Raw genomic sequence first — 144,179 nt, 5'->3', positions numbered from 1 at the left:
TTTGTCTCTAACTCACAGTTGCTATTACATTGCTTGAGTGTGTGGAACTGTCCCTTTAATTGTAGTGGGTTGCAGGCCTCCTTTAAGAGAGCCTTGCTTGCTTTACCCCAATCCTCTTCTCCGTTTGGTGCCACGTGTTGCTCCATCAGCGCTGCAACTCGTGGTCTAGCCGCGGCCATCATTTTCTTCAGCGCCTCACCTCGTGGTTTGGGCGCCATCTTTCCTCCATCCACAATGTCGACTGTGGTGTTTCTTTTCTCCTCGGGTTCTGCCCCCGAAGCTGGGAAATCGCCTCTGGATCTGATTTTCTTCCTCCGGAGTCCTGCCACTGGAGCCTGGAAGGTGCGTTCGGGTCGTCTCAGCTGGATCATCACCACGCAGTCATACTGAGCGGTCTGTGCCTCGGGTGCTGTGCTGGTCTGCTCTCTGGTGCCGGGTCCACCCTCAGGTGAGGCCTTGCTGTGCCTCCGAACACGGAGGACGTCGATCGCTGGAGGGTTGAAGTCATCCCACTTCCAATGGATCTTCTCCATCCACCTTCTGCCGAGCAGCGTTGATCCATCAACTGCAACAATCCACAGAGGTAACTTGTGCACCGCGCCATCATGGAGTACCTTTACATTCACACTACCAACGACTGGGATAAGTTCATCGGTGTAAGTGCGTAGCTTTGCCTGAACCGGGACCAACTTGGGTCGTTCAGCTTCAGTGTCCCATAGCCTCTCAAAGTCTTCTTGATTCATTACTGACTTGCTTCCACTCTAAAAGTGAGTTCTCAGGTGTCTGAACAGTCCAATACAGGAATTACAGTCTCTGTCACAGGTGGGACAGACAGTCGTTGGAGGAAAGGGAGGGTGGAGAATCTAGTTTGCCGCACGCTCTTTCCGCTGCCTGCGCTTGATTTCTGCATGCTCTTGGCGATGAGACTCGAGGTGCTCAGTGCCCTCCCGGATGCTCTTCCTCCACTGAGGGCGGTCTTTGGCCAGGGACTCCCAGGTGTCAGTGGAGATGTTGCACTTTATCAAGGAGGCTTTGAAGGTGTCCTTGAACAATTTCCACTGCCCACCTGGGGCTTGCTTGCCATGTAGGAGTTCCGAGTAGAACGCTTGCTTTGGGAGTCTTGTGTCGGGCATGCGAACAATGTGGCCCCCCCAACGGAGCTGGTTGAGTGTGGTCTGTGCTTCGATGCTGGGGATGTTGGCCTGATCGAGAACACTGACGTTGGTGTATCTATCCCCCCAGGGGATTTGCAGAATCTTGCGGAGACATCCTTGGTGGTATTTCTCCAGCGATTTGAGGTGTCTACTGTATATGGTCCAAATCTCTGAACCATACATGAGGGTGGGTATCACTACAGCCCTGTAGACCATAAGCTTGGTGCCAGATTTGATGTCCTGGTCTTCGAACACTCTCTTCCTCAGGCGACCGAAGGCTGTGCTGGTGCACTAGAGGCGGTGTTGAACCTCGTCTTCGATGTCTGCCCTTGCTGATAATAGGCTCCCGAGGTATGGAAAGTGGTCCACGTTGTCCAAGGCCGCGCCGTGGATCTTGATGACTGGTTGCTGTGTGGCAGGGTCAGGTTGGTGGAGGACCTTTGTCTTATGGATGTTTAGTGTCGGGCCCATGCTTTCGTATGCCTCGGTGTAGATGTTGACGATGGCTTTGAGTTCAGCCTCTGAATGTGCGCAGACGCAAGCGTCGCCAACGTACTGTAGTTCGACGACAGAGAATGGGGTGGTCTTGGATCTAGCCTGGAGGTGACGAAGGTTGAACAGGTTCCCACTGGTTCTATAGTTTAGTTCCACTCTAGCGGGGAGCTTGTTGAGGGTGAGGCGGAGCATTGCAGCGAGGAAGATCGAAAAGAGGATTGGTGCGATGACGCAGTCCTGATTGACCCCGGTCCAGATATAGATTGGGTCTGTGGTGGATCTGTTGGTCTGGATAAGGATAGCCAAGGATAAGGCCTTGATCACTGCTTTGTTCCTGAGTTGTGCTTGTCAGAATAAGTTCATATGAGAAACTATTATTTGCTTCCTGATAAAACTGTTGTGTCTGAATGTCGAATAAAATTCATTAGAGTTAGTAAAATAATTACAGCGTCTTGCTTGGTCCTTGATCTTTTGTACCCTAAAGAGAGAATCCTACAGTACATTTAGTTTACTGCATCCAGTTTTGGTCCCCTCATATGTTGGCTGATATAGAGACATGGAAAAGGTTCAGAGGCAGGCCACAAGAATGATTCCCAGCTTAAACAAACATAGATAATTAGAGAGGCTTAAAAAGCTGGGTCTATTCACTTTAGAGATGCACGACCTCCATTATCTGGAAGGTCAAGTGTAGCAGATGCATGCGAAAAAACATAGAAACATAGAAAATAGGTGCAGAAGTAGGCCATTCGGCCCTTCAAGCCTGCACCGCCATTCAATAAGATCATGGCTGATCATTCCCTCAATACCCCTTTCCTGCTTTCTTCCCATACCCCTTGATCCCCTTAGCCGTAAGGGCCATATCTAACTCCCTCTTGAATATATCCAATGAACTGGCATCAATAACTCTCTGCGGCAGGGAATTCCATAGGTTAACAACTCTCTGAGTGAAGAAGCTTCTCCTCATCTCAGTCCTAAATGGCCTACCCCTTATCCTATGACTATATCCCCTGGTTCTGGACTTCCCCAACATCGGGAACGTTCTTCCCGCATCTAGCCTGTCCAGTCCTGTCAGAATCTTATACGTTTCTATGAGATCCCCTCTCATCCTTCTAAACTCCAATGAATAAAGGCCCAGTTGATCCAGTCTCTCCTCATATGACAGTCTAGCCATCCCTGGAATCAGTCTGGTGAACCTTCGCTGCACTCCCTCAATAGCAAGAACGTCCTTCCTCAGATTAGGAGACCAAAACTGAACACAATATTCCAGGTGAGGCCTCACTAAGGCCCTGTTCATCTGCAGTAAGACCTCCCTGCTACTGTACTCAAATCCCCTAGCTATGAAGGCCAACATTCCATTTGCCTTCTTCACCGCCTGCTGTACCTGCATGCCCACTTTCAGTGACTGATGAACCATGACACCCAGGTCTCGTTGCACCTCCCCTTTTCCTAATCTGCCACCATTCAGATAATATTCTGCCTTTGTCTTTTTGCCCCCAAAGTGAATGACCTCACATTTATCCACATTATACTGCATTTGCCATGCGTTTGCCCACTCACCTAACCTGTCCAAGTCACCCTGCAGCCTCTTAGCGCCCTCCTCACATCTCACACCGCCACCCAGTTTAGTGTCATCTGCAAACTTGGAGATATTACACTCAATTCCATCATCTAAATCATTAATATATATTGTAAAGAATTGGGGGTCCCAGCACTGAGCCCTGCAGCACTCCACTAGTCACTGCCTGCCATTCTGAAAAGGACCCGTTTATCCCGACTCTCTGCTTACCATCTGCCAACCAGTTCTCTATCCACGTCAGTACATTATCCCCAATACCATGTGCTTTGATTTTGCACACCAATCTCTTGTGTGGGACCTTGTCAAAAGCCTTTTGAAAGTCCAAATACACCACATCCATTGGTTCTCTCTTGTCCACTCTACTCGTTGCATCCTCAAAAAATTCCAGAAGATTTGTCAAGCATGATTTCCCTTTCTTAAATCCACGCTGACTTGGACCAATCCTATCACTGCTTTCCAAATATGCTGCTATTTCATCCTTAATGATTGATTCCAACATTTTCCCCACTACTGATGTCAGGCTAACTGGTCTATAATTACTTGTTTTCTCTCTCACTTCTTTTTTAAAAAGTGGTGTAACATTAGCAACCCTCCAGTCCATAGGGACTGATCCAGAGTCGATAGACTGCTGGAAAATTAATACCAATGCATCCACTATTTCTAGGGCCACATCCTTAAGTACTGTGGGATGTAGACTACCAGGTCCTGGGGATTTATCGGTCTTCAATCCCGTCAATTTCCCTAACACAATTTCCCGCCTAATAAGGATATCCTTCAGTTCCTACTTCTCACTAGACCCTCGGTCCCCTAGTACATCCGAAAAGTTATTTGTGTCTTCCTTTGTGAAGACAAACCTAAGTACTTGTTCAATTGGTCTGCCATTTCTTTGTTCCCCATTATAAATTCACCCGAATCCGACTGCAAGAGACCTATGTTTGTCTTCACTAATCTTTTTCTCTTCACATATCTATAGAAGCTTTTGCAGTCAGTTTTTATGTTTCCGGCAAGCTTCCTCTCGTACTCTATTTTCCCCTCTTAATTACACCTTTTTCCGCCTCTGCTGAATTCTAAATTTCTCCAAGTCCTCCGGTTTGCTGCTTTTTCTGGCTAATTTGTATGCCTCTTCCTTGGATTTAATACAATCCTTAATTTCCCTTGTTAGCCATGGTTGAGCCACCTTCCCCGTTTTATTTTTACTCCAGACAGGGATGTATAATTGTTGAAGTTCATCCATGTGATCTTTAAAGGTTTGCCATTGCCTATCCACCGTCAACCCTTTAAGTATCATTTGCCAGTCTAATCTAGCCAATTCGCGCCTCATACCGTCAACGTTACCTTTCCTTAAATTCAGGACCCTAGTTTCTGAATTAACTTTGTCACTCTCCATCTTAATAAAGAATTCTACCATATTCTGGTCACTCTTCCCCAAGGGGCCTCGCACAACAAGATTGCTAATTAGTCCCTTCTCATTACACATCACCCAGTCTAGGATGGCCAGCTCTCTGGTTGGTTCCTCGACATATTGGTCTAAAAACCATCCCTGATACACTCCAGGAAATCCTCCTCCACCGCATTGCTACCAGTTAGGTTAGCCCAATCAATATGTAGATTAAAGTCGCCCATGATTACTGCTGTACCTTTATTGCACACATCGCTTATTTCTTGTTTGATGCTGTCCCCAACCTCACTACTACTATTTGGTGGCCTGTACACAACTCCCACTAGAGTTTTCTGCCCTTTGTTATTCCGTAGCTCCACCCATACCGATTCCACATCATCCAAGCTAATGTCCTTCTTTACAATTGCATTAATTTCCTCTTTAACTAGCAACACCACCCCGCCTCCTTTTCCTTTCTGTCTATCCTTCCTAAATGCTGAATACCCTTGGATGTTGAGTTCCCAGCCTTGGTCACCCTGGGAACACCATCACCTCCATATTTTCCATCAGGTTTCACACCATCCCGACTTTGACATATATCGCTGTTCCTTCATCATCGCTGGGTCAAAATCCTGGAACTTCTGACCTAACAGCACTGTGGAGTGCCTACATTACACGGAATGCAGTGGTTCAAGAAGGTGGCCCACCACCATCTTCTCAAGGGTAACTAGGAATGGGCAATAAACACTTCCCCTGCTAGCAATACCCATATCCTGAGAATGCATTAAAAAATACTTTGGGGTAATTTCATAGAGGTATATAAAATAGTTAAATGACTGGCTTGTGTTCCTATTGATGTATGATTTCAATTTGATAGATTGGTGAAGAACAGACGCCACAAGTATCAGTTACACATGGGTAGGGCTAAGTTTGAATTTTGGCAGTTCTTCTTTCCCCTAAGGATACAAATTGGAACAAATTGCCAGGTTGTGCCGTGAGATTTGACTCTCTTCAAACATTCAGAAGGAAGCTGGGCCAGTTCCTGCCTGTGGTGGAGATCACAACTTATAAAAGGTAGGTGAAATACCAGGTAAGATAAGCATACTCAATGTGGTGTCCTAGACTAGTTTCCAGCTACCTAAGAGGGTCAGAGAGAAATTATCCAGATTTTTAAAATCTAATTGGCTTTGGTATATTATCTTAAGCTGGCTCTTGTGGATTACACTGCTGCTAGTAGTTGTGAGGATCTACCTCCTTAACCCCACTAGGTTTATTTCCCAGGCTTCCTACAAGCTTTCTGTTTTCTTTTCTGTCATGTATGTATGCTTGGGTGTACTAGCCACCAGGTGGCACCACTGTCGGAGGTTATTGGGCTGTGCGCACGTGTGTGCGGCCCAGGTATAAAAGGCCAGCCATTTTGTAATGTAATCACTTTGGGCCCTGATAAAGTAAAGCCAGGTTTGTACCTGTTCGGAGTTTACAGTATTCAGTCTATTGAGTTATTGCATACACAACATTTGGTGACAATGCAACAAGAACCTTCGCATGCAAAAATATGCACAATTGGAATTCTGGAGTGATTCGTGGATGGAGAAGATTGGGCAAACTTTGTAGCCTGCTTGAACCAGTACTTCGTGGCCAACAAAATGGAGAAAGAGGCAGACGCAGTTCGGTGCCGGCCAGTCCTCCTCATGGTTTGCGGTCCGAAAATCTATGGACTCATAAAGAACCTCCTCTCGCCCTGAAGTCCAACAGACAAGGACTATGAAACATTGTGTGCTCTGGTATGTGACCATCTCAAACCAGATGAAGGCATCATCATCTCAAGATATCGAGTCTATATGCACGTTCATTTTGAGTGCCAGGATGTATCTGAATTCGTTGCCGACCTAAGACGCCTAGCTGGACCGTATAAGTTAGAAACTGTGTTGGCAGACTTGCGGCTGCACTGCTTTGTAATTGTCATCAATCCCGAGGTGATCCTGCGTAAGCTACTGGCGGTGGAGTCGCTGGATTTGAGCAAGGCCATCACGATTGCCCAGTCATGCATGACAACGGACAAAAGCTTAAAGCAAATATTGAAAAATCGGAACTCGGCAAGTACTGTAAACAAGATAGTATCGTCGTTTGGCAGAGCTGCATCTGGCAGGGCCTACACGACTGCGAACACGAAACCTGTGGCTGCTCAAAGTCCGCCAACGGGAATGAATCCGATATCACCATAGAAACATAGAAACATAGAAAATAGGTGCAGGAGTAGGCCATTCGGCCCTTCTAGCCTGCACCGCCATTCAATGAGTTCATGGCTGAACATTCAACTTCAGTACCCCATTCCTGCTTTCTCGCCATACCCCTTGATCCCCCTAGTAGTAAGGACCTCATCTAACTCCTTTTTGAATATATTTAGTGAATTGGCCTCAACAACTTTCTGTGGTAGAGAATTCCACAGGTTCACCACTCTCTGGGTGAAGAGGTTCCTCCGCATCTCGGTCCTAAATGGCTTACCCCTTATCCTTAGACTGTGACCTCTGGTTCTGGACTTCCCCAACATTGGGAACATTCTTCCTGCATCTAACCTGTCTAACCCCGTCAGAATTTTAAATGTTTCTATGAGGTCCCCTCTCATTCTTCTGAACTCCAGTGAATACAAGCCCAGTTGATCCAGTCTTTCTTGATAGATCAGTCCCGCCATCCCGGGAATCAGTCTGGTGAACCTTCGCTGCACTCCCTCAATAGCAAGAATGTCCTTCCTCAGGTTAGGAGACCAAAACTGTACACAATACTCCAGGTGTGGCCTCACCAATGCCCTGTACAACTGTAGCAACACCTCCCTGCCCCTGTACTCAAATCCCCTTGCTATGAAGGCCAACATGCCATTTGCTTTCTTAACCGCCTGCTGCACCTGCATGCCAACCTTCAATGACTGATGTACCATGACACCCAGGTCTCTTTGCACCTCCCCTTTTCCTAATCTGTCACCATTCAGATAATAGTCTGTCTCTCTGTTTTTACCACCAAAGTGGATAACCTCACATTTATCCACATTATACTTCATCTGCCATGCATTTGCCCACTCACCTAACCTATCCAAGCCGCTCTGCAGCCTCACAGCATCCTCCTCGCAGCTCACACTGCCACCCAACTTAGTGTCATCCGCAAATTTGGAGATACTACATTTAATCCCCTCATCTAAATCATTAATGTACAGTGTAAACAGCTGGGGCCCCAGCACAGAACCTTGCGGTACCCCACTAGTCACTGCCTGCCATTCTGAAAAGTACCCATTTACTCCTACTCTTTGCTTCCTGTCTGACTACCAGTTCTCAATCCATGTCAGTACACTACCCCCAATCCCATGTGCTCTAACTTTGCACATCAATCTCTTGTGTGGGACCTTGTCGAACGCCTTCTGAAAGTCCAAATATACCACATCAACTGGTTCTCCCTTATCCACTCTACTGGAAACATCCTCAAAAAATTCCAGAAGATTTGTCAAGCATGATTTCCCTTTCACAAATCCATGCTGACTTGGACCTATCATGTCACCTTTTTCCAAATGCACTGCTATGACATCCTTAATAATTGATTCCATCATTTTACCCACTACTGATGTCAGGATGACCGGTCTATAATTCCCTGTTTTCTCTCTCCCTCCTTTTTTAAAAAGTGGGGTTACATTGGCTGCCCTCCACTCTATAGGAACTGATCCAGAGTCAATGGAATGTTGGAAAATGACTGTCAATGCATCCACTATTTCCAAGGCCACCTCCTTAAGTACTCTGGGATGCAGTCCATCAGGCCCTGGGGATTTATCGGCCTTCAATCCCATCAATTTCCCCAACACAATTTCCCGGCTAATAAGGATTTCCCTCAGTTCCTCCTCCTTACTAGACCCCCTGACCCCTTTTATAACCGGAAGGTTGTTTGTGTCCTCCTTCGTGAATACCGAACCAAAGTACTTGTTCAATTGGTCCGCCATTTCTTTGTTCCCCGTTATGACTTCCCCTGATTCTGACTGCAGGGGACCTATGTTTGTCTTTACTAACCTTTTTCTCTTTACATATCTATAGAAACTTTTGCAATCCGTCTTAATGTTCCCTGCAAGCTTCTTCTCATACTCCATTTTCCCTACCCTAATCAAACCCTTTGTCCTCCTCTGCTGAGTTCTAAATTTCTCCCAGTCCCCAGGTTCGCTGCTATTTCTGGCCAATTTGTATGCCACTTCCTTGGCTTTAATACTATCCCTGATTTCCCTTGATAGCCACGGTTGAGCCACCTTCCCTTTTTTATTTTTACGCCAGACAGGAATGTACAATTGTTGTAGTTCATCCATGCGGTCTCTAAATGTCTGCCATTGCCCATCCACAGTCAACCCCTTAAGTATCATTCGCCAATCCATCCCAGCCAATTCACGCCTCATACCTTCAAAGTTACCCTTCTTTAAGTTCTGGACCATGGTCTCTGAATTAACTGTTTCATTCTCCATCCCAATGCAGAATTCCACCATATTATGATCACTCTTCCCCAAGGGGCCTCGCACAACGAGATTGCTAATTAATCCTCTCTCATTACATAACACCCAGTCTAAGATGGCCTCCCCCCTAGTTGGTTCCTCGACATATTGGTCTAAAAAACCATCCCTTATGCACTCCAGGAAATCCTCCTCCACCGTATTGCTTCCAGTTTGGTTAGCCCAATCTATGTGCATATTAAAGTCACCCATTATAACTGCTGCACCTTTATTGTACGCACCCCTAATTTCCTGTTTGATGCCCTCCCCAACATCACTACTACTGTTTGGAGGTCTGTACACAACTCCCACTAACGTTTTTTGCCCTTTGGTGTTCTGCAGCTCTACCCATATAGATTCCACATCATCCAAGCTAATGTCCTTCCTAACTATTGCCTGAATCTCCTCCTTAACCAGCAATGCTACCCCACCTCCTTTTCCTTTTATTCTATCCTTCCTGAATGTTGAATACCCCTGGATGTTGAGTTCCCAGCCCTGATCATCCTGGAGCCACGTCTCCGTAATCCCAATCACATCATATTTGTTGACATCTATTTGCACAGTTAATTCATCCACCTTATTGCGGATACTCCTTGCATTAAGACACAAAGCCTTTAGGCTTGTTTTTTTAACACCCTCTGTCCTTTTAGAATTTTGCTGTACAGTGGCCCTTTTTGTTCTTTGCCTTGGGTTTCTCTGCCCTCCACTTTTCCTCATCTCCTTTCTGTCTTTTGCTTTTGCCTCCTTTTTGTTTCCCTCTATCTCCCTGCATTGGTTCCCATCCCCCTGCCATATTAGTTTAACTCCTCCCCAACAGCACTAGCAAACACTCCCCCGAGGACATTGGTTCCGATTCTGCCCAGGTGCAGACCGTCCGGATTGTACTGATCCCACCTCCCCCAGAACCGGTTCCAATGCCCCAGGAATTTGAATCCCTCCCTGCTGCACCATTGCTCAAGCCACGTATTCATCTGAGCTATCCTGCGATTCCTACTCTGACTAGCACGTGGCACTGGTAGCAATCCCGAGATTACTACTTTTGAGGTCCTACTTTTTAATTTAGCTCCTAGCTCCTTAAATTCATTTCGTAGGACCTCATCCCTTTTTTTACCTATGTCGTTGGTACCAACGTGCACCACGACAACTGGCTGTTCTCCCTCTCTTTTTAGAATGTCCTGCATCCGCTCCGAGACATCCTTGACCCTTGCACCAGGGAGGCAACATACCATCCTGGAGTCTCAGTTGCGGCCGCAGAAACGCCTATCTATTCCCCTTACAATTGAATCCCCTATCACTATCGCTCACCCACTCTTTTTCCTGCCCTCCTGTGCAACAGAGCCAGCCACGGTGCCATGAACTTGGCTGCTGCTGCCCTCTCCTGATGAGTCATCCCCCTCAACAGCACTCAAAGCAGTGTATCTGTTTTGCAGTGGGATGACCACAGGGGACCCCTGCACTATCTTCCTTGCACTACTCTTCCTGCTGGTCTTCCATTCCCTCGCTGGCTGTGGACCCTTTTCCTGCGGTAAGACCAACTCGCTCCACGTGCTACTCACATCATTCTCAGCATCGTGGATGCTCCAGAGTGAATCCACCCTCAGCTCCAACTCCGCAACGCGGACCGTCAGGAGCCGGAGGTGGATACACTTCCCGCACATGTAGTCGTCAGGGACACTGGTGTTGTCCCCGTGTTCCCACATGGTACAGGAGGAGCATATCACGTGACCGAGCTGTCCTGCCATGACTTAACCCTTAGATACACTTAAATTGGCGACAACAATGTTAAAAGTTACTGACTAATAAAGAAAAAGAAAAACTACTCACCAATCACCAGCCAATCACTTACCACGTTGGCTGTGATGTCACCTTTTGATTTCTTTCTACTTCTTTTTTGCCTTTTTTGCCTTCTCTCTCAGCTGGAGCTGCACCGGTACGCCTCTCTCGACGCTCCCCGGACTGCTGAGCCTTTTATAGGCCGCTGCCTCTCTCGACTCCCGCCTCTCTCGACGCTCCCCGGACTGCTGAGCCTTTTATAGGCCGCTGCCTCTCTCGACTCCCGCCTCTCTCGACGCTCCCCGGACTGCTGAGCCTTTTATAGGCCGCTGCCTCTCTCGACTCCCGCCTCTCTCGACGCTCCCCGGACTGCTGAGCCTTTTATAGGCCGCTGCCTCTCTCGACTCCCGCCTCTCTCGACGCTCTCCGGACTGCTGAGCCTTTTATAGGCCGCTGCCTCTCTCGACTCCCGCCTCTCTCGACGCTGCCCGGACTGCTGAGCCTTTTATAGGCCGCTGCCTCTCTCGGCGCTGCCCGGACTGCTGAGCCTTTTATAGGCCGCTGCCTCTCTCGACTCTCGCCTCTCTCGACCATGTTGGCGTTATGGTGGAAATCATCGGCAACATCAGTGTTGGTTTAAACAGTATATTTGTAAAGGCTGTTCGAGAGTGTGGCATCTCCAGCGCATGTGTCCGCAATTGAGCAAGCGTGCTGCGACGCACCACGTTTAGGATGATGACCAGTCTAGCGCGGATCCGGATATGCAATCCGAGATACCAGAAGAGGAAGTGTATGGACAGTATTTGTTCCTAACAAAGAGCCAACTGATAATGTTAATGTAAAACTTAATGGTGTACCGGTATTGATGGATTTGGACACGGGTGCGAGTCAATCAATAATGAGCCAGGGGACATTTGACAGGCTGTGGGATACGAAAGCGGTGAGGCCTAAGCTGAGTCCAGTCAATGCCAAGTTGTGTGCGTACATTAAAGAACTCATAACGGTAATTGGCAGTGCCGTAATCAAGGTGTCGTATGATGGTGCGGTTCACGATTTACCGTTATGGATTGTTCCAGGCAATGGTCCAATGCTGTTCAGCAAGAACTGGTTATAAAAAATCAAATAGAACTAGAACCAGATCAAAGTGTTGTCATCGTCAGAGGATACTCCAAGTGCTCAAGTGCTGAGCAAGTGCTCCTCGCTGTTTGAACCAGGCATCAGCAATTTCACAGGAGCCAAGGTGCAGATCCACGTGGACTCGGATGCAAGACCCGTCCATCATAAAGCTCGGGCAGCTCCGTACATGATGAGGGAGAAGGTCGAAATTGAACTGGACAGACTCCAGCTTGAAGGGATCATATCACCGGTCGAATTTAACGAATGGGCCAGCCCCATTGTTCCTGTGTTGAAAAGTGATGGCACTGTCAGGATTTGTGGAGACTACAAGGTTATGATCAACCGAGTTTCGAAACAGGATCAATACCCGTTACCAAAAGCTGGTGAACTGTTTGCAACGCTAGCCGGGGGGAAGTCGTTCACAAAACTGGATCTGATGTCGGCCTACATGACACAGGAGCTGGTTGACACGTCGAAGAAACTTACGTGCATCAACACTCATAAAGGACTGTTTATTTACAACAAGTGCCCTTTTGGAATTCGCTCAGCTGCAGCCATATTTCAGAGGAACATGAAGAGTCTACTGAAATCCGTTCCCAGAACCGTCGTGTTCCAAGGTGACATACTGGTCACAGGTCATGACTCCGCCGAACATCTGAACAACCTGGAAGAGTTTCTACATCATCTGGATAAAGTGGGACTCAGACTGAAATGCTTGAAGTACATCTTCATGACACCGGAAGTCGAATTCCTGGGGAGGAAAATTGCTGCTGACGGTATCAGGGCTACGGACTCGAATACCAAGACCATCAAAAATGCACCTAAGCTTCAGAATGTGACGGAGCTGTGTTTGTTTCTTGGTCTACTCAACGACTTCAGTAATTTCTTACCTAGATTGAGCACCTTATTAGAGCCACTACACATGCTGCTAAGAAAAGGCAACAACTGGGTTTGAGGTGCGTCTCAAGATAGAGCTTTTGAGAAAGCTGCTAATCTGCTTTGCTCTCACAAGCTGCTGGTACATTATGATCTGTGTAAGCGTCTAGCATTGGCCTGTGATGCTTTTTCATATGGAGTTGGTTGCGTGCTCCAACAAGCTAATGAGTCGGCAAATTACAACCTGTTGCATATGTTTCAAAAAGTTTGTCAAAGGCGAAAAGAGCCTACAGCATGGTAGAGAAATAAGTACTAGCCTGTGTGTATGGGGTTAAAAAGATGCATCGGTACCTGTTTGGTCTTCGGTTTGAACTGGAAACAGATCACAAGCCACTCATTTCAATGCTTTTGGAAAACAAAGGTATCAATACCGTCATGTATGTAACCATCATGTAACGGTAATCTTCATGTAACTGTAACCTTCATGCAACTCCTGTACACTGTACTTATACCCTAGAAATGCACACCCTGACCACAGGGGGTGAACTTGTGGGAGACACACCTCACCTGGGTTTCCAGGTATAAAAGGGAGGTCCCACCCAGGATCCTGGGATTAAAGGTGAAGGTCACGTAGTGACTGTGTCTGCAGTACATGCCTCATGTGAGTTTGTAGTACGGTGCAGGGACACCACAAATACCAATGCATCGTCCCACATCCAGAGATGGGCGCTGACATTATCTGCCTATGATTATTTCATTCGCTGTAGACTTGGCACTGAGAATTGTGCCGATGCATTGAGCCGTTTACCGTTGCCCACAGCAGAGGTAGAAATACCACAACTGGCAGACCTACTGTTAGTCATGGATGCTTTTGAAAGTGAAGGAATCCCTGTCATGGCCCAGGATCAGCCAGGACGCAATATTATCGGTTGTAAAATGTTGTATCCTTAGTGGTGATTGGTCTGCCATACCCAAGCAAATGTGTGAGGAGACCAAACCTTATATCCGTCGCAAAGACGAACTATCCATTCAATCAGGTTGTATTCTGTGGGTAATTACGAAAATTTAGACCGAGGCTGCGGGTTGGGCCTAGGAGGTGGGAAACACAAAAAATATTTTTTCGACAAAATATAAAATAAAAAAATCAGAATATATCCTCTGGACCCTTTTCAACTTAAACACTGTAAAATAATTTTAAAATAATGATTAAATGCCCATGAACTGACCTTATTGTGCAGGGCTACTTACCTACCGCCTAGTTCCCGCTGCTTCTCGTGGGCGTTTTTTTTTCTACTTACCTACTGGTCACCGCTGAGTCAAACCTCGGGCGATAGCGGTCCATTCCCCAGCGGTATTTCCAAACCACCGGTGGAACTCTTTGTGGAAATTTTTGCCGAGCCGGTTTTCACCCAAAACGACCGATACCGCCGAGAAACCGGGCGGAGATGCAGTGCAAATTCTAGCCCAAGGTCTTTGTATACAGCTATTACAAAAACAGGTATCTGTGTTTTGCAGGAAAAAAGCCATTAACTATTGAACACAATTACAATAGTCCACTCCATGAGGCCCTTGTCAAGACTGGCTTCAGGACAAGGTCTTTGTATAAAGGCGTCAGCAAAACTGACGTCTGCGTTTTACAGGAAAGAAGCTATTAACTAAGGTGGCTTTTGTGATATTGGTTCGGTAAAAATATTAACCTTTACAGCTCTCATTGGATCGGCCGAGGCTCCCTCATTACTCAAGGACTATCTAGGGGAGCCTAACAGGAACTACATGAAGCTCCTAATTGACCTTTCATGACAGTTGGTTGACGATTTCCCCAACAGGATCACTTCCTACACCATGGATTGCGAGTCCTTCCTCCACAACCCCCAGGAGCAGCTCCGAGCACATGCAGCGGTCTTTCCACTTTACTTCTCCAGCAGTCAGAATGTGTCTGACCCGCCCGGAGGCTCACCTCGTGGAACAGCTGACTCAGGAACTGCTGCTGTGAAGCCTAATCACAGGTTGAAACCTAATTACCACCCATTTTGTTTAAGAACCACCCAATCGGCCCAAGATTGCATTTCCCTCAGAGAATCGGGGTGTAAGGTCCATTTTTTTCGCTGGGTGGAATTTTTTCCTTTTTTGTGGAATTTTTCGCCCGCGGTAATTTTAAAATCTTGCCGGTATTTTGGGCGGCAATCCGGCGCTGACGGATTTTGGGGAATTTCTAGCCATTTATATTTAGAGTTAGATATGTTCATGGACTTATGGAGACAGCTATTGCAATAATGCTTGCTGGTTAATGCTCCCTGTCTGGAAGACAGTCACAAAAGACAGAAAAGATGCGAACAGATCATGAGATTGGAAAACGATAATTCAATCATCAAAAAGGAACGTGGCAAATGCATACTGAAGAAAGGCATCAGAAAGTTAACTGCCAGACCCCTCACCAGACAGAGGAGACGACTTCAAGGAAGGAAGAAGAGAGAATGTCCAGCCAAACATCCCATGTCAGCGCCTTCCCTCGTCCTGGGTTGTATGGGAAGTAAAGCCTGTATTTTAACCAAGTCTTTACTGTCCAAGTTTGTATAATGCATGCTGTGTGTGTTTAATAAACTGTTCTGGTTTACTAAAGCGAGTAACCTTGTCGTTGCCATTTATGCCAGTCGAATCTAAGTAAATAAGGACATTTAAAATCCCCTGCAGAGGGACAACCAATTGCAAATACCTGCTTGTAATATAGAGCTCCACCTAGTAGACTACTGCTCCACCTAATGGACTACTGTGGTAATGCAACTGCTGCTGTAAATACAATAAAAGGAATTAACCCATCTTGACTGTGTGCTTTAGTGATGTTGTAAGTTGGGGTAGCAGCTCCCTCGGGAGCTCCCCTGCTAAACAGCTCCTCGGCTCGCAACCTCCCCCCTCCCACTGTCTAAACTTCCCCAGTCCCCAGCCCTAGTCCTAATAGACCCCAATAGGAGGTCTTAAAGACTTAAATCCCCATCCTAACCTCAACCCCGCGAATCCCAAAAGTTTGGGCCTACCTCAGGCCTTCCACCACACTGCATATTGGCGACTCCTGGCTGGACCTCCTGCGGCGACTCTACGCGACTTGGGCCTCCCGGCTGGACCTCCTGCGGCGACTCGATATGACCTGGGCCTCCCGGCTGGCCCTCCTGCAGCAGCTGGATGACTCAACACGACCTGGACCTCCCGGCTGGACCTCCTGCGGCGACTGGGTGGCTGGACCTGGCTATCGGGCCTCCACCTCCTCCCCCTGGATCTCTCCTTCCCCACTGATGGCCTGGCCTTCTCTCCTCCTCCAGCACGTGGTGAGTACAATGGCTGTGGCCCTCCTGCCCCCCATTCTGAACCCCAGTGCACCGCTGGCCCCCCCAATGCCTGCCCCCAAACAAACCTTGGACCACCTACCACCAAGGGTGCTACCCAGCAATGAGCCTGCTGTCAACACCTCGCCGTAGGCAATTAGGCCCATATAGCACTGCCTAGTCTCCAGTCGTCCTGGACCCTCTTCCCATTGGACCAAGACCTCGCTCAGCTAAGCCCGTGTGGTAGCCAGCATGCAACGATCACCTCACGTTAAAAGAAATCACGCACAGGCATCTTCCAATCCTCTAACATGAAGTTCGGGACCTGGAATGTCAGGACCCTCATGGACAACCCCAATAGCGACAAACCAGAACGCCACACCGCCATAATTGCCCGGGAACTTAAGACCCTTTGATATCGACATCGCTGCCCTAAGCGAGACCCGGCAGGCAGGGGAAGGCCAGTTCAAGGAACAAGATGGAGGTTACACCTTCTTCTGGAAAAGGAAACCAGAGGCAGAACGCCGCCTCCACGGAGTCGGCTTCGCCATCAAAAACGAGCTGGTTGACCGCCTCAAAGACTCCCCCTGCAGAGCTAACGAACGCCTCATGTCGCTTCGACTCACCCTATCCCGGAACCAGTGTGCCACAGTCATCAGTGCTTCCGCCCCAACACTCGATGCAACAGATGAGGCCAAAGAGGGTTTTTACTCCAACCTCGAAAAATCCCTGCCCTGCGTCCCCGCGGGCGACAAACTGATCCTCCTCGGTGACTTCAACGCCAGAGTTGGCAAGAATACAGACCTCTGGGGAGGCGTGATTGGTAGAGAGGGTGTAGGGAAAGCCAACTCCAGCGGTACCCTACTCCTGACAAAATGTCTAGAGCATGAACTTGTCATCACCAACACCTTGTTCCGCCAGAGGGACAAATACAAGGCATACAAATACAATACACCTTCACTCCAAGCACTGGCACCTGTTCGACTATGTCATCGACTGAGCCATGGATCACAAGGATGTGTGCATCACCCACGCCATGACAGAAGCTGATGACTGCTGGACGGACCACCGCCTAATCCGATCCATCATTGACATCAAAGCGAAGGGGGCAGCAGAAGCAGTGCTGCAAAAAAATCAATGCCGGGCACTTAAGGACCCAGCTAAGAGAGCCCCTTACAGTCAGCGCCTCACAGCTAACCTGGCGTGCCTTGATGAGTCCGAGATGCAGAATGCCCACAGCGTTTGGTCTGCCCTCCAGGCCTCCATAACCAGTGTCTGCAAGGAGACGCTCAGTCACTCAACCAGGAAATACCAGGACTGGTTTGATAATGATCAGGAGATTCAAGAACTAATAGACTGCAAGTGCAGGGCATTTCTGAGCCTTAAACAGCAACCCAACTCGGGAGCAGCAAAGTAGTATTACAGACGGCTAAAGGCTAAGGTCCAACAAAAAACCCGGGACCTAAAGAACAGATGGTGGATGGAGAAAGCACAGGAGATACAGCAGCTGGTCGACAGCCATGATGTGTGAGGATTCTTCACCGCAGTCAAGGCCACATACGGACCAAACACCCAAGGCCCCACCCCACTCCTGGCCAAAAGCAGGGAAACACTCATCAAGGACATCGAGGCAGTCAGGGCCTGTTGGAAGGAACATTTCAAAGATCTTCTCAACTGAGACTCTGCCTTTGACTCGAGTGTTCTCGACTCCATTCCGCAGCATGTGACCCGCCACCACCTCAGTGAGACCCCAACACTGAAAAGGCCATAAGACAGCTAAAAAACAACAAGGCTACGGGAGTGGATGGAATCCCTGCTGAGGCACTGAAGTATGGCGGCGAGGCACTACTGGCGCGAATACACAACCTCATCTCTCTTATTTAGAGGGGGGAGAGCATGCCGGGGGATCTCAGAGATGCAGTGATCGTGACCATCTTTAAAAAAGGGGACAAGTCCGACTGCGGCAATTACAGAGGAATCTCCCTGCTATCAACCACTGGGAAAGTCGCCGCTAGAGTCCTCCTCAACCGTCTTCTCCCCGTGGCCGAGGAGCTCCTCCCGGAGTCGCAGTGCGGATTTCGCCCCCTCTGGGGCACAATGGACATGATTTTTGCAGCGCGACAGCTGCAGGGAAAATGCAGGGAACAGCACCAGCCCTTATACACGGCCTTCTTTGACCTTACAAAGGCCTGTGACAGTCAACCACGAGGGTCTATGGAGTGTCCTCCTCCGTTTCGGTTGCCCCCAAAAGTACGTCACCATACTCTGCCTGCTCCACAACGACATGCAGGCCGTGATCCTTACCAACGGATCATCACAGACCCAATTCATGTCCGGACTGGGGTCAAGCAGGGTTGTGTCATCGCCCCCAACCCTCTTCTCAATCTTCCTTGCTGCCATGCTCCACCTCACAGTTGATAAGCTCCCCGCTGGAGTGGAGTTAAACTACAGAAGCTGTTCAACCTTCGCCATCTCCAGGGCAGGCCCAACCTCTGTCGTCGAGCTACAGTACGCGGATGACGCCTGCGTCTGCGCACACACAGAGGCTGAACTCCAGAACATAGTCGACGTATTTACCGAGGCGTATGAAGGCATGGGCCTTACGCTAAACATTAGTAAGACAAAGGTCCTACACCAGCCTGTCCTCGCCACACAGCATTGCCCCCCAGTCATCAAGATCCACGGCGTGGCCCTAGACAACTTGGACCACTTCCCCTTTCTCGGGAGCCTCCTATCAACAAGAGCAGACATTGATGATGAGATCCAACACCGCCTCCAGTGCAGCCTTCGGCCGCCTGAGGAAAAGAGTGTTTGAAGATCAGTCCCTCAAAACTGTCACCAAGCTCATGGTCTATAGAGCCGTAGTAATACCCGCCCTCCTGTATGGTTCAGAGACGTAGACCATGTACAGTAGACACCTCAAGTCGCTGGAGAAATACCACCAGCGATGTCTCCGCAAGATCCTGCAAATCCCCTGGGAGGACAGACGCACAAACATTAGCGTCCTCGTCCAGGCCAACATCCCCAGCATTGAAGCACTGACCACACTTGATCAGCTCCGCTGGGCAGGCCACATAGTTCGCATGCCAGACACGAGACTCCCAAAGCATGACTCTACTCGGAACTCGTCCACGGCAAACGAGCCAAAGGCGGGCAGAGGAAACGTTACAAGGACACCCTCAAAGCCTCCCTGATAAAGTGCGACATCCCCACTGACACCTGGGAGTCCTTGGCCATAGACCGCCCTAAGTGGAAGAAGTGCATTCGGGAGGATGCTGAGCTCATCGAGTATCGCCGCCGAGAGCATGTAGAAATCAAGCGCAGGCAGTGGAAGGAGCATGCGGCAAACCAGGCTCCCTGCCCACCCTTTCCCTCAACGACTATCTGTCCCACCTGTGACAGAAAATGTGGTTCTCATATTAGACTGTACAGCCACCTAAGAACTCATGCTAAGAGTGGAAGGAAGTCTTCCTCAATCCCGAGGGACTGCCTATGATGATGATAATTAAAGAAGATATTGGGGCCAAGATGTCGGGGCCAAGGAGAGGCGTGAGTTTGGGGCCCAGAAGAGGCTAGGGCCCAGGGGCAGCACGGGCCAGCCCACACTGCGATATGTGTGCACACTAGGTCTGTGCAGCAGAGCAGGTCTCCAGTCATCTTGGGTAATCCTTGCCACTGGACCAAGACCTAGCTCTGTCAAGCCCGTGTGGTGGCTGGTGTGCAACGGCCACCATACGTTAAAAAAATCCATGCACAGGTATCTTCCGCCCTTCAAGACTTAGTTCGGGACCTGGAATATTAGGCCCTTCATTGAAACATCTGTGAACCTTTTGACGCTGAAGCAAGTCATTCTCATTTCGAGGGACTGCCTATGATGATGATGATGATGATGATACTGTGGGGTAATCATGTTGTTATGCCTAAGAAAGGCAGAGAGAAATTTGTGCATGATCTACATAGCACATATCCCGGTATTGTCATGATGAAAGCAATTGCCAGGTCTCATGTATGGTGGCCTGGAATTGACTCTGATCTGGAATCATGTGTGCATCAGTGCAACACTTACATGCAGCTTAGAAAAGCACCAGCGGAATCGCTGCTGAGTCTGTGGTCGTGGCCATCTAAACCATGGTCTCGGATCCACATTAACTTTGCAGGTCCCTTCCTGGGAAAGATGTTTTTAGTTGTGGTGGATGCATATTCCAAGTGGATAGAGTGTATAATTATGTCATCCAGCACATCCACAGCTACCATTGAGAGCCTTCGTGTCAAGTTTGCTATGCATGGTCTGCCTGACATCGTTGTAAGCAAAAACGGATCTTGCTTCACCAGTATGGAGTTTCAAGAGTTCATGAAACTCAATGGTATCAAACATGTGAGGTCAGCTTCATCAAACCCACATCCAATGGACAAGCAGAGCGTGTGGTCCAAACCATCAAGCAGGGTATGAAACGTGTAACTCAGGGTTCACTGCAAACTCGCTTGTCACACATATTGCTTAGTTACAGGACAAGATCCCATATGCTTACCGGGGTCTCCCCTGCTGAACTATTGATGAAGAGAGGTCTCAAAACCAGGCTCTCCCTTGTCCACCCTGACTTGAATAATCGTGTCGAATACAGACGTCAAAGTCAGCAAGGGTATCATGATCACGCTACTGTGTCACGTGACATTTCTATCAATGATCCTGTGTATGTACTGAATTATGGTCAAGGTCCCAAATAGATCGCCGGTACTGTTACGGCCAAGGAGGGTAACAGAGTGTTTATCATTAAGCTCAAAAATGGGCAGACATGCAGGAAACATGTTGATCAGATAAAGTTGCGGCACACGGATGAACCGGAACAGTCTGAGGAAGACACAATCAGAGACCAACCAACCTACATTCAGTCATCAGAGGACTCCGCTGTCATCAATGAATCTGGACTTTCAATCCCTGACGTGGTCATTGCCACTCCCATCAGATCGGATACCCAGCCCCCAGTCATAACAGACTCAGAACACTCACCCAAGGCTGGAGTTGAACTGAGACATTCAACTCGGGAGCGGAAAGCCCCGGACCGTCTCAATTTGTAAAAAGACCGTTACTAATATCGTAAAGGGGGATATTGTCATGTGTGTATGCTTGGGTTTATTAGCCACCAGGTGGCGCCATTGTCGGAGGTCATTGGGCTGTGTGCACGTGTGTGCGGCTTAGGTATACAAAGGCCAGCCATCTTGTAATGAAATTACTTTGGGCTATAATAAAGTAGAGCTAGGTTTGTACCTGTTCGGAGTTTATAGTATTTAGTTTATTGAGTTATTGCATACACAACATTTTCATCTAGAGGCAAACAGAGGGTTTGAAATGTGTTTGCGGAGTCTCCAGGCGAGTCCAGTTATAATTCTTGGTGTGGGAAGTGGATTGGATGTTGCTGTAATTTTTGAAATGTGGCTACATCTTGAAGGAAATGTTTAATTTTGTACCGGCTAAGGTTAAATTTGTCTTTCAGCTGTTGGAAATTGTTACCTTTCTACTAAAAGTTTGAATATATTAAAATACTCAGAGCACATTGCACATCATTAGTGATAAACAAATGATTAGTTATAATGTAAGTACATACTGACAATTGTGCACTTGTAGGTGATTGACTTAGGTTTTTAAATGTAATTTCATGCTGTTTGGTAGAGAAATGATCTGTATTTAAAACAAATTATAAAGCAGGAATATAAATTATAGGGTGTGTGGTATCACTGTCATGAATAATAAAGTCAGGCATGCAAATATCTGACCAATTACTATCACAGAAAAAATTTGTGCTGCTGTTATGGTTGGAATTGCTTTTTGACTAATTCATTTTTCATTCACAATGCATAGCTTGCTCACGGAGCTGAGTCTTGTATGCTTCTTCACATAATTCCATTTGGAAATATAGCTGGTGCAGCTGAATATTTGTGATTAAAAACCACATTTCATTTAGTTTGCTGTTGCCCCTCTATCTATCAGCCTTTGTGTCTGTGCTTTTCTTTCTCTCATTTCCACCCTCAACATTTCTCTTGTGCCAGTCTTTGTTTTGGTTCGTCTCTCTTTCTTAGGGCTAGAAATTCGCCAATTAGCGCTAGCACCGTTTTTTTGGTGCTAATTGCAGTTACCACCCTTTTCCTATCGCCGAAAAAGTGCTATAAAATAAGCTCGCAAAATTCGGTAAATGGTAAATGGCGATAGTGGTAAAAAACGGCGTTGCGCAACATTTGTACGCCCAAATTGAAACTACCGAAGTTAAAAACGGACCTTCTGCTCAGGCGCAAATATTTTTTTTTGCCCAATTTTTTTCAGCCGATTTTTTCCCATAATCCTGGTTATGTGTCATGCACAATACACCCAGGACTGAATCTGCCATTTTTGAGAGTTGATTTAAACAGCAGCAATTAAAAATGCAGGGTGATTTCGACCAGAAGAGGGGCAGGAAATTCACTCCTGATGCAAATGAGGCCCTCATTACTGTTGTAGAAAGCAGATGGGGGGAGACTTCAAAGAAGGGTCGTGCAAAGCTCCCCACAGTCGGTGTAAAACGTCTGTGGAAAAGTGTGGCTGAGGAGGTTTCCTTCATCGGCTGTATCAGGAGGGAACATGTACAATGTCGGAAAAGTTGGAATGACTATTGCAGGGTCATCAGAGTAAGTAATATTTTTATTGATGTACTCCAATTACTTAAATTGTAAATGTGACACATGTTGGTATCGGTAGGCTTTGTGTTGCACCTTATTTGCCTTGAATGATCATCACACATTATAAGGACTGCTTTTTGACATCTTAAAAGATGTTTCTGCATTTCAATGTCTTCTTCATGAACCATGTGCAACTACCAGGGCCATTAAATACAGGATTGTATTAAATGGTACAAGTGCTTTGATGACTATCTGTGTGTGCCACAAAAGCAGAATGGCCCTCTGGTAACCATTTGTATTGTCATCTTTGCAGGGAAAGTTGTGAGGTGTGAGAGAGATGGTGGTGGTGGGGGGGGGGGGGCAGTGGGCGGGGGGGGTGGCGGGGTGGTCAGTGCCTTTACACACCATCTCACAGTCCCTGCAGTGTGAGGAGGGGTGGGGGGGGGGGCGGTCAGTGCCTTTACACACCATCTCACAGTCCCTGCGGTGTGAGGAGGGGTGGGAGGGGGCGGTCAGTGCCTTTACACACCATCTCACAGTCCCTGCGGTGTGAGGAGGGGTGGGAGGGGGCGGTCAGTGCTTTTACACACCATCTCACAGTCCCTGCAGTGTGAGGAGGGGTGGGAGGGGGTGGTCAGTGCTTTTACACACCATCTCACAGTCCCTGCGGTGTGAGGAGGGGTGGGAGGGGGCGGTCAGTGCCTTTACACACCATCTCACAGTCCCTGCGGTGTGAGGAGGGGTGGGAGGGGGCGGTCAGTGCTTTTACACACCATCTCACAGTCCCTGCGGTGTGAGGAGGGGTGGGCGGTCAGTGCCTTTACACACCATCTCACAGTCCCTGCGGTGTGAGGAGGGGTGGGGGGGGGGGGCGGTCAGTGCCTTTACACACCATCTCACAGTCCCTGCGGTGTGAGGAGGGGTGGGAGGGGGCGGTCAGTGCTTTACACACCATCTCACAGTCCCTGCGGTGTGAGGAGGGGTGGGGGGGGGTGCGGTCAGTGCCTTTACACACCATCTCACAGTCCCTGCGGTGTGAGGAGGGGTGGGGGGGGGGCGGTCAGTGCCTTTACACACCATCTCACAGTCCCTGCGGTGTGAGGAGGGGTGGGGGGTGGGGGCGGTCAGTGCCTTTACACACCATCTCACAGTCCCTGCGGTGTGAGGAGGGGTGGGGGGGGGGCAGTCAGTGCCTTTACACACCATCTCACAGTCCCTGCGGTGTGAGGAGGGGTGGGGGGTGTCAGTGCCTTTACACACCATCTCACAGTCCCTGCGGTGTGAGGAGGGGTGGGGGGGGGGTGTCAGTGCCTTTACACACCATCTCACAGTCCCTGCAGTGTGAGGAGGGGTGGGAGGGGGCGGTCAGTGCCTTTACACACCATCTCACAGTCCCTGCGGTGTGAGGAGGGGTGGGGGGGGGGCGGTCAGTGCCTTTACACACCATCTCACAGTCCCTGCGGTGTGAGGAGGGGTGGGGGGTGTCAGTGCCTTTACACACCATCTCACAGTCCCTGCGGTGTGAGGAGGGGTGGGGGGGGGGTGTCAGTGCCTTTACACACCATCTCACAGTCCCTGCGGTGTGAGGAGGAGTGGGGGGGTGGGGGGGGGGGTCAGTGCCTTTACACACCATCTCACAGTCCCTGCGGTGTGAGGAGGAGTGGGGGGATGGGGGCGGGGTCAGTGCCTTTACACACCATCTCACAGTCCCATCTCACCATCTCATGTCCATTTGTATTGTCATCTTTGCAGGGAAAGTTGTCGCAGAACCACCGGAGCAGCGGCGCACCGGTGGTGCCTCGCAGAGATCAACTACCTGTAGGGGTGCTGAGTCCTCATTTGAGAGTGAGGGTAAGTCCTGCAAAATCCATGGTCTGGGTTGGGTCAATGCTATGCACTGTATGTGGGCTAGGTTTCGGATTATGCAATGTACTGTCTATTGTTGACATGTAATACAGTAGTGGTGGTCCTTCAAATGAGCCTGTGATATGTGACCCTACTCATGTCAGCCTGCCCCCTCCCCTGTTGCTAACCAATCATCTGTTGTTTTCTATTTTGCAGATTGGATTCCAAGGCCTCACTTCGCCGGATGCTATGGTGGAGCACACAGACATCAGCCACGCTGAGGAACCTCCATGAGAGGAAGAGCAGGAGGAGGACCAAAGCGTTCATTTGTGGGGGGGGGGGCGGAGCCCACGCAGGAACTGACTTCAACTGCAGCTACCAGTTTATCAGATGAGGACACGACATTCTGTGGTTATCCAGCATCCGAGACCCCGGGTCCCAGTGGGTTGCAACAAAGCACACCCAGGGCAGAAGCCCGTATGCCGTCTGTGCGGAGGCTGAGTCGCCAAAGTTGCTCTGCTGAAACGCAGGCAGACGCGCACCTGGATTTGGTGGGACTGTCTGGGGAGAGCATCCAGCTCAGCCGACAGCTCCTCGAGGTCATGGGTGGGATCGCCACAAACATTGCATCACTATCTGCGGACATAAAGGCAGGCTTTTCGTAGCTTGTAGTTGCAACAAGGCAGAACACCAAAGCGATCAATGCCCAGCGCCAATTGACGGTCTCGACTCATGGCACTCCAGTCCCCAATGGCATACCACCCAGACTGACAGCACCAGTGAGTGGTGAGGCTGAGTAACAGGCTTGTCACTCAGAAGCCAGGCCTTCCACAGCCCCAGCTTCTCCAGTGGGTCCAATGGCGTCTCCTACTTCTCTCCCCCAACAAGCCTTGGGCGGGTTGCTAAAAAACATCTTGGGTCCAACGTAGGTAGGGGTAGGGGTAGGAGCAAGAGCAACAATCGACGGGGGCGGGGGGCTCAAATTAGGTGGGGTAAAGGTGGTTGCAGCTGAAGGATGTTTGTTGGAGGGGTTATTTTGTTGTTGTTTTGTTATTTAAATAAAGCTTACAAAAGCTTTACCATTGAAAAATGTTATTGAAGTTACTAATTAAAGTTTACAAAGTTTTATTAATGTAAAAATTTTAATAATTTTACATTGTTTTTTTCACATTAACCAATCTTGTACAGTGTCTCATTTGCAGAATAACAGAGAGAAATAGTCAACGGTGGGATAGAGAGTAGTTAATGATCAAACGTTCAGCCTTCAAGCAAAGCATTGAATTATCAGCTGCTGACGTAAGGCTTTTGCAGTGGGGAAAGCTCCTGCTCCCTTTGGTCGGCTGTCGGTCTGCCTTTATGAGCTGGCATATCTCTGTGACCATCTCTTTTCGAAAGCGCACCCTTCTAATGCACTGTGCCTCAGAGAGCTGGAGGTATGAGCGCTGTTCCCTGTAAACTCACTGGGGTAAGGCCTCCTCCCCATATGTCTGCGAGCTTTTTGATTAAGCACATTATGTTGTTGAATAATCCTTCTTCCAGCTCTATGTTGCATAGAAAAAGCAACCAGCAATAATGGCAGAGATAGCATAGGCTCCATTCTTTTAAATGTCCTTAAAAACAAAGTATACACTCAGAAAAAGTTCAATCTGTAAAACGTAGCCTTCCCTCCAAATTCTTTTCTGCACTGAACTCTTGCTCCGTTTTTGAAGATGGCACCATTAGCGCGGGTGCATCATGAGTCCGACCTGGTAAGACTTGATTTTTTCGGACAGGTTTTTTCGGCGATGGTAAAAATGGCAATATTGGCGAATTTTGCAAAAACGGCGATAGTGGAACGTTGCACGACAATTGATGTCATAAAAACGGCAAAAAAAAAAGGTGGATGATAATTTTTATCGCCGGCACTAAACCACTGGCGAAACTTGAAAAATGGCGATAAATCTTTTTAGCGCCAAAAAATACACGATGTAGAGTTCACTCCATCACAGGTGACCGAACACAGGAACCAAAGGGAGGAGAACCCAGTCACTGTGGGCAGTCCGGACAGGCCTGAGGCACCGCAAACAGCAGACACTCAGGCCAGCACCCAACAACCGGAGCCTCAACTCAGGCGCTCTACAAGGCAGCATAAACCACCAGAGAGACTCAACCTGTGATCCCAATAAGACTTTGGGGGGGGAAGGTGATGTCATGTATTCAACCAGCATTGTAACCCATGTATAATCTGACCTAAGTTGTACACTGTGATAACAATGACCACTAGGTGGTGAACTTTTGGGAGACACTCCTAACCTAGACCTTCAGATATAAAAAGGGAAGCTCCACCCACTTCCAGCACTTGAGTGCTATGAAATAAAGGACAGGTCACAGACTGACCTTCTCTCAAGCATGGGCCTCGTGTGCATTTATATTGTACAGTAAGGACATATCACTAACGTTGGTGCGTCTATCTTCCCAAGGGATTTGCAGGATCTTGTGGAGACACCGTTGGTGGTATTTCTCCAGCAACTTGAGGTGTCTACTGCACATGGTCCATGTCTCTGAGCTCTGGGGTCAAGCAGGGCTGCGTCATCGCGCCAACCCTCTTCTCAATCTTCCTCGCTGCCATGCTCCACCTCACACTCAACAAGCTCCCTGCTGGAGTGGAACTAAACTACAGAACCAGTGGGAACTTGTTCAACCTTTGTCGTCTCCAGGCCAGATCCAAGACCATCCCATCCTCTGTCGTCGAGCTACAGTACGCGGATGACGCCTACAGAGGCTGAACTCCAGGACATAGTTGACGTATTTACTGAGGCGTACGAAAGCATGGGCCTTACACTAAACATCCATAAAACAAAGGTCCTCCAGCAGCCTGTCCCCACCGCACACACTGCCCCCCAGTCATCAAGATCAATGGCGCAGCCCTGGACAACGTGGACCATTTCCCATACCTCGGGAGCCTCTTATCAACAAGAGCAGACATTGACGACGAGATTCAACACCACCTCCAGTGCTCCAGTGCAGCCTTTGGCCGCCTGAGAAAGAGAGTTCGAAGACCAGGCCCTCAAATCTGCCACCAAGCTCATGTCACTAGTGCAGTGTTGTTGTCAGTAGTCGAAGGTAGCATGGGGCGTACCTTCCATGGCGTATTTCAAAAACAAACAAGGAGGGACGTCAACAAGGAGGTAGGTAATGATTGTCTTTTATTTTCTCTAAGTTAGGGCAGAGAGGTAACTTTAGTTAATAATCTAATAAATAGAGGCATGGCAGAGCAGCTCAGTCTTGCGGAATGCACATCCTGTGCCATGTGGGAAGTCCTGGATGCTTCTCGTGGCCTGGACGACCACGTGTGCGGGAAGTGTCGCCAACTGGAGCAGCTCGAGCTCCGGGTTTGAGAATTTGAGCAGCATCACTGCAGTGCATCCGTGAGGCTGAGAACTTAGTGGATAGCACATTTCAGGAGGTGATCACCCCACAGACTGTGCAGGCAGAGAGGGAACGGGCGACTGCCAGGCAGCCAAGAAGGACGAGTCAGGTAGGGCAGAAGTTCGCTGAGTGCATCTCGTTCGCTAACCAGTTTTCAGTTCTGGATAATGGTGAGGGCGATGGTTCCTCTGAGGAGTGCAGCCAGAACCAAGTCCACGGCACCATGGGTGGTTCAGCTGCTCAAGGAGAGGAAGAAGAGTGGAAGAGCAATCGTGGTAGAGGATTTGATAGTTAGGGGAACAGAAAGGCGCTTCTGAGGTCGCAGATGTGACTCCAGGATGGTATGTTGCCTCCCTGGTGCTAGGGTCAAGTATGTCACTGAACGGCTGCAGGATATTTTTACGGGGGGAAGGGTGAACAGCCAGAGGTCATGGTCCATATCGGCACCAATGACATAGGTAGAAAGAGGGATGAGATCCTGCAGACTGATTTTAGGGAGCTGGGAAAGAGATTAAAAAGCAGGATCTCAAAAGTAGTAATCTCCAGAATACTCCCACTGCCACATGCTAGTGAGTACAGAAATAGAAGGGTAGAACAGATCCATGATTGGAGAGATGGTACAGGAGGGAGGGCTTTAGATTCCTGAGGCATTGGGACCGTTTCTGGGGGAGGTGGGACCCGTACAAGATGGATTGCACCTCATCAGGGCTGGGACCAATATCCTCGCAGCGGGTTTGCCAGTGTTGCTAGGGAGGGTTTAAACTAGCTAGGCAGAGGGATGGGAACCTGAGAGGAGATTCAGAAGGGAGAGAAGAAAAGATGGAAATGGAAGGCAGAAAATTAGTAAGCGAGTTTGGAAGGCAGAGGAAACAAAGGTTAGAAAATAGACAACAAGGGAGTTTTGCAGTGCTAAATGATATATACTTCAATGCAAGGCATCTAGGGAATAAGGCAGATGAGCTGAAGGCACATAGACACGTGGGAGTATGATATAGCTATTACTGTGCCATGGCTGAAAGAACGGCAGAAATGGCAGTTCAACATTCCTGGTTACAGGGTTTTCAGACGGGATAGAGAGGGGGATAAAAAAGAAGGGGGCGGCGCAATATTGATTAAAGAAACAATTACAGCTGTGAGAAGGGATGATATGTTAGAGGGGTCATCAAACAAGGCCATATGAGTTGAACTGAAGAACAAAAAAGGGGCAATCACACTACTGGGAGTGTACTATAGACCCCCAAACAGTCAGAGAGAGATAGAAGAGCAAATATGCAGGCAAATTTCTGAGAAGTGCAAAATCAATAGGGCAGTAATAGTAGGGGAATTCAACTACTACATTTTGACTGAGAGAGAATTAGTGTGAATGGTACTGCGGGAGCAGAATTCTTAAAATGTATTCAGGAGAACTTTTTAGCCAAAACATAGCAAGCCCAACAAGGGAGGGGGTGGTTCTGTACTTAGTTTTAGGGAATGGAGCTGGGCAGTTGGAAGGGGTATCAGTGGGAGAGCATTTTGGTGGTAGTGATTATAATTCAATTATGGTAGTTCTAGAAAAGGACAAAGATAGATCAAAAATAAAGGCTCTCAATTGGGGAAAAGCTAATTTTATTAAGCTGAGATGTGATTTAGCCAAAGTGTACTGGAAACAGCTAATTGAAGATAAATCAGTGCCAGAGCAGTGGGAGACATTCAAGGAAGAAATAGTGAGGGTTCAGAAAAAGTATGTTCACTTAAAGAAAAAGGGTGGGACTAACAAATCTAGAGCTCTCTGGATGTCAAGGGGCATACAGGGTAGGATAAAGAAATAAAGGGAAGCTTTTGTCAGATACTGAGGGCTCAAAACTGCAGAAACCATAGAGGAATATAGAAAGTGCAGGGGTGACATTAAAAATGAAATTAGGAAAGCAAAGAGAGGGCATGAAAATATATTGGCAAGTATAATCAAAGAAAAACCAAAGATGTTTTATAAATGCATTAAGAGCAAAAGGATAACTAAAGAAAGAGTAGGGCCTATTAGCGACCGTAAAGGTGATCTGTGTGTGGAGGCGGAAGACATGGGTATGGTTCTTAATGAATACTTTGCGTCTGTTTTCACAAAAGAGAGGGGTGATGCAGACATTACAATCAATGAGGAGAGGTGTGAAATATTAGATGAAATAAACATAGTGAGAAAGGAAATATTAATGGGTTGAGCATCCGTGAAAGTGGATAAATCCTCAGGACCGGATGAAATGTATGCCAGGCTGTTAAGAGAAAATAACAGAGGTTCTCACCATCATTTTCTAATCCTCTCTGGCTACAGGTGTGGTGCTGGAGGACTGGAGGACTGCTAATGTTGTACATTTGTTTAAAAGGGGGGAAAGGGATAGACCGAGTAATTACAGGCCAGCTTAACCTCGGCGGTGAGAAAATTATTGGAAAAAATTCTGAGGGATAGGATAAATCTTCATTTAGAAAGACACAGATTAATCAAGGACTGTCAGCATAGATTTGTTAAGGGAAGATCGTGTCTGACTAATTTGATTATATTTTTTGAGGAGGTAACAAGGAGGGTCGATGAGGGTAGTGCGTTTGATGCAGTCTATATGTATTTTAGTAAGGCTTTTGATAACATCCCACATGGCAGTCTGGTGAAAGTAAAAGCCCATGGGATCAAAGGCAAAGTGGCAAATTGGATCCAAAATTGGCTCAGAGACAGGAAGCAAAGGGTAATGATCGATGGGTGTTATTGTGACTAGGAGGCTGCTTCCAGTAGGGTTCTGCAGGGCTCAGTACTGTGTCCCTTGCTTTTTGTGGTATATATCAATGGTTTGAACTTGAATGTAGGGGGTATGATTAAGAAGTTTGCAGATGATACAAAAATTGGCCTTATGGTTAATAATGAAGAAGAAAGCTGTAGACTGCAGGAAGATATCAATTTGGACTGGTCAGGTAGGCAGAAAAGTGGCCAATGGAATTCAATCCTGAGAAGTGTGAGGTAATGCATTTGGGGAGGACTAACAAGGAAAGAGAATACACATTAAATGGTAGGGCACTGAGAAGTGTAGGAGAACAGAGGGATCTTGGAGTGCATGTCCACAGATCCCTGAAAGTAGCAGGCCAGGTAGATAAGGTGGTTAAGAAGGCATACGGGATACTTGACTTTATTAGCCGAGGCATAGAATATAAGAGCAGGGAGGTTATGCTTGAACTGTATAAAACACTAGTTAGGCCACAGCTGGAGTACTGCGTGCAGTTCTGATCACCTCATTACAGGGAGATGTGATTGCACCATAGAGGGTACAGAGGAGATTTACGAGGATGTTGCCTTGCTTGGAAAATTGGAGTTGTGAGGAAAGATTGAATAGGCTAGGGTTGTTTTCTTAGGAACAGAGGAGGCTGAGGGGCGACCTTATTGAAGTGTATAAAATTATGAGGGGCCTAGATAAAGTGAATAGGAAGGACCTATTTCCCTTAGCAGAGAGGTCAACAACCAGGGAGCATAGATTTAAAGTAATTGGTAGGAGGTTTACAGGGCATTTAAGGGGAATTTTTTTTCACCCAGAGGGTGGTGGGGGTTTGGAACAAACTGCATGAAAGGGTGATAGAGACAGAACCCCTCATAGCATTTAAAAAGTACTTGGACAGGCACTTGAAGTGACGTAACTTACAAGGCTATGGACCAAGAGCTGGAAAGTGGGATTAGGCCAGATAGCTCTTTGTCGGCTGGCATGGATACGATGGGCCGAAAGGCCTCCTTCTGTGTTGTAAATTTCTATGATTCTATGATTCTAAGAGCAGGGGAGTGGGAATAATTGGATTGCTCTTTCAAAGAGCCAGCACAAGCACGATGGGCCAAATTGTCACCTGCTATGCTATTAGATTCTATGTTTATATGAAAGTGCTTTCTGATTTGAGCTGAACTGGACTATTGTGTGAGTATTGGAGTGGTTGAGTGCTACGTCTGCTGTCCAGTTATATTAGTGTGTATGAAAATCTGCACTGACATAATAGTCACCTGTGGCAGGAAAGAGTATTTATACCCTGCACCACAGCCTGAATTTTCCTCTCTGGAACTAGCCATTCCCTGAGCCGATCTATTCCAGTATATCTATGACACTAACATCTACCCAACAATATGGAAGATGGCTAGATATGGTCTATTCATAAAGAACAAGGCAAATCTAAATAGGCTAATTACCACCCTATCAGTCTCATTAGTAAAATAATGGAAGGAATCATAAATAGTGTAAAGAAGCAACACCTGCTCACGATGCTCAGTTTGGGTTCTGCCAGGACCACTTGGCTCCAGACCTCATCACAGCCTTGTTCCAGACTTGGATGCAAGTGCTGAATGCCAGAGGAGAGCTGAGAGAAGTAATCAATGACACCAATGTAGCTTTCGACTAAGTTTGGCACCAATGAACTCTAGCAAAACCGAAATCAACAGGTTTTATAGGGAAAGATGTCTAGTAACTGGAATCCTACCTGACGTGCCGGAGCCAATCATCGCAGCCCAAGGACATTGCTGCAGGAGTTCCTCAGGAAAGTGACCTTGGCCCAGCCATCTTCAACTTTTCTATTAATGGCCTTCCATCTACTATAAGGTTAGAAGCATAGCTATTCACTGATGACTGCAGTGTTCAGCTCCTTTCACAAATCCTCTGATAATAAAGTAGCCCAGCAGAAATGGTCTTCATTCAGTCTTGGGCTGACAAGAGGCATATAACATTTACATAAGTGCCAGGCAATGACAAAAGCTAAATTCCCTGATCTTCAACATTACCATCACTGAATCTCCCATCATTGATATTGTAGTGGTTACCATATAACTGGATGGTACTCTGTGACAAATGGCTAACCATCATGATCTGACCCCTCAAAGCCTTTTGACCATCTATAAGACTCATGTCCTGTGTGTGATGGAATAACCACTCTCTTGGATGGTTGCATCTGCAGTGACACTTCAGAATCTTAACACCATCCAAGACAGTGCAGCCATTTGATTGGCACCCTTTGCAGTAGACTCAGTATCCATCCACTTCCATCACGGTGCATTGTGGCTGCATAATGTATTAGCTACAATCTACAGGATATACTGCAGCAACTCATTAGATTAACTTTTATGGTACTTACCTCCTCATGACCTTTAACACCATGAAGGACAAAAGCCACATGTTGTGGGATCACCATACCTCCAAGTTCCTTTCCAAGGTACACACCATGCTGACATGAACATGTGTCTCTGTTTCTTCATCATCACTGGATCAATATCCTGGCTTTCCCAAACACCATTGTGGGAACACCATCACTGCAAGGACTGCAGCATTTTATTAAATGGTCCATCACAACTCTCTCTAGTTTCCAGCATGGCTCACATCTAGAGAATAAATGAAAAAAAAGAAAAGTCTCCTGTATTGGAATGTTGGAATAAATATCTCTTGCTGCAACAACTGGTTGTACTCCATATCCTCTTCATGCCCCTGCTCCTCTTACTCTGAGCATTCCATGACAAGGCCTTTTTGTAAGTCAAAATTAAGCAACATGCAATATACCACCATTATCTGAAGTACAATTTCAAATTTTGTGGACGACACCAAACTGGGAGGTAAAGTTAATACAGAGGAAGAATGTAGCAAAATGCAGGAAGACATTAATAAACTTGCAGAATAGGTGTGTAATAGGCAAATAAATTTCAATATAGATAAGTGCGAGGTGGTGCATTTTGGAAGGAAGAATTAGGAAGTCATATACTGCTTGGATAATGAGTGTAGATGAGGTAGAGGAACAAAAGGATCTAGGGGTACAGATACACAAATTACGAAATAAGGCTATTAAACAAAGCAAACTAAGCACTAGGGTTCATTTCTGGAGGGGTAGAATTGAAAAGCAGAGATGTTATAGTAAACTTGTATAGAACCTTGGTGAAATCACACTTGGTGTATTGTGCACAGTTCTGGTCTCTATTATAAAAAGGATATAGAGACATTGGAGAAGGTGCAAAAAGGATTCACAAGCATGATACCAGAATTGAAAGGATATACTTATCAGAAAAGACGGAACAGGCCGGGGCTCTTTTCTCTAGAAAAGAGAAGGCTGAGCAGTGACTTGATAGAGGTCTTTATGGTAATGAAAGGGTTTGATAGGGTAGATATATTGTATAACCTCTGTACATGGCCTTCTTTGACCTCACAAAGGCCTTCGACACTGTCAACTGTGAAAGATTATGGAGTGTCCTTCTCAAATTCGGCTGCCCTCAAAAGTTTGTCACCATCTTTTGCCTGCTTCACAATGACATGTAAGCCGTGGTCCTGATCAATGGATCCACCACAGACCCAATACACGTGCGGACCTGGGTCAAGCAAGGCTGTGTCATCGCACCAACGCTCTTTTTGATCTTCCATGCTGCAATGCTCCATCTCACCCTAAATAAGCTCCCCGCTGGAATGGAGCTAATCTACAGAACAAACGGGAAATTGTTCAACCTCCGTCGCCTCCAGCCCAGATCCACGGTTGTCCCATATTAAATTACAGTATGCAAACGACGCTTTTGTTTGCGCACTCCAAGGTCGAACGCCAAACCATCGTCAACACCTTCACTGAGCGTACAAGAGTATGGGCCTTATATTAAACATCCATAAGACAAAGGTTCTCTACCAACCTGCCCCCGCCACATAGTACTGACCCCTGATTATCAAGATCCATGACGAGGCCTTGGACAATGTGGACCACTTTCCATACATTGGGAGCCTACTTTCAACAAGGGCAGATGTCGATGACGAAGTCCAACACCGCCTTCAGTGTGCCAGTGTAGCCTTCGGTCACCTGAGGAAGAGAGTGTTTGAAGACCGGGATCTCAAATCTCGCACCAAACCCACGGGCTACAGAGCAGTAGTGATACACGCACCCTTATATGCTTCAGAGACATGGACTATGTACAGCAGGGACCTCAAAGCACTGGAGAAGTACCACCAATCCTGCTTCTGCAAGATCCTGCAAATCCATTGGCAGGATAGGCGCACCAACATCAGTGTTCTCGCTCGGGCCAACATCCCCAGTATCGAAGCATTGACCACGCTCGATCAGCTCTGACGGACAGGCCACATCGACCGTATGCCTGATACTAGACTCCTAAAACAAGTGCTCTACTCAGAGCTCCGATATGGCAAGTGAGTCCCAGGTGAGCAAGGACACCCTCAAAGCCTCCTTGAAAAAGTGCAACAACCCCACTGACACCTGGTAATCCCTAGCCCAAGACCGCTCAAAGTGGAGGGAAGGCGCCGAACACCTCGAGTCTCTTCGCTGGGAGCACGCGGAAGCCAAGCCCATACAGCGGAACAGAAGAACATAAGAAATAGGAACAGGAGTAGGCCATATGGCCCCTCGAGCCTGCTCCACCATTCAATAAGATCATGGCTGATCTGATCATGGACTCAGCTCCACTTCCCCACCCGCTCCCCATAACCCCTTATCCCCTTATCGTTTAAGAAACTGTCTATTTCTGGGGGATAAAGGATATGGCCTTGCCAGCTGGATCATGACCCCACTGCATAAGCCCCAGACGGAAGCCAAGAAGCGCTACAATGAAAGCCATATACCCACACGCAATATCGTCGAAAAGACAATTGGAATTCTGAAGCAGCGCTTCAGATGCCTGGACCACTCAGGAGGTAACCTACAGTACCACCCTGAGCAGATCGCTGAGTTCATTGTGGTGTGCTGCATGTTGCATAACCTAGCTATCAGGAGAGGACAACAGTTGCCTGATGGGACTGCCGGTCCACCTCAGGAGAGGGGGGAGGTGGAAGAGGAGGATGAAGAGAATGACGAGGTCTTCGGGGAGGACAATCAGCCTGGCCATGAATCCATACTCCCACCCCACCAAACCACTGGAAAAGCCATGTGGCAGTTACGCAGCTGCAAAACTGTTGCGTCAGCAGCTCATAAATGAACGCTTTGCATGAAGTTACGTTGGTGACAGTTACAGTTGCGTTACATTTCATCCTGGCCTGACCTGGCCAATGGCCATTGTTTCCAACCCTTGTATTGATGTTTTACCTTACGTTATTAGAAGACACTTCACAACAATTGTAAAGTTAAATAAACATTTTTAATAATTTAACAACTGATTTAAAATATTTTTTAACAAACTATAACACCTCACCCCCAACTCCCAACTGTCAACACATTTTTAAAAATAATAATATAACAATAACATACGGCTCCTCCCCCCTCCCTACCTGCGGCCATGCTTCCCTTCTCTAACTTGAGCCCCCCTCATCGTAACTACCACTTTCCCACTTAATCCCCTCCTAACAGGACCAAGACGTCTTGCAGCAGAGCACCTCAAGGGCTGCTACTGTGGGCGGGGGGGGTGGGGAGGGGGCGGGTGGAAGGGGTGATGTTGGCAGCATGACCTCAGTGGATCGAGGAGAGGACATTTGCGAAGAAACGTTTTCCGAGTCAGATGGAAGTTCTTCCTCCTGTCTGTCGTGCTGGATGGTGGTACGGCACCTTGGGGTGCAGTGCCATATCTTGAAACTATTGCGTGCCGCAAGGCATTGACAGAGTCGGTCGTTTGCCCCATTGCTGCAACCATCTGCCCCATGTCCGCCGATATTCTGGCAGACAGTATAGCAATGTTGCCGGTGAACCCACCAATTGGCTGGAGGAGCTCTCGACCTATGTCGACGCTTGCCCTCGACAGTGACACCATGTCCTTGTTGACATCTGCCCATTGCAGCGCGTGCCTACCTCACCGACTCAACCTCCGCGGGGTCGGCATGGGCATTGGGCGACTCGGAGTGCCCTGCTGCAAGCCGCTTGGCCCCGCTACTTCATCAGGTGAGGATGACGTGGCCGCAGGTAGCACAGATGATCTTTCAGGCTCATCATCCTACTCCTCGGTCGTATCTTGTTCTTGTTCTTCCCCCGTGATCAGCACGACCTGCAGTGGTAGAGGTGATGCTTCAGGGGGCTTCCTTTGCGCCTGGGGAACCTGGGGAGCTAGAAAACATAATTGAGTTTAGTAGAAGAGAAGGGGAGACATGAGAATGCTTGCACTGCGCAGGCATATGTACGAGGAGCAACACTGCTGCAATAAATGTGAATGAGAGATCTTACATATGATTAACTTGAGAATGCAGAAGAGTACAGAAGCTGCATGCATAATATTACATCATTCATATGTTATAATCAAATGGCATTAAATTACTTTAAATTACCACTGGTTTACCACTTCTTTACACATTGCTCAAGTGGCGCAACAACGGGATCTGCACCAACATGGGTGGCAGAACAATTGTGGCTGCCCACTAATGCTGCAGCATGTTCCTCCAAGTCAGTGAGCAGCTGTAGTTCAGCAGGGCCTCCTCCAGTGCGTCTCTGCTCCACCCGATTCTTAGCTAGCTTCCTCTGAAAACGTGACAAGAGCATGGTATAAGCTAATTGCCGAGGTACTATTATGGAAACACAACAGATATTGTAATCTACAATGAGTCACCCCGCATACTATTCATCGTTAACGTTAATGTTATATGCTAATACAGTTTGTATCCAATGAATGCATAGTTATAACATCTATGTTCAGAGAAAATATTTAATAAGATCATGTTTAGGAACTAATGATTGTAAGGTTTACACACATTCACAGAAGGCACAGGAATAGGCCACGAACTAAAAATAATAGCAACACGGTGGAGGAGGATTTCCAGGAATGTATAAGGGATGGTTTTCAAGACCAATATGTCGAGGAACCAACTAGAGAGCAGGCCATCCTAGACTGGGTCTTGTGTAATGAGAGAGGATTAATTAACAATCTTGTTGTGCGAGGCCCCTTGGAGAAGAGTGACCATAATATGGTAGTGTTGTGTATCTGTAAAGCATACACTCCCATGTTCCGCCACCAGGGAGCTCATCCCCTGAAGTCCCAAGGGATCCCAGAAGCCCTTGGGAGCACTGTATATAAGCCAGCCCCTAAGGCCTGTTCCTCACTCTGGAGTGTCTTATTAAAGACTGAGGTCACTGTTACTTTAACCTCCTTGTGTGCAGCCTCATCTGTGTTAGGAGCACAATAACTGGTGATGAGAATACGAATCCAATGCAAAGATGCAGCAAACTGTGGGCATCCTGGAGAAGTTCTCGGAGGGTGAGGACTGGGAAGCCTATGTCAAACGGCTAGACTGGTACTTTGTAGCCAACGAGCTGGATGGAGAAGGAAGCGCTGCAAAAAGGAGAGCGGTCCTCCTCACAGTCTGCGGGGCACCGACCTACAGCCTCATGAAGAATCTTCTGACTCCGGTGAAACCCACAGATAAGTCGTATGAGGAGCTGTGTACACTGGTTCGGCAGCATCTTAACCCGAGGGAGAGTGTGCTAATGGCGAGGTATTGGTTCTACACATGCAGCGATCTGAAGGACAATGTGAGTTTGATGGCTACCTGGAGCAAATGCTCAGAGACTTTTTTGTACTGGGCATTGGCCACGAGACCATCCTACAAAAACTTTTGACTGTAGAGATACCGACCCTCAGTAAGGCCATTGCAATAGCACAGGCGTTTATGTCCACCAGTGATAACACCAAACAAATCTCTCAGCACACAAGTGCTAGCAATGTTCAGAAATTAACTGGAACTGTGTTTGCAAGCAGAAATGTACAGGGCAGAACCCATGAGTCTGCAACTGCCAGCAGGCCTCAGGTGACCCAGATGACTCAGGGTCCCCAACAAAGGATGAATGCAAGGCAATTCATACCTTGTTTGCGTTGTGGAGGCTTCCATTCAGCCTATTCATGCCGCTTCAAAGGGTATGTTTGCAAGAGTTGTGGAACAATGGGGCACCTCCAACGAGCTGGCAAATGGGCTGCAAGCTCTGCAAAACCTGCTAACCACCAGGTGGCAGAGGAAGATCGGTCCATGGTGAATCAAAGCAATTTCGAGCCTCAGAGAGAGGAGGCAGATGCTGAAGTACATGGGGTGCACACATTTTGACGAAATGTCCACCTGTAATGCTAAATATAAAATTGAATGGCTTACCCGTAGCCATGGAACTGAACACTGGTGCTAGACAATCCATCATGAGTAAAAAGATGTTTCAGAGACTGGTGCAACAAGGCATTCAGACCAGCCCTGAGCCCCATCCACATGAAACTGAGAACGTACACCAAAGAGCTTATCACTGTCCTGGGCAGCGCCATGGTCAAGGTCACCTACGAGGGCACGTGCACGAACTGCCACTCTGGATTGCCCCGGGTGATGGCCCCACACTCCTTGGAAGGACCTGGCTGGGCAAAATCCGCTAGAACTGGGATGACATCGGAGCGCTATCACATGTCGATGAGGCCTCATGTACCCAGGTCCTTAACAAATTTCCTTCCCTTTTTGAGCCAGGCATTGGAAACTTTTCCGGGACGGAGTGCGGATCCACTTGGTCCCAGAGGCACGACCCATTCATCACAAGGCACGAGCAGTACCTTACATGATGAGGGAGAGAGTGGAAATCGAGCTGGACAGGCTGCAATGCGAGGGCATCATCTCCGCAGTGGAATTCAGCGAGTGGGCCAGCCCGATTGTTCCAGTACTCAAAAGTGATGGCACGGTCAGGATTTGCGGCGATTATAAAGTAACTATTAATCGTTTCTCGGTACAGGACCAATACCCGCTACCTAAGTCAGACGACCTATTTGCGACGCTGGCAGGAGGCAGGACGTTCACCAAGCTCGACCTGACTTCGGCCTACATGATGCAGGATCTGGAGGAGTCTTCGAAGGGCCTCTCCTGCATCAATACGCAAAAGGGACTGTTTATCTACAACAGATGCCCATTTGGAATTCGGTCAGCTGCAGCGATCTTCCAGAGAAACATGGAGAGCCTACTCAAGTCGGTACCACACATGGTGGTCTTTCAGGACGGCATATTGGTCACGGGTCGGGACACTGTCGAGCACCTACAAAACCTGGAGGAAGCCCTCCAGCGACTGGATCGCGTAGTGCTGCGGCTGAAGAGGTCGAAATGTGTCTTCATGGTGACAGAAGTGGAGTTTTTGGGGAGAAAGATCATGGTGGACAGCATTCGGCCCACAGACGCCAAGACAGAGGCTATCAGGAACGCGCCCAGGCCACAGAACGTCACAGAGCTGCTTTCGTTCCTGGGACTCCTCAACTATTTTGGTAACTTCCTACCAGGGTTAAGCACTCTCTTAGAGCCCCTACATATATTATTGCGCAAAGGTGAGAACTGGGTATGGGGAAAAAAACCAAGTAATTGCTTTTGAGAAAGCCAGAAACATTTTATGCTCCAACAAGCTGCTTGTATTGTATAACCCATGTAAAAGACTTGTGCTAGCATGTGACGCATCGTCGTATGGAGTCAGGTGTGTATTACAACAAGCTAACGTTGTGGGGAAGTTGCAACTTGTCGCCTATGCCTCCAGGAGCTTGTCTAAGGCCGAGAGGGCCTACAGCATGATTGAGAAAGAGACATTAGCGTGTGTATTCGGGGTAAAGAAAATACATCAGTACCTGTTTGGCCTCAAATTTGAGCTGGAAACCGATCACAAGCCCCTCACATCCCTGTTCACTGAAAACAAGGGGATAAATACTAATGCCTCAGCCCGCATACAAAGGTAGGCACTCTTGCTATCAGCATATAACTATACCATCCGCCACAGGCCATGCACCGAGAACTGTGCGGGTGCTCTCAGTCGGCTACCATTGCCCACCACGGGGGTGGAAATGGCGCAGCCTGCAAACTTGTTGATGGTGGCGCAGCCTGCAGGCTTGTTCATGGTCATGGAAACGTTTGAAAATGATAAATCACCTGTCATGGCTCGCCAGATTAGGACTTGGACCAGCCAAGATCTTCTGCTGTCCCTAGTAAAAAACTGTGTACTGCATGGGAGCTGGGCCAGCATCCCTGTTGAAATGCAAGAGCCAATCAAGCCGTTCCAGCGGCGAAAGGACAAGCTGTCCATTCAGGCAGACTGCCTGTTGTGGGGTAACCGCATAGTGCTACCAAAAAAGGGCAGGGAGACGTTCATCTCGGATCTCCACAGTACACACCCAGGTATAGTAATAATGAAAGCGATAGGCAGATCCCACGTGTGGTGGCCCGGTATCGACTCTGACTTCGAGTCCTGTGTACGGCAATGCAGCGTATGTGCTCAGTTGAGCAACGCGCCCAGAGAGGCACCACTAAGTTTGTGGTCCTGGTCCTCCAGACCATGGTCGAGGATCCATGTCGACTATGCGGGCCCGTTTCTCGGTAAAATGTTCCTGGTGGTGGTGGATGCTTTTTCAAAATGGATTGAATGCGAAATAATGTCGGGAAGCATCACCACCCACCACCATTGAAAGCCTGAGGGCCATGTTTGCCACCCACGGTCTATCTGACATACGGGCCATGTTTCACCAGTGCCGAATTTAAAGAATTCATGATCCGCAATGGGATCAAACATGTCACCTCGGCCCGTTTAAACCAGCTTCCAATGGGCAGGCAGAGCGGGCAGTACAAACCATCAAACAGAGCCTTAAATGAGTCACAGAAGGCTCACTCCAAACCCGCCTGTCCCGAGTACTGCTCAGCTACCGCACGAGACCCCACTTGCTCACAGGGGTGCCCCGGGCTGAGCTACTCATGTAAAGGACACTTAAAACCAGACTCTCGCTGGTTCACCCCAACCTGCATGGTCAGGTAGAGAGCAGGCGGCAGCAACAAAATGTAAACGGTGGTCGTGCCACTGTGTCACGGAAAATTGATCTAAATGACCCTGTGTATGTGCTAAACTATGGACATGGTCCCAAGTGGATCGTGGGCACGGTGATAGCTAAAGAAGGGAATAGGGTGTTTTTAGTCAAACTAGACAATGGACTAATTTGCAGAAAGCACCTGGACCAAACGAGGCTGTGGTTCACAGACTGCCCTGAATAACCCACAGCAGACACCACCTTTTTCGAGCCCACAACACACACCCAAAGGATCAACGACACCACGCCGGACCAGGAAATCGAACCCATCATGCCCAAGAGCTCAGCAAAGCCAGGCTCACCTAGCAGCCCTGCAGGGCCAACAACACGCCAGCCCAGCGAGGGCACAGCCAACACACCAGAACAGATATTTGTACCGAGGTGGTCCACCAGGGAAAGAAAGGCTCCCGACCGCCTCACTTTGTAAATTGTTTTCACTTTGACTTTGGGGAGAGAGTGATGTTGTGTATCTGTAAAGCATGCACTCCCATGTTCCGTCACCAGGGAGCTCATCCCCTGAAGTTCCAAGGGATCCCAGCATCCCTTGGGAGCATTGTATATAAGCCAGCCCCTAAGCCCTGTTCCTCACTCTGGAGTGTCTTATTAAAGACTGAGGTCACTGTTACTTTAACCTCCCTGTGTGCAGCCTCATCTGTGTTAGGAACACAATATACACCAGTGAAGGAATATTCAGTAAGGGACCTGAAAGTAGTCTTTATTCTAGTACTCTATGGTCCTATCTAAAAAATCCAAGATGCTGTTGATCTTTTTTTTTGGATTCATCTACCTGTATAGACCTTTGAAGGACTTTTATATTTAAACTTCCAAGTCTCGCTGTTCATCTTTCCATTTACTGCATTCTTCCATTTCTTAATTTTACTCCCACACTTATCCACTTTAAATTGCATTTACCACCTGGCTGCCTTTCCTGCCATTTTGTGTCCACAATAGCATCCAAGCAGCGCACACACACTTCCAGTGCAGACCATGCCAGCCGCCATTTTGGTGAGGGCGTTCATGTCGGTGCAGAGAGCGTGCGGCCGAAGTATTCAGAGTAGGTAGATCATGGCGTGCAACATTGATATGATGCCTGCGCTGCACTGCTATTATCGACCTCAATGCTGGAGCTAAGCTCGCATAGCTGAACAGCAGGAAGAACCCCCCATCAGCTCTATTTAAAGGGATCATCACCTCATTACAGGTTAGTTGCTGATTGATTCTATTAGCTGTTGCTCAGTTTGCAGAAGTGTTTGGTGCTTTCTAGAGTTCTTTAACTTTGCCTAAAGTCTACAAGGAGTGTTGTGGCACATTCTCAAGGACTTGGTATAGACTTGCAAGTGTAAACCCTTTGGGCTGCAGCATGGCAGGGAGAATGACCAGAGGCAACACAGAGCAGGATAGCTACTGGAAGAGAGAGGAGGAGGGGGAGAAGGGCACTCATCAAGAGGTCATATCCACCCAGGGTTTTCAGGATGCAGTTCTTCTATCTCAACTTCAGTGAGGAACAGTGCATGCAATGTCTCTGCTTCACTAAGGAGGTGATCACTGAAATCTGATAAGATCGGTCCAAGTCAGCATGGATTTATGAAAGGGTGACAAAGGCTTGACAAATCTTCTAGAATTTTTTGAGGATGTAACTAGTAGAGTGGACAAGGGTAAACCAGTGGATGTGGTGTATTTGGACTTTCAAAAGGCCATTGACAAGGTCCCACACAAGAGATTAGTGTGCAAAATTAAAGCACATGGTATTGGGGGTAATGTATTGATGTGGATAGAGAACTGGTTGGCAGACAGGAAGCAAAGAGTAGGAATAAGTGGGTCCTTTTCAGAATGGCAGGCAGTGACTAGTGGGGTACTGCAACGTTCAGTGCTGGGACCCCAGCTATTTACAATATACATTAATGATTTGGACGAAGGAATTGAATGTAATATCTCCAAGTTTGCAGATGACACTAAGCTGGGTGGCAGTATGAGCTGTGAGGAGGATGCTAAGAGGCTTCAGGGTGACTTGGACAGGTTAGGTGAGTGGGCAAATGAATGTCAGATGCAGTATAATGTGGATAAATGTGAGGTTATCCACTTTGGTGACAAAAACATGGAGGCAGAATATTAGCTGAATGGTGCCAGATTATGAAAAGGGGAGATGCAATGAGACTTGGGTGTCATGGTACATCAGTCATTGAAAGTTGGCATGCACATACAGCAGGCGGTGAAGAAGGCAAATGGCATGTTGCCCTTCCTAGCGAGAGGATTTGAGTATAGGAGCAGGGGGGTCTTACTGCAGTTGTACAGGGCCTTGGTGAGGCCACACCTTGAATATTGTGTACAGTTTTGGTCTCCTAATCTGAGGAAGGACATTCTTGCTATTAAGGGAGTGCAGCGAAGGTTCACCAGACTGATTCCCAGGATGGCAGGACTGACATATGAAGAAAGACTGGATCGACTAGGCTTATATTCACTGGAATTTAGAAGAATGAGAGGGGATCTCATAAAACATATAAAATTCTGACGGGATTGGACAGGTTAGATGCAGGAAGAATGTTTCCGATGTTGGGGAAGTCCAGAACCAGGGGTCACAGTCTAAGGATAAGAGGTAAGCCATTTAGGACCATGATGAGGAGAAACTTCTTCACTCAGAGAGTGGCGAACCTGTGGAATTCTCTATCACAGAAAGTTGTTGAGGCCAGTTCATTAGATATATTCAAAAGGGAGTTAGATGTGGCCCTTACGGCTAAAGGGATCAAAGCGTATGGAGAGAAAGCAGGAATGGGGTACTGAAATTGCATGATCAGCCGTGAACTCATTGAATGGCAGTGCAGGCTCGAAGGGCCGAATGGCCGACTCCTGCACCTATTTTCTATGTTTATATGTTTCTATGTTTAAAACAAGCTTTTGGGACTGACTGGGTGAGGGAGAAAAAGCTGCCAGACTGGGGCAGGTGGTGACTCATTACCGATTAAAAACAATCTCTGCGGTCAAGCGCTAGATCTGATTATGCATCAAAACAAAAGGGATTGATACAATCTAAACCAGGAGCCCCTGGATTGATTCGCCAGAGGGGGAAAAACAGTTCCTATAGAGACTACAGGTCTGCAAGAAACCAGGACAATAAAGGATCCCATAAGGCGAGCATTTTTGGATAACAGGGCACTATGGATAAGGAGTTATCATTTGCCCTGTCGACTCCGTGTGCAAATTGTGGATATCCAGACCCATCACCGCAGCCAGTCAAACAGATCATCGCAAACAACAAAACTGATCCAGACGCATTAACGGAAACATCAGCTCAGCGAGACATTTATTCATAAAATGGATATATATGCACGAGCTGGAAAGCAGCTCAGAACGAACACACGGAAAGGAACGGATGAACACGGAAGAAACGGTAGAGAAGAGAACAACCAGAAGAGAGAACATCGAAGAGGAACAACTGGTCACAGAACCAATGACCACCAACAATGATAAGAGCAACTAACTGGATGGGTGATTGTATGTCTTTGGTCAATTCTCTCAGAAATCTTGTTCCATAATTTTTAGTTCATTTTTGCGTAATAAAACTAACAGTTGGGTTAAGCCTAAACTTTGCATTACGTGTAGTCCTTTCCTGTAATTCCCGACGTCGACGAATCAAGGTAGAGTGTAAAAATGAAAATGGCGACCGTGGCAAGACCCCGGAGTTTGGAATAGGATCATGGACACAAATCAAGGGCAAGAAACCCTCGGGAGGCTTGGTTCCGTCTCAGGTCAGCTAAGGTAGTCATAAAAAGAAAGGAATCTCAATGGCGGCTAGGGCAACCAGAGAAGGAGGGAAACAGTCTCGGATAGGCTCAAGTAACCTCGGTTGACTGGGCTAGTCACAGAGAAAGGTTAGAAGTAATTGCAGGTAGCCTGCAAAATGGGTCTCAGGGAGGCCAAAGATAATCTCACGGACGACCAGGGCAGCCAGAGGAGAGAAACTGTCTCGGACAGACTGGAGTAATCTCAGGTCGACGAGGGTCGCCACAGAGAGGAGCCTGAGTAACGGTAACTGCAGGTTACTGCGTGGTGGTCTCAGGGGGGACCAAGGTAGTCAAGGCAAATTTCTCAGCCAGAGGCACTGGAAATGGACTCACCGCAGCAAAATGCGGTGGAGCCCGCGGCTTAGAGAAGTCATAGGAAGTCCATGGAGGCTAAGGTATCTGCATATATATGCAACATGTTATGTTCAGAATAATTCCACAAGACTGTATACTGTAAGCTCAAACTGATGTGACTTTAGTCTCTTTAATCAAACTCCAGAGCGCCCCTGCAGCATGGCAGACAACCTTTTATACTTGCTTGCACGGGGTGTGCAGGTGACCCTTGGGTCTCCAACAGGTGCGCCACCTGATGGCAAGTCTTATACACTTATAAAGTTTATATACATAACATCACTGCCCCCAAAGTCTTAGATACAAGTTATTTACAAGTTGAGGCGATCCGGGGCTGTTCGTTTCCCGGTTGATTGCCTGAGTTGAAGTCCTGAGTTGGTCGGATCATTGCTGCACTGCAGCGTGGCTGGTCTGATCGAACTGTCGGGCATGGTGGGCTCATCTTCGTGATTGACAGCGAGGTCGATTGCTGGTTGGGTGTGTGTTGGTGGATCAATGATGGTAATGTCCTCTTCAAACTGTTCTTGGTTGTCAGGGAATCGCAGTTTGGTCTGATCCAAATGCTTTCTGCACGTTGTCCATTCAAAAGTTTGACAACAAACACTCTATTCCCCTCCTTGGCTAAAACAGTGCCAGCAACCCATTTGGGACCATGACCGTAATTAAGAACAAACACAGGATCATTAACCTCAATGTCATGCGATACAGCCGCACGATCGTGGTAAACGTTATGCCGGTGACACCGGGTTTCTACATAATCATTGAGATCCGGGTGGACTAAAGAAAGCCTGATTTTGAGTGCTCTCTTCAGGAACAATTCTGCCGGGGGAACACCAGTAAGTGAGTGGGGCTGCGTCCGGTAGCTGAGCAGAACCCGAGATAACCGGGTCTGCAGGGAACCATCCGTCATGCATTTCAAGCTCTGCTTGATAATTTGGACTGCCCGTTCCACTTGACCGTTGGATGCGGGCTTAAATGGGGCAGACCTGACATGTTTGATGCCATTGCAGGTCATGAACTCCTTGAATTCCGAGCTGGTGAAACATGGTCCATTGTCACTAACAAGGATGTCGGGCAAACCATGGGTGGCGAACATGACCGGAGACTTTCAATGGTGGCAGTGGATGTACATGATGACATTATTACACATTCAATCCATTTCGAGTAAGCGTCCACTGCTACTAGAAACATCTTTCCTAGAAAGGTGCCAGCGAAATCTACGTGGACCCTGGACCACGGTTTGGAGGCCCATGACCACAGACTCAGTGAGGCCTCTCTTGGTGCATTGCTCAACTGTGAGCAAATGTTACATTGGTGTACGCATGAATCCAATTCGGAGTCATTGCCAGGCCACCAAACGTGCGACCTGGCGATAGCCTTCATCATGATTATGCCTGGATGGGTACTGTGTAGGTCGTGTATAAACTGCCTTTTTTTGGCAAAACCATGCGATTCCCCCATAGGAGGCAATCTGATTGGATGGACATTTCATCCTTGCGTCGGTAAAACGGCTTAATTTTGTCTTGCATTTCCCCCGACCAGCTCCCATGGAGAATGCAGCTTTTTATTAGTGATAGCACAGGGTCCTGGCTAGTCCAGTTCCTGACCTGGCGAGCCATGACGGGTGACCCCTCACTCTCAAAATCATCCATTACAAGAAGCAAGTCTGCGGGTTGCGCCATTTCCACCCCGGTGTGGGCAATGGTAGCCGACTGAGGGCATCAGCACAGTTCTCAGTGCCTGGTCTGTGGCAGATTACATAGTTATACGCAGATAATGTTAGTGCCCATCTCTGGATGTGGGACGAAGCATTGGTGTTAATACCTTTGCTTTCTGAAATCAGCGAAATGAGCGGTTTGTGATCGGTTTCGAGCTCGAACCGGAGTCCAAATAGGTATTGGTGCATTTTCTTAACCCCGCATACCATGCTAATGTTTCTTTCTCAACCATACTGTCGGCTCTTTCAGCCTTAAATAAACTTCTGGATGCAGCTGTGTAGACCCTGCCATGTACAGTTCTGTCTGCTGAAGCAGTTATTTTATGCACAGTACTTGCCGGTGAGCTTCGATGCTGAGAAGATATCTGTTTAGAGTTATCGTTCGTGGACATGAAAGCCTGGGCGATCGTGATGGCCTTGCTCAGATCTAGGGATTCGGCAGACAGCAGCTTGCGAAGAATGACCTCGTGGCCGATTCCAAGCACGAAAAAGTCACACGACATTTCCCCCAAAAATCCAGCAAATACACATAGTCCCGCAAGGCGTCTTAGGTCGGCGACACAGCTCGCCACGTCCTGCCCCTCGGAGTGATGGTGCGTATAAAAGCAATACCTGCCCATCAAGATGCTCTCCTTCGGTTTGAGGTGTTCCTGAACCAGCGTGCACAACTCTGCATATGTCTTCCCGGTTGGTCTCGTCGATGCTAGCAGATTTTTGATGAGGCCATATATCGTAGACCCACAAACGGTGAGGAGAATCGCCCTGCGCTTGACTGCGTTTCTGTCCTCATCCAGCTCGTTGGCCACGAAGTACTGGTCAATACGCGCAATGAAGGCTTCCCAATCATCAACAAATCTCTCAAGAAAACCAATGGTAGCCATAACTGCGTGAAAGTTCGTGATCTGTTACTCGTCGCATTTGGTTTTGTTCAGAATAACTCCACAAGACTGTATACTGTAAGTTCAAACTGATGTGACCTTAGTCTCTTTAATCAAACTCCAGAGTGCCCCTGTAGCATGGCAGACAACCTTTTATACTTGCTTGCAGAGGATGTGCAGGTGACCCTTGGATCTCCAACAGGTGTTCCCCCTGGTGGCAAGTCTTATACACTTATAAAGTTTACATATATAACATAACAAACTGGACATTTCAGAGACATGGGCACGAGAAATGCTACTCTCTGTGGATCCGCAGGACAAAGCGACAGAGTGGACAGTTAGTAGTAACCACAAAGGGTCAAAAGAGAAGGCAATTTGGCTCATGTGCCTGCAGAAGCAGACACAACTGTTGAGAGAAAAGGTAGGACAGCTGGAGGAGGAGAATAAGAAATCAAAAAGTAAGATAAGCAGTTTCGAGAAAGGAAGGCAGGACCAGGGTATTAAAGAAGAAATGGCGCGTAATCACCTAGAACATTTGCAGTGTCAGATGACCGAGTGCAAAAGGCAGCAGCAGACCCACATCGAACAAAGTGAAAGGCACTTAGAGAGAGCCAAAGAGGCAGAAGAACAGCTAAGAAAGATAAAGATAGCATATCAGGTAGCACAGAAACCGGGTTACGAGAGGGCAGATCACGAATCTTGTAAGGAAAAGATCCGCCAGTTAACGGCAGCGTTAGACGGGGCCAAAGGGATGGTTTGTCTCATGGCACTAGGAGGAGACAAGGAAGTTTGGGATCCAGAGGGGAAAGAGTCAGACGATGGGCCCGAGTATAGCGAGCAACGGCCGGCTCCTGAGGCACCGGGACCCCCGAAACCGATGTGTCCCTTGAGACAGCAGAAATTTGGCCCACCCCCACCAAATGGTGGTCCGGCTGCAGGAGATGCTGACGGGTGTGGTAAAATTAAAGCAAGGAGGAGAAGCCTCTGTTCACTTTACCAACATAGAGCAGATAGGGGGTATCAATAGTTACAGTGAGAAGGAGATAGTGAAGTTAAAACTGCTCTCCCTGGAAGGGAAGCAAGATCAGAGTTTGTCGACAGACACCAAGTTAGGTGGAGGAACCTCACAGGGCTTAAAGGGGGAAATCTTGGCAGCGCTAGGGTACAGTCAATGTAATCCGTTCTGGCAGGTAGAACAGACTAGGTAGCAAGTAAATGAATCACCCGATATGTTTGCATACAGACTGTGGCTTATTTATTTAAGGGCCACTGGAGGAAATCTGATACGGGCAGATTTAATAGGGGAACCCAGAAACCATTGGTTGAGAACCGTAATGGCTAACAATTTGCCATGGCTCAGAGCAAGGGTTGACGCATGGTTTGACCCAGATGATCTCCAGAATACTGTGGCAGGAGTATTGAGAAGGTTAACATTAGCATTTAAGTCCAGACAAGGGGAAAGGGAGAAACTAAAAGGAAAGCTGCACAAAGTAAAAGGAGAGGTTAAGGCAAAGAGAGAATGGAGACAAGAGGGAGGTAATGCGGGTCGATCCAGAGGGTGTTTTAACTGGGAAGTTGGGACACTGGAGCAAGGATTGTAGAATGTCGAGAGGAGGGAAGCCAGGGTACGAGAGTGCTGAGGCAGAAAAAGGCCAAAGGAAGGTAGCCAACGACCCAGTACAGGTTTTAGTGGCCGCATTACAGTAGGTTATGGGCACGGGTGGAGGAAAGCTGGAGGCTGCATTGGGAGAAAAGGGACCCAATGCGTCGGCGCCCCCACTTTGACGTTGCGCTCAGCCAGAGTACCTGTGTCCGCTCATCTACGAAGAGTGGGGCAGGCCAAATGTGGATGTGAAGGTGGAAGCAGTTAGGGGAAGGTATCTGGTAGATACAGGAGCCTCTGGCACGGTTGTTCACTCACCGAATCCAACCACTTTCCCGTGGTCGAGCGGAGTCCCATTTACACTGGTGGGTTTTATGGGTAATGAGCAGGCTGGGGCAGTGTCAAAACACTTAACCATAGAGTTAGGACCTAACATAACAAAATGGGAGTGCATTTTAATGAAATGGGAACAGCCCGGTTCGGGAGTTCTCGGGCCGACTACATGTTGACACACCATGCCATAGTGGATATGAAAAACAATTATCTATGGGGGGCAGTTGATACAGATGGAATGGGTGAGATCGTAATGATTCCCAGGGACAGAACAGACAAAGGCAGCACCTGCACGATGAAGCCGAAAGGAAGTTATGACTTAGAAAGATTAGTCGATAACATTCCGGCCAGGGCATGTACGGGAGAATATGGATGCACAAGCATGATTGCGAGAGAGTAACTGGGGTAGAGGTGAAGATAGACGGGGATCCGATGACTGGGCCCCAGAAACAGTATAATTTTCTCCGGGAAGCAGAAAGGGATTTGGAAACTGCTATAAATTCCCTGCTGGATCAAGGTGTGTTGAGAACCATAGCCACACATGTAAACTCACTCCTATGCCCAGTAAAGAAGCTTGATAACTCATGGAGGGCCACGGTAGATTACAGAGTCCTGAATAAAAATATTCCAGCCTGTGCACCCACGGTAGCAGTGGTAGCAGATTTGATAGGGTGTATCCCTGTGGCCGCAAGAACTTTTACCATGCTGGACATTTCAAACGGGTTTTGGTCCATTCCTGTGAGACGGGAGGACCAGTATAAATTTGCCTTTACCTTTAAGGGTCAGCAGTACACGTGGACATGTCTTGCACAAGGGTTTTACAACAGTCCCTCGATCTTTCACCAGGATATGGCCGAGGCACTAAAAGGTTTTAGATAGCCAAATTGGTTGGTCCAATATGTGGATGACCTGTTGTCATTCTCCGAAGGTGCGGAGGACCATGGGCCATTATTGAGTGAATTGCTGCATTTGTTGAAAGAAGCAGGTTTTAAGGTAAATCCAAAAAAAGCTGAAGTAGGCCAAGAAGAGGTGCAGCTTCTAGGTTTGTGTTATGTATGTTAAGTGGGTTTTACCTGCCACTGGAGGGTGCGCCTGTCGGAGTCCTAATGGTCACTGGCAGACACATGCAAGTCGTGTATATAATGTTAGCAGCCATGTTGAATCCTCACTTGGAGAATAAATAAACTGGAATAAGGTCATGCCTGAATTAGCTCACCGTACTTAGTCTCGTGAAGTTATTCAATATTTAACAATTGGCGATGAGTTAAAAATACGAACTTTCACGCAACCATGTCTGTTGGAATTTTGGAGAGATTCGTAGAAGGGGAAGACTGGGAAGATTTCACTGATCGCCTCGACCAGTACTTCGTATTCAATGGATTGGAAGGAACCGATAACGCAATTAAGCGCAGGGCAGTTCTCCTCACCGTTTGTGGGTCAAAAATTTATGGCCTTATCAAGAATCTACTCTCACCAACTCGACCAACAGATAAGACTTACAATGAATCATGTACGCTGGTTCGGAACCACTTTAAACCTAAGGAAAGCATCATCATGGCGAGGTATTGTTTCTGTACGCACAATCGCTCCGAGGGCCAGGACGCAGCGGAATTTTGTTGCCGACCTGAGACGTCTCGCTGGGCTGTGCAACTTCAGAGCTGCGATGGAGGAAAAGCTGAGGGACTTTTTTGGGCTTGGCATTGACCACGAGGTCTTCCTTCAAAAGCTGCTGGCTGCTGAATCTCTAGATCTGAGCAGGGCCATCATGATTGTCCAGGCATAAGAACATAGAACATCAGAAAGAGGAACAGGAGTAGGCCATACGGCCCCTCGAGCCTGCTCCGCCATTCAATAAGATCATGGCTGATCGGATCATGGACTCAGCTCCACTTCCCCGCCTGCTCCCCATAATCCCTTACCCCCTTATCGTTTAAGAAACTGTCTATTTCTATCTTAAATTTATTCAATGTCCCAGCTTCCACAGCTCTCTGAGGCAGCGAATTCCACAGATTAACAACCCTCTGAGAGAAGAAATTTCTCCTCATCTCTGTTTTAAAGGGGTGGCCCCTTATTCTTAGATCATGCCCTCTAGTTCTAGTCTCCCCCATCAGTGGAAACATCCTCTCTGCATCCACCTTGTCAAGCCTCCTCATAATCTTATATGTTTCGATAAGATCACCTCACATTCTTCTGAATTCCAATGAGTATAGGTCCAACCTACTCAACCTTTTCTCATAAGTCACCCCCTCACCCTTGGAATCAACCGAGTGAACCTTCTCTGAACTGCCTCCAAAGCAAGCATATCCTTTTGTAAATATGGAAACCAAAACTGCATGCAGTATTCCAGGTGTGGCCTCATCAATACCTTATTTAGCTGTGGCAAGACTTCCCTGCTTTTATACTCCATCCCCTTTGCAATAAAGGCCAAGATACCATTGGCCTTCCTGATCACTTGCTGTACCTGTATACTATCCTTTTGTGTTTCATGCACAAGTACTCCCAGGTCCCGCTGTACTGTGGCACTTTGCAATCTTTCTCCATTTAAATAATAACTTGCTCTTTGATTTTTTTCTGCCAAAGTGCATGTCCTCACACTTTCCGACATTATACTCCATCTGCCAAATTTTTTCCCACTCACTTAGCCTGTCTATGTCCTTTTGCAGATTTTTTGTGTCCTCCTCACACATTGCTTTTCCTCCCATCTTTGTACCATCAGCAAACTTGGCTACGTTAGACTCAGTCCCTTCTTCCAAGTCGTTAATATAGATTGTAAATAGTTGGGGTCCCAGCACTGATCCCTGCAACACCCCACTAGTTACTGGTTGCCAACCAGAGAATGAACCATTTTTCCCAACTCCTGTTCTCTGTTCGTTAGCCAATCCTCTATCCATGCTAACATATTACCCCAACCCCGTGAACTTTTATCTTGTGCAGTAACCTCTCATGTGGCACCTTGTCAAATGCCTTCTGGAAATCCAAATACAGCACATCCACTGGGTCCCCTTTATCCACCCTGTTCGTTACATCCTCAGAGAACTCCAGCAAATTTGTCAAACATGACTTCCCCTTCATAAAACCATGCTGACTCTGCCTGACCGAATTTTGCTTTTCCAAATGTCCTGCTACTGCTTCTTTAATAATGGACTCCAACATTTTCCCAACCACAGATGTTAGGCTAACTGGTCTATAGTTTCCTGCTTTTTGTCTGCCTCCTTTTTTAAAAGGGGCATTATATTTGCAGTTTTCCAATCTGCTGGGACCTCCCCAGAATCCAGGGAATTTTGGTAAATTATAACCAATGCATCCACAATCTCTGCCGTTACTTCTCTTAAGACCCTAGGATGCAAGCCATCAGGTCCAGGGGATTTATCTGCCTTTAGTCCCATTAACTTACTGAGCACCATCTCCTTAGTGATTGTGATTGTGTTAAGTTCCTCCCCACATATAGCCCCTTGACTATCCACTGTCGGAATATTCTTAGTGTCCTCTACCGTAAAGACTGATACAGCAGTGGGAGCGGGAGGTCGAGGTCAAGGTCCACAGACGAAAACTCAAAAGATATCTTCCCAGTATTGAAACTCACCGGCAATACTGTGCATAAAATAATATTGTCGGCAGGCAAAGCTGCACATGGCAGGGCTCAGTCGTCCGCGTTCATACGACCTGTAACTGTTCAAAGTCCACCATCGGGGGTGAATCAAATCTCACCTTGCGGGGGCTATAATTGGACCCATCAATGCCGATTCAAGCAATACATGTGCAAAGGCTGTGCAACATTGGGGCACCTTCAGCGAATGTGTCCACAACCGAGCAAGCGTGCTGCGACACACCACGTGGCTGAGGATGATCGATCCAGCGTGGATCAAGCGGCACAGGCAATTCAACCCGAGGTACAGGATGAAGACGTGTATGGGGTACATTCTTTTACCAAAAGTCCTCCGATAATGCTGCAAGTTAAATTAAATGGGGTTCCAGTATCCATGGAATTGGACATGGGTGCGAGTCAGTCAATAATGAGCCAGAGGGCTTTCGAAAAGTTGTGGGACACTAAGGCAAAAAGACCCAAACTGAGCCCAATCAATGTGAAGCTGCGTACCAACACCAAAGAGCTCATACCAGTCATTGGCAGGGCGGCAGTAAAGGTATCGTACGATGGAGTTGTGCATGATTTATCGTTGTGGATCGTTCCAGGCAACGCTGTTCGGCAGGAGTTGGCTTGAGAAAATTAATTGGAACTGGAACAATATTAAAGCCTTATCATCAGTGGATGACGCTTCGTGTGCTCAAGTGCTGAGCAAGTTTCCCTCGTAGTTCGACCTAGGCATCAGCAACTTCACGGGAGCCAAGATGCAGATCCACCTCGGCCTGATGCAAGACCCGTCTATCACAAGGCTCAGGCGGTTCCATACATAATGGGGGAGAAGGTCGAGATCAAACTGAACAGACTTCAACAGGAAGGAATCATATCACCAGTCGAGTTCAGCGAATGGGCCAGTCCAATTGTCCTGGTGTTGAAAAGTGATGGCACGGTCAGGATCTGCAGTGACTACAAGGTAATGATCAATCGAGTCTCGATACAGGATCAGTACCCGTTACCCAATGCTGATGACCTGTTTGCAACGTTAGCGGGGGGCGGGGTGGGAGGGGAAGTCATTCACCAAATTGGACCTGACCTCCGCTTACCTGACACAGGAGCTGATCGAATCTTCGAAAAACTGACGTGCATCAACACGTACAAAAGACTGTTTATATACCACAGATGCCCTTTCGGAATTCGCTTGGCGGCAGCCATATTTCAGAGAAACATGGAGAGTTTGCTGAAGTCCGTCCCGAGAACCGTCGTGTTCCAAGATGACATCCTGATCACCGGTCGCGACGCCACCAAACAGCTGCACAACCTGGAAGAGGTTCTACGTCGTCTGGACAGAGTGGGACTCAGGCTAAAATGCTCCAAGTGCGTTTTCATGGCACCAGAATTCGAATTCCTGGATAGAAAGATTGCAGCAGACGGCATCAGGCCTACGGACTTGAAGACTGAGGCCATCAAGAATGCACCCAGACTTCAGAGTGTGACGGAGCTGCGTTCGATCCTGGGTCTTCTCAACTATTTCGGCAACTTTCTACCTAGTTTGAACACATTGCTAGAGCCCTTGCACATGTTGCTGAGAAAGGGTAATGACTGGGTTTGGGGCAATTCTCAAGACAGAGCATTTGAGAAGGCCAGGAACCTGCTATGTTCCAATAAATTACTGATACACTATGACCCATGTAAGCGGTTAGTGCTGGCCTGCGACGCCTCATCATATGGGGTCGGTTGTATACTCCAGCAAGCCAATGTATCAGGCAAACTTTAACCAGTTGCATACATGTCCAGAAGTCTGTCTAAGGCTGAAATAACCTATAGTATGGTAGAGAAAGAGGCTTTAGCATGCGTATGTGGGGTTAGGAAAATGCACCAATACCTGTTTAGGCTTCGGTTTGAGCTTGAAACAGACCACAAGCCACTCATTTCATTGTTTTCTGAGAGCAAAGGTATAAACACCAATGCCTCGTTCCACATCCAAAGGTGGGCACTGACATTATTCGCTTATGATTATGTCATCTGCCACAGACCAGGCACTGAAAACTCCGTTGATGCGCTTAGCCGGGGTGGAAATGCCGCAGCCCGCAGACTTGCTGCTGGTCATGGATGCCTTCGAGAGCGAGGGGTCAACCATCACGGCTCACCAAATTGGGACCTGGACCAGCCAGGATCCTGTACTGTCAAGCGTAAAAAGGTGTGTCCTAAATGGAAATTGGTCTGCCATTCCCAGGGAAATGCAGGATGAAATTTAAGCCTTAAAGCCGCCGCAAAGATGAATTGTCTATTCAGTCTGATTGTCTGTTATGGGGTAATCATGCTGTTATTCCAAAAAAAGACAGGGAAACTTTTGTGCGAGATTTACACAGTACCCACACAGGCATTGTCATGATGAAGGCCATTGCCAGGTCTCACATTTGGTGGCCCGGCATTTACTCGGACTTGGAGTCATGCGTGCATCAGTGCAACACTTGCATGCAACTGAGTAACGCACCTGTGGAGGCTCCGCTGAGTCTGTGGTCATGGCCATCCAAACCGTGGTCAAGGATCCACATAGACTTTGCCGGCCTCTTTCTCGGCAAAATGTTTTTAGTGGTAGTGGACGCTTACTCCCAATGGATTGAATGCGTAATCATGTCATCCAGCACGTCCACAGCCACTATTGAAAGCCTCCGGGCCATGTTCGCCACCCATGGCATGTCCGAGGTCCTTGTCAGCGACAACGAACCGTGTTTCACCAATTCGGTGTTCCACGAGTTTATGACACGTAATGGCATCAAGCATGTCAGGTCTGCCCCTTTCAAACCCGCATCTAATGGTCAAGCGGAGCGGGCTGTCCAAACCATTAAGCAGAGCCTAAAACGAGTGAATTACAGCTACCTACAGACCCGCTTGTCCCGCATTCTGCTCAGTTACCGGACGAGGCCCCACTCGCTCACTGGGGTGCCTTCTGCCAAGCTGTTAGTGCAGAGAGGCCTCAAAACCAGGCTCTCCCTTGATCACCTGGATCTCAATGATCATGTCGAAACCAGAAGGCCATAGCAGCAATGATACCACGATCGCATGGCCGTATCACGTGACATTGCTGTTCATGACCCTGTGTTTGTCCTGAATTATGGGCATGGTCCAAAGTATGTCGCTGGCACGGTTTTGGCCAAGGAGGGAACAGGGTGTTTGTAGTCAAACTGTTAAATGGCCAAACGTGCAAGAGGCACAGCGACCAAACCAAACTGCGATTCACAGACAACCCAGAACAAATTGAAGATGACATCATCATCGACCAACCAACACAAATGCAACCATCAGTTGACCCTTGTGTCATTCACGAAGACGAACCTACCATCCCCGACAGTCCTGTCAGACCGACTGCTCCGCAATGCAGCAATGGACCTACTAACTCACCTAAGCTTGGGTTCGAACTGAGAAGATCAACCAGGGAGCGGAAGGCCCCGAACCGTCTCAACTTGTAAATACAACCTGCACCAAGGACTTTGGGGGGAATGATGTTATGTATGTTAACTGGGTTTTACCTGCCACCGGAGGGCGTGACTGTCGGAGTCCTAATGGTCACTGGCAGACACGTGCAAGCCGTGTATATAATGTTGGCAGCCATGTTGAATCCTCACTTTGAGAATAAATAAACTGGAGTAAGTTCATGCCTGAACTAGCTCACCGTACTTAGCCTCATGGAGTTATTCGATACTTAACAGTTTGACCATTAGAGCAGGAGAGTGAGCCATAGATGGAGCTAAGAGAAAGGCAGTCCAGGAACTACCCGTTTCTAAGGACGTGTCTGGAGTAAGGTCTTTCCTGGAAATAATGGGCTACTGCAGGGAATTTATCGAAGGATATGCAGCCATGACAGTTCCTTTGTTGAGGCTTCTTAGGAAAGGAGTAGAGTGGGAATGGAGTGAGAGTTGTCAGGAAACTTTCATCCGGTTAAAGGAGGTGTTACAGACAGCACCAGTGTTGGGAGCAGTAAATGGGGACCAGGACTTTAGTCTGGAGGTAGCAGCGACTGGGGACAGTGAGTGCAGTGTTACTCCAGGAGCGACACGGCAAGCTGAGATCGGTGGCCTATGCCTCCTGGGTTCTCACAGAAGTAGAAAAGAGCTTTTCAAATTGCGAGCGACATCTGTTAGCAACTTTTTGGGCAGTAAAACATTTTCGGTCGCTCACAGGGTTAGCTATAGTGACTCGACTGACCTGTCACACTACGACACAAATGTTACTGGATGGTAGGACGAAAGATGGGTCAGTGAGCAGTAACAGGATGCCCGCTGGACATTGTTGCTTACTCAGTAAGACCTGAAGGTTGAAAGGCTAGGAGAACCATAGCTAGCCCCGAATCTGCTTTATCCGGGTGCAGCACACGTGTGTTCAGTGGAAGGAGTGTGGGATGTAGATGTGGGATTCCGAGCAGGGGAACATCCGACAGGCAGAGACATTTGTGTAGATGGGTCTAGTTCAGTGATGGGCAGAGAGAGAAAAATAGGCTATGAGATTTATGATTTAGAGGCAAGGATAGAAAAAGCTATAAAACTCCACAATACTATAAGTGCACAGCAGGCTGAACTGGCAATGGTAGCGTACGTAGTCACACACCCTAGTGAATTCCCAACTCCCTATACGATATGTTCAGACTCCATGTTCGCTTGTAACTCCTGTACAGAGTATTTAGCAATATGGGCTAGGCGAGGGTTTAATTCCTCAGACGGAAAGCCATTGGTGACGGCTCCTTTGTTAAAAGTCATTGTGGACGTCACAGGTAGGGACCAGAAGGATTACTACATCCAAAAGGTCAAAACACACTCTAGGGGCTCAATTTTGGCCGTACCCGGTTTTTGGTGTACTTACCCGAGTTGCGCCGCTTAAGTAGGTCCAGAGAAACGCACCGGAAAAAAATGTTGCAACTTTGGCCGCTGTCGGGCCTCTTCACTGCAGTCGCGCAGCGTGGCCAGTCGCCTCGGGGGGTGGAGCCTATGTTCTGCGCTGGAAAATGTGCCGGGATGTCTGCACATGCGCAGTGGAGATTAGTGATGTCTGCGCATGCGCAGTAGCGCTGCAAGTTGGCAATTGGCCATTACAGATCGCGCACTGTTCTGAAAACAATAGCCAGCTCCTCCCATGAGGAAGGTTACTGAGGCACAGCACTGAACAGAGACAGAATAAGGAGAGGTCGGATGAAATGAGTTTTGTCTTTACCCAGCAATTCTTCCGTTGCCAAATGATATCAAGGTAAAATACAAGCTTTTTATATTACATTTAACTTTGCTAATCCTCATCTGGCAGTGCTTTTTTCTGACGCTGGATGCCCAAAATATAGCAGTTTTGCTCCCTTTCCCAGCACGAAGCAGTAAATAAGGTGGATTTTAATGATAACATTTTGAAGGCTTGATACTGCGATCGAACTGGCCCGATGCCGGTCAGTTCGATCACTCCCGCCCATAGCCCAGGTTGAGTGGCCTCCCGGTGAGTTCTGTGAGTTTTCCTGCCTGGCGCTGAGTTCTCACGCCCCTAGCCCTGGCCGAGTGGCCTCCTGGTGCGATCTGTTCTCCTGCCTGCCGGTGAGTTCTGTGAGTTCCCCTGCATGCATTCTGTGAGTCCCGGGCCGAGTGCTGAAGGTAGGACTTTAATTTTTTATTTCTTCTTATTTTAATTGTGTGAAGGAAGGATGATTTTGCAAGTCTGTTCCCTAAGGCTTGGTTTGTTCAGGTCCAGGTCCGCTCCGCTTCCCGCCCCTATCCCAGGCTGAATGGCCTCCGATTATACCTACCTGCAGCGATTTCTTTAACTCTCCGCAAGGGTTTTCTCAAGTGGCCACATATGCTGGCCTAAGTAGAAATGGAGTAACTATTAGCTGGCCAAAGTTGACTAAATGGGCAGAACTGGTGTAGGTGGCTGGTAACGCCCCCTTTTGAGAAAAAAAACAAACCTAAAAAAAACGTAACTAAATGAATTACGCTGGTGCAAACTGATTGGGGAAACTGGGGATTTTTAAGTTACGCCAGAAAAAGCAGCCGACTCCAAAAAAAATGGAGCAATCCTGGCCAAAATTGAGCCCATAGACAAAGCCCAAGTGGAAAGGGAATGAGAAAGCTGACACAGTGGTCAAAACAGGAGCAAGAGAAAGGACACCTTGGGACCCATATCACTGTGGACAGATCATGGCTGTAACAGGCAGAGAGGAGCCCAAAGAAGTACCATTGCCACCTGATTTAAAACAGGCTCAGCTACGAGATGCAGATCTTAGAGCAGCGATTAGAGACAAGATAGACGGGAAGTCTGTAGCGGGACCTTTGGGAGCTGCAGACATAGCAGTAAGGCAGGGAATGCTGTTTAAAGGAGACAGTTGGATTGTGCCTGGGCAGTGCAGGGAAGAATTCTTGCAGCTAGCTCATGGGGGTCCAGTGGTGGACATCCAGGGCCAGAAATAACTTGGAATAAAGTAGGAGCTGAGGGATGGTGGCCTGGGCTTAGAAGTGATGTAAGGGATTACTGCCAGAATTGTCTGGTATGTGCCGCAAATAATCCAGACACCCACCGGAGGAAGGCTCCATTGGGACACACGAGGAGGGTAAAGAGGCCATGGCAGCCTACACAGATAGATTTCATTGGGCCACTGCTCACCTCAGGCAGAGGCAATAAATATTGCTTGGTGTTAGTAGCTCTTTTCCCGAAATGGGTAGAAGCTTTTCCTTGTAGGGCGGCCACCACAGTAGTCACTGCAAAGATTCTGGTGCGAGAAGCATTTTCTCGATGGGACTGCCCCTGATAGTGGAATCAGATCAAGGGAGTCATTTCACTGGAGCAGTAATGCAGGCCACCCTAAAGCTGTTAGGAATACAGGGGAAATGGCATGTGGCGTATAACCCCCAATCGACAGGTCCAGTAGAAAGGACAAACCGGACCCTGAAAGAAAGTCTTAGGAAGGAGATAGGAAATACCCCGAAGACATGGGATGAGATCCTACCCCTAATACTAATGAATCTCTCTAATTGTACGGGACACTCCCCACATGCACTGCTGACAGGGAGACTTATGAGGACCCCGGCCCATATCCTAGCACCAGTCCTGACCGAAACACAGGTTGAAGAGGTCACATGGGACAGGTTTGTCAGAGATCTGTATGATACTCTGAAGGGGCTGCATTGGGAAGCAGCAAACAATATGGACAGACTGCACCAGCAGAATAAACTGCTGCTGGAACCCTGGGTTACACAGGAATGGAGGATAGGGGATCAGGTAATGGTCAGGAATTATGCCAAAATAAGGGCATTTGAACCATTGTACAAAGGACCATATAGCATCGTAGACAAGGCAAGCCCTATGGTCTATGCGATCCAGCTGCAAAAACGAATAAAGTGGTTTCACATAAACCAATATAAGCTGGACAACCCCGGAGAGAAAAGTAAAAAGCGGGCCAAGGCCCAAGGAACTGTGATGAGTTTGATCAGTGTAAGCCTTCCACCAATGCTGTGGGATGATGATGATGGAGACATAAGGTACAGAGCAGTAAGACAGAGTGGTCAGGTGCCGCGACCTAGGGTGCCCTGGATGCCTTCTCCATCTCCACTCCCGAGTCTCCGAAAGCCCAAGCATCGGGGTAAAAGAAGAGGGAAGCAGTGATCTTAAAAGAAAAAATGTACATATGTGAATAACTGAAGAAGGACCTGTGAGGGGGAGCCTTCCTATTATATATGTAAACCTGTAAATACCTTGTTTAACCACCAAAGGCTCATCCCCTGGAGTCCCAAGGGATCCCACAATCCCTTGGGAACACCTGTACATAGGGAGGCCTCACAGGCTGGAGAGGCACCCTGGAGACCTGCAATAAAGGACTATGGTCACACATTACTTTAAGCTTACAGTATCTGGTCAGATTCTTTATTCAAGACATAACAACTGGCGACGAGATACAGGTGACGAACCCCAACACAACAATGCAAAGGACCGTGGGCATCATGGAGAAATTTTCAGCGGGAGATGATTGGGAAACCTTCGTGGAGCGACTTGACCAATACTTTGTGGCCAACGAGCTGGAAGGAGAAGCGAACGCTGCCAAACGAAGGGTGATCCTCCTCACCGTTTGCGGGGCACCAACGTATGGCCCCATGAAAAATCTGCTCGGTCCAGCAAAACCCACAGGGAAGTCATACGATGATTTGTGCATACTGGTCCGGGAGCATCTAAACCCGAAGGAGAGCTACGTCGCCGAGCTAAGGCGCCTTGCAGGACATTGTGAATTTGAAGGACACTTGGAGCACATGCTCAGGGACTTCTTTGTACTTGTCATTGGCCATGAAGTAATACTTTGCAAACTTTTGACTGCAGAGACCCCCAACCTTGAGTAAAGCCATAGCGATAACCCAGGCGTTCATCACCACCAGTGACAATACCAAACAAATCTCTCAGCACACGAGTGCTGCTGCAAGTACTGTGAACAAAGTAATGTTGTTTTCGAATTGTAACATACAGGGCAAGACTCACATGCCTGCAGCTGCATGTCCACAGATGTCTCAGAGTCCACCATCAAGGGTGGTGAATGCAAGGCCATTAACACCTTGTTGGCGCTGCGGAGGTGATCATCGTTTTCATTCATGCCGCTTCAAAGGATACGTTTGCAAAGGCTGTGGAACAATGGGACACCTCCAACATATATGTAGGCGAGCTGCAAACCCTGCTAATCCTGCAAACCACCATGTTGCAGAGGAGGACAGCTCCACGGCAGATCATGACGAACCAGAGCCTCAGATTAGGAGGCAGAGGTATATGGGGTGCACACACGTACCACAAGGTGTCCCCCAATAATGCTGAAGGTTGAATTAAATGGACTCCCGGTGTCAATGGAGCTGGACACGGGCGCAAGCCAGTCCATACTGAGCAAAAAGACTTTCGATAAATTGTGGTGCAACAAGGCCTCAAGGCCAGTCCTGACTCTCATTCGTACTAAACTGAGAACGTACACAAAAGAACTGATTCCCATAATCGGCAGTGCTACCGTAAAGATCTCCTACGAGGAAGCGGAGCACAATTTACCTACCAGTCTGGGTGGTACCGGGCGATGGCCCCACGCTGATCGGCAGGAGCTGGCTGCAAAAGATACTCTGGAAGTGGGACGACGTCTGAGTACTCTCGTCCATCGACGACACTTCATTTGCCCAGGTCCTAAACAAGTTCCCCTCGCTATTCGAACCGGGCATCGGGAAGTTCCAAGGAGCAAAAGTGCAGATCCACTTGATTCCGGGGGCACGACCCATCCATCACAAGGCGAGAGCGGTACCGTACATGGTGAGAGAGAGAGTGGAGATCAAACTGGACCGGCTGCAATGAGAAGGCATCATTTCGCCGATCGAATTCAACGAGTGGGCCAGTCCGATTGTTCCAGTCCTCAAGGAAGGTGGCACCGTCAGAATCTGTGGTGATTACAAAGTAACTATCAATCATTTCTCCTTGCAGGATCAATACCCGCTACCAAAGACAGACGACCTATTTGCAATGCTGGCGGGAGGAAAAACATTCACGAAGCTGGACTTGACCTCGGTCTACATGACGCAGGAGCTGGAGGAATCATCGAAGGGCCCACCTGCATCAACACACACAAAGGTCTCTTCATTTACAACAGATGCCCATTTGGGATTCAATCAGCTGCAGCGATATTCCAGAGGAACATGGAAAGCTTGCTGAAGTTAGTCCCGTGCACCTTGGTCTTCCAGGACGACATCTTGGTTACAGGGCGGGACATAGTCGAGCACCTGCAGAACCTGGTGCTTAATCGTGTGGGGCTTAGTTTAAAATGCTCGAAGTGCATTTTCCTGGCACTTGAAGTGGAGTTCCTGGGGAGAAGAATCGCGACGGATGGCATTAGGCCCAACGATTCGAAGACGGAGACAATCAAGAACGCACCGAGACCACAGAACGTGCCGGAGCTGCGGTCGTTTCTAGGACTCCTGAACTACTTTAGTAACTTCTTACCGGGTCTAAGCACACTTTTAGAACCATTGCACTCTTTACTGCGTAAAGAAGATGAATGGGTATGGGGTAAAAGCCAAGAAAATGTCTTTGAGAAAGCTAGGAAACTGTTATGCTCAAACAAATTGCTTGTGTTGTATGATCCATATAAACGTTTGGTACTAGCATGTGATGCATCATCGTATGGTGTCGGGTGTGTATTGCAACAAGCTAATGATTCTGGGAAATTGCAACTGGTTGCTTCTGCATCCAGAAGTCTGTCTAAGGCTGAGAGGGCCTACAGCATGATCGAAAAAGAAGCATTAGCGTGTGTTTATGGGGTAAAGAAAATGCGTCAATATATGTTTGGGCTTAAAATTGAATTGGAAACCGACCATATCCCTCTTTTCTGAAAGTAAGGGGATAAATATGAATGCATCGGCCCGCATCCAGAGATGGACGCTCATGTTGTCCGCATACAACTACGCCATCTGCCACAGGTCAGGCACAGAAAACTGTGCCGATGCTCTCATTAGGCTGCCATTGCCCACCACAGGGTGGAGATGGTACAGCCCGCAGATTTAGTTATGGTAATGGAAACATTCGAGAGTGAGCAATCACCTGTTACCGCCCGACAGATTAGAAAAGGGACGACCCCTTAATGTCCTTAGTAAAAAACTGTGTGCTCCACGGGAGTTGGTCTAGTGTCCAGTTAGAGATTCAGGAAGAAATAAAGCCGTGCCAGCGGCGCAGAGATGAAATGTCCATACTGGCAGACTGCCTCCTATGGGGTAATCGGGTCGTGGTGCCAAAAAAGGGCAGGGACACTTCCATTAGTGATCTCCACAGTACCCACCCAGGCATTGTAATGATGAAAGCGATAGGCAGATCGCATGTGTGGTAGCCTGGTATCGATGCAGACTTAGAGTCCTGTGTGCACAAATGTAACACATGTTCACAGTTAAGCAATGCACCCAGGGAGGCGCCACTAAGTTTATGGTCCTGGCCCTCCCCACCGTGGTCCAGGGTCCATGTCGACTATGCAGGCCCATTCTTGGGAAAAATGTTCGTTGTGGTTGTAGATGCGTACTCCAAATGGATTGAATGTGAGATAATGTCGCAAGCACATCCGCTGCCACCATTGCAAGCCTGCGGGCCATGTTTGCCACGCACGGCCTGCCTGATATCCTTGTGAGTGACAATGGGCCGAGCTTCACCAGTGCCGAGTTCAAAGAGTTCATGACCCACAATGGGATCAAACATGTCACACGTGCCCCGTTTAAACCAGCGTCCAATGGTCAGGCAGAGCGAGCAGTGCAAACAATCAAGCAGAGCTTGAAAAGGGTAACTGAAGGCTCACTGCAGACTCGCCTATCTCGAGACCCGACTCGCTCACTGGGGTTCCCCCTGCTGAACTGCCCATGAAAAGAGCACTTAAGACAAGGCTCTCGTTAGTCCACCCTGATCTACACGAACAGGTAGAGAGCAGGTGGCTTCAACATAATACATATCATGATCGCGCAAATGTGTCACGCGTAATCGAGATTAATGGTCCTGTATTTGTGTTGAACTATGGACAAGGTCCCAAGTGGCTTCCCGGCACTGTCGTGGCCAAAGAGGGGAGTAGCGTGTTTCTAGTCAAACTTTCAAATGGACTCACCTGCAGAAAACACTTGGACTAAACCAAACTCAGATTCACGGACTATCCAGAACAACCCACAATAGACTCAACCTTTTTCGACCCCCCAACACACACACAAGTATTAACCGACCCAGCGGTTGACCACGAAGCAGAACCCATCACCTACAGCAGCCCAGCAGGACTCACCACACCCAGCAGCCCTGCAAGGCCAGCTGCTAGCAGCCCAGCGAGGGCCCAACAAACGACTCACCAAAACCAGCATTTGCACCGAGACGATCAACCAGGGAAAGGAAGGCCCCAGATCGACTCACATTGTAAATAGTTACACTATTGACTTTGCGGGGGATGGGGGAGTATTGTTATATATGTAAACCTGTAAATACCTTGTTTAACCACCAGAGGGCTCATTCCCTGGAGTCCCAAGGGATCCCACAATCCCTTGGGAGCACCTGTACATAAGGAGGCCTCACAGGCTGGAGAGGCATTCTGGAGACCTGCAATAAAGAACTAGGGTCACACATTACTTTAAGCTTACAGTATCTGGTCAGATTCTTTATTCAAGACATAACACCCCCCACAGAGCAAAAGTATTTCTTTCATTTTGTCTTTATAGGAGCGAATCGAGCCAGGAATACGACATGAGGTGGACGTTGTGGATAAACCTGTGGATGGCCCTGATTATTAAAGGATGGGGAGATCGGGGAGACACCGAGATATTCCTTAAATACGGGTGTGTGGGAGAAACCGGCCCCACCGTAACTCAAGGGGGAGCGATATGGAGCAACAAGGGCACAAACACCTATGCTCACACTGGGAGTTGGCCAAGGTGGTTAGGGATAAATTCGACCAAGTACTCTAGACAAACCAAGGGTAAACTAGGGGAGGTATCAGTGTCCTGCCCAAGGGTAAACATCACAACCAGGAAGTTACGGGTGAGAGAGGGGAGACGAGTTTGTCTGGAATGTAAAGGGAGTACCCCCGTGGGAGGGTGGTGGTGGTTACGGAAAACAGACACGGGATAAATTAATGCATCCACAGAATGGGAGAAATTGGGTAATAGCTCAAACAGGTTGACCACAGGAACAAAAAAACGGACAAAATTGTATTGGGAGAAATGGTGGAAGGAGGAACAAGGGATTTATGTCTGTGTGGTTGGATCTCGCCACAAGTTCAGGGGAGGTGTGGCGATCGTTTTTAAATGACAGTGGCATGATTCTGGGTCGGGAATGAATTGGATGCAGGGTTTTGATACCTGTGTGACCTTGAACCCTCCAAAAATGGTCAATGCAACCGAGCTGATCGCGAGCAAAATAAAACCTCTCCCTAAAATGCTGGAGATTCCAAACCAAGAAATTCCATGTCCTGTCCTAACACCTGGGCCTAAGAATGGGCTGGCGTTAATTCCAATAGGGAAAATGTTGTCTCATACTGTGTATTACGAAGTAGTGTCAGTTATTCTGAATTTATTACCGAGGTGGTGTCCGCCAGAAACAGAAAATTTATACGAACGATTGTTAAAAGAAATGTTGAAACAATTCTTTGAGAAGAATTATGAGGACGAATGTCAGGGGGAAGCGTACAAACCAATAAGCCAGATGGGCTGGTGGTGACGAAAAAGGGGACTAATGAATGATGTAGCTACATCTTTTAATACTGGGACATCACTGGTAAATAGTGTAGACAATGTGCAGTTGCAAGTCCAAGTAAATACCTTAAGTGTAAGGGGTTGGTCCCGGGGGTTAGGTTCACCGCTGACCTACTTGAGCGGTTCGAATCGCTCCCACTCCCTTGGGTTCTAGACTCTGGGTTTATTTGGGGGATGTGACAAAGTGCAAATGACAACTGGTTTGGTGCAAAAGAACTTTGACTTCATTACAGACAAGAAAATATAATGTCAAACTTATAATTACTCTAATAAAGAACCATACATTACACATCCAAAGGGAGTTGCAGTAAAATTACACCTCCCACCTCCCAATACCTAATCCTAGCTAGGTTAGACTCCAGGACGGGCAGGGACTATGTTTACCAATCCTTTCTGGTCAGTTAGCGGTAGTTCGCGATTTCAGGGTTAGTTGAATTCTGTAGGTTCTGCTTGCCGTACCCCGAATGTCAGAGAAGACTTCTTACTGCGCAATCTTCAGTTGGGTTGAGTCCGCTGATGCGATAAGGCGCGTTCTGGGTCTATGGGGTAAGTACCCGGTTTTCTTCATTAGAAATAGGTTCAAAGTCTCTTTAGGTAATGTTTTCACCTGTTGGTAGTCAGGGCTTAGATTGTAGAGTGGAAACTTTCAATTCTTCGGTTTCTTCCTGTTGGAGTTTTGTTTTGCGTTCGGTCGATCGCGGTGGTTTTTCATTGGTACCACGTTGGCTGCAGTCGATTGCTGCCACGATGGTGATGTTCTTCCTTCCTTCAGGACTTCAGGACTTCGAGGCTGGAAAAGTTAGTTTACAACAGTCGCGTTGGTTTCCCTCCCTTCTTGATGACATAAGCGTAGTATGGTCCTAGGCATAGTATGGCATACCCCCTGTTGAAACAGGGGGCCAGTTATACTGTTTGGGTTGTTCTAATCTTCATGCCAAATCAGTTCAGAATTCTTTGTTTAAATTTGGTGGGCTTGACTTCTCTTTGTAATATTTTGGCGGGCTCGTTAAAAGTTAATATGTCTTGAGTGGGTTGCATTTCCAAATCTATTTCCTGATGGAAATATTAACTTGGTAATCGCAATGTCCTTTTGCGCTTGGTTTTTCGCATACAGGCTGTAGTGGGCCCTTTGTTCTTATTCATGTTGGAGATAGCTTTTCTCAGTTTGGTTTGATGACTGGCCATCTCTGAGTTACTGTTGTAATGTAAATGTCTCTTGTGGAGAAGGGTTTTCGAATGTCCATTCCTCCAGACAAGTTAACTTAGTCCCAACACCCAGACAATTCTAATAATCAAGTGGGCTTCCTTTGTTCCCTAGGCCCACCGACAGGCTTGAATTTGTCTTGTAAAATTCCAAAATTTGATTAAAGTTCGTAGTTTCTTCCATAAACACTTTAGGACTTCAAACTTTCTGGTAGATAGTCCCAAATTAAATTTCCTTTCGAATGAGCCCAAACACTGGGGGATTCTTGTGAATTTTGCATCCTTCATCAGGGACCAGTTAAAGAAAATACTGGAGGAGGGTAGCAACATAGAGGGTCACGAACTACAGGAGGAGCAAGTAATGACAATCCATTTGAAGGAGATGGTAGCTGAGGTGGAGGCGCATGCTTTACTAAAGGAGGGTAGGAACGCGTCAGATCAAGCTGCTCAGAATGACGTGTGTGTCATGTATGGAGCTTGGTTGTTAAATGAAGGATGCAGTAATTTAGAGGATTTAAAACAAGGCCACGTACCATCATGGGTCAGTAACAAGCACCTAAAAGCTTTGAGTGTCTCCAATAACCTCCTGAATTCGTGGCAGCTACGGTCAGTCTCCGAAGCGTACCCAGTCCCAATCAACTGTGGTCAGAGTAAATAGTCTATAATGGGGATAGTGCTTAGAATACCGGTGGTGGATCAGTCGCAATGACCTGTACCGATATCCCGGGTGGAAAACATTGGGGTAATTCGGAATGGGGTACATGTGAAACATCATAGAACCGCTCAGTATGTGCTGAAATCGGGAGACTCAATAACCGGTGCTAGTCTGGAGGGATGCCAGTGAGGAGGTACACATGTGATATTGTGCCCCTATCATCTGAATCCTTTCGACCGGCTGGTATGTAGGTTCAAGTATGAGGACGGGCAGCCTAGAAGCTGTATCATGGAAATGACGGCTCACGACCGTGTCCCGCCACAGGTTGCATATAAGGGAAACGGGACACACTGTGTCACCACTAGCGAAAGTCGGTACAGAGTACACCAGGACACTGGTGTCCAGTGACAGATTTTACCTTTTGTTTCAAACCCCAGGTAGAGACACTAATAACACAAGAAAGGATAATTCCTATCTCAGATCACAAACACATAAATATCACAGTCAACGGTACTTTATCGAACCCCCAGGAATATATATCGCGTTTTGGATACGATATCCCGTCGTTACCCGCACATTTGACCAAGTTATTAAAGGACATCAAGCTATCCCACAAACATTATTACATGTTACACCAAAAGAATGAAAAAGTAAGGGAGGAAATTGAGGAAATGATTGCCCCTCCACGATGGGAGTGGGACTCAATATTGAGATCCCCCCCTGGGTTCGAATCGTATCACACGCACTAGTAATTGTACAGTTGGTAATAGTATTGTATCTATTTATCTTGTCCTATAAATTAAAACAAAAGACGAAGGAAGGGAATCTTGAAGGGTTATTAAAATGAACCAAGGCCAAAGTGTTTGTAAATATAAACTGCAGTCAGGTGGATCAAGGCCGAACATTGTTTTGTGTAAAAAGCATTGGTTTGTTGGAAAAGGTACTGCTTTGTTGTAAAAGGGATGTAATCTAGAGTTTTGACTGAAGGCTGCAATACACCCAAAAAGGCTCAAAAAGTCAATGAGAGTAATGTCTCTGAGTTTATAACAAGAGACATTAAAGGGGGAAGTGTAAGGTTTACACACTTTCACAAAAGGCACAGGAAGGGGCCATGAACTAAAAATGGTTTAAAACAAGCTTTTGGGACTGACTGGGTGAGGGAGAAAAAGCCGCCAGCCTGGGGCAAGTGGTGACTCATCACCGATTAAAAACAATCTCTGCGGTCAAGAGCTAGACCTGATTATGCATCAAAACAAAAGGGATTGATACAATCTAAACCAGGAGACGCTGGATTGATTGGCCGGAGGGGGAAAAACAGTTCCCGATCGAGACTACAAGTCTGCAAAAAACCAGGACAGCAAAGGATCCTGAAGAAGACACCACCAACTTTGACTCTCCAACACACACACAAGTGGCAACTGACATCATGGTTGACCACGAAGCCGAACTCACCATCCCCAGCAGCCCAGCAAGGCCGGCTGCCCAGCAGCCCAGTGAAGAACTAACCAACTCACCCACACCCACATTTGTACCGAGACGATCGACAAGGGAGCGAAAAGTCCCACATCATCTCACCTTGTAAATAAGTGCAATATTGACTTTACAAGGAAGTGATGTTATGTATTTAACCCCTTGCAACCTGTATTACACTACCACCAGAGGGACTACCTGTTGGATCCCAGCATCCCTTGGGAGCACTGTATATAAGCAGGCCACCCACGAGGTACCTGCACTCTGGAGTCTTATTAAACGAGCTAAGGTCACACTTGCTCATTGTACACAGTACTCAGTTTCATCCTTTATTGTGAACTCATCAAGAACTAGATTAAAACTGTATCTGATGGCTGTGATTCACCATTTTGAACATCCTTCAAATTTCCAATGAATTGTAATTACAGTATGACAAGTTTAGATAGACATTTCCATTATAAGGTCCTCCACCAGCTTGTCCCCGCCGCACAGCACTGCCCTCCAATCATCAAGATTCACGGCGCAGCCCTCGACAATGTGGACTATTTCCCATATCTTGGGAGCCTTTTATCAACAAAGGTAGACATTGATGCGGAGATTCATCATCGCCTCCAGTGCACCAGTGCAGCCTTCGGCCATCTGAGGAAATGAGTGTTTGAAGACCAGGCCCTCAAATCTATCACCAAGCACATGGTCTACAGGGCTGTAGTAATACCTGCCCTCCTGTATGGATCAGAGGCATGGATGATGTATAGAAGTCACCTCAAGTCACTGGAGATATATCACCAACGATGTCTCCGCAAGATCCTGCAAATCCCCTGGGAGGACAGGCGCACCAACATCAGTGTCCATGTCCAGGCTAACATCCCCAGCATTGACCACACTCAATCAGCTCGCTGGGCAGGCCACATAGTTCGCATGCCAGATACGAGGCTCCCTAAGCAATTGTTCTATGCGGAGCTCCTTCATGGCAAAGGAGCCAAAGGTGGGCAGCGGAAACATTGCAAGTACACCCTCAAAGCCTCCCTGGTAAAGTGCGACATCACCACTGACACCTGGGAGACCCTGGCCGAAGACCGCCCGAGGTGGAGAAAGTGCATCCGGGAGGGTGTTGAGCTCTTCGAGTCTCAACACAAACAGTGTGAAGAGGTCAAGCGCAGGCAGCGGAAGGAGCGCGCGGCAAACCAGCCCCACCTACCCCTTCCCTCAACGAATGTCTGTCCTACCTACAGGGTCTATGGCTCTCGTATTGGACTGTTCAGCCACCAAAGAACTCACTTTGGGAGTGGAAGCAAGTCTTCCTCGAGGGACTGCCTATGATGATGATGAAATTTGGATATAGGAAGATATAATGAAAAAAGTTGACACAAAAGTGAGCTAAGAATGTAACAATAGGAAATAGGGTTTTGCAGACACAAAGTGTGTTCAAATTTTATTGTAGTTAATTTCCTACTACAGTTCACACGGAGGATAATTTTCACTTTGGGCACGGGTGGAAACCTGGCCATTGCGGATCAGCCAACCCATTATCCACTTTAATGGAAAGGAATATTGGACAGGTTGTGTGGTGTCTCTGCACCTTGTTACAAACTCACACGAGGCATGGATATATCAGACACGGTCACTCTGTGAACTTCATTCTGTGACCTTCACTTTATTTCCAGGACTGAAGAGTGCTGATCCTGGGTGGGACCTCCCCTTTTATACCTGGAAGCCCAGGTGAGGAGTTCACTCCCTGTGGTCAGGGTGTGCATTACAAGGGTACAGATACAGTATGCATGAGTTACAGTTAAATACTTATAGTCATTGCAAGATGGTGAAATACATGACATCACCTCCCCCCTTAGGTCTTTTAGTTTCAGAGGTTAAGTCTATCGGGTGGTCGACGCTCTCTCGTGGAGCGCCGCAGCTGTGGCTCTGGTGGCTGAGCCTCAGCACACGTCTCTGTCACTTGAGGTGATTCCGGCCTGTCCGGGCTGGCCGCAGGGACTGTGCATGCTGAGGGCTGTCTTTGTTGCTCATGCGCTGCCAGTGGTGTGGGTGCTAGCTCATCATGCTCTTCTTCTGGTTCCTCCGTGTCTGCACAGAACCTTGTGTTTGCGGCATATCTTCCCATTGTTTAGTCTGACCACCATGATCCTGTTTCCTTCTTTGCCAATTACGGTGCCCTCAAGCCATTTGGGTCCCAAAGCATGGTTAAGAACAAATACCGGGTCATCTATTTCTATACACCTCCCCCTTGAGCCTCGATCATGGAGCTCGGTTTGGGACTGGCGCTTGCCCTCAATAATGTCTGCCAGGGCTGGGTGAATGTGGGACAGCCCCGTTTTGAGCTTGCGTTTCATGAGGAGTTCCGCTGGCGGGACTCCCGTGAGCGAGTGCAGCTGGGACCTGTAGGCCAGCAGGAGGCGCGAAAGGCGGTACTGAAGGGAGGATCCTTGAATGTGTAGCATGCCCTGCTTTATGACTTGGGCCGCCCGTTCCGCCAGGCCATTGGAGGCCGGCTTGAATGGCACTGTCCGGACATGCTTGATCCCATTGCCCGACATAAACCCCTGGAATTCATGGCTGGTAAAACACGGGCCATTATCGCTGACCAGGATGTCTGGCAAGCCGTGGGTCGCGAAAACCGTACGTGGACTCTCCACAATGATGGATGTCGTGCACGAGTTCAATATGATGCACTCAATCCACTTTTAATATGCATCAACAATGATCAGGAACATTTTTCCCATGAACGAGCCCGCATAGTCCACGTGAATACATGACCATGGCCTGGTGGGCCAGGACCACGGGCTGAATGGGGCCTCCCTGGGGGCATTGCCCAGCTGGGCACACGTCGTGCACCTGCGAACCCAGTGTTCCAGGTCTGAGTCAATCCCCGGCCACCACACGTGTGACCGGGCAATGGCCTTTATTAACACGATGCCAGGGTGCTCGCTGTGGAGTTCCCTGATGAATGCTTCCCTTCCTTTCTGGGGCATGACTACCCGGCTGCCCCATAACAGGTAGTCGGCTTGGATGGAGAGTTCATCCATCCATCTCTGAAACGGCCTGATTTCCTCGGGGCACGCCCTGTGCGCGGGCACCCAGTCCCCACTCAGGGCACATTTCTTTATCATGGATAGGAGGGTGTCCCTGTTGGTCCAGAGTTTGATCTGGCGGGCTGTGATGGGGGAGCCCACAGTGTCAAAAGCCTCAACGGCCATGACCATCTCGGCACTCTGCTCCGACGCCCCCTCGGTGGTGGCCAGTTGCATCAGCGCAATTTTCGGTGCCTGGCTGGTGCCGTATGGTGTAGTCATACGCCGCCAGCGTGAGGGCCCATTGCTGTATGCGAGCTGACACGTTAGCATTGACAACCTTGCTGTCGGACAACAGGGATGTTAACGGCTTGTGGTCCTTCTCTAGCTCGAACCGTCTACTGAAAAGGTACTGGTGCATCTTTTTCACACTGTACACACACGTGAGTGACTCCTTCTCGACCATGCCATATCCATGCTCTGCCTGGGAGAGCGACCTGGAGGCGTAAGCCACCGGTTGGAGTTGGCCGTCATCGTTACCCTGCTGCAAAACACACCCAACCCCGTAGGATGATGCATCGCATGTTAAAACCAGTTTTTTACAGGGGTCATACAAAGTCAACAGTTTGTTGGAACACAGCAGGTTCCTCGCCTTATTGAAAGCCCGTTCTTGACAATCCCCCAAGACCATTCAAAACCTTTACGGAGGAGCATGTGTAACGGCTCCAACAATTTGCTTAAGTTCGGCAGGAAGTTCCCAATATAGTTCAAGAGTCCCAGGAATGATCGCAACTCCGACATGTTGCCAGGCCTGGGCGCCCGGCGAATCGCCTCAGTTTTTGATTCAGTGGGCCGGATCCCGTCTGCGGCAACCCTCCTGCCCAGGAACTTGACCTCTGGGGCCAAAAACACGCACTTGGCCTTTTTCAGCCGCAGGCCTACCCGTTCCAATCAGGGTAGCACCTCCTCCAGGTTGCGGAGGTGTTCCTCAGTGTCTCGACCCATTATAAGGATGTCATTTTGCAACACGATCGTTTCAGGGATGGACTTGAGCAAGCTTTCCATGTTTCGCTGAAAGATAACCGCTGCTGAACGAATGCCAAATGGGCACCTATTGTAAACAAATAATCCTTTGTGTGTAGTGATGGTGGTCAGAAACTTGGATGCTTCAGCCAGTTCCTGAGTCATGTAGGCCGAAGTGAGGTCCAGCTTTGTGAACAGCTTACCACCTGCCAATGTGGCAAAAAGGTCCTCCGCTCTCGGAAGCGGGTATTGGTCTTGCAGCGACACTCGGTTGATGGTGGCTTTGGAGTCACCACAAATCCTAACCGAGCCATCTGCTTTGAGGACGGGAACAATGGGACTTGCCCAGTCGCTGAATTTAACGGGCGAAATTATGCCCTCTCTGAGCAGCCTGTCCTGTTCACTTTCAATTTTTTCACGCATCACGTACGGCACCGCTTTGGCTTTGTGGTGCACTGGTCTGGCGTCCGGAGTGATGTGTATCAGTACTTTGGAGCCCTTGAACGTTCCGACACCGGGTTGAAAGAGTGACTTGAATTTTTGCAATACCCGCGAGCATGAACTTCGCTCCACAGATGAAATGGCGTGCATATCCCCCCATTTCCAATTCATCTCAGCTAGCCAACTCCTCCCCAAGAGTGCGGGGCCATTTCCCGGAACAATCCAGAGTGGCAGCCGGTTCTGTGATCCATTATGCGCTACCACCAAGTTTGCACTGCCCAGCACTGGGATGATCTCTTTGGTGTACGTACGTCGCTGCGTCTCAATGCGTTCCAATTTGGGCCTGCTAGCTCTGTGTGGCCATAGTCTCTCAAATTGTTGGGCGCTCATGAGGGACTGGCTAGCTCCGGTATCCAGCTCCATGTGCACCGGGATGCTATTCAGTAAGACTTTCATCATCATGGGTGGCGTTTTGGTGTATGAGCTGTGGACGTTGGCCACATGAACTCTCTGAACTTCAGCATCCGTGGTTGTTCCCCAGGCCTCATCCTGCATTTCAGACCCCTCGTCTGGTTCATCTGTCTCGCAGACTAGCCTCGCTACTGCCTTTTTGCACATACTGGCCAAGTGTCCACTGACATTACAAATCCTACAGGTGTAAAGTTGGAACCTGAAGATTTTTGCAGTGTGTCTGCCTCCACATCTCCAACATGAGCTGAGATTGCTGTTAACAAAAGGGCTATTCCCAGGCATTCCTCTCTGATGGCTCGTTTGGCTGTTTCTAAGCACTCTGATGGAGGGTGTTAATTGTCCCATCACAGGATGCATTGTTCCTCGTGATGGCATGAATTGCTGATCCCCTTTCCATTGTCTCTGTTGCAGGGCCACCCTGGAGCTAGTTGCTGCCTGGACGGTGTTGAATTGCCCTTGCTTGCCTGTCTGGACGGTGTCGAATTGCCCTTGCCTGTCTGTGGGGTTCTGTGTCCTTTTTACAACATTAACTCCCTGGTTCATCGTGACATTGAAACCAGGGCTGTGTGCGTAAATTAGCTTGGTCTTCTCTTCCCCTGCCATAAAGATCTGAGCTCTCAATGCTGCCCCTTCTAAAGTCAAATCCTTAGTCTTTATGAGCTTCCTGAAAATGCCGGCATGATTAATGCCCTCGATGAAAAAGTCCCTTAACGTCTCCCTGCTTCAGGCATCAGAGAACTTACAGAGACTGGCCAAACGCCGCAGTTCCGCCACGAAGTCCGAGATGTTTTGACCCTCCCGACATCAGTGAGAGTAGAACTGGTGCCGGGCCATGTGTATGCTACTTGCCGGCTTGAGATGCTCACTGATCAGCTGGCTGAGCTCTTCGAAGGACTTGTCCGCTGGCTTTTGGAGTGCGAGCAGGTCTTTCCCAGCGCATACGTTTATGGACCACAGCTGGTCAGTAGATGCGCCCTCCGCTTGTGAGCCGCTGCCTCTTCCAGCCAGTTCTTTGTGACAAAGCTCTGCTGGAGTCTTTCCACAAAGTCGTCCCAATCCTCACCCACACAGTAGCGTTCCTCTGTGCCACCGGTGGCCATCCTCGTGGTTCGGTGATTCCTGATTCTTGTCGCCAAATGTAGTGTCTCTGCACATTGTTACAAACTCACACGAGGCATGGATATATTAGACACGGTCACTCTGTGACCTTCACTTTATTTCCAGGACTGAAGAGTGCTGATCCTGGATGGGACCTCCCCTTTTATACCTGGAAGCCCAGGTGAGGAGCTCACTCCCTGTGGTCAGGGTGTGCATTAGAAGGGTACAGGTACAGTATGCATGAGTTACAGTTACATACTTATAGTCATTGCAAGATGGTGAAATACATGACAGGTTGCACATTTCAGAACTGTCAGTTTTCTGCCTTCACCTAAAATGAAAATGACCTTTGGGGAGTCAAGATCCAATGCAGTCCTTATGTGAATTGGGGTTAGATGGTAGGGAATAATTAGATCAGGATCGAGGGAAGACTATGATGCTGGGAGAGGCTGGATGGGGAAGGAGAGCTGGGATGGGGAGAGAGGGAAATAGGGGAGAGGAAGGGAGAGAAAACTGTAAAGGGCCAGAGGAGGAGAAGAGGGGCAAAAGGAGAAAAGGAGTGAGGAAGACAACTTGTTAAAAAATACAAACATTATAAATCATGACATAAAGATATTAAGAAATTATCATTGAAAAAAACAATGGGAGCAAGAAGCAGGGAGGGGTCTGGAGGCCCGATCTAGCAAAATTTAAAGAGAAATATATATAAGAAAGAAAGACTTGCATTTATATAGTGCCTTTCACGATCACCAGACTTGGCTTTACAGCCAATGAAGTACTTTTGGAGTGTAGTCACTGTTGTAATGTGGGAATAATTATATAGGCAATAAAAAGCTCTGTAAATTTTTACTTTTACACATATATATATTTAACAAACTCAAGTATCTACATTTACAATATAGGGTTGCACTAAAATATTGCATAAATTGTGGACTTGCCTAATATTGAGCCTTCACAATATAAACAAAAATCTACAGAATCTGGAAATTTGAAATAGATACAGAACAGCTGGAAACACTCAGCGGGTCAATCAGCATCTATGGAGAGATCAGACAAGTCAATGGAGGTAACTTTCTGTCATGTATGTACTTTTGGGATCACTAGCCACGAAATGGCGTCACTGTTGGCGGCCATTGAGCTGCACTCACGTGTGTGCAGCCCAAGTATAAAAGGCCAGCCATTTTGCATATTTGTCACTTTGGGCCTTAATAAAGCAGAGCCAAGGTCATACCTCTTGGAGTTAAACATTACTCAGTCTAACAGTTATTGCATACACAACATTTGGCGACGAGGCAACAAGAACCTTTGCATACAAAAATGAGCACAATTGGATTGTTGGAGCACTTTATGGAAGGAGAAGATTGGGCAGACTATGTGAGCCATTTGAGCCAGTTCTTCATGGCCAACAAAATGGAGAAGGTCGGCGACGCAGATTGGCGCCGGGCGGTGTTCCTCACGGTTTGCGGTCCAAAAATTTATGGTCTGAAAAAGAATCTACTCCTGCCTGTGAGTCCAACAGAGAAGATGTATGAAGAATTGTGTACACTGGTACAGGACCACCTTAAGCCAGACGAAGGCATCATCATCTTGAGATACAGATTTTACACGCACGTTCGCTCAGAGGGCCAGAATGCGGTGGAATGCATTGCCGACCTGAGATGTCTAGAGGGACCTTGTTAGTTCAGGGCTGTGTTGGCAGACATGCTGCGGGACTTCTTTGTAATCGGCATTAACCGCGAGGTGATCCTGCGTATACTATTGGCGTTGGAGACGTTGGACTTGAACAGGGCCATCACGATCGCTCAGTCATGCATGACGATGGATAGAAGTCTAAAGCAGATATCAGTGAAAAATTGATACTCGGCAAGTACTATAAATATGATTAATTCAGCGTTCGGCAGAGGCACATGGCAGGGCCTACCCGACTGCGTACACGAAATCTGTGGCTGCCCAAAGTCCGCCAGCGGGAATGCATCCGATTTCTCCTTGTTGCCATTGTGGGGGATTTAAGCAATATAGTTGCAAAGGCTGTCTGAGAGTGGGGCATCTCCAGCGCAAGTTCCGCAGATGAGCAAGCGTGCTGCGACATGCCACATGGAGGATGATGGTCAGACTAGCGCGGATCCGGATACGTAATCTGAGATACCAGAGGAGGAAGTGTATGGACTGTACTCGTTCCTAACTAAAAGCAAACCGATAATGATCAACGTGAAATTTTCATGGGGTGCTGGTATCGATGGAACTGGACACGGGGGCGAGTCAATCGATAATGAGCCAGAGGGCATTCAACAAACTGTAGGATACTAAGGCTGTGAGGCCCAGGCTGAGTCCAGTCAATGCCAAGTTGTGCACGTCAATGCAAAGAACTCATAACGGTGATTGGCAGTGCCACAATTAAAGTGTCATATGACGGTGTGGTTCACGAGTAAACGCTATGGATTGTCCCAGGCAATGGCCCAACACTGTTTGGCAGGAACTGGCTTGAAAAAATCCGATGCATTTGGAACGACATCAAGGAATTGTCGTTGGAGAAAGATACATGTGCCCAAGTACTGAGCAAATTTCCCTCGCTGTTCGAACCAGGCATTGGCAACTTCACGGGAGCCAAAGTGCAGATCCACATGGACTCGGATGCAAGACCCATCCATTATAAAGCTCGGGCAGTTCTATATATGATGAGGGAGAAGACTGAAATCGAAGTGGACAGACACCAGCGTGAAGTGATCATATCACCGGTTGAATTTAATGAATGGGCCAGCCCCATTGTTCCTGTGCTGAAAAGTGATAGACTACAAGGCTACGATCAACAGAGATTCAAAACAGGATCAGTATCCGTTACCGAAGGCTGATAACTTGTTTGCAACGCTAGCCGGGGGAAGTCGTTCACCAAACTGGACTTGACGTTGACCGACATGACACAGGAGCTGGTCGAGACGTTGAAGAGACTTATGTGCATTAACACGGATAAAGGACTGTTTATTTATCTCAGGTGCCCTTTTGGAATTCACTCGGCTGCAGCAATATTTCAAAGGAACAAGGAGAGTCTACTGAAGTCCGTTCCCAAAACCGTCGTGTTCCAAGATGAGATCCTGATCACAGGTCGTGACTCCGAGGAACATCTGAACAATCTAGAAGAAGTTCTACATCATCTGGCCAAAGTGGGACTCAGACTGAAAAGCTCGAAGTGCATCTTCATGGCACCAGAGGTCAATAGTACACTTATTTACAAGGTGAGACAATCTGGGGCTTTTAGCTCCCTTGTCGATCGTCTCGGTACAAATGCGTTGTGGATGAGTTGGTTAGTTCTTCACTGGGCTGTTGGGCAGCCGGCCTTGCCGGGCTACTGGGGATGGTGAGTTTGGCTTCGTAGTCAACCATGATGTCAGTTGCCACTGTGTGTGTATTGGAGGGTCAAAGTTAGTGGTGTCTTCTTCGGGTTATTCGTAGCTGTTGGTGAACCGCAATTTGATTTGGTCCAAATGTTTTCTGCATGTTAGTCCATTGGCCAGTTTGACCTGAAACACCCTATTCCCCTCTTTGGTTATGACCGTGCCAGCGAGCCATTTGGACCATGTCCATAATTGAGCACAAACACAGGGTCATTGACCTCAATATCGTGTGACAAATTTGCGCGGTCATGGTACACACTTTGTTAATGCCGCTAGCCCTCCACATGATCATGGTGATCAGGGTCGGCAAGAGAGAGCCTTGTTTTGAGCGGCCTTTTCATGAGCAGCTTGGCTGGGGGAGCTCCGGTGAGTGAGTGGGGTTTGATGCGGTAGGGAGCCTTCCGACACGCGTTTCAGACTTTGCTTGATGGTCTGAACTGCCCGTTCTGCCTGGTCATTGGATGCGGGCTTGAACGGGGCAGATGTGACGTGCTTGATCCCATTGCGGGTCATGAATTCCTTGAATTCAGCACTGGTGAAACACGGGCCATTGTCGCTGACTAGGACATCAGGCAGGCTTTCAATAGTGGCCGTGGACGTGCTTACAGACATTATTGCACATTCAATCCATTTTGAGTAAGCGTTCATGACAACCAAAAACATTTTACCTAGAAATGGGCCCGCATAGTCCACATGGATCCTCGACCACGGTTTGGAGGGTCACGACCACAAACTTAGCGGTGCCTCTCTGGGTGCATTGCTCAGCTGAGAGCAAGTGTTGCACTGGCGCACGCATGTCTCTAAATCTGAGTTGATGCCAGGCCACCACACATGGGATCTGGCTATGGCTTTCATCATTACAATGCCTGGGTGGGTGCTGTGCAGTTCACAAATGAACGTATCTCTGCCCTTCTTGGGCAAGATCACACGATTGCCCCACAACAGACAGTCCACCTGCAGGGACATTTCGTCTTTGCGCCTATGGAACGGCTTAATTGCCTCCTGCATCTCCGCTGGGACACTGGACCAGCTCCCATGGAGGACACAGTTTTTTTACTAAGGATAGTATAGGATCCTGGCTGGTCCAGGTCCTGATCTGGCAGGCCGTAACGGGGGACTTTTCATTTTCGAATGCATCCAGTACCATCAGCAAGTCCGCTGGCTGTGCCATTTCCAACCCGGTGGTGGGCAATGGCAGCCGACTGAGAGCATCTGCGCAGTTCTTTGTGCCCGGTCTGTGGCGGATTACATAGTTGTATGCCGACAGCGTGAGCGTCCATCTTTGGATGCGGGCATAGGCATTGGTGTTAATCCTTTTGCTCTCAGAGAACAGCGATATTAACGGCTTGTGGTCAGTTCCAAGCTCAAACTTGAGACCAAGTAAGTACTGGTGCATTTTCTTTACCCCGTAAAGGCATGCCAGAGCCTCTTTTTCAATCATGCTGTTGGCCTTTTCAGCCTTGGACAAACACCTGGATGCATAAGCGACCGGTTGCAAAATCCCCAATTCATTAGCCTGATGTAACACACACCCGACCCCGTATGACGACGCATCGCAAGTTAGCACTAATCTTTCACAAGGTCATACAGGACAAGCAGTTTGTTTGAACACAACAGATTTCTGGCTTTCTTAAAGGCAGCCTCTTGTGAATTTCCCCATACCCAGTCGTCTCCCTTGCGCAGTAGTGCATGTAGGGGTTCTAGCAGGGTGCTTAACCCAGGTAGGAAACTACCGAAATAGTTAAGGAGTGGCAGGAACGACCGCAGCTCCGTCATGTTCCGTGGTCTCGGCGCGTTCTTGATGGCCTCCGTCTTGGCATTAGTGAGTCTGATGCCATCAGCTGTGATTCTTCTTCCCAAGAACTCAACTTCCTGCACCAGGAAAACACACTTTGAGCGTTTCAACCTGAGCCCCATGCGATCCAACCGACTAAGAACCTGTTCCAGATTCTCCAAGTGCTCAATGGTGTCCTAACCTGTAACCAGTATGTCGTCCTGGAAAACCACAGTGCGTGGAACTGACTTTAGCAGGCTCTCCATGTTCCGTTGGGAGATTGCTGCGGCCGACTGAATCCCGAACGGGCACCTGTTATAGATGAACAGACCTTTGTGCGTGTTGATGCAGGTGAGGCCTTTTGAAGACTCCTCCAGCTCCTGCAGGCCGAGGTCAGGTCCAGCTTGGTGAATGTCTTCCCTCCAGCCAAGGTCACAAATAGGTCGTCTGCCTTGGGTAGCGAGTACTGGTCCTGTAGCGAAAAACGGTTAATCGTTACTTTATCGTCCCCATAAATTCTGATCGTGCCGTCCTCTTAAAGTACTGGAACAATCGGACTGGCCCACCCGATGAATTCCACCGGCGCGATGATGCCTTCTCGCTGCAGCCTGTCCAGCTCAATTTCCACTTTCTCACGCATCATATATGGTACCGCCCGTGCCTTGTGGTGGATGGGTCACGTACTGGGAACCAAATGGATCTGCACTTTTGCCCCCGAGAAGCTTCCAATGCCTGGCTCGAAAACCGATGGAAACCTGCTCAGAACCTGGGCACATGAGGTGTCATCGACGGACGAAAGCGCTCGGATGTTGTCCTAGTTCCAGTGGATTTTTCCCAGCCAGCTTCTGTCAAACAATGTTTGACAATCCCCTGGCACAATCCACAGTGGGAGTTCGTGTACTGCTCCATCATAGGAGAATTTGACTTCTGCACTGCCAATTACAGGGATTAGTTCCTTGGTGTAAGTCCTTAGTTTGGTGTGAATGGGACTGAGCTTGGGCATGTGTGCCTTTTTGCCCCACAGCCTGTCTGTTATATATGTGAACTTGTATATACCTTATACAGCCACCAGAGGGTTCATCCACTGGAGACCCAAGGGATCCCACAATCCATTGGGAGCACAGGTACTTAAGGAGGCCTCACAGGCTAGAGAGGCAATCTGGAGACCTGAAATAAAAGACTCAGGTCACACTTTACTTTGAGCTCACAGTATCCAGGCAGACTCTTTATTCATACATAACAACTGGTGATGAGATACAGATGATGAACCCGACGATGCAGAGAACAGTGGGCATCCTGGAGAAATTCTCGGAGGGAGATGATTTGGAAACCTTCGTGGAGTGACTCGATCAATACTTCGTGGCTAATGAGCTGGAAGGAGAAGCGAATGGTGCCAAACGAAGGGCGATTCTTCACACCATCTGCGGGGCACCAACGTATGGCCTCATGAAAAATCTGCTAGCTCCAGCGAAACCCACAGAGAAATCGGACGACGATTTGTGCACACTGGTCTGGGAGCATCTGAATGCGAAGGAAAGTGTTCTGATGGCGAGGTACCAGTTCTACACCTACAAAAGGTCTGAAGGCCAGGAAGTGGCGAGTTATGTCGCCGAGCTAAGACGCCTTGCAGGACATTGCGAATTTGAAGGCCATTTGGAGCACATGCTCAGAGACTTTTACGTACTTGGCATTGGCCATGAAATGAGGCTTCGCAAACTTTTGACTGTAGAGACTCCAATCTTGAGTAAGGCCATAGCGATAGTTCAGGTGTTCATGCCACCAGTGACAATACTAAGCAAATCTCTCAGCACACAAGTGCTGCTACAAATACTGTGAACAAAGTTATGTTGTTTTCAAATCGCAACGTACAAGTCAGGATCCACATGCCTGCAGGTGCACGTTCGCAGATGTCTCAGAGTCCACCATCAAGGGTGATGAATGCAAGGCCATTAACACCTTGTTGGTGCTGCGGGGGTGATCATCGTTTCTATTCATGCCACTTCAAAGGGTACATTTGCAAGGGCTGTGAAACAATGGGACACCTCCAACATATGTGCCGGCAAGCTGCAAGCCCTGCTAATCCTGCAAACCACCATGTTGCAGAGGAGGACAGATCGACGGCGGATCACGTTGAACAAGAGCCTCAGACCGAGGAGGCAGAGGTATATGGTATCATGTTTGTAACCTTCAGATAACTGTAACCAATATGTAACAACACTGCACACTCTATACAACTGTGAAATACACACCTTGACCACAGGGGGTGAACTTGTGGGAGACACTCCTTATCTGGTCAGCCAGGTACTTAAAGGGAGGTTCCATGCAGACTCAGCACTCCTTGGTCTGGGGAATAAAGGTGCAGGTCATGAGTGACCTTATCTGCAGTATATGCCTCGTGTGAATATGTTCTAGAGTTGAGAACTCTACATCTGGCGATGAGAAACGGGAATCACTGAACCACAAGGATGGCCACCGGTAGCACAGAGGAACGTTACTGTGTGGGTGAGGACTGGGACGATTTTGTGGAGTGACTCCAACAGACCTTTGTCACAAAGGACTGGCTGGGAGTGGAAGCGGATGACAAGCGGAGGGCGCATCTACTGACAAGCTGCAGAACAAAAATGTACGCGCTGATGAAAGACCTGCTTGCACCTCTCAAGCCGACCGACAAGTCCTTCGAAGAGCTCAGCCAGCTGATCAGCGAATATCTGAAACCAGCGGGCAGTGTACACATGGCCCGGCACTGGTTCTACATACACCGGTGTCGGGAAGGGCAAAACATCTCGGACTTCGTTGTAGACCTGAGACGCTTGGCCAGCTTCTGTAAGTTCACAGACGCCTACAGGGGGGAGATGTTAAGGGATTTTTTCATTGAGGGCATTAGTCATGCCGGTATTTTCAGGAAGCTTATTGAGGACAAGGACTTAACTTTGGAAAGGGCAGCTTTGATAGCTCAGACCTTCTTGGCGGGGGAAGAGGAGACCAAGATAATTTATGCAAGCAGCCCTGGTTTTAACGTTGCGATGAACCAGGGAGTTAATGTTGTAAAAGTGATACAGAACCCCGCAGGCAGGCAAGGGCAATTCGACACCGCCCAGGCAGGCAGGCAAGGGAAATTCGACACCACCCAGGCAGCAACAGACTCTAGGGTGGGACAGGAACAGAGACAATGGCAGGGGGATCGGCAGTTCACACCATCAAGAGGAACAATGCATCCCGTGATGGGACCATTAACACCCACCACCAGAGTCCTTAGAAACAACCAAGGCGACAATCAGAGAGGAATGCCTGGTAACAGCCCCTTTGTGAACAACAATTTCAGCCAATGCTGGAGATGCGGGGGTAGACATACTGCTAAAAGCTGCAAGTTCCAGCAGTTCACCTGCAGGAATTGTAATGCCAGAGGACATTTGGCTAGAATGTGCAAAAAGGCTGCAGCGAGGCTAATCTATGAAACAGAGGAATCAAGCGAGGGGTCTGCAATGCAGGATGATGCCTGGGGCAAAGTCATGGATGCTGAGGTTCAGAGGGTTCATGTGGCTGACGTTCGCAGCTCATACACCAAGACGCCACCCATGATGATGAAAGTTTTATTGCACATGGAGCTGGATACGGGAGCCAGCCAGTCCCTCATGAGCATCCAACAATTTGAGAGACTATGGCCACACAGAGCTAGCAGGCCCAAACTGGAACACATTGACACACAGCTACGCACGTACACCAAATAAATCATCCCAGTGCTAGGCAGTGCAAACCTGGTGGTAACACACAATGGATTACAGAACCGCCTGCCACTCTGAATTGTTCCAGGAAATAGCCCGCGCTTTTGGGAAGGAGCTGGCTAGCCGAGATGAACTGGAAATGGGGAGATGTGCACGCCATTTCATCTGTGGAGCGAAGTTCATGCTCGCAGGTATTGCAAAAATTCGGGTCACTGTTTCAACCCGGTGTCGGAATGTTCAAGGGCACCAAAGTAGTGATATACATCACCCGGATGCCAGATCAGTGCACTACAAAGCCAGAGCGGTGCCGTATGTGATGCGTGAGAAAATAGAGAGTGAATTGGACAGGCTGCTCAGAGAGGGCATAAGTTCGCCCGTTGAATTCAGTGACTGGGCAAGTCCCATCGTTCCTGTCCTTAAAGCAGATGGCTCGGTCAGGATCTGCGGCGACTACAAAGCTATCATCAACCGAGTGTCGCTGCAGGACCAATACCCGCTCCCGAGAGCGGAGGACCTTTTTGTCACGTTGGCAGGTGGCAAGCTGTTCACTAAGTTGGACCTCACCTCGGCCTACATGACTCAGGAACTGGCTGAAGATTCCAAGCTTCTGACCACCATCACGACGCACAAAGGATTATTCATCTACAACAGGTGTCCGTTTGGCATTCGTTCAGCGGCCGCAATCTTCCAGAGGAACATGGAAAGCTTGCTCAAATCCATTTCCGGCACAATCGTATTCCAAGATGACATCTTAATAACGGGTCGAAACACTGAGGAACACCTCCACAACCTGGAGGAGGTGCTACGCCGACTGGACCGGGTAGGCCTGTGGCTGAAAAAGGCCAAGTGTGTGTTTTTGGACCCAGAGGTCAAGTTTTTGGGCAGGAGGGTTGCCGCAGATGGGATCCGGCATACCGAATCCAAAACGGAGGCGATCCGTCGAACGCCCCAGCCCGGCAACACATCGGAGTTGCGATCGTTTCTGGGACTTTTGAATTATTTCGGGAACTTCCTGCCTAACTTAAGCACATTGTTGGAGCCGTTACATGTGCTCCTGCGTAAGGGTTGTGACTGGTTCTGTGGGGATTGTCAGGAACGGGCTTTCAACAGGGCGCGGAACCTGCTTTGTTCTAACAAAGTGTTCCCTGATAATGCTGAAGGTTGAATTAAATGGACGCTCGGTGTCAATGGAGCTGGACACGGGCCCAAGCCAGTCCATTATGAGCAAAAAGACTTTGGAAAAATTGTGGTGCAGCAAGACCTCAAGGCCAGTCTTGATTCCCATTTGCACGAAACTGAGAACTTATACAAAGGAACTGATTCCCGTAATCGGCAGTACTACTGTAAATATCCCCTACGAGGGAGCTGTGCACAAGCTACCACTCTGGGTGGTACTGGGCGATGGCCCCATGCTGCTCAGCAGAAGCTGGCTGGGAAAGATACGCTGGAACTGGGACGACATCCGAGTGCTCTCGTCCGCTGATGACACTTCGTGTGCCCAGGTCTTAAACAAGTTCCCTTCGCTGTTCGAACCAGGCATCGGGAAGTTCCAAGGAGCAAAATTGCAGATCCACCGAATTCCGGGGGCGCGACCCATCCATCACAAGGCGAGTGCAGTACCATACACGATGAGAGAAAGGATAGAGATCGAGGTCGACCTGCTGCAAAGAGTGGGCATCATTTCGCCGATCGAATTCAACGAGTGGGCCAGTCCGATTGTGCCAGTCCTTAATGGAGATGGCACCGTCAGAACCTGTGGTGATTACAAAGTAACTATCAACCATTTCTCTCCGCAGGATCAATACCCTCTACCAAAGGCCGACGACCTCTTTGCAACACAGGCGGGGGGAAAGACGTTCTTGAAGCTGGACTTGATCTCGGCCGACATGACGAAGGCGCTGGAGGAATCATCGAAGGGCCTCACCTGCATCAACACGCACAAAGGTCTCTTCATTTATAACAGATGCCCATTTGGAATTCGATCAGCCGCGGTGATATTCCAGAGAAACATGGAAAGCTTACTGAAGTCGGTCCCGTACATGGTGGTCTTCCAGGATGACATCTTGGTTAGAGGTCGGGACACAGTCGAGCATCTGCGGAACCTGGAGGAGGTTCTTAGTCGACTCAACCGTGTGGGGCTCAGGTTAAAACGCTCGAAGTGTGTTTTCCTGGCACCTGAAGTGGGATTCCTGGGGAAAAGAATCGCGTTGGATGGCCTCAAGACGGAGGCAATCGAGAACACACTGAGACCACAGAATGTAACAGAGCTGCATTCGTTTCTGGGACTCTTGAACTACTTTGGTAGTTTCTTACTGGATCTCAGCACACTGCTAGAACCACTACATGTCTTACTACGAAAAGGGGGCGAATGGGTTTGGGGCAAAAGCCAAGAAAATGCCTTTGTAAAAGCGAGAAAATTGTTATGTTCAAACAAATTGCTTGTGTTGTACGATCCATGTAAGCGTTTGGTACTAACATGTGATGCGTCGTCATATGGCGTCGGGTGTGTATTGCAACAAGCTAATGATTTCGGGAAACTGCAACCGGTTGCTTATGCATCCAGGAGTCTGTCTAAGGCTGAGAGCCTACAGCATGATTGAAAAAGAAGTGTTAGCGTGTGAATATGTGGTAAAGAAAATGCATCAATGCCTGTTTGGGCTAAAATTCAAACTGGAAACTGACCATAAGCCACTTATATCCCTGTTTTCCGAGAGTAAAGGGATAAATACCAATGCATCGGCCTGCATCCAGAGATGGGCGCTCACGTTGTCCGCATACAACTACGCCATCCGCCACAGGTCAGGCACAGAAAACTGCGCCGATGCTCTCAGCAGGCTGCCATTGTCCACCACGGGGGTGGAAATGGCGCAGCCCGCAGATCTTGCCATGGTTATGGAAGCATTTGAAAGTGAGCAATCACCCGTCACTGCCTGGCAGATCAAACCCTGTACAAGCCAGGACCCTTTATTATCTCTAGTCAAAAGCTGTGTGCTTCACAGGAGCTGGTCCAGTATCCCAGTGGAAATGCAGGAAGAGATAAAGACGTTCTAGCGGCGCAAAGATGAAATGTCTATACAGGCAGACTGCCTTCTGTGGGGTAATCAGGTAGTGGTCCCCAAGAAAGGCAGAGAGACCTTCATCAGTGACCTCCACAGTATCCACCCAGGCATCGTAATGATGGAAGCGATAGCCAGATCCCACGTGTGATGGCCCGGTATCGATGCGGACTTACAGTCCTGCATTCACAGATGTAATACATACTCACAGTTAAGCAATGTACCCAGGGAGGCACCGCTAAGTTTATGGTTTTGACCCTCCAAATCATGGTCCAGGGTACACATCGACTATGCAGGCCCGTTCTTGGATAAAATGTTCCTTGTGGTTGTAGGTGCGTACTCCAAGCGGATTGAATGTGAGATAATGTTGGCTAGCACGTCCGCTGCCACCAATGAAAGCATGCGGGCCATGTTTGCCACACATAACTTACCCGATGTCCTCCTGGTGAGCAGTTTTAGCAGTGCCGAGTTCAAAGAGTTTGTGACCCGCAACGAGATCAAACATGTTACATCTGCCCCGTTCAAACCAGCATCCAATGGTCAGGCAGAGAGAGCAGTGCAAACTATCAAGCATACATACATAAGAACATAAGAATTAGGAACAGGAGTAGGCCATCTAGCCCCTCGAGCCTGCTCTGCCATTCAACAAGATCATGGCTGATCTGGCCGTGGACTCTGCTCCACTTACCCGCCCGCTCCCCGTAACCTTTAATTCCCTTATTAGTTAAAAATCTATCTATCTGTGACTTGAATACATTCAATGAGCTAGCCTCAACTGCTTCCTTGGGCAGAGAATGCCACAGATTCACAACTCTCTGGGAGAAGAAATTCCTTCTCAACTTGGTTTTAAATTGGCTCCCCCGTATTTTGAGGCTGTGACCCCTAGTTCTAGTCTCCCCGACCAGTGGAAACAACCTCTCTGCCTCTATCTTGTCTATCCCTTTCATTATTTTAAATGTTTCTATAAGATCACCCCTCATCCTTCTGAACTCCAACGAGTAAAGACCCAGTCTACTCAATCTATCATCATAAGGTAACCCCCTCATCTCCGGAATCAACCTAGTGAATCGTCTCTGTACCCCCTCTAAAGCCAGTATATCCTTCCTTAAGTAAGATGACCAAAACTGCACGCAGTACTCCAGGTGCGGCCTCACCAATACCCTATACAGTTGCAGAAAGACCTCCTTGCTTTTGTACTCCATCCCTCTCGCAATGAAGGCCAACATTCCATTCGCCTTCCTGATTACCTGCTGCACCTGCAAACTAACTTTTTGGGATTCATGCACAAGGACCCCCAGGTCCCTCTGCACCGCAGCATGTTTTGCAGGGCTTGAAGAGGGTAACTGAAGGCTCATTGCAGACTCGCCTATCCCGAGTCCTGCTTAGCTACCGCACGAGACCCCACTCGCTCGCTGGGATCCCACTTGCTGAACTGCTCATGAAAAGGGCACTCAAGACAAGGCTCTCATTAGTTCACCCTGATCTACATGAACAGGTAGAGAGCAGGCAGCTTCAAGAAAGTACATATCATGATCGCGCAAATTTTCTCACGCGAAATTGAAATCAATGATCCTGTATTTGTATTGAATTATGGACAAGGTCCCAAGTGGCTTCCCGGCACTATCGTGGCCAAAGAGGGGAGCAGAGTGTTTCGGGTCAAACTTTCAAATGGACTTAATCACTGGAAACACTGAACCAAATCAAACTCAGATTCGTGGACTATCCTAAGCAACCCACTTTGGACCCTACCTTCTTTGACCCCCCAACATACACACTAGTGGCAACCGCCACCACGGTTGGCCACGAAGCAGAACCCATCACCCGCAGCAGCCCAGCAGAACTCACCACACCAGGCAGCCCAGCAAGGCCAGCTGCACAGCAGCCCAGCGAGGGCCCTACAGACGATTCACCAAAACCAGCATTTGCACCGAGACGATCAACCAGGGAAAGAAAGGCCCAGATCGACTCACCTTGTAAATAGTTACACTGTTGACTTTGGGGGGAGTGTTGTTATATTTGTACACCTTATACCTGCCACCAGGGGGCTCATCCACTGGAGTCCCAAGGGATCCCATAATCCCTTAGGAGCACAGGTACTTAAGGAGGCCTCACAGGCTGGAGAGGCACTCTGGAGACCTGAAGTAAAAGACTAACGTCACACTTTACTTTGAGCTCACAGCAACCAATCAGACTCTTTATTCATACATAACACTGTCGAAGGCCTTTTTACTCATTATGGACTGACTCGCACCAGTGTCCAGTTCCATAGATACTGGAATTCCATTCAGTTCAACTTTCAACATTATTGGTAGACATTTCGTGGTGAATGCGTATACCCCGTATACTTCTACCTCCTCAGTACAAGTCTCCAATTCAGCCTGATCCACAGTGGATCGTTCTTCCTTTGCAACGTAGTGATTTGCAGGGTTTGCAGCTCGCCTGCACATTAGCTGGAGGTGTTCTATTGTTCTGCAACCATTGCACGCATAGTGCTTGAAGTGGCATTGATGAAGCCGATGATCACCTCCACAGCGCCAACAAGGTTAACTGCCTCACATTAACGATTGATGGCAGACTCTGGGTCATCTGAGGTCGGGCAGCAGCAGCGTGTACGTTCTGCCATGTATATTCTTGCTCGAGACCGACGTTACTTTGTGCACAGTACTGGCCGAAACTTCTTTACTCTGTGAAATCTGTTTGGTGTTGTCGCTGGTGGACATAAATGCCTGGGCTATCGTTATGACTTTACTTAGATTCGGAGTTTCAACAGTCAACAGTTTGCGAAGGATTACCTCATGGCCAATGCCCAGTACAAAAAAGTCTCTAAGTATTTGTTCTAGGAATCCCTCAAATTCGCAATGTCCTGCGAGGCGCCTTAGTTCGGCGACATAGCTCACCACTTCCTGGCCCTCCGATCGTTGACACGTGTAGAAACCGATATCTCGCCATCAAAACGCTTTCCTTAGGATTTAGGTGCTCCCGGACCAGTGTACATAATTCTTCATAGGATTTAGCTGTTGATTTTGCCGGAGCTAGGAGATTCTTCATGAGGCCATAGGTTGTTGCCCCACAGACAGTTAGGAGGATCGCCCTTCGTTTGGCAGCGTTCTCATCCCCTTCCAGCTCGTTGGTCATAAAGTATTTGTCAAGTCTCTCCACGAGGGCCTCCCAATCATTCCCTTCTGAGAACTTCTCCAGGATACCAAATGTTCTTTGCATTTTAGCGCGGTTGTTTGTTACCTCATCGCCAATTGATACGTTCATAATAAAGGATGAAACTGAGTACTGTGTACAATGAGCAAGTGTGACCTTAGCTCCTTTAATAAGACTCCAGAGTGCAGATACCTCGTGGGTGGCCTGCTTATATATCATGCTCCCAAGGGATGCTGGGATCCCTTGGGACTCCAACAGGTAGGCCCTCTGGTGGTAATGTAATACAGGTTACAAGGGGTTAAATACATAACAGATAGAGTGTATAATTATGTCATCCAGCACATGCACAGCTACCATTGAGAACCTCAGTGTCGTGTTCGCGACACATGGTCTGCCTGACATCGTTGTTAGCGGCAACGGATCGTGCTTCACCAGTCAGGAGTTTCACGAGTTCATGAAACTCAATGATATCAAACATGAAAGGTCAGCACCGTTCAAACCTGCATCCAATGGACAAGCAGAACGTGCTGTCCAAATCATAAAGCAGAGTATGAAGTGAGTAACCGAAGGATCACTGCAGACCCGCCTGTCATGCATACTGATTAGTTACTGGACAAGACCACATAAGCTTACCGGGGTCTCGCCTGCTGAACTAATGATGAAGCGAGGTCTTAAGACCAAGTTATCTCTTGTACACCCTGACTTGAATAATCATATTGAATATAGAAGACAAAGTCGTAGCTGTGTCATGCGATATTTCTGTAAATTATCCTGTATATGTTCTGAATTATGGTCAGGGTCCCAAGTGGATCTCTGGTACTGTAATGGCCAAAGAGGGCAACAGAGTATTTATTGCCAAGCTCAAAAATGGGCAAACATGCAGGAAACATATGGATCAGACAAAGCTGCGGCACAGAGACGAGCCGGAACAGTCGGAAGAGGAGGAGACAATCGATGACCAACCAATCTACCCCCAGTCATCAGAGGACTCAGTGGTCATCAGTGAATCGGGACTTTCAATCACTGACATGTTCAATGAAAATGGACTTTCAATCCCTGACATGGCCATTGCCACTCCCACCAGGTCAGCCACCCAGCCACCAGTCACAACAGACTCTGAACACTCACCCAAGGCTGGAGTTGAACTGAGACAGCCAACCCGGGAGCATAAAACACCGGACCATCTCAATTTGTAAAAGACCGTGTTAATATCTGCAGCCCAAGTATAAAAGACTAGCCACTTTGTATATTAGTCACTTTGGGCCTTAATAAAGCAGAGCCACGGTCATATCTCTTGGCGTTAAACAGTATTCAGTCTAACAGTTATTGCATACACAACACTTCCAACTTCTGTGGGAGCAGAAAACTGGCAGCATCGGATTGGCCACCCATTATGGAAAGAAAACTGTGGTGGAGTTTATAACAGGTGACTGATCTGATACTGCCAGTTTTCTGCCGCCCCATCAGAGTCTGACTGGATACTGTGAGCTCAAAATACAGTGTGACCGTAGTCTTTTATTGCAGGTCTCCAGAGTGCCTCTCCAGCCTGTGAGGCCTCCTTAAATATCTGCGCTCCAAAGGGATTATGGGATCCCTTGGGACTCCAGGGGATGAGCCCCCTGGTGGCTGTACACAGTAAATACAAGTTTACACATATAACAGAGCCAATAGGAGTAATTTACAACTTTACAAGCTAATGGGAGTAATTTGCAAGCTCTACCTCACCACCATTACAAGCGACCCCTCGATGATCTCTAAATTGTCAGACTGCTTGTCTGACATCCAGTACTGGATGAGCAGAAATTTTCTCCAATTAAATATTGGGAAGACTGAAGCCATTGTTTTCGATCCCCGCCACAAACTCAATTCCCTAGCCACTGACTCCATCCCTCTCCCTAACTTCTGTCTGAGGCTGAACCACTGTTTGCAACCTTGGTGTCATATTTGACCCTGAATTGAGCTTCCGACCACATAACCGCGGCATAACTAAGACACCTATTTCCACCTCTGTAATATCACTCGTCTCTGCCCCTTTCTCAGCTCATCCACTGCTGAAATCCTCATCCATGCCTTTGTTACCTCTAGACTTGACTATTCCAATGTACTCCTGGCTGGTCTCCCATGCTCTAACCTATGTAAACTTGAGGTCATCCAAAACACGGCTGTCCGTGTCCTAACTCGCACCAAGTCCCATTCAAGCCCTCACCCCTGTGCTCGCTGACCTACATTGCTCCCAGTTAAGCAACACCTTGATTTCAATATTCTCATTCTTATTTTCAAATCCCTCCACGGCCTCGCCCCTCCCTATCTCTGTAATATCCTCCAGCCCCACAACCCCCCCGAGATATCTGCGCTCCTCTATTTCTGCCCTCTTGAGCATCCCTGATTATAATCGTTCAACCATTGGTGGCCGTGCCTTCTTGGGCCTCGGCCCTAAGCTCTAGAATTCACTCCCTAAACCTCTCCACCTCTCTTTCCTCCTTCAAGATGCTCTGTAAAATCTATCTCTTTGACTGTCATCTGCCCTAATTTCTCCTTCTCTGGCTTGGTGTCTTCTAATACTCCTGTGAACCGCCTTGGAATGTTTTACTACGTTAAATGTGCTATATGAATACAAGTTGTTGTTGTTAGCCAGTTGGATGGTAACCTAGCGAAGCAGATCGGATCAGATTGCCTGCCCGTTATTGAACCCACCCAATCAGGCGGCTTGTATACAGGGTTGTATACAGCTTGGGGACTGTTTGGAATGCCCTATGGAGGTTGGATGTTTTCCTGGAGGGAAAGAAAAAATTGGACACTGGAATCACCACACACCATTCTTGTGATCGTGATTTATTTAAGAACAGCAAAGGTCGCTGTTATGTTCAGAATAACTCCACAAGACTATGTACTGTAAGCTCAAACTGTTGTGACCTTGGTCTCTTTAATGTAACACCAGAGTGAGGAAGCAGCATGGTAGAGTGCCTTTTATACCTACTTGCCCGGGGTGTGCAGGTGACCCTTGGGTCTCCAACAGGTGCGCCCCCTGGTGGCAAGTTTAACACACTAGTAAAGTTTACATACCTAACAGTCACCGAGTAGTGTACCATCGTCACCGGTCAGTAAAGGGGCGCAGGAGCGGCGAGAGAATGTGGAGCGACGTGATCAGGGTCCAGGAGAGGCGTGAGTTTGGAGCCCAGAAGAGGCCCTCTTGAGCATCCTTGATTATAAACGTTCAACCACGCACAGGCATCTTCCACCCTTCAACATGTCGTTCGGGACCTGGAATATTAGATCCTTCATTGAAACATCCGGGAACTCATCCCTTTTTGATGTGGAAGCAAGTCATCCTCGATACGAGGGACTGCCTATGATGATACAGGATGGGCAATCTGTTCTGCCAGGTTACTGCCCAATTGAAGAAGTTGGGAACGACTCCCAATTTTTTTTCTAGTGCATAGAATAACACAAAATTAAGTGCAGTCTGTTTTTGATTGAGCCCTGATACTGTTACCATAAGAACATAAGAACATAAGAATTAGGAACAGGAGTAGGCCATCTAGCCCCTCGAGCCTGCTCCGCCATTCAACAAGATCATGGCTGATCTGGCCGTGGACTCAGCTCCACTTACCCGCCCGCTCCCCATAACCCTTAACTCCCTTATTGGTCAAAAATCTATCTATCTGTGACTTGAATACATTCAATGAGCTAGCCTCAACTGCTTCCTTGGGCAGAGAATTCCACAGATTCACAACCCTCTGGGAGAAGAAATTCCTTCTCAACTCGGTTTTAAATTGGCTCCCCCGTATTTTGAGGCTGTGACCCCTAGTTCAAGTCTCCTCGACCAGTGGAAACAACCTCTCTGCCTCTATCTTTATCCCTTTCATTATTTTAAATGTTTCTATAAGATCACCCCTCATCCTTCTGAACTCCAACGAGTAAAGACCCAGTCTACTCAATCTATCATCATAAGGTAACCCCCTCATCTCCGGAATCAGCCTAGTGAATCGTCTCTGTACCCCCTCCAAAGCTAGTATATCCTTCCTTAAGTAAGGTGACCAAAACTGCACGCAGTACTCTAGATGCGGCCTCACCAATACCCTATTCAGTTGCAGAAGGACCTCCCTGCTTTTGTACTCCATCCCTCTCGCAATGAAGGCCAACATTCCATTCGCCTTCCTGATTACCTGCTGCACCTGCAAACTAACTTTTTGGGTTTTCATACACAAGGAACCAATAGTAGAGCAGTGGAGGCGTGTCCTGCTCAGTTGGAGCTGAGCTGCTGAGAGAGGAGCAGCTACCAACTTTTGCTCCTGTTTGGAAGGCCTTGAGAGCCCTGAGAACAGCCCAGGAAGAGAAGGAAGGAAGGGGCTTCACCACCAACTTTCACCCAGAGGGAGAGGAGGAAAAGGCAGGAAACTTTTACTACTTTTTACCATTTCTGCAAAGAGTTGGAGAGAGGGGGAAAGACCAACAACAACATCCAGTGTGGAAGGAGGGAGACTCTACCATTCTACAGGTGGGTGTGGGTGCATTTCGCAAAAAGACTTTGTTGTATCGGTGGGGGGAGAAAAGAAGACCACTGAGGGCCGGAACATCGCGGGGGGTGTGTGTGTGTGGAAGTGTATGTGGGGGCCTTGCTTACAACTAGGCCCCCCCCACAATTAAACCCCCCCCCCCACATATTTGCCTAGCCTGGGGTAGCTGGAGCTACCAGGCTGAAGATTTCTTTTCTTCAAATCACCTAATAAACATCGTTAGGATTGTGTGCCTGGTTGGCTCTAGCTGCCCCAGGTGAAGACATCTTCTCCCCTCACCTGAAGACCAACCCAAAGACTGTGCTTGTGTGTTTTGCCATCTGGGGAGTGCACCCACCCACAGCTGCGAGGGGAGACCTGTCCTCGCAGATCCCCCCCCCTTCCCACCCCGCTCTCTCTTTCTCTGTTATTCTCTGTTTCTCCCCTCTCTCTCTGAGAGCCCTTTTCCTCCCAAATTAATTTAAAAAAACCAATTAAGACAACTGAGCAGAGGGAGCAAGGCCCCTCCCCAATTGCCAACTAGGGGAGAGGTGTGCCTCATTAAGGGCTCCTCTGCTCAGTCATTATATAAGAGGCCAATAAAGACCATTAAGGCCTGTGACTTTGGGGTGGGTGTAGCCCTTAAAGGGACCCCGTGATGGCGACCCCATCCACGCCGGTGGCAGGGCCAGCGAGGACGTATGCGCAGGTGGCAACCGCTTCCACAGCACCTCCTGCGCCACCCGCTGCCCTGCCACCATTTACACTTATAACAAAAAAACACGGGGTCAAGAGCTACACTCACCCCACAATGAGCATTGAGGAGTGCGTGCGGGCGATGGCTGGGGTAGTCGGCCCCTCGGCCATTGTCGCAGCCTCCAAGATGTCTGGGAAGGCCGTGTTCTTCCTGGGGTCGGAGCGGGCGGTGTCCCTGGCCCTTGAAAAGGGGCTCACGGTGGGCGGGACGTTCCTGCCGGTGGATCCTCTCGAGGCCACCGCGCAGAGGGTCATTCTATCAAACGTCCCGCCCTTTGTTCCCGCTGAGCTCCTCCTCCCTCACCTACACCAACTGGGGGAGGTAAGGTCGGGGATCAACCCCATACCGCTCGGCCTCAGGGAGAACAGCCTGCGCCACGTGTTCTCCTTCCGCCGCCAGCTCTTTGTCCGGCTGGCGCGGGAGGAGACGACGGAAGGCCATTTTAATGTGGTGCACGAGGGGACTGCCTACCGCGTCTTCTGGACGTCGGACGGCGTGCGGTGCCATGCCTGCAGGGAGGTGGGGCACGTTCGCAAGAGCTGCCCCGCCTCCAAGGCCGCCAAACCACCGAAGGCGGCCAAGGCTGGCGCCGCCGCCACCCCTCCCCCGAGTTGCGTCCGCGTGCCGGGAGCCATGGGTGCGCGGGCATCATCGGAGGCCTTTGTTTTCAGGGCCTCCGGCGGGGGGGAGGGAGAGCGTCCGACCGGAAAGAAGGCGCGGAAGAAGACAAAACATCAAGAGGCGGGTCCCCTCAGTGCGCCGGATAATTTGACCACCGCGCTCAGCCCAACCCCGTCACCGGCGAGTGCGGGGTGCCCCGAGCCCGTGCCCGAGCCCTTGAACAACACCACAGAGGGGCCCGGGCGCGGGCAAGAAAAGGAAAAGGGGGGGGCGGAGCGGGAGGCCTCGGCAGACATGGAGGTCTCCCTGACTCCGCGCGCCCCCAGGAACAAAAAGAGGCACCGCCCCAATGACGCGGAGGGGGAACAACATCCCTCCGCGGAGGAGTCGGTGCCCGCCGCGTGTCCCGCGTCCCCCACCAGCGCCCCCAAATTGCGCTGCAGGCGCGAGGAGTCTTTCCCCGGGGAGGGTGAGACAGTCGAGGCTGCCCAGCCTCTGCCTCCCGGGGATGGAGTGGAAGATCTGCCTGTCGTGGGGGGCGTGGGGACCGCGGAGGAATGCGTAGCCGCCGGGCCGGGCGTCCCGGGGACTGAGGCGGGCGAGGCCGAAAAGGCCGAACCTGAGCCCGCCCAGCTATTACCCAACTTCCCCCGGGAGTTGCTCGACCCGGCAGAAACACAATATATTGATTTTAATGAAACTGTAGATGCTGGGCCGGGGGGTGGCAGCGGGGAGGGGGAGGAACACCCACCCTCGCCCCTTACTTTGGAGCTGGTGCACTTGGAGGGCCTGGGGATTTCCTATGGCCGGGTCTCTCCTTGTTCCCCGGTTCCTGGGGCGGAGGGGGAACCCCTTCCGCTGTCATTTCCCGACCCAGCACCAATTTTAAAAGAGCCCAGTGGGGACTCCTCTGCCGACGATCCTGGGGGTGGGATCGGGGCAGAGCCAGGGCCGGTTGGAGCGGCCGGTTCATTTGCCGTACCTTGTGCGGTCGATGGGCCGGCTGCTGGCGGCCACCTCCCGGAGGAGGACGGGGACTCGGTGGGGGACGCGGGTGAAGACCTAGAGACCACCGCCAGTGAGGCGGTGGATCTGCTCGCGGCCGCCGCTGAGGCCCTCCTCATTCCTGCAAAGGAACTCCGGGACTTTTTGGCCCAGAGCCGGGGTCGCCGCGACCAAGCCCGACTGGCCCTGGAAAAATGGTCCGAGCCAGAGCTGATCAAGGGGTCCGTCCGCGCCGCCGTTAAAACCTTGGCCGCGGGCGGGCCCTTGACAAAGGAGCAGCACCTTGAGCTGCGCGAGCTCGAGGGACTCCTCGCTGGGCTGCGGAGGGAGCGGTGTTCAACAAAAGACTCCGCTCCCTCCCCCACAATAGGTTAAGGTAGAGGTTGCACTATGCTTTTGCCATGAAGATAACCACAGCCAGCCTCAACATCAACGGCGGCAGAGGGGCACGCCGTAGATTTGACAATTTTTCGCTCCTGCGGGAGGGGAAATATGCGGTGTGCTTCCTGCAAGAAACCCACACCGTTCCGGGAGACGAAGCCACGTGGCTCCTGGAATGGCAAGGAGAGGTCCGCATGAGCCACCTCACCGCCATTTCTAGTGGGGTGGCCATCTTGCTGGGCCCGCATTTTCAGCCGGAGATCTTGGGGGTCGAGGAGCCCGTGCCAGGCCGCTTGCTGCACGTAACGGTTCGCCTGGGGGACGTGCCGCTCCATCTCGTGAACGTGTACGCCCCTCATCCCGGCCCGCAGCAAACGCGCTTCTTTGAAGAGGTGTCCGCTCTTCTTGGCTCCGTCGACGTCGGCGACTGCATTGTCCTCGGGGGGGATTTTAACTGCACCCTCGAGGCGAGGGACCGCTCCGGTGCCCCGCAGTGCATGACGGCGATGGAGAAGTTGAGGGACCTGGTCGGGTCCTTCGACTTGGTGGACGTCTGGCGAAATCTCCACCCCGACTCCAGCGCCTTTACTTGGGTGAGGCCTGGAGTTGGATGGTCTAGAGTCGACCGCCTTTACGTGTCTCGGGCGTACGTTTCCTGCGTCCCGGCGGCCTCCATGCGGCCGGTGCCGTGTTCGGACCACCACCTGGTGTGGGCGGAGCTCGCGTCGCTCCGCGCGAGGACGGGGTCCGCGTACTGGCACTTTAACAACCGGCTGCTGGAGGACGTGCGGTTCCAGGACTCGTTCCGTCGATTCTGGTCCGACTGGAGAAGGAAGCAGGGGGGCTTCCCCTCCTTGAGGCTATGGTGGGACGTGGGCAAGGCTCACGTCCGCGTCTTCTGTCAAGAGTACGCGAGGGGGTCGACCAAGAGGCGGGCGGCCAGAGTCGGGCGCCTAGAAAAAGAGGTGCTCGACCTGGAAGCCCGTCTCGGTCAAGTCGTCCAGGACCCGGCCCTGCGGACGGTGTACGAAGCGAAGAAGGCCGCGCTGAAGGACCTGCAGCTCGTCGGGTCCCGAGGCGCGTACGTGAGGTCGCGGATCCGGTTCCTGCGGGATCTGGACCGCGGCTCCCCCTTCTTCTACTCGCTGGAAAAAAGGCAGAGTGTCCGTAAGCAGCTCTTGACGCTGCTGGCCGACGACGGCTCTCTCGTCTCGGATCCGGAGGGCGTCAACAACAGGGTCCGTGAATATTACGGGGCTCTGTTCTCTCCGGATCCGTCCAGCGAGGAAGCGCGTAGAGTTTTGTGGGAGGACCTGCCGAAGGTCGGCCCGGAGGGCGCCGAAAATCTGGAAGCTCCGCTAAGCTTGGCGGAGCTGACCGGTGCCCTCGCCCGGCTCTCGAGGGGAAAATCCCCGGGGCTGGACGGGCTGACCGTGGAGTTCCACAGGGCGTTCTGGGACGTCCTGGGGAGCGACTACGCGCTGGTCCTGGGGGAAAGTCTGGCGACCGGGGAGATGCCCCTCTCTTGGCGCAGGGCAGTCATCGTCCTGCTGCCTAAGAAGGGCGATCTCCGCCTCCTTAAGAACTGGCGCCCGGTCTCCCTCCTCAGCACGGACTACAAAATCTTCGCCAGGGCGATGTCTGCTCGCCTTGGTGCCGTGCTGGACCACATGATCCACCCCGACCAGTCATACACGGTCCCGGGCCGGACAATCCACGATAACATCCATCTGGTCCGGGACCTCATCCATTGTTCCCAGGAGGCTGGTCTGTCGGTCGCCTTCCTATCCCTCGACCAAGAGAAGGCGTTCGACAGGGTGGATCACGACTATCTGCTCGGAACTCTGCGCGCTTTCGGGTTCGGGACGCATTTCGTCGCCCGGATCCGACTTTTATACGCCGCCGCGGAGTGTCTGATTAAGGTTAACGGGTCCTTGACGGCGCCCCTTCGCTTTAGGAGAGGGGTGCGCCAGGGATGCCCCATGTCCGGCCAGTTATACGCCGTTTGCGTGGAGCCTTTCCTGCGCCTCTTGCGGACGAGGTTGACGGGACTGGCTCTGCAAGGGCCGGGCGTGGAGGTCGTCCTCTCGGCTTACGCCGATGACGTGCTCCTCGCGATAGAGGATCCCGCTGACCTGCGGAGGATGCGTGAGTGCCAGGAGATTTACTCGGCCGCGTCCTCCGCCAGGATCAACTGGGAGAAATGTTCCGGACTCCTGGTGGGTCAGTGGCGGGTGGACTCCCTGCCGGAGGAGCTCAGGCCTTTTGCCTGGAGCACGACCCATCTCCTCTATCTGGGAGTCTACCTTAGCCCCGACGAGGGAGCCTGGCCGGCGAACTGGCAGGAGCTGGAGGCCAAGGTCGCCGCTCGCCTAGGGCGCTGGACAGGACTGCTCCGAGTGCTGTCCTACAGGGGTCGAGCGCTAGTCATAAACCAGCTGGTGGCCGCAATGCTGTGGTACCGGCTGGTCACTTTGACCCCTCCCCCTGCGTTTGTCGCCAAGATACAGAAGAAGCTGGTGGACTTCTTCTGGAACAACAGGAAGCACTGGGTCTCTGCCGCGGTCTTGAGTCTCCCGCTTGAGGAGGGCGGTCAGTCGTTGGTGTGCGTCAGCGCCCAGCTCGCGACTTTCCGTCTTCAGACCCTGCAGAGATACCTTTACGTCGAGCCCCCTCCTCGGTGGTGTGCTCTGGCGAGGTATTTCTTCCGCCAGCAGCTCGACCTCAATTATGACACGCAGCTCCTGTTTGTGAACTTGGGGGGTGCCAGGACCGCCCTCCGGGAGCTGCCTGTCTTTTACAGGGAACTCATCAGGGTCTGGAACAAAGTCTCCACCAAGCGCAGCTCTCCACCGGCTGGAGTGGCGGCCGTCCTGCAGGAGCCGCTGCTCGGGAATCCGTACCTCCACGGCCGAGGTTTTATGTGGCGGTCGGAAGAGAGGGCTGTGGCTGGTGAGGTGACCAGGGTCAGGGACCTGCTCGATGGCGGAGGAGCGGGCTGGATGGCGCCAGTCACGCTGGCGCGGCGCCTAAATTCTGCCAACGTCCGCCGCGCGGCCGATGCCATCGAGTCGCTAAAAACAGCTCTGGGCCCTGACTCCGTTAGGTGTATCGAGGAGGCTCAAGCACGTGGGGAGATCCCGTCCGAACTGACCCCCGTCCGGACGGAATTCCTCATCGGCGCCAAACCCCGGAACCTCCCTCGGGGGCCGGCGCCTCACAACTTGAGCCGCCTCGGGGAAATCCCCTCCGTGCCTTTCAGTTCCGCGCGGAGGGGTTTCCTGTACGGGCTGCTCCTGCACACCCTCAACTTTGCCATCCTCGCCGGCCGTCCGGACACGCCATGGCGTACCATCTTGCCGTCCGGAGGAGGCGGGGGTCCCCGATGGAGGGCACTCTACGCAGGGGTCCTCCCACTATTCATCGGGGACTTGGCCTGGAGGGTGGTGCACGGAGCAGTGCCGTGCAATAATTTTTTAAGCCGGTTCACGGACTCCCAGGCCGCCTGCAATTTCTGCGGTCTGGAGGAGTCCGTGTTCCATGTTTTTATTGAATGCACGAGGTTGCAGCCCCTGTTCCACTATTTGAAGGGGCTGCTCCTGAAATTCTGGCTGCACTTCAGTCCCACTCTCCTGATCTTTGGGCACCCTGTGCGGAGGGGAGCGGGTAGGTCCGAAGGCCTCCTCGTAGGACTGCTCCTGGGCACGGCCAAGGGTGCCATCAGCCGGTCCAGGCAGCGGGCGGTCGAGGGGGTCGTTCAACCTGACTGCCTGCCTCTCTTCCGCTCTTACATCCGGTCCAGGGTGTCCTTGGAGATGGAGCACGCGGTGTCCACCGGTACGCTCGCGGCCTTCCGCGAGAGGTGGGCATCGGATGGACTGGAGTGCATCATCACGCCCGGCAACCAAATTATAATTTGATTTTACGTTTTAAAGTTTAATTTGTTTTAATTGCCGGTGCTTTTAGTGTCCCCCTTCCCTTTTATAGGGGGCACTGGGGAAAATTGTGATTTTAGTGCCCAAAAAAAAAAAAAACAAAAAAAAAAAAAGAAAAACACAAAAAAAAAACCAAAAAAAAAAAAGGGGGGGAAAAAAAGGGCCTTGAAAATGTCTGGAGTGTCACCCAGGTCGGGTGGCACCGTTTATTGTTTTTATGTTTTCACAGGTGAACTCAAAAGAGTTTCATACACAAGGAACCAATAGTAGAGCAGTGGAGGCGTGTCCTGCTCAGTTGGAGCTGAGCTGCTGAGAGAGGAGCAGCTACCAACTTTTGCTCCTGTTTGGAAGGCCTTGAGAGCCCTGAGAACAGCCCAGGAAGAGAAGGAAGGAAGGGGCTTCACCACCAACTTTCACCCAGAGGGAGAGGAGGAAAAGGCAGGAAACTTTTACTACTTTTTACCATTTCTGCAAAGAGTTGGAGAGAGGGGGAAAGACCAACAACAACATCCAGTGTGGAAGGAGGGAGACTCTACCATTCTACAGGTGGGTGTGGGTGCATTTCGCAAAAAGTCTTTGTTGTATCGGTGGGGGGAGAAAAGAAGACCACTGAGGGCCGGAACATCGCGGGGGGTGTGTGTGTGTGGAAGTGTATGTGGGGGCCTTGCTTACAACTAGGCCCCCCCCACAATTAAACCCCCCCCCCACATATTTGCCTAGCCTGGGGTAGCTGGAGCTACCAGGCTGAAGATTTCTTTTCTTCAAATCACCTAATAAACATCGTTAGGAGTGTGTGCCTGGTTGGCTCTAGCTGCCCCAGGTGAAGACATCTTCTCCCCTCACCTGAAGACCAACCCAAAGACTGTGCTTGTGTGTTTTGCCATCTGGGGTGTGCACCCACCCACAGCTGCGAGGGGAGACCTGTCCTCGCAGATCCCCCCCCCTTCCCACCCCGCTCTCTCTTTCTCTGTTATTCTCTGTTTCTCCCCTCTCTCTCTGAGAGCCCTTTTCCTCCCAAATTAATTTAAAAAAAACAATTGAGACAACTGAGCAGAGGGAACAAGGGCCCTCCCCAATTGCCAACTAGGGGAGAGGTGTGCCTCGTTAAGGGCTCCTCTGCTCAGTCTATTAAACGAGGCTATTTAAAGACCATTAAGGCCTGTGACTTTGGGGTGGGTGTAGCCCTTAAAGGGACCCCGTGATGGCGACCCCATCCACGCCGGTGGCAGGGCCAGCTAGGACTTATGCGCAGGCGGCATCCACATCCACGGTGCCTCCTGCGCCACCTGCTGCCCTGCCACCATTCAAACTAATAACCAAAAAACACGGGGTCAAGAGCTACACTCACCCCACAATGAGCATTGAGGAGTGCGTGCGGGCGATGGCTGGGGTAGTCGGCCCCTCGGCCATTGTCGCAGCCTCCAAGATGTCTGGGAAGGCCGTGTTCTTCCTGGGGTCGGAGCGGGCGGTGTCCCTGGCCCTCGAAAAGGGGCTCACGGTGGGCGGGACGTTCCTGCCGGTGGATCCTCTCGAGGCCACCGCGCAGAGGGTCATCATATCGAACGTCCCGCCCTTTGTTCCCGCTGAGCTCCTCCTCCCTCACCGACACCAACTGGGGGAGGTCAGGTCGGGGATCAACCCCATACCGCTTGGCCTCCGGGAGAACAGCCTGCGCCACGTGTTCTCCTTCCGCCGCCAGCTCTTTGTCCGGCTGGCGCGGGAGGAGACGACGAAGGGTTATTTTAATGTGGTGCACGAGGGGACTGCCTACCGCGTCTTTTGGACGTCGGACGGCGTGCGGTGCCATGCCTGCAGGGAGGTGGGGCACGTTCGCAAGAACTGCCCCGCCTCCAAGGCCGCCAAACCACCGAAGGCGGCCAAGGCTGGCGCCGCCGCCACCCCTCCCCCTAGTTGCGTCCGCGTGCCGGGAGCCATAGGTGCGCGGGCATCACCGGGGGCCGATGCTTTCACGGCCTCTGGCGGGGGGGAGGGAGAGCGTCCGACCGGAAAGAAGGCGCGGAAGAAGGCAAAACATCCAGAGGCGGATCCCCTCAGTGCGCCAGAAAATTTGACCACGCGCTCAGCCCAACCCCGTCACCAGCGAGCGCGGGGTGCCCTGAGCCCGTGCCTGAGCCCTTGACCAATACCGCAGAGGGGCCTGGGCGCGGGCAAGAAAAGGAAAAGGGGGGGGCGGAGCGGGAGACCTCGGCAGACATGGAGGTCTCCCTGCCTTCGCGCACACCCAGGAACAAAAAGAGGCACCGCCCCAATGAGGCGGAGGGGGAACAACATCCCTCCGCGGAGGAGGCGGTGCCCGCCGCGTGTCCCGCGTCCCCCACCAGCGCCCCCAAATTGCGCTGCAGGCGCGAGGAGTCTGTCCCCGGGGAGGGTGAGGCAGTCGAGGCTGCCCAGCCGCTGCCTCCTGGGGATGGCGTGGAAGATCTGCCTGTCGTGGGGGGCGTGGGGCCAGTGGAAGAATGCGTAGCCGCCGGGTCGAGCGTCCCGGGGACTGAGGCGGGCGGGGCCGAAAAGGCCGAACCTGAGCCCGCCCAGCCAATACCCAACTTCCCCCGGGATTTGCTCGACTCTGAAAATGCCAATTTTATTTAATCCGTACACGCTGGGCTGGGGGGTGGTGGCGGGGAGGGAGAAGAACAACAACCCTCGCCCCCTACTGTGGAGCTGGTGGAATTGGAGGACCTGGAACATTACTTTGACCAGGTCTCTCCCTGTTCCCCGGTTCCTGGGGCAGAGGGGGAACCCCTTCCGCTGTCGCTTCCCGACCCAGCACCAATTTTAAAAGAGCCCAGTGGGGACTCCTCTGCCGACGATCCTGGGGGTGGGATCGGGGCAGAGCCAGGGCCAGATGGAGCGGCCGGGCCGTTTGCCGTACCTCGTGCGGTCGACGGGCCGGCAGCTAGCGGCGACCTCCCGGAGGGGGACGGGGACTCAGTGGAGGACGCGGGTGAAGATCTCGAGTCCATCGCCAGTGAGGCGGTGGATCTGCTCGCGGCTGCCACTGAGACCCTCCTCATTCCCGTAGAGGAACTCCGGGACTTTTTGGTCCAGTGCCGGGGTCGCCGCGACCAAGCCCGTCTGGCCCTGGAAAGATGGTCCGAGCCGGGGCTGCTCGTCGCGTCCGTCCGCGCCACCGCTAAAACCATGGCCGCGGGCGGGCCCTTATCAAAGGCTCAGGGCCTTGAGCTGCGCCGGCTCAAAAAGTTCCTCGCTGGGCTGCTGAAGGAGTGGAGGTCAACAAACGACTCCACTACTCCCCCACAATAGGTTAGGTAGAGGTTGCACTAGGCTTTTGCCATGAAGATAACCATAGCCAGCCTCAACATCAACGGCGGCAGAGGGGCACGCCGTAGATTTGATAATTTTTCGCTCCTGCGGGAGGGGAAATATGCGGTGTGCTTCCTGCAAGAAACCCACACCGTTCCGGGAGACGAAGCCACGTGGCTCTTGGAATGGCAAGGAGAGGTCCGCATGAGCCACCTCACCGCCATTTCTAGTGGGGCGGCCATCTTGCTGGGCCCGCATTTTCAGCCGGGGATCTTGGGGGTCGAGGAGCCCGTGCCAGGCCGCTTGCTGCACGTAACGGTTCACGTGGGGGACGTGCCGCTCCATCTCGTGAACGTGTACGCCCCTCAGCCCAGCCCGCAGCAAACGCGCTTCTTTGAAGAGGTGTCCGCTCTTCTTGGCTCCGTCGACGTCGGCGACTGCATTGTCCTCGGGGGGGATTTTAACTGCACCCTCGGGGCGAGGGACCGCTCCGGTGCCCCGCAGTGCATGATGGCGATGGAGAAGTTGAGGGACCTGGTCAGGTCCTTCGACTTGGTGGACGTCTGGCGAAATCTCCACCCCGACTCCAGCGCCTTTACTTGGATGAGGCCTGGAGTAGGATGGTCTAGAGTCGACCGCCTTTACGTGTCTCGGGCGTACGTTTCCTGCGTCCCGGCGGCCTCCATGCGGCCGGTGCCGTGTTCGGACCACCACCTGGTGTGGGCGGAGCTCGCTTCGCTCCGCGCGAGGACGGGGTCCGCGTACTGGCACTTTAACAACCGGCTGCTGGAGGCCGTGCGGTTCCAGGACTCGTTCCGTCGATTCTAGGTCCGACTGGAGAAGGACGCAGGGGGGCTTCCCCTCCTTGAGGCTATGGTGGGACGTGGGCAAGGCTCACGTCCGCGTCTTCTGTCAAGAGTACGCGAGGGGGTCGACCAAGAGGCGGGCGGCCAGGGTCGGGCGCCTGGAAAAGGAGGTGCTCGACCTGGAAGCCCGTCTCGGTCAAGTCGTCCAGGACCCGGCCCTGCGGACGGTGTACGAAGCGAAGAAGGCCGCGCTGAAGGACCTGCAGCTCGTCGGGTCCCGAGGCGTGTTTGTGAGGTCAGCCCGGAGGGCGCCGAAAATTTGGAAGCTCCGCTAAGCCTGGCGGAGCTGACCGGTGCCCTCGACCGGCTCTCGAGGGGAAAATCCCCGGGGCTAGACGGGCTGACCGTGGAATTCCACAGGGCGTTCTGGGACGTCCTGGGGGGCGACTACGCGCGGGTCCTGGGGGAAAGTCTGGCGACCGGGGAGATGCCCCTCTCTTGGCGCAGGGCAGTCATCGTCCTGCTGCCTAAGAAGGGTGATCTCCGCCTCCTTAAGAACTGGCGCCCGGTCTCCCTCCTCAGCACGGACTACAAAATCTTCGCCAGGGCGATGTCTGCTCGCCTTGGTGCCGTGCTGGACCACATGATCCACCCCGACCAGTCCTACATGGTCCCGGGCCGGACAATCCACGACAACATCCATCTGGTCCGGGACCTCATCCATTGTTCCCAGGAGGCTGGACTGTCGGTCGCCTTCCTATCCCTTGACCAAGAGAAGGCGTTCGACAGGGTGGATCACGACTATCTGCTCGGAACTCTGCGCGCTTTCGGGTTCGGGACGCATTTCGTCGCCCGGATCCGACTTTTGTACGCCGCCGCGGAGTGTCTGATTAAGGTTAACGGGTCCTTGACGGCGCCCCTTCGCTTTTGGAGAGGGGTGCGCCAGGGATGCCCCATGTCCGGCCAGTTATACGCCGTTTGCGTGGAGCCTTTCCTGCGCCTCTTGCGGACGAGGTTGACGGGACTGGCTCTGCAAGGGCCGGGCGTGGAGGTCGTCCTCTCGGCTTACGCCGATGACGTGCTCCTCGCGGTAGAGGATCCCGCTGACCTGCGGAGGATGCGTGAGTGCCAGGAGATTTACTCGGCCGCGTCCTCCGCCAGGATCAACTGGGAGAAATGTTCCGGACTCCTGGTGGGTCAGTGGCGAGTGGACTCCCTGCCGGAGGAGCTCAGGCCTTTTGCCTGGAGCACGACCCATCTCCTCTATCTGGGAGTCTACCTTAGCCCCGACGAGGGAGCCTGGCCGGCGAACTGGCAGGAGCTGGAGGCCAAGGTCGCCGCTCGCCTAGGGCGCTGGACAGGACTGCTCCGAGTGCTGTCCTACAGGGGTCGAGCGCTAGTCATAAACCAGCTGGTGGCCGCAATGTTGTGGTACCGGCTGGTCACTTTGACCCCTCCCCCTGCGTTTGTCGCCAAGATACAGAAGAAGCTGGTGGACTTCTTCTGGAACAACAGGAAGCACTGGGTCTCTGCCGCGGTCTTGAGTCTCCCGCTTGAGGAGGGCGGTCAGTCGTTGGTGTGCGTCAACGCCCAGCTCGCGACTTTCCGTCTTCAGACCCTGCAGAGATACCTTTACGTCGAGCCCCCTCCTAGGTGGTGTGCTCTGGCGAGGTATTTCTTCCGCCAGCAGCGCGACCTCAATTATGACATGCAGCTCCTGTTTGTGAACTTGGGGGTGCCAGGACCGCCCTCCGGGAGCTGCCTGTCTTTTACAGGGAACTCATCAGGGTCTGGAACAAAGTCTCCACCAAGCGCAGCTCTCCGCCGGCTGGAGTGGCGGCCGTCCTGCAGGAGCCGCTGCTCGGGAATCCGTACCTCCACGACCGAGGTTTTATGTGGCGGTCGGAAGAGAGGGCTGTGGCTGGTGAGGTGACCAGGGTCAGGGACCTGCTCGATGGCGGAGGAGCGGGCTGGATGGCGCCAGACACGCTGGCGCGGCGCCTAAATTCTGCCAACTTCCGCCACGCGGCCGATGCCATCGAGTCGCTAAAAACAGCTCTGGGCCCTGACCCCGTTAGGTGCATCGAGGAGGCTCAAGCACGTGGGGAGATCCCGTCCGAACTGACCCCCGTCCGGACGGAATTCCTCATCGGCGCCAAACCCCAGAACCTCCCTCGGGGGCCGGCGCCTCACAACTTGAGCCGCCTCGGGGAAATCCCCTCCGTGCCTTTCAGTTCCGCGCGGAGGGGTTTCCTGTACGGGCTGCTCCTGCACACCCTCAACTTTGCCATCCTCGCCGGCCGTCCGGACACGCCATGGCGTACCATCTTGCCGTCCGGAGGAGGCGGGGGTCCCCGATGGAGGGCACTCTACGCAGGGGTCCTCCCACTATTCATCGGGGACTTGGCCTGGAGGGTGGTGCACGGAGCAGTGCCGTGCAACAAATTTTTAAGCCGGTTCACGGACTCCCAGGCCGCCTGCAATTTCTGCGGTCTGGAGGAGTCCGTGTTCCATGTTTTTATGGAATGCACAAGGTTGCAGCCCCTGTTTTATTATTTGAAGGGGCTGCTCCTGAAATTCTGGCTGCACTTCAGTCCCACTCTCCTGATCTTTGGGCACCCTGTGCGGAGGGGAGCGGGTAGGTCCGAAGGCCTCCTCGTAGGACTGCTCCTGGGCACGGCCAAGGGTGCCATCAGCCGGTCCAGGCAGCGGGCGGTCGAGGGGGTCGTTCAACCTGACTGCCTGCCTCTCTTCCGCTCTTACATCCGGTCCAGGGTGTCCTTGGAGATGGAGCACGTGGTGTCCACCGGTACGCTCGCGGCCTTCCGCGAGAGGTGGGCACCGGAGGGACTGGAGTGCATCATCACGCCCGGCAACCAAATTTTAATTTGATTTTACGTTTTAAAGTTTAATTTGTTTTAAATGCCGGTGCTTTTAGTGTCCCCTTCCCTTTTATAGGGGGCACTGGAAAATTGTGATTTTAGTGCCCCAAAAAAAAAGAAAAAAAAAGAAAAACTCAAAAAAAAACAAAAAAAGGAAAAAAAGGGCCTTGTAAATGTCTGGTGTGTCACCCAGGTCGGGTGGCACGATTTAATGTTTCATGTTTTTGCAGGTAGACTCTAAAAGAGTTTCATACACAATGACATTGCCTTGTGGAAAAATTGGAAACTGGTAGATAGAGGTACGCGGGCCCAAAAAACCCCCCAAAAAACAAAAAAAAAGGGCCTTGGAAATGTTTGGTGTGTCCCCCAGATTGGACGGCACTTGACTTAACTGTGATCCAACCAAAAGAGTTGTGGAGCTGTTGGGAGGCGTGGCCTGTTCATTTGGAGCTTGGAGCAATGAGGGAAGGAGCTAAAAGTAGAGGTACGCGGAGTCAGAGGAAATGTATTAGCATGGATAGAGAATCGCCCTTTTGGCTAAGATCAGGTGTAGTATCTGTTCTTATCAGTTTAATATCCCCTATCTGGGGACCAAATATTAAATTGATTTTTGGAACAGGGAGATGGAACAGGGGCTTGCTCCGTCCACTCCACGCACCGACCTGGTATTGCAGTGTTTCCAGGAACGGTGCAGCTTCCCCTCTCGGCCTTTTGGCTAAGATTAAATGTAGTAGCGCAAAGTGATCTTTGGCGCTGGAGTTGATCTGACAAGAATGAACAAAAAAAAAAGCATGGATAGAGAATTGGCTGACGAACAGAAAGCAGTGAGTCGGGATAAATGGGTCCTTTTCGGATTGGAAATCGGTGGTTAGTGGTGTGCCACAGGGATCGGTGCTGGGACCACAACTGTTTACAATATACATAGATGACTTGGAAGAGAGGACAGAGTGTAGTGTAACAAAATTTGCAGATGACACTAAGATTAGTGGGAAAGCGGGTTGTGTCGAGGACACAGAGAGGCTGCAAAGAGATTTGGATAGGTTAAGCAAATGGGCTAAGGTTTGGCAGATGGAATACAATGTCAGAAAGTGTGATGTCATCCACCTTGGGAAAATAAACAGTAAAAGGGAATATTATTTGAATGGTGAGAAATTACAACATGCTGCGGTGCAGAGGGACCTGGGGGTCCTTGTGTATGAAACTCTTTTAGAGTGGCACCGATTAATGTTTTTGTTTTGCAGGTAAACTCCAAAAAGAGTTTCATACACAAGGACCCCCAGGTCCCTCTGCACCGCAGCAAGTTGTAATTTCTCACCATTCAAATAATATTCCCTTTTACTGTTTATTTTCCCAAGGTGGATGACATCACACTTTCTGACATTGTATTCCATCTGCCAAACCTTAGCCCATTTGCTTAACCTATCCAAATCATTTTGCAGCCTCTCTGTGTCCTCTACACAACCCGCTTTCCCACTAATCTTTGTGTCATCTGCAAATTTTGTTACACTACACTCTGTCCCCTCTTCCAGGTCATCTATGTATATTGTAAACAGTTGTGGTCCCAGCACCGATCCCTGTGGCACACCACTAACCACCGATTTCCAACCCGAAAAGGACCCATTTATCCCGACTCACTGCTTTCTGTTCGCCAGCCAATTCTCTATCCATGCTTTTTTTTTTGTTCATTCTTGTCAGATCAACTCCAGCGCCAAAGATCACTTTGCGCTACTACATTTAATCTTAGCCAAAAGGCCGAGAGGGGAAGCTGCACCGTTCCTGGAAACACTGCAATACCAGGTCGGTGCGTGGAGTGGACGGAGCAAGCCCCTGTTCCATCTCCCTGTTCCAAAAATCAATTTAATATTTGGTCCCCAGATAGGGGATATTAAACTGATAAGAACAGATACTACACTTGATCTTAGCCAAAAGGGCGATTCTCTATCCATGCTAATACATTTCCTCTGACTCCGCGTACCTCTACTTTTAGCTCCTTCCCTCACTGCTCCAAGCTCCAAATGAACAGGCCACGCCTCCAACAGCTCCACAACTCCTTTGGTTGGATCACAGTTAAGTCAAGTGCCCTCCAATCTGGGGGACACACCAAACATTTCCAAGGCCCTTTTTTTTTGTTTTTTGGGGGGTTTTTTGGGCCCGCGTACCTCTATCTACCAGTTTCCAATTTTTCCACAAGGCAATGTCATTGCTGTTTGCAAACCACCTGGCCTTCGCGTTGAATTGTGGGGATTGTAGTTTTTAAGTCCGTGCTACTGAACTGAGGATGACGTGAGCGTTGCATTGGATTACAGCGCCCAGAGTGCCCCGGGGCCCGGCGCACGCAGGACAGGAGCGCGCAATGGCGGCGGTTGCAGGGGAGATGGACAGCGATGGAAGATGCCGACATATGGAAGTGCGGAGGTCGGAGCAAGGCGACGGGCTAGTGCAAGTCGTCCAAAAACTTGAGAGCACTCGCGTCAAACTGGTTCTGTACCACTGGTCGCAGTCTTTCTGTTCACAGAAGGTGAGTTCGTGCGGATAACGTTGTGAGTGGTGGGGTAGATAGGGTTTGGGTTGATGATGATGATGATGTTGGGGTTGGGCTGAACATGCCTCTTACATCCCTCTCTGTACGGTGAACGGTGCCTGGTTATGTTTTTCTCCCATGCACTACAATGCAATGAGGTGACCGACCTAGATATCCGAACCTCCACACCAAGGACTTAAAACCTGGGTCAAGCTTGTCACAAGGGACTGATTATTTTATGCGCAAGTCAATACCTGTGGTGGCAGCCATTATGTAGCATAGGAATGAACATGAGATGAGATGACCACCCTCATTGGTAGCGTGTTGTACTTTACACTCTCATATGCTGTAACATGAAAAATTGAATTCACAAAGAAGTACAGATGAGGCAGGTGTCTGATTAGGTCTTGAATTAGTCTAGAATTTTTCTTCAACTCTACTCAGAAGACCACTCAAAATGCTGATCACATGGATTTTGTTCCTGTTCAGTTTTGTCTTTCAACAATTTCTCAATGTTGTGAAGGATGCCAAAGTCTTAGAGAGGATGTAGAGGAGATTTACTGGAACGGTACCAGTGATGAGGAACTTCAGTTATGTGGAGAGACTAGAGAAGTTGGGGGTTTTCTCCTTACAGCAGAGAAGATTAAGGAGAGATTTAAGAGGTTCAAAATTTATGAAGGGTTTTGATAAAGTAGAGAAACTGTCAGGATTTAAGGTAATTGGCAAAAGAACCTGAGGGAGATGATGATGAATTTTTTATGCAGCTAGTTTTGATCTGGAATGCACTGCCTGAAAGGATGTTGGAAGCATATTCAATAATAACTTTCATCAAAGGGGAATTGTGTGTATATATACTTGAAAAGGATCTTTAGGAACACTAAACAATACTGTAAAACATCAAAGTTACTACTGAAATGCATGTGATAGAAATTTGACCACTAGACAAGCTGTGTAATGCAAAATGTGAAACATTGCAGTTTGCTTTCTATTGACAGTTCATCTGTCCACAGGGAAAACTTGCATTGGGATATCTGGGTCAGTTATTGGCTACTTCCACAGCAATTGCATCTAATTGAACGCCATGGTAGAGGTTGGTTCCTCTATTTCTATCTATCTGCTGGATCCACTTGCTTGTGCATTTTCCTCACTGACACACCCAAAGCAGCAACATACTCCTGGAGAGTATCAACAATCTTTGTGTTGGTTAGTGATTTGGATGTCATAACTTGCTAACAACATCAACAATGGAGTAAATTCTGCTAATAGTTGCAACAGAGAAAACTTATTTAGATGGCTTTCGATCTTTGACTATGCCACATATAGCTGCCTCCACTGCTTGTCAGATGAATTTGCAATGCAGAAAGCTGATGGCAATAGTCTTTGCTTTCATGATTTAATGAATTGTGTAGATTGCATGTAGAACATTCATTGAAATGGCATTTCAGCATCCTGTGTGACAATCACTTTTTGCACCAACCATTTCTTGTGCTGTTTATAATAAATCATGCCAATATCCATTGGCTGGGTCACTGATATTGTATTAGCTCTATCACACTTGGATGCAAACACTTCATGTTGGCCTCACAGTTGTCAACCATCGGGTAAGTTTTCTAGGTGCCTTGCTTCATAGAGATGCAGTTATTCCTCAAAGAACACCAGTCATCCATGAATTGTTTTGTAGGTTACCAGTGTCGTTAGCACAGCAAGCATTTATTGCTCATCCTTAATTGCACCACTTACAAGGCACAACAACAATAACGTGTATTTATAAAGCGCCTTTAACGTAGTGAAATGTCCCAAGGTGCTTCACAGGAGTATTATGCGATTAAAAAATTTGACACCGAGCTGCATAAGTAGAAATTAGTGCAGGTGATCAAAAGCTTGGTCAAAGGTAGGTTTTAAGGAGTGTCTTGAAAGAGGAGAGAGAGGTGGAGAAGTTTAGGCAGGGAGCAAAAGGCTTGCCCTAGGCAACAGAAGGTACAGCTACCAATGGTTGAGCGATTATAACCAGGGATGTTCAAGAGGGCAAAATTCGTGGTGGTGGGGGGGGGGGGGGAGGGGTTTGTGGGGCTGTAGATGATTACAGAGATAGGGCGGGGCGAGGTCTTGGAGGGATTTGAAAATGAGGATGAGAATTTTGAAATCACAGTGTTGCTTAACCAGAAGCTAATGTAGGTCAACGAGCATAGAGGTGAGCAGGACTAGGTGTGAGTTAGGACACTGGCAGCTGAGTTTTGGATCAGCTCTAGTTTACGTAGGGTAGAATGTGGGAGGCCAGCCAGGAGTGTGTTGGAATAGTCAAATCTGGAGGTAACAAAGGTATAGATGAGGGCTTCAGCAGCGGATGAGCTGAGGCAAGAGCGGAGACGGGCGATGTTATGGAGGTGGAAATAGGCGGTCTTAGTTATGCTGCGGATATGTGGTCACAAGCTCATTTCACGGTCAAATATGACACCAAGGATGCGAACAGTCTGGTTCAGCCTCAGACTGAAGTTGGGAAGAGGGATGGTATCAGTGGCTAGGGAACGGAGTTTGTGGCGGGGACCGAAAACAATGGCTTCGGTCTTCCCAATATTCAATTGGAGAAAATCTTTGCTCGTCCAGAACTGGGTGTCAGTCAAGCAGTCTGACAATTCGGAGACCGTGGAGGGGTCGAGAGAAATGATGGTGAGGTAGAGTGGGTGTCATCAGAGTACAAGTGGAAACTGATGCTGTGTTCTTGGATGATGTCGCCAAGGGGCAACATGTAGATGAGAAATAGGAGGGGGCCAAGGATAGATCCTTGGGGGATACCAGAGGTAACGATGCAGGTGCAGGAAGAGAAGCCGCTGCAGGTGAATTCTCTGGCTACGGTTAGATAGATAAGAATGGAACCAGGCGAGTGCGGTCTCACCCAGCTGGACGACGGTGGAGAGGCGTTGGAGAAGGATGGAGTGGTCAACTTTGCCAAAGGCTGCAGACAAATCAAGAAGGACGAGGAGGGTAGTTTGCCTTTATCACAGTCACAAAGGATGCCATTTGTGACTTTGATTAAAGTCGTTTCAATACTGTGGTAGGCGCAGAAACCGGATTGGAGGGATTCAAACATGGAATTGTGGGAAAGATGGGCATGGATTTGGGAGGCGACAACACGTTCGAGGAATGGGAGGTAGGAGATGGGGCGGTAGTTTGCAAGGACGGAGGGGTTAGTGTTGGTTTTTTGAGGAGAGGGGTGATGACGGCAAATTTGAGGGAGAGGGGTACAGTACCTGAGGAGAGAGAACTGTTAACAATGTCAGCTAACATGGGAGCCAGAAAAGGAAGTTGGTTGGTCTGCAGTTTGGTGGGACTTAAGGTCAAGGGAGCAGGAAGTGGATCTCATGGACAGGATAGGTCATGAGGGGAGCTTGGAGAGAAACTGGAGAAAGATGTGAGGTCAGGGCTAGGGCAGGGGTCATACTTAGATGAAGTTTGGCCCGGTGGGCTAAGGGAATGAAGGAAAGAAGCAGAGGCGGACGACTGGATGGTCTCAATCTTGGAGACAAAGAAGTCCATGAGCTCCTCACGCTTATTGTCGGAGGTGAGGGTGGAGACTGGGAATGAAGGCTTTAAAAAGATGGTTAGCAGTGGAGAATAGAAGCTGGGGTTTATCGTTGCATTCCAGAATGATTCTGGAATCGTGAGCAATTTTGGCAGACGGGAGCAGAATTCGATAATGCTTTATGTGGTCCAGCCAGATCTGGTGGTGAATGGCTAAACCAGTTGTCTGTCATACCCGTTCAAGTCTGTGAACCATGGACTTAAGGGAGCGAAGATCAGGGCTGTACCGGGGGAACAGTCAGGGTGCAAGAGAGTAATTGTTTTAACTGAAACTAGGGCATCAAAGGTGGTGGTGAGGGTGTGATGCTACAGAGATGTGATGTTGAATGGAGGGTCAAAGGTTGAACAGTTAGGAGTTCATAAGTGCAGTAGAGTCGGGAGAGAATTTTTTCCAGCTGAGTAACAACAACACTTCGAGGTTTTTGGAATTCCCCATCGCAAGCTGCTTTTATTTTTTTCTTATCCATGCCAGCATAAAGCATGGCGGTGATTCATAGGTTAACCTTTCTCCCCACCTAAGCATTCGTTGATGTTTGGGTACAGATTTAAAAAAAAAAGAAAATCCTATTTCATCAGCATTAAAGATGTTGTGCTTATAATGAGACAAAACTCAAGGAATTTGGTCACGTATGCTGTTGCCTGCAGCACCTGAAGGTGATCATTAGGTTGAATGCAAATTAAGTGGTGCATTTCACCAGTTGAGTATGGGAATTTGAATTGACCAATAATTCAAATTAAACAGCATATATTCAGAGTGTTTTTTATGCTATTTTGATTCAAATTAACAATTTTATGTATGTTGGTTAGCCACAAATTGCATCAATACAACTGACTGTTGATTGGATGTTTTCATTCTCTGCTGTCCTAAATTTTCAGAGATGTCAAGATATAGTGAGAAATTTGGTTGGATATTTTTCTTGAGTTTACAATCCACCCAAAAAGCCTTTCTGTCGAATACCTGGAGAATATTGCCACTTTATTTGAAACAAGAGCTTGATAAACTGTAGATCAGAAGCAAGGTTCCAAGCTTAATCCACACTCTGTGCTGAGCTAGCTTATCTCAGTTGGAGGAGCTGTGAGCTTGAGCTAGTGTTACTGATTGCTGTACAGTGCTTCCTGTTGGAAATGTGCTTGTCGATATAGGACTTTGACAGATTTGACTCAGTTGTGATGTCCTCCACAGTCAGATAATCAGCTGGCACTGACTAGCAAGGCTCACATGAATAATATCTTCTGGGGCAAAGTACCTTTAGAAGAAATGAAAAATAAGATCATAGAAACTGCCGATTTTAGAAATAGTAAGTCTTGGTATTATATCCAATTCTAAAATTAAAATAAATCTTAATAAAGAAAAATAATTAGACTTTCAAAATGTGTGGCTATGTTGTGACAAATTTCAGACCTTTTATAAGTGAATCAGGAATATGGTACTATGGAATTATTTGAAGCTATGAATTGTATTTGGAATATGCATTTAGCTGGAATTGACTCATTAAGAAAGGAACACTCTCCTGGGAATGTTATTAATTACCTTGGGTATTTGCATTGTAGCGCCTGGCTCAAAAGTTTAGTGAATCAAACTGAATATGCAACAATCGTATTAGTTGATGATATAACTCAAGACATTGTTACAGAGTTACACTACTCTTTAGTGAGTTGCAAGTATACTTCAGAATCAACTTAACGGGAAGTAAGCTGGATAGGGAGCCAGTGAATTATTGTGATGCCTTTGCGATGCAGTCGTGACCTTTATACAATGGCTAGAGTTTAAAGATGCATAGACTTTTTCAAAAGGATGGTAAATAATATAAATTTGTTTGTCCCTCAACATAAGCAACAACTTGAATATCTAACCGTCCTTGTGTGCAGAGAGAGACATCTCAAAGTACTTTATAGAATAGACACTGCCAAGTAGGAGGGATAAAAGGAGATGGTGACATGGTTAGGAGTGAGGGTCTGAAGGTATAGTTGATAAGAGTTTTTGTGGGGCTTTTGAAAGCCGGGGATAGCATGCAGAGGAGTGGGGCCTGTGGGGAGGTTGTCGGGGGAGGGAAGTCCTGAGGCCCGAGATATATTGGCTGAATGTCCACTGATGGCAAGTCAAAGAGACCGGGGACAAAGCATTGTTGGATGAGTGGAGAGGGTGCAGGGACATATGGCTGGGTAGGTACACAAGAACAAAAGATATAGGAGTAAGAGGCCATATGAACCTTCGAACCTGCTCCACCATTCAATATCATGGCAGATCTTCTACCTTAACTCCACTTTCCCGCCCTATCCCCAGTTCCCTTGATTTCTTACTGTAGTTAGGGTACAGTATTGTAATGGTTATGTAACTGGACTAGTAAATCCAGAGGCCTGGTCTAATAATCTGGAGATGTCTGTTCAAATCCCACCATGGCAGTTTGTGAATTTGAATTGTGTTTTTAAAAAAAAAAAAATTCAATGAACAAGGTATCAGTAATGGTGACCATGGAACTATATGATTGTTGTAAAAACCCAACTGATCCACAAATGTCCTTACCTGGTCTGGTCTATATGTGACTCCAGACCCAGAGCAATGTGGTTGACTCTTAACTGCCCTCTGAAATGGCCTAGCAAGCTTGCATCAAACCACTACAAAGAAGTATAAGAAGAATAAAACCGAACAGACAACTTGGTTTCGACCTAGGCATCAGATTTGGATATGACCAAGTTGCACCCAACCCTATTAACCTTGCAAAGTCCTCCTCACTAACATCTGGGGACTTGTGCTTGGGAGATCTACCCCACAAACTAATCAAGCCCTGACATAATTATACTCAAAAAATCATACCTTCAGCCCGCACCCAAGACTCCTCCATCACCATTCCATGGTATATTCTATCCCACCGGCAGGACGTATCCCCATCCTCAACGATGGTGGAGCCCAGCACATGTGTGCAAAAGACAAGACTAAAGCGTTTGCAACCATTGTCAGCCAAAAGTGCTGAGTGGATGGTCCATCTCTGCCTTCTCCTGAGGTCCCCGCCGTCACAAATACCAGTCTTCAGCCAATTTGGTTCACTCAATGTGAAATCAAGAAACAGCTGAGGGCACTAAATACAGCAAAGGCTATAGGCCCTGACAACATCCTGGCTGTCATGCTAAAGGACCTGTGCTCCAGAACGAACCGTGCCTCTAGCCAACCTGTTCCAGTACCTCTACAACACTGGCATGTACCCGACAAAGTGGAAAGTTGCCCAAGTATGTCCTGTCCACAAAATGCAGGACAAATCTGAACTGGCAATTACCATTCCATCAGCCTACCCTCAATCATCAGCTGAGTGATGGAAGGTGTCATTGACAGTGCTATCAAGTGACACTTGCTCACAAATAAACTGCTCACTGCAGCTCAGTTTGGGTTCTGCCAGGACCACTAGGCTCCAGGCCTCATTACAGCTTTGGTCCAAACATGGACGAAAATTGAATTCCAGAGGTGAGGTGTGAGTGGCTGTCCTTGACATCAGGGCAGTATTATACAGAGTGTGGCACCAAGGAGCCCTAATAAAATTGAAATCAACAGGGATCAGGGGAGAAACACTCCACTGGCTGGAGTCATACCTAGCACAAAGGAAAGTGGTTGTTGGGAGGTCAATCATCTCAGCCCCAGGTCATTATTGCAGTAATTCCTCAGGGCAGTGTCCTAGGGTTGACCATCTTCAGGTGCTTCATCCCTCTTCCCTTCATGATAAGGTCAGAAGTGGGGATGTTTGCTGATTAGTGTTCAGTTCCATTCACAATTCTTTAGATAATGAAGCAGTCCATGACTGCATGCACCAAGAGTTGGGCAACATCCAGGCTTGGGCTGATAAGTGGCTTTTAACAATCGTGCCAGGCAATGTCCACCTCCAACAAGAGATAGTCACCTAACCACCACCTTTTGATATTCCATGGCATTACCTTCATCTAATCCCCCACCAACAACATCCTGGGGGTCACCATTGACCAGAAACTAACTGGACCAGCCACATAAATACTGTGACTACAAGAGCAGGTCAGAGGCTGGGTATTCAGTGGAGAATGACTCTCCTGACTCCCCAAAGCCTTTCCACCACCAAGGCACAAGGGGATGGAGTATAAAAGCAGGAAGTCTCGCTACAGTTATACAAGGTATTGGTGAGGCCACACCTGGAATACTGCGTGCCGTTTTGGTTTCCATATTTAAGAAAGAATATACTTGCTTTGGAGGCAGTTCAGAGAAGGTTCACTCGGTTGATTCTGGAGATGGGGGGGGGGGGGTTTGACTTATGAGGAAAGGTTGAGTAGGTTGGACCTCTACTCATTGGAATTCAGAAGAATGAGAGGTGATCTTATCGAAACACATAAGATTATGAGGGGGCTTGACAAGGATGTTTCCACTGACGGGAGACTAGAACTAGGGGGCATAATCTTAGAATACGGGACCGCCATTTAAAGCTGAGACAAGGAGGAAATTCTTCTGAGGGTTGTAAATATGTGGAATTCGCAGCCTCCGAGCTGTGGAAGCTGGGTCATTGAATAAATTTAAGACCAAGGTAGACAGTTTCTTAGGGGTTATGGGGAGCGGGCAGGGAAGTGGACCTGAGTCCATGATCGGATCAGCCATTATGTTCTAAGTCAGGAGGTGTGATGGAATACACTTCACTTGCCTGGATGAGTGCAGCTCCAACAACAAGCAAGAAGCTCGACACTATTGAGGACAAGGCTGTCCGCTGGATCGCACTCCATCCACCACCTTAAACATTCACTATCCCCATCTCTGACGCACTGGCTGCAGTATGTACCATGTGCAAGATGCACTGCAACAACTCACCAAGGCTTCTTTCTCAGCAGCACCGCCTAAACCCATGACCTCTAACACTTAAGAACAGCAAGCACATGGGAACACCGCCACCTCCCAAGTTCCCCATCATATTATGCATCATCCTGACTTCAACATATCGCCATTCCTTCATCATCGGTGGGTCAAAATCCTGGTGCTCTCTACTTAACAGCACTATTAGGAGTACATTCACCACACGAATTGCAGCAAGTAAGGAAGGCGGATCATCGCCACCTACTCAATGGCAATTAGGGATAAGCAATAAATGCTAGCCTTGCTAATGACGCCCACATCCTGTGAATGAATAAATAAGAAAAAATACGGGGTGGGACAATGCCATGGAAGGATTTGAAATGAGGTTGAGAAACTTTAAATCAATTTGTTTGGGCCTGGGAAACCGTGGAACTTGGCTAGGTTGTGATACTTACAATGTGGCATTTTGTGCAGATGAAGATACAAGCTGTAGAGTTCTGAATGAATGACCAGATGCTGACCAGAAGGGCATTAGAGAAGGCAAGGCTATAGCTAATAAAATATATGGATTAAGGTTTGGGCATCAGTGGGTAGATGGTCTGTTTATGGAAGTCTAAGAGTGTGGTCTTGGGAGTGGAATAGAATGAAAGAATTCTTTTGAGGATGGAATCGCCACTCAAACTCAATTATGGTTCTGTATCTCTGGACTTAGCCTGAGGTGGCAGATGGGGAGCTTGATGTTCTCCAGGGCACAGAGATGTAGGTGGGAGCAGGATGGCTTTGGTTTTACCAATGTCATACTTAAATGGATTTCTTGCTTGCTTTTGAATACTCTGTTGCTTGCATGTATGTTTTTAGACGTAACTTAGTATACATTACATTTATCTTGGTATGAATGCTAGTTAGTAATTAATAAAAGTAGAAATCAAGCGCATCGATACAGTAACAAACAATGGAAGTGTTTCTGATGAATACCGTAATGTGAAAGGATTAAAAATGTGAGATGGTATTGATGATATCTCTTTGCTGCTGCATTTCAGGTTCGTTTGGTTATTGCAGAAAAGGGTCTAAAATGTGAGGAGTATGACGTTAACCTACCACTAAGTGAGCACAATGAACCATGGTTTATGCGTTTGAACCCAGCAGGAGAGGTGCCTGTATTAATTCATGGAGACAACATTATCTGTGAATCCACTCAGATCATTGACTACCTGGAGAACACATTTGAAGATGGTAATATTAAGGAAATACTTTGTTGTAGTGGAACCACTGTATGTGGTATGGTGTGTTTTTCCTCCTTCTCCTCCCCCACCACCCATAGCTGCTTTTCTTTCTTTCCCGATCTCCTCTTCTGAAGGTGTCGACGACTCAGTGCGGGCCCTAAGGGTACAAATGACCACCTGCAGGTGGCCTGCTTTCATGTGTGAGCTTGGACAGCGAGTATCGGCTGGTTGTTTAATTGTGAGGGCATCAGAGCCAAGCCCTATCCTCTGCCATCCGTGGTCCACACATGTGCATTTCTGGCAGAAGCTTTCCCTTCCTAACCACGTGGCATGAGGCTACTTTTTGCAGCTTGCCACAATCCTGGCAGTTCCTAGAAGGGAACTATTAAAAACATTAAGTACCTGAGCCAATCACTATGGTGATTGGTTCATGTCTTGACTTAATGTCTTCACCAGCTGACTCATTGCAGGAATCCTGTAAATTGGGGTTTTCAAGCGCTGATCAAAGTATGAGATTTTCAATCAAGACTTTAATGGAAAGCAAATTTAACTTGTAACTGCGATCACAAATATAAATTACAGAATCTATTCCATTTTTAGTAAGTAATAGAGCCAGGAGTTATTACAAAAACAGTAAGGTGTACGGAGGCCTATGTGGGATGGGCTGTCTTTTGGCTTAGCTTCTAAAGTTTGATAGTATGAGTATCAGCAATCCCAGTGCTGATGTAAATCTAGCGTACAGCACCCTCTGCTGTAACAATGTGAGTATTTCTGTTTCCCACAGCATTCTCCCCTCTGGTTTCTCTAAGTGAAATTGACAACAATGCTGAGTTGAAGGCAGTTTTGTGCAATGCGTGCATCCCCATTGGGAGGAACATCCAAATCCTAAATATTAAGCAAGTGAATGATCAGAGAATTTAGAACTACATTTTTCAGGCATCATTTTATTTGGCAAAACAAGCTATATTCATTGCATTTCAGAATCAATCACCAATTACAATATTTTTGATAATCTGAAATTATATTGAAGGTGTGGGAGGTATATTGGGACCTATGAAGCAGTATTGATATATTCATTTAAAAAAAAAATAAAGTGCAAATTTTGTAAGCGAAATAACACCATGTAGCACTGGCATGATGCATAGAACCAAAGAAAGCATTTTAATTTTTGGTGGTATTGGTTTATACAAAAAAATCTTTTGGTGCAGAATTCAGCTGGCCAGGAGTGGGAACTCAGCTCTTTTTTTCCTTTTCACTCTACAGCCTGTGGATGTTAAGGTCAATTGCTGCACTAACTGCTAGCAACTAACTCCGCATGGTCTAGGCATTGATTCTGGAACTTCGCAGGACTCCCTCCCGTACTACACAATGCACTTAATCTCTGGGTCTACTATTGTACTCAGTGCATTTAAACTCTGGGCTCCCTACCATACTACACAGTGCAGTTAATCACTGAACTATTATGAGAACCCACGTAATCTCTTACTTTTAGCCAAGAAGAAATTATATCCTTGTAAAGGGTTTAAATTGGGCTATATTTTGTGTACATCTCAGCTGTCTCAATTGAGCTGCTTTAGCCAGATCTTTAGCACCATTGCTCGCTCTCATTCATGCTTCTTTGAAAGAAAAAAAGACTTGCATATGTTTGTGATTTTGTTATTTCAAGTTTAATATAAATTGAAATTATGTCTGAGTATTTGTACATTACGTACTAGAATTTTACATATTTCTTCTGTATTTGTCACATTTGATGTTTGTATATTTATTTTCACATTTTCATATTCAGTTAAGGATTTATAAATCAGATTATAATTTACATATTTATTTTGTCTTTTTCTTTACAGTTATTCCTTTGTTACATCAAATCATAGTGATTTTGAAGTAATGTACAATATATAGAGCTAGCAGACTCCACAGCTGGAATGTTTCAGTTTCTGAGGTAACATGTTCTGAGATGTGTTTGTAATGTTCTGTTTCAATGTCTAACCAATTACTTGATGGAGATTAGAAGATATTTGGTATAGTATACATTCCCTCGACTTTGTTCAAAGAAATTTAGGATTGCAATCACACTGGGATATTAAAATAAATAGGTTAATGCCTCTGTTAAGTAGTAGACAAAGGAATTTCATGTTGGTTAATTTATTAGCACAGTGTGTGTGTGTGTCCAATTCTTTGGTATTGGAATTTAGAAAAACCAAGAACCATAAAAGGTTGTAACCTTGTTACGCTGTGTTTACTTGTAGTATAAATCTTGCTGACATTCCCTTTGGCAGAGAAATGTCAAGTTTTTTTTTTAAAAGAAGAAATTGCCTGGAGAATTGCCCTGTTTACTTTTCTCATCAATTTCCCTGATTTTAATAAGTGTGATCTTTGTGTATTTGTACTTTTAGCAAACATCCCCAAATTGATGCCAAAAGAAGGAAGCCTGTATTATCCACGAGTACAACATTATCGAGAACTACTAGACTCTCTCCCTATGGATGCCTATACCCATGGCTGTATTCTTCACCCAGAGTTAACTTTGGACTCCATGATTCCTGCATATGCAACCACTAGAATTCGTAGTAAGTAGAATCTAGCAACAGTTGTGCTAGGGTAGATATTTGTTTTTCCCCGGTTTTTGAGATCCTAATTGGCTGACAATTCATAGGATTACTTAGGATATACAGCACAGAAACAGGCCATTCGGACCAACCAGTCCATGTCGTCGTTTATGCTCCACTTGAGCTTTCTCCAGTATTTCCTCATCTAAATCCATCAGCATAACCCTCTATTCCCTTCTCCCTCATATCCGTGTTTAGCCTCCCCTTAAATGCATCTATACTATTCGCTTCAACCACTCAATGTGGAACACAATACCACAGGATCACCACTCTCTGGGTAAAGAAGTTCCTTCTGAATTCCCTATCTGATTTCTTGGTGACTATTGTATATTGATGGCCTCTAGTTTTGCTCTTCACTACAAGTGGAAACATTCTCTCTGCATCTACTCTATCAAAACCTTTCATAATTGTAAAGACCTAGATTGGGTCACCCCTCGGGCTTTTTTCAAGAGAAAAGAGACCCAGCCTGTTCATAATTTCTGTTGGGTATACCCTCTCATTTCTGGTGGTATCCATGTAAATCTTTTTTTGCCCCCTCTCCAGTGTCTCTATACCCTTTTTATGATATGCCAGAATTGTACGCAGTACTTCCAAGTTTGGTCTAACCAAGGTTCGATACAAGTTTAGCATAGCTTCTCTACTTTTCAATTCAATCCCTGTAGAAATAAACCCTAGTGCTTAGTTTGCTTTTTTATGGCCTTGTTAACCTGTGTCGCTACTTTTCAGCAAACTTAATAGTTTAAATATTTCTATAGTTTGAATCTTGATGGGAACTACCACTTTCCTTACAATGGTTTATTCTGTTGTGCCTTAATCCCAAATGGAGCTCTGTAAAATTAGTATGTTTGCAAACATCTAAGTTAATCTGCAGATGACAGAGACCTATTCTGCATATTTTCACTGAACCAAGGGTGATGTTACATTATCCTCACATTGCAGAAGAAAGGTGACTTACTAAAGTTGCATATTTTAAAACATGTGAACCAAGGTGACCTGAGGTTGTTTCCACTGGTCGGGGAGACTAGAACTAGGGGGCACAGCCTCAAAATACGGGGGAGCCAATTTAAAACCGAGTTGAGAAGGAATTTCTTCTCCCAGAGGGTTGTGAATCTCTGGAATTCTCTGCCCAAGGAAGCAATTGAGGCTAGCTCATTGAATGTATTCAAATCACAGATAGATAGGTTTTTAACCAATAAGGGAATTAAAGGTTATGGGGAGTGGGTGGGTAAGTGGAGCTGAGTCCACGGCCAGATCAGCCATGATCTTGTTGAATGACGGAGCAGGCTCGAGGGACTAGATGGCCTACTCCTGTTCCTAATTCTTATGTTCTTATGTAATTATTTTTGGCGGTGCACGGGCCATTTAAAATATCGTGCATATGTGGTTTTTGTATTGGAAAAACCGACTGCGCAGTTTCAGCCACGTAGCTGAAAGAGAATATTGATGTGGACCCATTTTTGGTTTAATATGGGACTGCACGCTTTTCATCACATGAAATTGTGAGGTGTGTAAATGATGCATTTTTGTCTCTTACATGAGAGACAAGCGATGTTTGCATTGCTTCAAGGTTAGGACAAGCTAATGCTAATGTAGAACTAGAGGACCACTGATTATTAGAATTTAGTGTCACATTGCCTCTGGTGTGTATTGTGCCTTTTGGGAGTAGATTATAAGTGATATATAGCCAGATTTGTATCTGAATGTATTTTGAAAAAAACAAAAAAGCATGACGGTAGTCGGGTGCTACAATTGGCTCCACTTTCTCTGGGCTAGAGAAGGGAAAAAAATCAGCCAGGAGTTCCCAATACTGCTTGTAATCCATTGATCTCTGTTACAAAGTGTGTGTGTACAAGTTGTGAATATTCATAGAATCATAATTTACAGCACAGAAGAAGGCCATTCGAACCATTGTGTCTGTGCCGGCTGAAAAAGAGCTATCCAGCCTAATCCCACTTTCCAGCTCTTGGTCTGTAGCCTTGTAGGTTCCAGATTCCCATCACCCTCTGGGTTAAAAATGTTCTCCTCAACTCCCCTCTAATCCTTCTACCAGTTACTTTAAATTATTCCTGCTGTTTATTGACCTCTCTGCCAAGGGAAATAGGTGCTTCCTATCCACTCTATCTAGGCTCCTCAATTTTATACACTTCAGTTAAATCTCCTCTCAGCCTCTTGCTCCAAAGAAGAAAACCCTACCCTATCCCATCTTTCCTCATAGCTAAAATTCTCCAGTCCAGGCAACATCCTCGTAAATCTCCTCTGTACCCTCTCGAGTGCAATCACATCTTTCCTGTAATGTGGTGACCAGAACTGTACACGGTACTCTAGCTGTGGCCTAACTAGTGTTTTATAGCATAACCTCCCTGCTCTTCTATTCTGTGCCTTGGCTAATAAAAGCAAATATCCCATATGCCTTCTTAACCACCTTATCTACCTGTCCTGCTATCTTCAGGGATCTGTGTACATGCACTCCAAGGTCCCTCTGTTCCTATACATTTCTCTGCCCTATCATTTATTGTGTATTCCCTTGCCTAGTTAGCACTTCCCAAATGCATTATCTCACACTTCTCCAGATTGAATTCGATTTGCTACTTTTCTGCCCATCTGACCAGTCCATTGATATTTTCCTGCAGTGTACAGTTTTCTTCCCCACTATCAACCACAAATCCAATTTTTGTATCATCTGCAAACTTCTTAATCATGCCCCATACATTGAAGTCTAAGTCATATATACCACAAAAAGCAATGGACTTAGTACTGAGCCCTGCGGAACCCCACTGGAAACCACTTTCTAGTCACAAAAACATGCGTCGACCATCACCCTTTACTTCCTGCCACTGAGCCAATTTTGGATCCAACTTGCCACTTTGCCTTGGAATCCCATGGGCTTTTACTTTTCTAACCGGTTAGAACAGGGTCAGATCTTGCTGCAGTTCACTTCACTCCAATAGCTTGCTGGTACTTGCTATCTAGGCTCATATGATATACTGGCACCTATGAAATCATACCCCAGCATGATTTAAAGACTCCAAGAGAGGAGGGAAGAAAATTACAGAAGGGATATAAATTAAAAATGTACAGAAAGATGTTGGGGTTTCCAAAGATCATGCTGCTTCAGTGTGTGTTTGAATTAGTGACTGCTGCTTATTTAATAATTCTGTGCATCAAAGCTGTTCCCTGCCTTAGCCTCAGTTGCAGTTGTTCAGTGGAATTTTAATGCTAAATATAATTGTAGCCATTATGGACAGAACTATTTAATGAAGCAGTATTAAAGCTGATGTCCTGTTTTTTAAATGGTTCAACATGTTTAATTATTAAAAAATCTAAAAGCTTGACTAATTACTGCAATCTGAAATTACCAAATTGTTGTGAATTACTACCTGAAATGTGTGTTCCATGTCATTCCTCAATATACCGTTTCAGTTTATTCAGAACACCAATTTTCAAGAAGTGTTCTGTTAATTTTAATCTATGACTCAGATTTTGCAATAGAAATAACTCAGCCTTTCGGCATTGAATGTTATTATGGAGTAAATCGGACAGCAACTTCTGGTGTCAGCACATGCACAGTTAAACGCTGAAATCTGGAATTGCTGTCCGATTGGCCCTGCTCCTCCACAAGCTTTGCTACATTGGGACGACACCAATAGAATTGGCATTAAAATACATCAATGGCGTGAAGTTGCTGTACTTGGCCACAAGTTATCCACTAAACATGCCAGAAAAAGTTGGGCCTGGTGCATTCAAGCGCAAGTGAATTTTTAACTGCGTGATAACTCTTAATTACTGCCAAACAACCTCTCTACCACTGAAAATTTAATTTTACAAGCGTGGAGTCTCATTTTCTTCAGAATTTATTTACTGTTGGAGATTATAACAAATTTTAATTGTTTCTTTCTGTCTCCTATCTCTTTAATCCCATCTTTCTTTCCTTCTCTTTATTTCGCTTTCTGTATGTAACTTACATTGAATTGAATTAAATATTCTAATTTATACTTCCTGGTTTAGACAGCATATCTGAGGATTTTTCAATCTGGCTGAAGAGATATGCTGTTGATTGTCCTGCTCATGCCACAGATTTTTTTTTTATTCGTTCCTGGGATATGGCATCGCTGGCGAGGCCAGCATTTATTGCCCTTAAGGTAGTGGTGAGCCGCCGCCTTGAACTGCAGACCTTGTGGTGAAGGTACTCCCACAGTACTGTTAGGGAGGGAGTTCCAGGATTTTGACCCAGCGACGATGAAGGAACGGCGATATACTTCCAAGTCAGGATGGTGTGTGACTTAGAGGGGAACTTGGAGGTGGTGGTGTTCCCATGCGCCTGCTGCCCTTGTCCCTCTAGGTGATATAGGTCGCGTGTTTGGGAGATGCTGCCGAAGAAGCCTTGGTGATTTGCTGCAGTGCATCTTGTAGATGGGACACACTGCAGCCACTGTACATCGGTGATGGAGGGAGTGAATGTTTAAGGTGGTGGATGGGGTGCCAATCAAGTGGGTTGCTTTGTCCTGAATGATGCCTAGCTTCTTGTGTTGTTGGAGCTGCACTCATCCAGGCAAGTGGAGAGTATTCCATCACACTCCTGACTTGTGCCGTGTAGATGGTGGAAAGGCTTTGGGGAGTCGGGAAGTGAGTCCCGCCGCAGAATACCCAGCTTCTGACCGGCTTTTGTTGCCACAGTGTTTGTGGCTGGTCCAGTTAAGTTACTGGTCAATGGTGGCCCCCCAGGATGTTGATGGTGGGGGATTCGGCGATGGTAATGCCATTGAATGTCATGGGGCAGTAGTTAGATTCTCGTAAATCTCCTGTAGAGCTTTAAATTGTTGCTGCTCAAAAGCCTGTAAAAAGTCTGTGGTCAGCTATAAGCACAATGAGCGTCGAGCGTCATTCCTTTGGCACTAACTGCCTATTTCTTTTTAATCACACCTATACTTACATTTTTATATACAATTTAATAATTGCTGAAATTACTTTCGGACAGTTTTATGAGATAGGTATATATAAATTAGTTTCTTAAAGATTGTTCTACTCGTAAGGCCAGCATTATTTAACTGCCGCTCTTCAGATTTTGGTAGTTTTAACTGTAAAAAGCCTTGCAATTCTCAATTTTACATGAATAAATATTTCCAGAAAATAATGGCTTCATTTTCATTGTCGGGTGGAAATAGGCTTTTTGATAAATTGAGATTATCTCCTTTATTAAATATTTACATTCTACATATTGTGGCAGTGGGTGTATTAGCTGTAACATTAACATACTCCCCAGTACCTTTACCAAAGGGAAACACAAGATGCTGTTGCATGACCTATTCAGTGGGTGGCACTGTTTTTAAATTTGCACTGCTGTGTAGAGATTTTTTTTTCAGGTATTTAACATATTAAAGAACTATAACAATACTTTTCCAAAGAAACATCTAGTTCATATTCTCTCTCTCGCTCTCTCTGTCCTTCATGCTTAATGATCATAGCCGCACTTTTCTGGTTGTGTCCCACTCCAATATCGTCTCTTGCCGCATCTGTATACTCACCTGCCCCCCCCCCCTTGGCAAACTCTAAATAGATCTCTCATGTCAGCTTAAGCTTTATTACACACACCCATGTCTGTCTCACTGGCTCTTACTCTGTAGTTCCCGGCTCCATTCGCTACATCTCTCCTGCACTTTCTTATTTACACACTGTTTGACACTAAGGGACAGTGGAACTGGAAGTAGCCTCAGTCAAAATTGTCTTGTAAATTTTGTCTGTCTCCTCAAATTCATTGTCCCATATATTTTGGTATCACGTGTGAATTTGACCAGTTTGTCTTGAGATCTGAATTTAAGTTGCTGATGCAAGTTAGAAACTGGAGTCCCCGCACCAGTCTAGGACACACCATTTAGTTCTGCTAACTATTGTAAGAACTACTTGATGCTTCAGCTATTTGATCCTGAACAGAGCTTCTGACCTGATATCCTCTCCATCACCAAGATCATCTACTTCTACCTCTGTAGTATTGCCCATCTTTATCCCTGCTTCAGCCCATCGACTGCTGAAACCCTCATCCATGACTTTGTAATCACCAGACTTGACTATTCTAATGGTCTCATGGTACTAAACTTCAGCTAATCCAAAACTCTGCTGTCTGTATCCTAACTCGCACCCAATCTGTTCACTCCTCACCCCTGTGTTTGCTGACTACATTGGCTCCTGGTCCAGCTACACCTCCAGTTTAAAATTCTCATCCTTGTGTTCAAATTCTTCCATGGTCTTGCTCCTCCCTATCTCTGGAACCTCCTCCAGCTCTGCAACCCTCCAAGATCTCTGCACTCCTCCAATTATGGCTTCTCGTGCATCCCTGATTCCCACCACCCCAGCATTGGTGGCTGTGCCTTCAACTGCTTAAGCCATAAATTCTGGAATCCCTCCCTAAACCTCTACAATTCACTTACTTCCTTAACTCACCTGTCCTAATAAATCGATGTGGCTTGGTGTTGATTTTTTTTTTTGAAAACGCTCCTACTAAGTGCCTTGGTAAATTTTACTATGTTAAAGAGGCTATATAAATGAAAGTTGTTGTTATCAATGCCCACTACTTTAAATGTAAATATTAGTCTGTTGTGTGGAACTTTATCAAATTATTTTTGGAAATGTGAGTAAAGCACCTTGTAGAAGTTTCCATTGTAAGGTGGGACATATATTGGGATCGTTCTGAACTTGTCCTGTTTTAGAGTTGTGGTAAGTGCAGTTTCAGATTTTTTTGATTCAATGTGCTGAGACACAGGAAGCTGCATTATAGAAAATTAGTGATATGATTTTGAAATTCCAAATCCCATGTCCTTTTCCATGTGCACTTTAATTTACATTCAGGCCAAATTGGAAACACCGAATCTGAATTAAAGAAGCTTGCTCAGCAGCACCCAGAATTGCGTGAAGCATATTTAACAAAGCAGAAACAAATAAAGGTAAGTGCTTTTTATAATTTACTTAAATGTTTTTTCTTGATTAATTTATATGTTTGCATTATGGGCATTACCTCATTAAAATGGATTTTTAAATTGTAAGCTTATGACAAAAAACAGTAACACAAAACCAAACTGATTTGCACTTCAGAAAATACAAACCTGCAAATGTACCAAGGAAGACTGTTGCCAAATCTAAATATAAGATACCCCATTCTTGAGTAAAACCTTTTGTTAATCACCTAATTCTGGGCACTTTGCTTTACATGACCACTGCTTTCCAAAATGAGACCACAAATGATCCTTTTCTTTGCCTGTTACATACAGTACTAATTTTTACTTGTAAATCAGCCTTTCAAAATCTAGTTTGTAACATTTCCAGCAATCCTCTATTTGTGTGCATATTGCTGAAGTTTCACCCCCAGGACTGTAATCTAGAATATGGATCCCTTCTTAAAGTATGTATTTTGTAAGCAAAATCTGTGTTCATATTAATGCTGTACTGTCACGAGGAACACTATCAACTTGAAAATCCAAAAAATCTAAAGTTTAATTACAAATGGTATCCATCTTTATTCCTTCCCAACACTGAATCTAAGCTCTGTCTATAAGTTACAGGTTTTGCAGCTGGTGTGGATCCACAGACCAAAATTTTTCTCCAGTGTGTGGGAAATGCCCAGAGTGCTCGAAGCATGCTAATGCACAAATATCCCATTCGCTGAATAACCCATTATTCCCTGGCTCACTCTGAGCAATACCATAGAGATTCACTGGTTTTACTTAATTGAATCACTTTGCCCCTTCCACCACACTTAAATCTGTAAATGTCTAAAAAGGAGAATATTATTCAACGTAGTTTTCTCTTGTGTATATAAACCAAATTTCCCATTTTAATTGACTTTTCTATCTTCAGTCCAAGATCCGGGACCATGATAATGTAAACTACCTGAAAAAAATATTCCATGAACTGGAAAATGTTCTGGATCAGGTGGAGACTGAGCTACAGAGAAGAATTGAGGAAACTCCAGGTCTGTATCAAATAAATTACCATTACATGTGGTCACTGTTTTGCTTTTAGTTTGTCCCTCATTTCATTATTCCCCTTTAGCTTGACTTGGGGCAATCGTTATACCCGACCATGGCAGGAGTAGGCAACCTGCTGTCTCGGGATTTTCTTTGTGGTGCTCCAGGAGATCTGCAAGTGTAGACCCAGCCTGAGGTGTCTTGTCTTCAGATTTTCTTCACCTCCTGTTGGGGAGCACCTCTCCATAATAGTCTGGCTGAGATCAGAAATCCAGCACATGTGGTAGGTTATGTGTAAGTGCCCGTCTTGGGAGGTCAGTGCACTACACTACTGCTCTATTCAGCTGCATATGCATTTGAAATACTGTAATATGTCGGCAGCAGAGATTTCAGCCTCCGTGACCTCGTGCTGTGGAACTTTTTTTCTAAATCCTTCTGCCTTGCCACCTCTCTCCTCGCCTTCAATCACTGCTCATAACTTTGCTCTCAGTTCCTTGCTCTGATCTCTCATGAAATGCTTTTGGATTTTTTTGAGTATGGTGCTACATAAATTTGTTTTTGTTGTGTTCATGAATTTTATGATTTGACTCTAGTTGAAAAGTAACCCATTTTCTGCTTGGTGAGATTAGACTGTGTAAATTAGCTGTTTTCCTCCGCTGCCTCTTATCATGCATTTTTTTGTTGTATAGTTGCAGGAAAAAGTTGCAGTTCCACAATGCTACAGCAACTCAATTAAGTAATTTTGTATAGGAAGACATGAGCACTTTTATATAAAGAATATTTTCCATATCAATTTTGTCTGTTTGACTATTCATTGGGGTACGTACGGTTCCGCAGAAGCCGGTTACATTGTCCCTCTTGTGTGAGAATTCTGTAGTCTCCTGTCCTTGCCCAACATCCATATCTGCATACTATCCCCTGCATGTAGGTCCCTGCAGTCAGAATTGGGGGAAGTCATAACGGGGAACAAAGAAATGGCAGATCAATTGAACAAGTACTTTGGTTCAGTATTCACTAAGGAGGACACAAACAACCTTCTGGATATAAAAGGGGTCAGAGGGTCTAGTAAGAAGGAGGAACTGAGGGAAATCCTTATTAGTTGGGAAATTGTGTTGGGGGAATTGATGGGATTGAAGGCCGATAAATCCCCAGGGCCTGATGGTCTACATCCCAGAGTACTTAAGGAGGTGGCCTTGGAAATAGCGGCTGCATTGACAGTCATTTTCCAACATTCCATAGATTCTGAATCAGTTCCTATGGAGTGGAGGGTAGCCAATGTAAACCCCACTTTTATAAAAAAAAAAGGAGGGAGAAAGAAAACGGGGAATTATAGACCGGTCAGCCTGATATCGGTAGTGGGTAAAATGATGGAATCAATTATTAAGGATGTCATAGCAGTGCATTTGGAAAGAGGTGACCTGATAGGTCCAAGTCAGCATGGATTTGTGAAAGGGAAATCGTGCTTGACAAATCTTCTGGAATTTTTTGAGGATGTTTCCAGTAGAGTGGACAAGGGAGAACCAGTTGATGTGTATTTGGAATTTCAGAAGGCTTTCGACAAGGTCCCACACAAGAGATTAATGTGCAAAGTTAAAGCACATGGGACTGGGGGTAGTGTGCTGACGTGGATTGAGAACTGGTTGGCAGACAGGAAGCAAAGAGTAGGAGTAAATGGGTACTTTTCAGAATGTCAGGCAGTGACCGGTGGGGTACTGCAAGGTTCTGTGCTGGGGCTCCAGCTGTTTACATTGTATATTAATGATTTAGACGAGGGGATTAAATGTAGTATCTCCAAATTTGCGGATGACACTAAGTTGGGTGGCAGTGTGAGCTGCGAGGAGGATGCTATGAGTCTGCAGAGTGACTTGGGTAGGTTAGGTGAGTGGGCAAATGCATGGCAGATGAAGTATAATGTGGATAAATGTGAGGTTATCCACTTTGGTGGTAAAAACAGAGAGACAGACTATTATCTGAATGGTGACAGATTAGGAAAAGGGGAGGTGCAATGAGACCTGGGTGTCATGGTACATCAGTCATTGAAGGTTGGCATGCAGGTACAGCAGGCGGTTAAGAAAGCAAATGGCATGTTGGCCTTCATAGCGAGGAGATTTGAGTACAGGGGCAGGGAGGTGTTACTACAGTTGTACAGGGCCTTGGTGAGGCCACACCTGGAGTATTGTGTACAGTTTTGGTCTCCTAACTTGAAGGACATTCTTGCTATTGAGGGAGTGCAGCGAAGGTGCACCAGACTGATTCCTGGGATGGCGGGACTGACATATCAAGAAAGACTGGATCAACTGGACTTGTATTCACTGGAGTTCAGAAGAATGAGAGGGGATCTCATTCTGACTAGTTTAGACAGGTTAGATGCAGGAAGAATGTTCCCAATGTTGGGGAAGTCCAGAACCAGGGGTCACAGTCTAAGGATAAGGGGTAAGCCATTTAGGTCCGAGATGAGGAGAAACTTCTTCACCCAGAATGGTAAACCTGTGGAATTCTCTACCACAGAAAGTTGTTGAGGCCAATTCACTAAATATATTCAAAAAGGAGTTAAATTTAGTCCTTACTACTAGGGGGATCAAGGGGTATGGCGAGAAAGCAGGAATGGGGTACTGAAGTTGCATGTTCAGCCATGAACTCATTGAATGGCGGTGCAGGCTCGAAGGGCCGAATTACCTACTCCTGCACCTATTTTCTATGTTTCAATAGAGGTTGCTAGGTCGCGATCAGGAGTAGGAGCCCTGCCTGAATTTTCCCTTTGCTGACATGGGTGACTGAGGCCAAATATAGTGCCTGTACTGTATCCCAGTTGGGATTAGCTAATTTAACACATGTTGGAAGGTGGAAGCGTTCTGGTCTGAATCACATAGTATGATAAACATAATAAGCCATCGCAGAACTCTATTATCTACAAATCGGAGTCAAATGCTACAGTTATACCCCGGTGGAAGCTTGTACTTCAAATCAGTAAGATTTGTGGTAGTCTCTGAACATTTAAATAATTTTTTTGCCGTCTTTAAAAAGTCAGGTGTTCATTTTCAACTATGTCTGATTAAATCCTAAACTAGTGATTGTAGTAGTTGAGTATTGGAGTCACAGTTCAAATTTCAGCCTCAACTTGTATTTTAAAATGTGTGGGCTAGTGCTGGGGTTATTAAGATCTCATGGAAGGAAACAACTTTTCTTCATTCGCTGTATATCTTTACATTTGGGTTAATTTAATTGTCAGAATTCAGTGGTAACCACTGAGGATTTGATTTTTTTATTTGGTCCTAATTCTTAGGAATTTGGGAACTTCTAGGTCACAGGCTTGCAGGCTCATCAAACTACTCCTAGAAATTGCCATCTCTTGCCTAGTGAAATTTTACTAAAGTGTGCTCTAACATTAGAATGCTCCATTTTGAAGGCGGGGAGGAAAAATTAGCATTAAGACTTGTGTCCAACCACCTGTTGGCTGATTAACTGAATGGTAATGTTGATTGTGAAGTATATGATCCACACTATCCCTCCCAGCTGAAGTAGGTAGTCTGGTCTTGGAAGGTAGCACATTTGTCCAGAAATTAGGAAAAAGTGGACAATTAAATTAAAATCTAAACTGGGCTTTAAAAAGAAAAACTTTCTGGGTATTACAAGCCATATTATTTTTAAATCATTTCTGAAAATCAACTGGAATCTTTGTTTTATTGATCAATACCTTTATTGGCAGGAAGATTTGCAATGGTTGAATCATAAAGCAACTTGTTTTGTCTTGTGATAATTTGTAGCAAATATTAAAGTAATGCAATTTGCAATATATGGTACTTAATAGAAATATTGATGCAAGTTTCTTTTTCTTGAGCAGAAGAAGGACAACAGCCATGGCTCTGTGGTGAGTTCTTTAGTCTTGCAGATGTATCTCTGAGTGTAACATTGCATCGGCTGAAGTTTCTTGGACTTGCCAGAAAATACTGGGGAAATGGAAAACGACCAAATTTAGAATCTTATTATGACCGTGTGTTACAGCAAAGGACTTTCCGAAAGGTCTTGGGGAATGTGAACAACATTTTACTATCAGCAGTACTGCCTACAGCTTTTCGGGTTGCTAAAAAACGTGCTCCCTCATTTTTGGGTGTTAGTTTTATGATTAGCCTGCTGGGAGGAATAGGGTATTTTGCTTTCTTGTTCCTTAAAAAGAGACTGTCATAGATTTTGTCAGCATAAGCTTAATATGTCATTCAGCAAGAATTTGATTGAGGAGCTGCGGGATCTACAATCTGATTGCAGTTATCAAGCTAAAATATAGCTGAATAAAGAGTGTTGCAGTAACTTGTGCTGTCAATAAAGAAGCTTACTGTCACTTTGGTTAATCTTTTATTTTCAAAGATAGCAAATCTGCAATATGTGGATATTTTAAAGAAATGTATGCACAATGCAACCCGTTTATTATAAAAATTCAAAAACTCATCTGTTCACTTTTCTATTAGTCCACTTTGGGTAGTAGACTATGCTGTCGCCTCCTAATGTTTCTGGGTTCCTGCACGTTAACAAATCTATAATGCACCTGAATAATCGTCAGTCTAGATGTGAATCCCTTGGGTTCAAAGGTTAATAAAAAATCTATTCTCTAACCCTTGTGTATCAAACTGTTTTCACACGTCATTCTTTTATGTTTGACCTCTGTTACTATACCATGAATATGTATGTTTGTGTACACTGCACAGTCTAGTTAGAGACTGTTACCTTGGCAATAACATCTCTATGTCTCATACTCCTGTACTTAAATAAAAGAATAAAAAGAACTGTGTAATAAACTTTTTTTTAAAAAACAAATTGGTTTAAACTAAGAATGGTAAGGTTTAACATTTATTTTCAGCTGGTAACAGCTTTCAATATTTATTTCTTGGCTGTATAACAACATGATGGGCAAAAGATCAGAGGAAACATTCTGCTGATAGGCCATCAACCTGAAACGTTAACACTCTTTCTCTCCACAAATGCTGCCTGACCTGCTGAGTATTTTCAGCATTTTCTATTTTTATTTGAAACATTCAGTGATGCCCTTGCCATGAATAAATCCTATAAATAAGAGTAGGAAACTCCTTTGGGAAGTGTTTGCCAATCTTCCTTTATTTGTTTATCATCCATATATCTTTAGGATAGTTCCACCATTCACCAGGAAGCAATATCATACAGGAAGTGCTTCCATAAGGAGTGTTGTTCTCCCAGACGTCATGAACTGTATGATCTTCCTCTCTATCCATAATGCTTAAAAGGAACAAAGCAGATCATTCTCCATATCTTCTCTCTTTCCTCCTCCCAATTGACTGCTGCTGTGCTAGCTGATGCTTTTCCAGCAGAAAAAAATTCCAAATATTGTTTTGGTCAATGAGAGAGACACAGTGCTGGGGAACGGCACATTTTCCCATTTTGGGTATCCAGTGCTGATGTCATGCAGATCCCGGTCAGGTGACTGGCAGATGCTCACTGGTTAGCCTGACATCGGTGGTGGGAAAAATTCTGGAGTCAATTAGTAAAGATGTAATAGCAGCACATTTGGAAAGCAGTGACAGGATCGGTCCAAGTCAGCATGGATGTATGAAAGGGAAATCCTGCTTGACAAATCTTGAGTTTTTTGAGGATGTAACTAGTAGAGTGGATAAGGGAGAACCAGTAGATGTGGTATATTTGGACTTTCAAAATGCTTTTGAAAAGGTCCCACACAAGAGATTAGTGTGCAAAATTAAGGCACATGGTATTGGGGGTAATGTATTGAAATGGATAGAGAAATGGTTGGCAGACAGGAAGCAAAGAGTGGGAATAAACTGGTCCTTTTCAGAATGGCAGGCAGTGACTAGTGGGGTGCTGCAGGGCTCAGTACTGGGACCCCAACTATTTACTATATATATTAATGATTTAGATGGAGGAATTGAATGAAATATCTCCAAATTTGCAGATGATACTAAGCTGGGTGGCAGTGTGAACTGCAGGGGGACTTGGACAGGTTAGGTGAATGGGCAAATGCATGGCAGATGCAGTATAATGTGGATAAATGTGAGGTTATTCACTTTGGTGGCAAAAACAGGAAGGCAGATTATTATTTGAATGGTGATCGATTAGTTAAAGGGGAGGTGCAATGAGACCTGGGTGTCATGGTACATCAGTCATTGAAGGTAGGCATGCAGGTGCAGCAGGTGGTGAGGAAGGCGAATGACATAGTGGCCTTCATAGCGAGAGGATTTGAGGATAGGAGCAGGGAGGTCGTGCTGCAGTTGTACAGGGACTTGGTGAGACCACACCTGGAATATTGTGATCAGTTTTGGTCTCCTAATCTGAGGAAGGACATGCTTGCTATTGAGGGAGTGCAGCGAAGGTTCACCAGACTGATTCCTGGGATGGCAAGACTGACATATATGAAGAAAGACTGGATCGGCTAGGCTTATACGCACTGGAATTTAGAAGAAACGTATAAAATTCTGACGTGACTGGACAGGTTAGATGCAGGAAGAATGTTCCCGATGTTGCGGAAGTCCAGAACCAGGGGACACAGGCTAAGGATAAGGGGTAAGCCATATAGGACCGAGATGAGGAGAAACTTTTTCACCCAGAGTTGTGAACCTGTGGAATTCTCTGCCACAGAAAGTTGTTTAGTCCAGTTCGTTGGACATATTCAAAAGGCAGTTAGATGTGGCCCTTAGTGCTAAAGGGATCAGGGGGTATGGAGAGAAGGCTGGGGTGGGGTACTGAGGTTGAATGATCATATTGAATGGCTTCTTCCTGCACCTATTTTCTATGTACTGCCTGAACAGCAATGTCTTGCCCCAACTTGAAAAGAGTGACATCCCTGCCGAGGAGCTGTTCGGGCCGGCCGACACCCTCGAATAGATCATTGCGTGGGGCCCCCTCGAGTAACTGTTCGGGCCGGCCGGCCCCACTGAGGAGGAGCTGCTCGGGCGAGGCCCCGCCGAGGGGGAGGTGTTCGGGCCGGCCAGCGAGGAGGCCCTGAGGTAAGGGTGAGGCGAATGGCGGTGAGGTCAGCGGGTCCGGATTCTGGAACATTTTATGGAATCCGGACGACCCTGCCACCTATCGGTCTGGATTCTCAATGTTGCACCAATACTTACAAACTATTATTCTACTCCATGTCAAAATAGTAACGATACTTTTTCTGTCCTAACCCTCAACATACTATTCATCCTTGAAATATTGTTGCTACTTGCGTGGCTATTTGGTATCACAGAGCCCTGTTATTAGCTTTGTGCTGCTTGATGCCTCAGGCTGACTGCTGTCTGATTACAACACAGCTAAGAAATAGCTCTCAATTTCTTTAGAGGTATTCCAGAACAAAGGGCATTTAAATGGTAACTCTATTTAAGTGACTGAAAGTTAAGGATTCAAAACCACATTTGTGCACAGAAATGTAGCTCCCAACAACCAGCCCCACAGGATTGCTTGTAAGTGAATGGAATGGCTTGATCCATTTAAACACTTTGTAAACTGGGTCCCATCCAAGGACACTTGTGATTTTTATAGCTACAGATGCCTAGTAATAGATTTTTTAAAAAAACATAGCAAGCTAATGAACATCAGTGTATTTGAAATAGAAGAGATGTAGCATTCCTGATTTATGATCCACACTTTCTTCAATTGGTCTGGCACTTTACACAGCACACTTTTTGGAGCAGCAGAGCATTGAAGTCCCTTCATCAATTATTGTGAGCATAGAGGTTGGAGGTGGATTGTGGTAGTGTGGGAGGTATTTCTTGTTTGGAGACTTTAAAAGTCTAGTTACAGCAACTTAATAATGTATTTGCACTCTGTTAGAGAAGAGCATTGGAAAATGTTACAAATTCAGACAACTTCCAGGATGCAGATAAGACTGCTGCTTTTAGTGACGAGTCTTGAAAGCCATGTTGAGGGAGGTGCTGGCAAGAAAGCAATATCGCCTTTGTGTAAGAGGAGCACCCTTCTCAACAAAATGTGAGGGTTACGTGGGAAGAGGTGGCACAACAGGTGAATGCAGTCTCTGCTGTGGATTTAAACAGCTCCTCCAATAAGAGAAATACAGCATTCTTGGGAAGTTTTCCTTGTTAATGGAGTTTTCACTTTAATCAGCTGAACAGGAATAGGTCATTTAGTCTCAGCCCTGTTCTGACATTCAAGGAGATCATTGTTGATCTGCTATCAACCACTGGGAAGATCACGAGAGTTCTCCTTAACTGTCTTCTCCCTGTGGCCGAGGAGCTCCTCCCAGAGTCACCGTGAGGATTTCGTCTCCTACGGGGAACAACGGACATGATCTTTGCAGCACGACAACTGCAGGAAAAATGCACAGAGCAGCGCCAGCCCTCATACATGGCCTGTTTTGATCTTACAAAGGCCTTTGACACTGTCGACCGTGAGGCCTTATGGAGCATCGTCCTCCATTTTGGATGCCTCCAAAGGTTTGTCAACATCCTTCGCTTGCTCCACGACGACATGCAGGCCATGATCCTTACCAGCGTATCCATTACAAACCCATTCCACGTCTACACCGGAGTCAAACAGGTCTGCGTCATCATTCCAACCCTCTTCTTAACCTTCCTTGCTGCCATGCTCCACCTCACTGTCAACAAGCTCCCTGCTGAAGTGGAACTAAACTACAGGACCAGTGAGAAGCTGTTTTACCTATGCCGCCTCCAGGCCAGGTCCAAGCTCACCCGAACATCTGTCATTGAACTGCAGTATGCGGACGACGCTTGCGTCTGATAAACTGAGGCTGAACTCCAGGATATAGTTAATGTATTTACCGAGGCATAGGAAAGCATAAGCCTTATGCTTGACATCCGTAAGACAAAGGTCCTCCACCAGCCTGTCCTCGCTGCACAGCACTGCCCCCCAATCATCAAGATTCAAGGCGTGACCCTTGACAACATGGGCCACTTCCCATATCTCGGAAGCCTCTTGTCAACAAAGGCAGACATTGATGCGGAGATTCAACATCGCTTTCGGCTGCCTGAGGAAAAGAGTGTTCGAAGACCAGGCCATCAAACCTACCACCAAGCTCATGGTCTACAGGGCTGTAATAATATCCGCCCTCCTGTATGGATCAACGGCATGGACGACTTACAGAAGACACATCAAGTCGCTGGAGATACATCACCAACGATGTCTCCGCAAGATTCTGCAAATCCCCTGGGAGGACAGACGCATCAACATCAGTGTCCTCACCCAGGCTAACATCCCCAGTATTGAAGTACTAACCACATTCGATCAGCTTCCCTGGGCAGGCCATTTAGTTCGCATGCCAGACACGAGAGTCCCTAAGCAATTGCTCTATGCGGAGCTCCTTCATGGCAAACGAGCCAAAGCTGGGCAGTAGAAACGTTACAAGGACACCCTCAAAGCCTCCCTAATGAAGTCCGACATCACTACTGACATCTGGGAGACCCTGGCCGAAGACCGTCCGAGGTGGAGAAAGTGCATCAGGGAGGGCGTTGAGCTCTTCAAATCTCAATTTAGATAGGTTAAGCGAATGGGCTAAGGTTTGGCAGATGGAATGCAATGTCGGAAAATGTGAGGTCATCCACCTTGGGGAAAAAAACAGTAAAAGGGAATATTATTTGAATGGGGAGAAATTACAACATGCTGCGGTGCAGAGGGACCTGGGGGTCCTTGTGCATGAATCCCAAAAAGTTAGTTTGCAGGTGCAGCAGGTAATCAGGAAGCCGAATGGAATGTTGGCCTTCATTGCGAGAGGGATGGAGTATAAAAGCAGGGAGGTCCTGCTGCAACTGTACAGGGTATTGGTGAGGCCGCACCTGGAGTACTGCGTGCAGTTTTGGTCACCTTACTTAAGGAAGGATATACTAGCTTTGGAGGGGGTACAGAGACGATTCACTAGGCTAATTCCGGAGATGAGGGGGTTACCTTATGATGATAGATTGAGTAGACTGGGTCTTTACTCGTTGGAGTTCAGAAGGATGAGTGGTGATCTTGTAGAAACATTTAAAATAATGAAAGGGATAGACAAGATAGAGGCAGAGAGGTTGTTTCCACTGGTCGGGGAGACTAGAACTAGGGGGCACAGCTTCAAAATACAGGGGAGCCAATTTAAAACCGAGTTGAGAAGGAATTTCTTCTCCCAGGGAGTTGTGAATCTGTGGAATTCTCTGCCCAAGGAAGCAGTTGAGGCTAGCTCATTGAATGTATTCAAATCACAGATAGATAGATTTTTAACCAATAAGGGAATTAAGGGTTATGGGGAGCAGGCCGGTAAGTGGAGCTGAGTCCATGGCCAGATCAGCCATGATCTTGTTGAATGGCGGAGCAAGCTCGAGGGGCTAGATGGCCTACTCCTGTTCCTAATTCTTATGTTCTTATGTTCAACGCCGCGAGTGTGAAGAGGTCAGGCGCAGGCAGCGGAAGGAGCGTGTGGTAAATCAGTGACACTTGCCCCGACGAATATCTGTCCCACCCGTGACAGGGTCTGTGGCTCTCGTGTTGGACTACTCAGCCACCAAAGAACTCACTTCAGGAATGGAAGCAAGTCTTCCTCGATTCCGAGGGATTGCCTATGATGATGATGATGGGGTTGATCTGTATCTTAATTCCATCCACCTACCATTATTCATATTATATACCATTGCCTAGCAAAGATCTATTGATCTATGATTCAAAATAATTAATTGAGCTAGCATCTGCTGCTTTTTGTGGGAGAGACACTGCTCCCATCTTGTGTGAAAAATTGTTTTTTCTCTCCTGAATGGCCTGGCTCTGATTTTAAGATTATGTGCCCTTGCCCTAGACTCCTCTTGCAGCAGAAAAAGTTTATCCATCTACCCTATCAATTCCTTTCAAAAATCAATCAAATCACCCCTGAACATATTCCAAGGAATACAAGCTCGGTTTATGTAATCTCCCAACCTAACCCTTGGAGCTCTGGTTTATCCGCGCTGCACTCTAAGGCCAATATATCCTTTCACATTGTGGTCCTGAGATTGCTATCATCCATACACACCCCTTGCATAAAGCTCACTATTGGTAGGTAGGTTGATTATAAAGACCACCTCACTATCTTTTTGCATGCTGTTGGAAGCACAGTAGCAAATTGCATACCATTGCCAGCGTTCGCTCCACATTTAGATGAGACAGATCACGATTTCAATAAGTATACAACTGATGTCGCCACTCCATTTAACACCCTCTCCTAATCGTGACCAGCTAACCATTTGTGCAGCAGGAAGGACCCCCAGCAGCGCTACTTAAAGGGATCATTTACAAATTGCAGCTGACTTGCTCTTTCAATTCTACTGGCTCTGTCTAAGTTTGTGCAACTGTTTAGAGCTTTCTAAAATTGCTGAGCTGACGGAGTGTTGCTGCAAGTTGAGAATGCCTTGATAGTCATTTACAGGGTTCTGTTCACACCACTTGCTCCCAGCCATGGGGTATCTACTTGCGGTCTCCCGCGCACTCGAGTATGACAAGGAGATGGAGTGGAGGTAGCAAAGAGGACAAGATACTCGCACTTAAGCGAGGAGCAGTGTATTCAGTGGCTGCGCTTCACTAAGGGGGTGGTCACAGAATTGTGCCACCACCTGCAGC

The 144,179-nt window shown here is 48.1% G+C and overlaps 1 protein-coding gene, 1 long non-coding RNA gene and 2 pseudogenes across 3 annotated transcripts; 2 read left to right on the top strand and 2 right to left on the bottom strand.

Annotated features, from left to right (window-relative positions):
- Positions 1-25,919: 25,919 nt before the first annotated feature.
- LOC139259691 (uncharacterized) lies at positions 25,920-112,074 on the bottom strand. Its single transcript, XR_011592635.1, has 4 exons — positions 111,917-112,074; positions 33,271-33,455; positions 32,564-32,786; positions 25,920-26,298 (listed from the first exon to the last, which is right to left on the bottom strand). It is a non-coding gene; the product is annotated as an uncharacterized lncRNA (long non-coding RNA).
- On the top strand, positions 110,461-110,640 carry LOC139278735 (U2 spliceosomal RNA; annotated as a pseudogene).
- Positions 111,702-111,881, bottom strand: LOC139278718 (U2 spliceosomal RNA; annotated as a pseudogene).
- Positions 112,075-112,266: 192 nt separating the features above from the next.
- Positions 112,267-137,443, top strand: gdap1 (ganglioside induced differentiation associated protein 1). Of its 2 annotated transcripts, XM_070875250.1 has the most exons (6): positions 112,267-112,459; positions 121,877-122,069; positions 124,453-124,626; positions 131,506-131,600; positions 132,511-132,625; positions 136,462-137,443. In XM_070875250.1, the coding sequence occupies exons 1-6, from the start codon at positions 112,295-112,297 to the stop codon at positions 136,803-136,805; spliced, it is 1,086 nt and encodes a 361-aa protein (XP_070731351.1). In that variant the 5' UTR covers positions 112,267-112,294; the 3' UTR covers positions 136,806-137,443. The 2 variants fall into 2 exon arrangements, with proteins under 2 accessions (XP_070731351.1, XP_070731359.1); XM_070875258.1 differs by lacking the exons at positions 112,267-112,459; positions 121,877-122,069 and adding an exon at positions 123,918-123,998.
- Positions 137,444-144,179: the final 6,736 nt, after the last annotated feature.

This window comes from Pristiophorus japonicus, chromosome 1 (genome assembly GCF_044704955.1).
Source record: "Pristiophorus japonicus isolate sPriJap1 chromosome 1, sPriJap1.hap1, whole genome shotgun sequence".
Lineage (NCBI taxonomy): Eukaryota > Metazoa > Chordata > Chondrichthyes > Pristiophoridae > Pristiophorus > Pristiophorus japonicus.
The sequence above is the reverse complement of the archived record's forward strand: the minus strand, read 5'-3'. Positions and strand labels throughout refer to the sequence as shown.

Excerpts from the sequence above, each read along its gene's own strand:
- gdap1 (XM_070875250.1), top strand. The coding sequence starts at position 112,295 with ATGGCGGCGGTTGCAGGGGAGATGGACAGCGATGGAAGATGCCGACAT. Across the intron at positions 112,460-121,876 it reads AGTCTTTCTGTTCACAGAAG|GTTCGTTTGGTTATTGCAGA; the intron begins GTGAGTTCGTGC and ends GCTGCATTTCAG. Across the intron at positions 122,070-124,452 it reads GGAGAACACATTTGAAGATG|CAAACATCCCCAAATTGATG; the intron begins GTAATATTAAGG and ends TTGTACTTTTAG.